Raw genomic sequence first — 143,037 nt, forward strand, 5'->3', positions numbered from 1 at the left:
ATCTTTAATCTTCTGATCTTTAGTGGCTCCTTCCGTTTCACCCACAAAAACATATAAATCCATTTAATTTTTTAAAAATCCTGAGGTTTTTCCATCCCCTTCAAGTTCGTATCCGCTCTCCACTGCCAAACCTCAAAAAAATTCTCTTTTTTCATCACTTAAAATCATTCTCCTCTCACCACCTTTGGTACTGCTTTTGCTGAAGTCACAGAGCCAAGGCCAGTGGCTTCTTTCAAGCTTCCTACCCCTTCACCTACCTTTGCACAGTGCCCGGTGGCCGCTGGCTCTCACCTCACGCCACGTGTTCGTCTCTGACAAGAGGATGCTCCTCGGCTGCAAAAGGGAAAAGCAACTTGGGGGCAATTTTTGGTTGTTGGAATAAGAGGTGATGTTTTCCGGGTTTAGTATTTAGGGTTACTACTTAGAACTAGGGCTTCCCCGATAGCTCAGATGGTAAAGAAACCGTCTACAATGCAGGAGACCTGGGTTCTATTCCTGGGTCAGGGAGACCCCCTGGAGAAGAGAATAGCAACCCACTCCAGTATTCTTGCCTGGAGAATCCCATGGACAAAGGAGCCTGGTGGGCTACAGTCCATGGGGCCGTAAAGAGTCGGACAGGACTGAGTGACTAACACGATCATTTAGGACTAACCCTAAATATAGGTTACCATGTCATAGTGGGGACACATTTAGACTAAAAAATTGCTCACTGTTTATCTGAAACTCAAATTTGTTTGTCATGTGGCAGTTCCATAAATATTGAATTTAGGTGAATGGCCTCTCCTGACTTTGCACCTTCAGCAATGTCTACTAGTCACAGTGGTGATTTGGGGACTGAGGATAGCAAGGTGGTGCCCAAAATGGGCAAGGATTTGAGAAAGGGAGAACACACACAAGATACTGTAAGTTCAGAGAGAACAGCTGACTAGGAGAGACATAAGCCCACCCAGCAAATTCCCAGAGATCTGGGAAAAAGATGCACCAAGGTATCTACCTTATGAAAAAGAAGTTCAAGCCAGTTGATTGCAATATGAAAGAAAGAGATCATTCATATCATCTGTAACATAATTTAGAATACTTCAGCCAAGACAGAGTGATATATATGTACCCAACACGACTTAGGCGACTGAATAACAACAAAGCATTCTGGGAATACCCAACCAGGAATACAGTTAGCCTTTGGAAGATCCTGTGAAAGATCTGGCAGGTATCCACACGCTATAGAACTGTCTCTAAACAGTGCTACATCCACATTAGTAGAAAGAGCTACTGCAGAAGCTTCAACGCTACCATCAGGTTTGTAAACTAGCAAATATGGAGAGAGTAACATGGAAACTGATATTACCATATGTAAAATAGATAGCCAATGGGAATTTGCTGTATGGCTCAGGGAACTCAAACAGGGGCTCTGTGACCATCTAGAGGGGTGGCATGGGGAGGGAGATAGGAGGGAGGTTCAAGAGGGAGGGGACATATGTATGCCTATGGCTGATTCATGATGATGTTTGACAGAAAACTCAAAATTCTTAAAGCAATTATCCTTCAATTAAAAGATAAACTTTTTAAAAAATAAAATGTATGGGAAAAAATATTTCATTAACAGATGTGAGTGGTGCTAAAGATAAGGGAATTGGCTTGAAATGCTGTACAGGCACCCTGTATTGAGCGGGATGTCAGATCCGGGATCCAGCACATGCTTGGAAGGGCCTGTTTCAATCACCCCCTACTGACCCCACTGGTTATAGAGATTGCCAAACAGGTGACACTTGGCACTGGACAGGTAAGATGGACAGCAGTTTATTAATCATGTATACTCACAGCCTGGGAGGAGGACCCTGAATGCCACATGAAGTCATGTAGGCACTGTACTCAGGAACTGAGTGAATAACCGGGGACTGTGGGAGGCAGGCTTTGCAGTATCAAGGTGGTGGGGGGTGGGGGGCGGTCCCTGGCTCCCTCTGGAGATGCAGCTGGCCTGTTTGAATAATTCTGTGGGCTTGCAGGGAACTGGAGCCTTCTGTTCAGGGATGAGCAGGGACTGTGCTGGTTCCCGTGATGAGGTTTGTTTGGCCAGTGGATCTTACCTCCAGGAGCCATGTGTGAAGGGGAACCTACAGTTAGGCCATTCAAAGCCCTCCTGATTTTACAACAGCTGTCAAAGCAGCACAAAATATGGGGCCTGAGCTCCCCTTGGTCCCACATGTTCCTTCTTCAAGGAGGATTCATCCCTTTAGCCTAAAGCTGGTCCCACCACCACTGTCATGTCTCCCCGAGACGAACATGACATGCAGAGTATTGCTGGACACCTAGGACGCCACCAAACTTGAAAGACGAGGTTGAATGCGTGACTTTTGCTGGCTAATAAATGCGTGTGGTATCTTCTGAGAATTGCTGTTTCCATTGTACCGTACCTCCTGAGGAAGACAGTTTGTGGGAGAGACTAGAATACTTCTCATGTACCTCTCGTCTTCAGACTTCTCTTCAAATTGTGAAAGGTCAGTTGTGGCCCTAGTGGTCTAGAAGGCTTGGAAATGCCCAGGGGGCTGACCCTAGGGAAGCACAAGCAGCCCCCTCACGTCTATTCTCAGCGCCCTTCTCCCCTCACTCACACTCACTCTCCCATGTATCTGTCCCTAGGGCTCCAAGTATAAGCTCTCGTGGATTTTCTCAGGAGCACTAGGGCCTGGTCTACTCTGGAGCATCAGATTTACTTTCCTACCTGTGTGGTGAACATGTCCACATGACATCATTAATTAATTAATCCAACCATTTATCAGACATTTAATGGGTAATAAGTGTTCTAGATACAAACATACCCGAGGCATCTTGCTGTCTCCATGGAGTCTACGTTTGGGTGGGGGGTGTCGTCCAGGCACATAAGCTCAACAGTTCCAGTATATTATTACCATCTATCCCCAAACTGATTCTTCCTTTTCCAACCAAAGACATCACCATCCCACTGCCTGCTAAACCTTACTGCTCCAAAGTCATATCTGTTTCCTCTCTTCACCATCCTCACAAGTCCCACTGAGCCAGCAGCATAGCAATATAATCTCAATAAATAAACGACTTTGTTACAGCCCCTTAACCTCCATCTCCAAGCTTACTACTCTAATATTTTAAGTTATCGCTCTTAAGGTCCCTTTTAAGCATAGATTATTGTCTGCAAAGAGTTGTACTTTCTGCTTTATGCATATTGGCTATCTATCTTTAAAAGATCTTTTAATCAAGGTTCTCCTGATGTATAAGGTGAAATGTCTAAAACTTCAAAGAGTCTGAAAACTCTTTTGTCTAAAAGACCAAAACAAGCCAACAAATACGGTCTGGTTTTTTAAGGCCAGATCTGAAGTGGGGAAAGAAACATCTCCGCTGCTGAGAAAGATGCTGATAGTGCTATTCAGAAAGGGACCCAGAGGACTCCAGTTTTAAACAAACTGTAATAACAAGACACTGTCAGCCAAAAGAGAAAGCTGATCCCCCGACGTGAAGGGTGCCAGCAATATACCACCTTCCTCTGCTCAGCGAGGCTGCTGACGCCCGATGACGCACCTCCCACCCGCTTTGTGGCAGAGCCGATCAGTTCCCTTTGAATGAAATCTTTATTCAGTTCAACCACTTCAACACTCCTGGGGGAAGGGAGAGAGGACAAGAGAAGGATTCCAGAAACAATGGAGCCCCAAACGCCAAGTTTCTGTTCTTGTTACTGTTCAGGTTTTGGCCCCGGGAAGACGGTCTCAATTCCATGTTTTTCGTTAAGCTGGTTTGTTTGGCAAAATCCACTGATAAATACAAAACTCTGAGGTCAGTCTCACCTTACTCGGAAAAGAGGGGAGCTGGGAAGAAGGTCAGCTTTCTGTGGTCGGGGAGACTCTGGAAGCCACTGAGCTGCTGTTGACAACGGGAGGCAAAGATATGGGCCAGATAATTTTTTCTTTACAAATGTGTGAATCTAGGACTTTTTTTTACCCCCCTTTACAAACCCAACATACAAACGATCCTTTGTTGAAGGCTTCATACCAGGGCCCGGGTGGGGGAGGGGAGGGCAGGGCGGATGTGTGGGTAGAGTGAACAGGGTGGAATCCATAGATATAGGTCAAGATGTGTTTTTTTAGTGAATAAACACCCAGACTGATCCCTGCCTCTTCTCCCTGATATTCTTATCCTCAGCTACTCATAGGCAGTCATGTCTTGCCCCATAAAAAGGCAAGATGGTGAGGGAAGTGGGAGAGGGCAAGGGCCTGGGTACCCACAGGGCAGGTGGTCAGTCTGGGAGAGTCAGTAGCGGCTTCTTGGGATCCAGACTTGTTTCCCTGGTGTTGTGCCCACCTCCGCCCCTCCCCTGGGCCCCTGCAGCCACTTCACTCCAGCCATTTTTCTCTTCCTGGTATTGTCAGCTGCTTTCGCATGAAAACAAGAGTCTAAATGTGAAGAGGAATCTGTTTCAATGCTGGAAATTGAAAGGCCAAGGTAAATAATTTTGTGTCAACACTTGTGAAATCATAATGAGTGCCATGCTTTAAGTGCTTCCTAAGTGCTAAGCACGACTCATTGGAAAAGACCATGATGCTGGGAAAGATTGAAGGCAGGAGAAGGGGACGACAGAGGATGAGATGATTGGATGGCATCACTGACGCAATGGACGTGAGTTTGAGTAAGCTCTGGGAGTTGGTGATGGACAGGGAAGCCTGGCATGCTGTAGTCCATGGGGTCGGCAAGATTCAGACGCGACTGAGCAACTGAACTGAAGTGCCAAGTGCCGTTCTGCATGTTTACCTACTTATCACACAATCTTATGAGATGGGTAATATTATCATCATCCCATATTATATAGGTGGGGAGACAGGCTCAGAGAGGCTTAGCAACTGGTCTGAGGTCACACAGCTGGAATCTGAACCCAGGCAGTCTGACTTCAGAGCCTATGCTCTTTAACTGCCCCCCACAGACCTGTCCTGTCTCCAGTATGTGACTAGTGGCAAGTGACCTAGGCAACACTCCCCCCCGCCCCCCACCACACACACACACTCACTTATTTCCATGGATAAAGGGCAGCAAAGTAGGGTTGTCCAGAAGGACAAAGATAATCACAGTAGGAGAGGGTAGCAGCTGCACTGATTCCTTGGACCGGCCAAGATTACAGGTCTCACTGTGCTGGGCCAGGTGCACACTCCTCCATGCCAGGATGCCAACCAAGCACTGAGAGAGGGCTGCACAGGGCCTCACCACTGTGTTGCTGGAGATGGGTGCTCACCCTGGTGGGAGGGAAGGCAAAGCCAGTAAACTGCCCTCCACTGTGAAGGAGACTGATGTGCTAATACTGGCACTTATGTATCTAGGAAGTAGACATGTTGCGTGTCATCCAGTGACCCACCAAAGATATGTAGCTTGGATTCAGTCTGTGGACTAGAAAATAAACATCTTGATGGTCATAGTACAGCCAAAGGTCTCCTGGTTGGTGTCTTCATCAGTTCAGGCTGCTCTAATAGAATACCCCGGTACAGACAGAGAGGCCTAGGCAACAAGCATTTAGCTCTCACATACAGGATGTCCAAGATCAAGGTACCAGCAGGACAGCGTCTGGTGAGAAATCGCTTCCTGGTTTGTAGACAGCTGTTTTCTCATATCCTCACAGGGCAGAGAGCCGAAAAAAAAGGAAGCTCTCTTGTATGTTTTCTATAAAGGCACTAATTGCATCATGGTGGCTCCACCCTCATGACCTAATTACCTTCCAAAGGCTCCGTCCAAATACCATCACATTGCGGATTAGTGTTTCAACATATGGATTTGGGGGGGGCGGGGACATGGACATATGTTCCCTAACAGATGCCATTCTATAAGTCTACATCAGCATCGTTAAAAATTACACGCGCACACACAATGCAGTCCTGAATTGATTCAGAGAGAGCTCTGGCTCACTGATGAGCACCTCTACCCAAGCCTCATGCAGCCAGAAAGTTTAATTAATTGTCTCATTGTATTCAATGTGTCACTCTACTGTCTCCCCACTATTCCACTGCCCGGAATATAGAAGTACTCAATTTGTTGTTGTAGTTCAATCACCCGGTCGTGTCCAACTCTTTGTGACCCCATGGTCTGCAGCACCAGGCCTCTCTGTCCTTCACCTTCTCCCGGAGTTTGCCCAAATTCAGGTCCGTTGCATTAGTGATACCATCTAGCCATCTCATCCTCTGATGCCCTCTTCTCCCCTCAGTCTTTCCCAGCATCATGGTCTTTTCCAGTGAGTCAGCTCTTGGCATCAGATGACCAAAATGCTGGAGCTTTAGCTTCTGCATCAGTCTTTGCAATGAGTATTCAGGGTTGATTTCCTTTAAGATTGACTGGTTCGATCTCCTCACTGTCCAAGGGACTCTCAGGAGTCTTCTCCAGCACCACAGTTTGGAAGCATCAATTCTTTGGTGCTCTGCCTTCTGTATGGTCCAGATCTCACAACTGTTCATGACCACCAGGAAGATCACAGCCTTGACTATACGGACCTTTGTCAGCAGAGTAATGTCTCTGCTTCTCAGCACACTGTCTAGGTTCGTCATGGCTTTCCTGCCAAGAAGCAATTGTCTTCTGATTTCATGGCTGCAGTCACCAACTGCAGTGATTTTAGAGCCCAAGAAGAGGAAATCTGTCACTACTTCCACCTTTTCCCCTTCTGTTTGCCATGAAGTAATGGGGCCGGATATCAAGATCTTAGTTTTTTCATATTTAGTTTTAAACCAGTTTTTTTCACTCAGCTAGAACTGTTAAATTCAGTTACTCAGACTGTCCTGTTTCTCCATGTAATTAAGGTCCATCTATACCTTCTTCCCAAAACTTCCAGTGTGTTCATACCTCACGCAGTGGTCTCTAGATTCTGACCACACTAAACCACCTCTATTGACTCACAGCAGAGATGGCTACAACTTGCAGTTATTGCCAGTATTTTCATAATTGAAAGGAAGCAAAAGTTCCAGAGTAAAGATCATAGTGGGTCAAGAAGAATGTAAAGATTTTCCAGACTATCAGAGAGAAATCTAAAAATACTAATATCTCTATATTTTGTTTAACTCAGTCAGAACTCCTCCATTTAAAAAACAAATGTGTCCAGTGAAAGAATCTCTTAAAATATTTAAACAGCTGCCTTCATCCATCTCTCTACTCTCAAGCCCCTATCTTAAATCTCTGGACCAAAGTCCATAGATCCTTTCCTCCTAGGAATGATGAAGCTATGGAATTAAGGTTATAAATTCAGTCAAGCTCCAGGACCAAGTTCCAAGTTGAAGTGTTAAGGTCTAATGTTGATATTTTGCTTTTTAAGTCAACCAAGTCATAATTTGAAACAGTTGTTCATCGGCAAATCAATTTTCTTACTTTTTTCCTGATCTTCAGATAACAGTCTCAACAATTAAAAGTTTAAAACGGGGGTCAGTGAGCTAAGCTATGTTTTTAGGTCTCAATACTCAAGTTCGTTAACTCACAAAATCTTATACCAAAATTTCAATGTGAACTGGAAAGAAAAGCGACTGGGAGTCAAAAAAGAATAATGAACCATTGCCCAAAAATGTCTGTTCCTTCTTTTGGCTCACCCATTTGTGCTGTAAATATTTGAGTAAGGTAAAGACATAAGGTACTCTCTCTAACCCCGGAGACCAGTTCCAGCCAGTGAGTCAGTATGTTCTTTGTCTTCTCAATCAATTTCCAGTAGGAAGCTCTCCCTCTGAGAAAAGGCATCTGATCATGTTGCTTTTATGCCAAGTTCTGCTCACCAAGTTAAGTCACTGAGTCTTGCAGTTTTCCAGTTAAGGGTGTTAAGGTTTGACCCTTGCTTTGGAGGGCGATTTAGGACTTATTCTTTCTGTTGTCGGCAAACTTCCAAGGAGGTACTACAAAAGCAACTTTTTCCTAGTTGGGTATTGAACATCATTCAAATGGTGGCAAAAAAAAAAAAAAAAAAAAAGCCAATGGCTTATATTCTGAGAGCTCTGCCAGCAAGTGAGATCCAAAAACTTTATAGATGCTAACAGTGACACAAGACATATTGAAGGGTGAGAGAGTTCCAAGATTTAAGTTAGAATAGTGCTTTCTGGTGAGATGCATGCTATTAAGAACTAAAAGAGAGGTGAAGAAATGAAGTTAAGGATTGGAGAATCATAAATATCTTACTTATGAAGAATGAAGAGAGAGAAGGCATTACTGTCAGGGGAGGTTTGGCATTTTGCTTTTTTGTATGGGAAATACATACATGTTTGAAATTGGTGATCCTTAAGCAGAAGTGCACAGATGATTCTGAGGATTTTTTTTTGACATATTAAATCAGACTCTCTGCAGCAGTGATGGGGTGGGGGTTAGATACGGATTGTGGAAAAAGCACTTCAGGTAGTTCTGACATACACTTCTAGTTAAGAAAACTTGTGCTGCATACATATTTTTCTTCCTTTATTCCTAAACTACAGCTTAATTTTTCCAGTGCCATTATATTAAAAAAAAAAGCTCAGATTATAAAAGCAATTCATTGAAAATTTGGAAAACATGGAAAAGTGCATATAGAAAGTCTAAAATCTCCACTAAACCTTTTAGCCAAAGATATCCTTTTTAGTCCAGGGAATCTATGTAGAACCTGTGGATAAATTTCAGAGGGTCCATGGCCTGCTGCTGCTGCTAAGTCACTTCAGTCGTGTCCGACTCTGTGTGACCCCATAGACAGCAGCCCACCAGGCTCTGCCGTCCCTGGGATTCTCCAGGCAAGAACACTGGAGTGGGTTGCCATTTCTTTCTCCAATGCATGAAAGTGAAAAGTGAAAGTGAAGTTGCTCAGTTGTGTCTCTTAGCGACCCCATAGACGGCAGCTCACTAGGCTCCTCCATCCATGGGATTTTCCAGGCAAGAGTACTGGAGTGGGTTGCCATTGCCTTTTCCGGGTCCATGGCCTACACCTCTGCAAATGTATGGAAAATCACTGTGCTTTTTCCCCCCACCCCAAACATATATATGGCTTTTAAAATATTGGTAGTATATTTTGTTTTGAAATTGCTTTTTTTTTCAGTCAGTAAGACATATTCCTTTTTGGGCTTCACTGCAGTGCTCGGGCTTCTCACTGCAGTAGCCTTTCTTGTTGCAGAGCACAGGCTCTAGGCATGTGGGCTCAGTAGTTGTGGCTCACAGACTTAGTTGCTCCATGGGGTGTGAAATCTTCTGGGACCAGGGTTCAAATCTGTGTCCCTTGCATTGGCAGGTGGATTTTTATCCACTGCACCACCAGGGAAGTCTTGGCATATTCTCAATATCCCATGTACTTAAGTTACCTTTGAGAATATCACTGAATCAGTAAAATTCCAACAGCCATTCCCTACATTGTTGGACAGCGATGCTATCCCTATTTGCTACTATAAACAAGCCTGGAATTAACATCCATGTATATAAATCTCTACATTTTTGTCTATTTCCTTCCCCCCACTCCCCATTCTGAGATGTACCTGAGATGACCCAGAATCACTGCAGCAAATGGTATGTCCTTCGAAAGGAATCTTGGAATCTTTGTCTTGGAATCTATTGACTTTGGGAAAGATCTTATCCAATCTGCACACCCACCAGGAGTATATTGAAGTGAGAGTGACTCTGGTTTTTGGTTTGTACACTTTTAAAACAGATTGTGTGACTTCGATTTCAGGTTTTTTGTAATAATAAAGTTCTTTTGGAAAATGGCAGCCTGATAAAGGCCCCCAGTGTACTTAAATGAGCTGCCTGAAGAAGAAATACCGAAGAACTTACTGAGTTAGTATTACACCCCCCTCAGGCCTCCAGCCCAGGCTCTTCTTCCTCCAGGATGATGCCCCTGGTGACTGGTTCATTCCTGCAGTGTACATGTGGTGGCGTGTCCACATCAGGGCCCCCAGCATCCGAGCATGCTCTTGGCGAGTCTCAGGAGGTAATCCTCAAGTGTGAGTCCTGGTGGAAGGCAAAGCCCTGCCTCTTGTCACCAGAGCTTTAGGAGCAACACACCCTCTTCTAGCAGTTGGCATGGGGTGTCTGACCCAGGTTCCACCAACTGGATGTTCCACCTCAAGATTTTGTCTTTTGGGGACAACACAGGCACAGAGCCAGAAATTAACCAGGCCAGCAGCGGGGTCCAGCAGCTGCAGTGGCCAGTGCAGGGCTTCAGCTTCATCCTAGGGCAGGACGGGGGGCTGTGTATCCTTGAGTTCATCCATCCTTTTCTGGAGGCTTCTCTCTTGCCTTCTGTGGTAGGCTGAATAACAGCCTGCCTCCCTAGAAATATCCTGTAAATCCTTGACACCTGTGAATATGTTACTTTCCATGACTAAAGGGACTTTGCCGATGTGACTCAGTTAAGAATCTTGAGATGGGGAGATTGTTCTGGACTATCTGGGTGGGCCCAGTATAATCAATAAAGATTCTTTATAAGAAAAGGTGAGGGAGAGGGCATTCATGATGGGAGAAGGCCATGAGCTGATGGCAGCAGGGATTGGAGGGATGTAGCCACAAGCCAGGCAATGCTGGCAGCCTTGACAAGCTCCAAGAATAAATGAACAGATTCTTCCACAGAATCTGCAGAAGGAATCAGCCTTGCTGACCCCTTGATTTTAGCTCGCTCAGACTTATGGGCTTCTGACCTCCAGAATGGTAAAACAATAGATTTGGCTTGTTTTAAGCTAAGTTTGCCCTGATTTGTTACAGCAGCAGTAGGAAACTCATACAACTTCCATTCATTTCACGATATCCTCCAGATGAGATGTCTTCTTAATTCAGCCACAATCCATTCCAGTTGCTTATCACCCACCTCCAGCCCTCAGCGTGGGGTTGGATCCACGCTCCGTGCTCCCACGTCATCCCCTGCTTTCCTTGAGGAAGCCCTGCTCACTCCGAGTGGTGACACTCTACCAGCTGGGCTACCTCCCTCTCCCGACTGCAGACTCAACAAGCAGGGAAGTTGAGTGTGCTCCGTCTTTGGACCCCAGCATCTGGGACAACCTATGAATAAATGTTAGTAAAATGAACAGATCAGAACTTATTTGAATGTACACATGTGCCAAAAAGGTGAAAGCAGCTTGTTGTTGTTTAGTCACTCAGTCGTGTCCAACTCTTTTGTGACCCCATGGACTGTAGCCTGCCAGGTTCCTCTATCCATGGGATTATCCCAGGCAAGAATACTGCAGTGGGCTGCCATTTCCTTCTCCAGAGAATTGTCCCCACCTGGCGATGGAAACTGTGTCTCCTGCATTGGCAGGTGGATTCTTTACCACTGAGCCATCAGGGAAGCCCTGAGAAGTTAACAAAAAAGTTATTTGAATAGATGGAGAAACATTTTATATTAAGTTCCTTTTCTATATATATGCACTTGGTCGTGTCCAGCTGTTTGTGATCCCATGGTCTGTAGTCTCCCAGGCTCCTCTGTCCATGGGATTCTTCAGGCAGGAATACTGGAGCAGGTTGTCATTTCCTCCTCCAGAGGATCTTCCCGACCCAGGGATCGAACCCATGTATCTTATGTCTCCTGCACTGGTAGGCAGATTCTTTCCCACTGTGCCACCTGGGAAGCCCTCCTTTTCTATAGACAATGGAAATTATTTAAAAACGGTATACTTATCTCAAAGTGAAATTCTGCTCTGATTTATGACAAGAGTTTTAAAAAGCTGATTTTCAAGTGAACATGAAATACTAAACATACAATATGTTAGCGAAATTTCTTGGATAGAACTGAAAGCAGAGCAAATGTAATCAATTTATGATATTATTAAAACCTAAGGGGAAATGAAATGTCCGTTTCAGGAACACCGGGCGTGTCCATGTTTCTCACACTTCAGTATTATTGCAGGACACTCCAGCGGCTGTTCGCAAGATCTTGATGGTCTGCTAAACCTGGCTTTATCCAGGCTGGTGTGGAACACACATTTAAGACACTTGGGCTTAAGAGAGCTCTCTCCCTCGCATGACAGGGAGTTTTAAAGGATTTTCTCCCCTCCCCACCCCCACTGTGTTCCCTAAATTTTTTAAGCCCTTGGACTCTATCCTACAAAAATGTAAAAGCACAGTGCACACAGATATTCGCTGCAGCTCTATTTGTAATCGCATTCCCTTGGAAGCAACCCAAATGTCAATCACCTGGAAAGTGGTTGAATAAATTACGGGACATCCATAATCTGGAGGGCTATGCATTCCTTAAAAAGAATGAGGTAGTTTTATACACAGAGTACCTGCTTTAAAATCATAGTTCACTGCTCTGCTCAAAACCCTCTGGGCCTTCCAGTTGTATTTACGTAAAATCCAAACTTCTTCCCCGGGAAGGCGCTAGTGGTAACAAACCTGCCTCCCAATGCAGGAGACGTGAGATGTAGGTTTGATGCCTGGGTCAGGGAGATCTCCTGGAGAAGGGTATGTGATCTGTTCCAGAATTCTTGCCTTGAGAATCCCACAGACAGAGGAGCCTGGAGGGCGACAGTCCATGGGGTCGCACAGAGTCAGACATGACTGAAGCGACTTAGCACGCACCCAGGGATAAAACAGCCAATGTGGGTGCTGTGTCTGCCTCTCTGACCTCGGGGTTTCCTCTCCCTTCTCCACCAGAATTCAGTGTGATGGGCTGCTCCAGCAGCGTCCCCTTACTGACTCCCTGCCGCCACAGGTCCTTAGCACTTGATGTTTTCTCAGCTAGGACCGTTTTGCACTTGACCTATGTCTCTCAGCTTAGTTACACAGTAAAACCATCTGCATTCCAGGCCACATCCCAAACCGATCAATTCAGATTCTCAGGAGTGGTACCCAGGCAACAAAGTGGTTTCGGTTTGGGTTGCTTATTTGTTTTTAAGCTTCCCAGGTGGTCTCCTGCACAGAGAACCAGGGGGCTTCCCCTGGTGGCTCCTCTCCAACATTCAGGGCACAGTTTAAATGTCACTTCCTTGGAGAAAAGATGATTGCACTACTTTTAAAGCTAGAAAACTGGTAGAGTTTAAAAAGAAAAATAAAAGCAAAAGCAAAAGACAAGTACAAAATGACATCAAATTTGTAATCACAAAGATGGTAAGTATGAGATACCATACACCAAAAAGACAGCTGCTGCTGCTGCTGCTAAGTCACTTCAGTCGTGTCTGACTCTGTGTGACCCCATAGACGGCAGCCCACCGGGATCCCCCATCCCTGGGATTCTCCAGGCAAGAACACTGGAGTGGGTTGCCATTCAGACAGCAGAGCAATATAAAAGCAGATGGAATTTAAATTTCATTTTGCCCACTGGCTAACTGTGATCCTATAGCCGTTACTGGCTCTCTATGAGCCTGTATGAAAAGCAGATAATCATACCCACCTAGAAGAGTTTTTTTAAGGAATAACAAGACCACAGCTGGCACATAATGAACACTAGGTAAATAGTATTAGCCATGATTAAGTAACAAATGGTTTGTTGAAGCAGTAATGTCTCAGAACTTAAAAAATATAGAAAATGTCAAATATCTGGGGATCAGAGAGGGCTTCTCCAAGTAAGTGGAATTTTACTTTTGTCTTAAAGTAAAGCTAGAATTTGGCAAGCAGAGAGAATGGTGAGGGTTTCAAGCGGCAGGCACCCCCAGAAGCGACAAAGGTTAGAAGCAGAATTTTGCAGAGTGCGTTTGGTGAAGAGGGAGTTAAACAAGAAGAAAGAGCTTGCCCAGAAAGACAGTGCAGCCCCATGTCAGGGTGGGCGAACCTTCTGTTTTCTGTCATACAGCATCTTTTTAGCACTGGCGTTTCCCTGAATTAAATTGTGTGGAAGAGTAAGTCTCTGATTGGAAGCAGATCCATCAGGCATAGAGGCAGAGAGGAGAGGGTGGTAGGAGACATTGCCTTCGACAGGAGCTTATGTGATCTCTTGGAGGCTGACTCTGGGCCATGAATTGGCCAATGTCAAGGAAGCAGGCTTGTAAGTTTTCCCAGGGACAGACCACAGACTAGGTCTGCTGCCCGTGGTGCTCCCAAGGGAAACCTCAACTACCCTCAGGGCTGGGAGACCAGCTCCGTGTGAGTCAAGGTTCTCAGCTGCAGGTCAGGCTCCTGCAACCAAGGGATATTCAACGAAAGATCTACTGAAAAAGGACAGGCAAGGTTAAGGGACCAGCAAGAGATGGATGTGGGGAGGAAGAGAGCTGCAGGAGTCCTCAGAGGGATGGCCAACCCACAGCCCAGCAGGAGTGAGCTGGGGGAACAGACACCCCAGTCCCTCTGCTTGTCTGTCCTCTTCTGCAGGTAACTTCCCATTGGCCGAGCCCAAGTGAGAAGCCGGAGGACAAGGCGTCCGTAGATGCAGTCCATACACATCAGTCTCCGGGGCACAGAGTGGGATGGAGATGTGTAGAGAGCAGATCTGGAATATCCAGCACGGGGAACAATCTTACAGAAAACAAGCCCACAGAAGGGGCTGATTACCAGCTCACATCCGATGCTGGGAAAGATTGAAGGCAAAGGAAGGGAGCGGCAGAGGATGAAATGGCATCACTGACTCAATGGGTATGAATTTGAGCAAACTCCGAGAGATGCTGAAGGACAGGGAAGCCTGGTGTACTGCAGTCCATGGGGGTTGCAGAGAGTGGACACGACTTAGTGACTAAACAAGAACAATCCTCAAGGGATCCCCCTTAGTGGGTCTCCTCTTCCTGTCTCTCTACCTCCCACCTTCACCCCTGCACATGAGCTTGATCATCCAGCCTTACCAACTGGACTCCCTGCTGCTGCTGCTGCTGTTGCTTCAGTCGTGTCCGACTCTGTGCGACCCCACGGATGGCAGCCCACCAGGCTCCCCTGTCCCTGGGATTCTCCAGGCAAGAACACTGGAGTGGGTTGCCATTTCTTTCTCCAACGCGTGAAAGTGAAAAGTGAAAGCGAAGTCACTAAGTCATGTCAGACTCTTCTCGACCCCATGGACCACAGCCTACCAGGCTCCTCCGTCCATGGGATTTTCCAGGCAAGAGTACTGGAGTGGGTTGCCACTGACCTGCTAGTATCTCTCAAAAATGTACTCAGTTCACACCATATACCTAATTCCATAGGGATTAAAGATTTATGGTTTTACTTCTTACAGCTAATAGTACTAGATGAAAAACCTCACTGGATATTTATATAACCATGGAGTAAAGAGAGGACTTCTCAAACATGGCCTTAAAGACAAAACCACAGAGGAGAAGACTGATAGACTGAACTACATAAAAATTAGAAACTTCCATTCGACAAAACCCACTGTAAACGAAGTTGAAAAGGCATCCAAAATATAACCAGAACAACATTCAAACAACAGAACAAGAAAGTATCTTTTTAGCAAATTTGAATAAAAGGAGTACTGTCTAAATATATAAAGGTCTCATACAAATAGATAAGAACTGACCCAAATTGGGGGGTGGGGAGCAGGGGAGCTAAGAAGAAAACTAAACAAATAAAGAAAATGCTGTGAAAATAAAAATAGATGCATAGCCAAAGGACACAGACATGATAAAGGAGGAAAAACAACTTGATAACAGCATATGGCAGCATGTTTACTCAATCCAAGAAACACACATTTAAACAAGAAACCCTTTCTCCAACCAAACTCACCAAGATTGTTCTTAATGAAATACTTGGTCCAGGCAGGTGTGCACTGAGAACTCTCATGCTTGCTTGCTTGTTGTTGTTGTTTAGTCGATAAGTTGTGTCCGACTTTTGTGACCCCATGGGCTGTAGCCTCTGTCCTTGGGATTTCCCAGGCAAGAATACCGGGGTGGGTTGCCATTTCCTTCTTCAGGGGATCTTCCCAACCCAGGGATTGAACTCACAACTCCTGCATTGCCAGGCTCATTCTTTGTCACTGAGCCACCAGAGAAAAGTACAAATTATTATGGTCTTAAAAAGCAAATCGGCAGTTCAGTATCGAGAAACGTTTAACATTCATCCCCCTTAACCTCACTTGAAAATTCTGGGGATTTTTACTTGCTAGAATCTTCTCAAACGCTCTCCTGCTCATAAAGTGCAAGCACCTCAATACAGCGTGCACCTTCCAGGCTCCATCAGCCTCACCTCCCAGACACTTGCCACTCCACCAGTGTGAAGTCTCTTTCCTTGGCACACGCCCTGCTTTGCACTTTCCTGTTTACCTTCCTCCACTTAGCTTGGCTGGCTCTGCTTACCATTTTGGAATCCGCTAAGTTGTCAGTGGGTGTTCTGTGATCACCTGCCAAATTGACTTATTTTCCCTTTTCCATGTATCCGTAACACCCAGTGTATACAGTTTTACAAATAATTTACACACTTGTTTACATATATTACATATTTATACATCTATTTACATGTCAATCTCCACCATCTTGGTTTCTCCCTTTGTATCCCCTGTACTGGTTATTTTCAAGTAGAGGCAATTCTGTCACCCAGAGGAACATTTAGCAAATGCCTGGAGACATTTTGGGTGGCCAGAACTGGAGGAAATGGACGATGCTACTGAACACCCTACACTGTACAGGAAAGTCCCACAATAAACAATTATACAGCCCAAAATGTCAACAGCGCCAATGTTCAAAAAGTTTATCCTACACCTAGCTTCTTCCTAGCATGAGACACAGAAAGCACACACCAAATATATATATATATATATATATTGCTGTTTACTTGCCCAGTCGTGTCCGACTCTTTGTGATCCCATGGACTGCAGCACGCCAGGCCTCTCTGTCCCTCACCATCTTCCAAAGTTTGCCCAAGTTCATGTCCACTGCATCAGTGATGCCTTGCAGCCATCTCATCCTCTAACACCCTTTTCTCCTTCTGCCCTCAATCTTTACCAGCTTCAGGGACTTTTCAAATGAGCCAGCTGTTTGCATCATGTGACCAAAATACTGGAGCTTCAACTTCTCTGTCAGTCCTACCAATGAATATTAAGGGTTGATTTCCCTTAGGACTGACTGGTTTGATCTCCTTGCTGTCCAAGGGACTCTCAGGAGTCTTCTCCAGCACCAGTTTGGAAGCATCAATTCCCTCACGCTCTGCCTTCTTTATGGTCCAGCTCTCACAACTACACGAGACCACCAGGAAGACCATAGCCTTACTATACGGACCTTAGTTGGCAGAGTAACGTCTGCTTTTCAGCACACTGTTCAGGTTTGTCATAGCTTTCCTGCCGAGAAGTAATCGTCTTCTGATTTCATGGCTGCAGTTACCATCTGCAGTGACTTTAGAGCCCAAGAGGAAATCTGTCACTACTTCCACTGTTTCCCTCTCTATTTGCCATGAAGTAATGGGGCCGGATGCCATGATCTTAGTTTTTTTAATATTTAGTTTTAAGCAGGCTCTTTCACTCTCTTCCTTCACCATCATCAAGAGGCTCTTTAGTTCCTCTTCACTTTCTGCCATTAGAGTGGTATCATCTGCTAGTCTGAGGTTATTGATGTTCTTCCTGCCTATCTTGATTCCAGCTCATCCAGCCCGGCATTTCTCATGTGCTCAGTGTACAGGTTAAACAAACAGGGCGACAGCAGACAGCCCAGTGGTACTCCTTTCAATTCCAATCAGTTGTTTCGTACAGGGTTCTAATTGTTATTTCTTTATTATATATATATATATTTTATGTATATATGTATGTGTATGTATATAATGAACAAGCCCAATTTCTTCTTCCATACAATGGTTGTAATCATGTCAGAAGGTTGCAGGGAGGATTAAGAGACAACATAAGAACAGTGTCTGCTACAAGATTGATACTCCATCAATTGATATTAGTTCATCCTAATAATAAGTGCATAAATTAAAAATACAGACACAGGATGTTTTGTTCCTAAAATAATGACTCATTTCATAAACTGCTTCATTTTATAGCTGAAATGTCCATCTTTAAAGGATAATGATCGCCTAAATAGTTGGCATCTAGTTTCTAGTTTACTGGCACACCATGTTTTAAATGTATGCATAAGGAATTAGAAGCTGAGTCTTGTAAAACAAATAATTATCTTTCTTGACTTATAGATACAATTTCATAGGCATGTATAAAAATTTTATTCAAAATAGTTAGAATACTAATAGAACAATGATTCAATTGAATGTTAGCAGAAATTTCACAGGGATTTATTTTGAAATTACATTTTTGGCATTTATGCCAAAATAGGCAAATATATTAAAATACAAAGTCAAGCAAATAATAATTTTTTTTCAACTGTAGGTGAGATATAGTCAGAATCCAGAATAACACTTTAAATACTTTGTCATAATACATAACCCACTCAAATACTAACAAGCTTTCTGTAATCTATGCTAAAAATTAACAAACTTTTAACAATTCAGTTCTTCGTCCTTGCTCAGTTGTTAATAAATACAAAGAAATTTCTTAGCAAAATAGTTGAGAGGCACCATTTGACCTGAGATCTCAGCTTATAACATGTTGTGGCTTTTAATATGAACACCAGTATAACCAGAATTTAAACAAATTATGGCAAATAAATTAAAATATATGTATTTTAACATCTTTAGACTTTATTAGGTGTTCCTTATACAGTCATCTGGTATGTTTAAAGAGTGAGCAATCATATAAAAGGAAATATGGTCAAAACTGATTGAAGTAATAAAATCCTGAAACTAAATAACATCCCATAATTCATTACTCTCGTATATTAAATTTCATTACATCAGTATATAGCTTAGTAGTAAATTCTCCTGATGGCCATAAACCTCATAAGGTGTTGTCATCCTGAAAAATGAAGGGGAGGGAGTGGGGCATACAGAACTGACAAATCTTCGGCAGCGGTGGTGCTGTGCCCCTTTTAATAGTCAAGCTGCAGTGCATCACCACCTAGTGGCTGAATCTAGTACCTCACGCTAATGAAGGAATCTTGCCCATTTAAAGTGAAACATGTTTGTCATAATTTTCTCTCACTCTGTGATAAAAATATATGTCAAATGTACACACCCACTTCTGATTGTTTCAGAAATTTTAACTACAGGCATACCTCCTTCATTAGGCTTCACATATATTGATTTTCTTTACAAATGGGAGGTTTGTGGCAACCCTGTGTCCAGCAAATTTATTGGCGCCAATTCCCAACAGCATTTGGAACACGTCTTTGTGACATTCTGACAATTCTTGAAACATTTCAAACTTATTATATTTGTTATGGTGATCAGTGATTTCGATCTTATAACTTGCTGAAGGCTTAGATGATGGTTAGGATTTTTTAGCAAGAATCTTTTAGCTAAGGTACATACATTGGTTTTTTAAAGCACAGTGCTACTACACACTTAATTGTACAGTTGTAATTTTTACAACTGAGCACCGAAGAATTGATGCTTTTGAACTGTGGTGTTGGAGAAGACTCTTGAGAGTCCAACCAGTCCATTCTGAAGGAGATCAGCCCTGGGATTTCTTAGGAAGGAATGATGCTAAAGCTGAAACTCCAGTACTTTGGCCACCTCATGGGAAGAGCTGACTCATTGGAAAAGACCCTCATGCTGGGAGGGATTGGGGGCAGGAGGAGAAGGGGACGACAGAGGATAGGATGGCTGGATGGCATCACTGACTCGATGGACATGGGTCTGAGTGAACTCCTGGAGTTGGTGATGGACAGGGAGGCCTGGCGTGCTGCGATTCATGGGGTCACAGTTGGACACGACTGAGCGACTGAATTTTTACATGCACTGGGAAACCAAAAACTGTGTGACTCGTTTTGTTATAGTATTTGCTTTATTGTGGTGGTCTGGACTTGAACTCACTGTATCTCTGAGGCATGCCTCTAAATACAAAAATTGTCTTTCACACTTTTTCAAGGGACAATCCCAATTAGAGATGGTGTACCACACACTAGCTTATGGAACACTGTAGACTGCAGGTTCCACAATTCCTTCCCCTACTTGCTGTGGTTCTGTGTTCTTTCACCAAAATAAGCATTTTAGAATTTAGGCGTGGGAATGATGACATTATAGGATGGTTCTAACATGTAACTGGACTATAGCTTTACTTTTAAATATCATTACTATCTAACGCTTACAACAGATTTTTTTTTTTTTTGGCTGCACCGCTACGCATGTAGAATCTTAGGTTCCCTGACCAAGGATTGAACCTGTGCCCCCTGCAATGGAAGTGTGGCATCTTAACCACCGGACTGCCAGGGGAGTCCCAAAATAGACTTTAATGATCATTTCCTAAGTGGAAAAGTCACTGGGAGCTGGACAAAATGTCTTGCCTATTGTCTACTTTTTATTTTCTGAAATACATATTAGCACAGGAGCACATATATATAACTTATACAGACCCATATTGGGATTAAATACATAATTTTTTTAAAAAGATAGCATGCAAAATTTATTTGGACAACAGTGGTTGATAATGGCTCTTTCCCAATCCTGGCAAACTAGGGGCTGAATCTTCTCTCCTTTCATTCAGTAACTTTCAAAGTGTGAGAGCCAGTCTGCTGCGCTGTTTATATATGTTATGCTAAGTCGATTCAGTCGTTTCTGACTGTGATCTTATGGACGGTAGCCTGCCAGGATCCTCTGTCCATGGGGATTCTCCAGGCAAGAAGACTGGATGGAGTGGGTTGCCATTTCCTTCTCCAGGGGACCTTCCCAACCCAGGGACTGAACCTGCACCTCTTATGTCTCCTGCACTGGACAGAGAATTCTTTACGACTAGTGCCACGTGGGAAGCCCCGTGCTACCTACTTCAGATAAAACAAAGTCCCTGGTGTTTGTTTCTTGCCCCATTCCATCCTTGCAAGGAAGGCCCTGCTGGGGCTTCGAGATATCTTGCTTATCTACAGTAGCAACATAAATTCAGTAGTTATTCAGAATAAGGTTTAGAACTCCAAAACTCTAACAATAGTTATAATATTTATTTAAAGTAATACATTTACAGCCCAAATAGTTCTACATTGTACACTTCAGGTTTAACCAACTTCATAAAAATACTTGAGAACAGCTGTATCCACAGATTTAGATTACTGAATTATTTCTTTGCCCATTCTTCTCTCTCTTTTCTTTCCCGAATAACCTCTTTCAGATACGGTTCAAGGTAGGATTTATCCTAAAAAATGAACAAAAGAAAAATAGCAAATGCCATCATCACATATTGATATATCCCAAATATTCAACAGGTTAATATTAAACAAAAAAAGAAATCTACAAAACTTATTTCCAACTTAAGAAAATATATTCTCAAGCAGACTGAAAACTGTCTGCTTTTCACTTATATAAAATGCCACAAAAATATTGTTAATAAGCTGTTCTGATAGGTTATCAGAGAGTCTGTCAAAGAGAAAGAAATGAGACTCTACAAGGTTTGGCCTAGTTTCAATGCAGTCCCAGGGGTGAGGGATTGCTTCAGCCTTTCTAGGAGCCAGAAAGCCACTAAAGGGGCCGATCACATAAACACCACCCTTTCTTCATTCGAGCAGAGTGCAGAGGGAGAACATGGCCTGGGAGGGAGACCTGGATTCTACTCCTGGATCTCTATCTCAGGGATGTGTTTAGTAATCTGGAAAGTCACTTCATCACTAGATCTCAATGTGTTTATCTCTAAAACAGAGCTAACATTTGCTCTAACCTCACAAGACTATCATAAGGATATTGATCTGACACAACTTTAAGAACTCTAAAGCACTATACAAATCAATGTCTTCTTTGTTTCTAATATTCAACTCTTAATGGCCAACATTATTAAATACACAAAAACTGTCCTACCTCCTCATATTTTGTCCACTGCTCTTTAGGCAGGATCTGCTGCCTCATGCTGAGGTCCAGTGCTCTCTTAATGCGAAACACTCTGTCATTATAAAGGTTCTCAGGAAGCCTTCTTATGGCTTCTTTTACATCATCATTCTCATGTATTGTGTCATCTCGCATTAAGCCTATGGTAAAAAAACAAAGTTAGAATGAATATGCACCTTGAAAATAACTTCTTAAAAAATAAGTAAAATTTTGACTTATAACTTAAGTCATTAACTTGGGTGATATATCCAGAAATAGTTATGATGGAAACTCAATGCCATTTCACATACAATAATGGGTTATTTAATGGATTATTTCTTAAATGGTACTGTGGAAACAATGAGTCTTTTAAAATATATTTCCACAAAGTTCACATTTTATCTACAGTAATTTTAAAAACATTTAAAATGTCTACCGTGTTTTTAAACACATATCAATAAACCACATCTCTACCTTAGTATAGTTTGTAATTCTGAGCTTGAGGAATTAAAGAACCTTAAAATGACAGTGTACTAAGGAACCATTAACATTTAACGATGCTTCCATCAGGCTTCAGTTACAAAAGATGAAGTTCACCACAAAGTATAAAGTTCCAAAAAAAAGTTCAGAAATCAACTAACTGTAAAGACAGCAGACAATTTTCACATTTGAAAAATCTCTACTTTCAAAGTTCACATAACTTAAATTTTAAAATGCTAAGGAGAGGAGCTGAGAGAGGGAACATATAATAGGGAAAATGTTCTACTCTCATATTTCAAGAACATAAATCATGTCCACCTCATACATTTGGGACAATTCCATCCCTCTCTTCTCAATAATAAAAAGGAAACGGATTTAACAATAAAATGTGACAATTTTAAAATTTAAGGTACACAGGTACAAACAGTTCATGTATTCTGAGGATCCATAATAACTCCTACAAAAGCACTATACTCAGAAAAAGAAGAAAACAAAATAAAAAAGCACAAATACTCACCCAGTTTATTGAACCCGGCAGCGTTGTAATACCATTTTCGAACACCTTCCAGCCACCTGCTTGATGCTGAAACTGATATTGTCACACTATTAATTGCTAATAATCCCACTTAAAAGAATGCAAACACAGGAAGGAATTTCTTCTAAAAGCATATACTCTATATATTGTAGGTAAAAACTGCTTACTTGGTCTATCAGCAAGTGATTGCAGGTAAAAACTGGACAGTAAGGAAAAAGGATAAACTCAAACACCTGAAAGACCTATAGGTATGACTACAGTCCCTCACTAGGGATTGCAAGGGATTGATTTCAGGACCCCCCTCAAATATCAAACTCCAAGAGGCTCAAGTCCTCTATATAAAATGGTACAGTGTTTGCATATAATCCAAGCACGTCTTCCTACTTTAAATCTTCTCTGGGCTGTGCTTAGTCACTCAGTCATGTATGACTCTTTGCAACCCTATATGGATTGTAGCCCACCAGGATCCTCTGTCCCTCAGATTCGCCAGGAAAGAATACTGGAGTGAGTTGCCATTTCCTCCTCCAGGCAAAATTCCCAACCTAGGGATCAAACCTGCCTCTCTTGAGTCTCCTGAGGGATTCTTTACTACCACTGCCACCTTAATACAATGTAAGAGCGATGTAAATACAAAATAAATGCTATGTAAATAGATGGCTGAGAGCAGCAAGTTCAAGTTTTGTTTTTTTGAACTTTGTGAAATTTTTTTTTCAAACTATTTTCCATCAGGAGGTTGGCTGAATCCTCCAGTGTGGAACCAGAGGATACGGAGGGGCAACTGTACTGCCACTCCAGCTTTTCAAAGTCAAGCATCCCATTCCTTTATGTCCCCTTGCTGCTGTTAGAATTAAAGGAGTGGGAGACGGAAAAGAAACTGGGAACTTCTCCATCATTTGCAATTTCAGAAACAGGTTACAGGAAATAACTCTAAACTTTTCAAGGGAGTTGGAGTTGTATGAAAATATGAGCTTTCACGATACACTAGCAGATCTAAATGACCCCCATCTTCCAAAACTTTTATTTGACATTACTTTTATTTCACTTGGCTACTCTCTTTAAAAATATATGTATTTCTGGCAGGGTTCTGATCCCATATGGACTAGGCCTCTTCCCCAGTAGCTAACTTTCCATGGAGGGAATGAATTATTTCAAAGTGTATGAGGAGAAACAGGTAACGTTAAAACTCTTTCCGAAACAGAACTGAGCTTGATGGGCTACCCAGTAGGAGCTAAAGGCAACATGACAGTGTCTGATGTTTACAGGAGAGACGTGGTACAGAAGGGGAGGTACGGAAAGTTTAAATTTTCTTTTAAAGTTTTGTCTTAGGGATAGTCCCTAACCAAGGAAGGAAAACAAACTCTCTTTTGATTCAACCTCTTAGACATCACAGCTCTGGTAACTCTCTTTGGAAATTAATGCTTCTAAACTAACAATTAACAAAGCGTCAACAATCTACACACACTTGTAGGAGAGAATTACTTGAAAACATAGTTACCAGTGATCGTAATAATGTTTAATATTCACTGAACACTTACCCTGTGCCAGGCACTCTTCTATTTGTTTTACTCCCTTGCCTGAGTTACTTACAACCCGCCCATCCTTGCAAAAGAGCAGTAAGTATTACATAAATTATCCCATCCAAGCTCAGAGGCAGCCAGTGATGGAGCTGAGGCCAGGTCTATGTAGTTTCCAAACACAGCACTGAAGCACAATGTCTTCAGTAGTTGTCTAGTTAAGGAAATAATGAATTTTTAAATGTCTCTGCCACTCCCCCAAAGCTCAAGGTCATGGGTAACGAATTTTTCTGGCAATCTGGTGTTTCCTAATAGCTTAACAACTGCTGGAGGTACAGAAATAGGGACCAACTTTTTAAAAAAAAGCTAGGAGGTGTGTGTGTGTTCAGTCGCCTGCGACTCTCTGCGACCCCATGGTCGCAAAGTGGACCCATGGAGCCCACCAGCCTCCACAGTCTATGGAATTTTTCAGGCAATACTGGAGCGGGTTGCCATTTCCTACTCCACAGGATCTTCCCCACCCGGGGTTCCAACCCGCGTCTCCTGCACTGGCAGGCGGGTTAGGGACCGACAAAAAGCGGGGCGCGGGGAGTGGGGGGCGGGGAAGGGACTGTATTTTTTCACGTTGTTTAACTATTCCAGTAATATCTGCGTCCTATTCCATAATACACACATCTGTTCCAATACCTAGAATAGATGCAAATGTCTCCAAATCCAAAGACCAAGTGGATGTTCCAGATAAGCCAAGGTTATTAAAGCTTCGCCGTAACCCTCACTCACTCAGCTGCCTCTAAATTCCGTTTGAGAAGCGCGAGAGAGGTGCGGCGAGGCTTCCAATCCTGATTCCTCCGGCCACTCGCCTCAGTTATTTTACCATCCTACAAGGAAAACGGACACTGTCCTTGCGCTGACAGAACGGACCTAGCTAATGCACACGCCAGCGCCTGGCTCACAGTAAACGCTCGGTTCATTTGGGTTGAGAGCCTCTAATTATCTCCTGGTGCCCTTGAACTTCTTCTAAGGTCGAGAGGAGAAGGGCTCAGAGCTCGAGCATCCGGAGCGCCAGGGCTATGGGGGCCACCGCGGGCACCTTCACCAACAGCCGGCCCCGGAGACTGAAAGGGAGTGGGCCCAAGGCGTCTCTGAGGTGGGCTGGAGCCGCCTCCTTCCCTCCCGCCATAAACCTGGCCTTTTAGACCGAGCACAGGGAGAGCAGCAAGTTGCTGCGAGTATAAAAGGTTCAGGGCGGCGATGCCCGCCAGGAACGCCGCCCCTCACTTACCAGCTGGCCGGCCCGCCATATTGACCTTACACAGAGCGTTGCCTCCTGGGTAAGTCCTAGAGGTCGAGCGCGCGTTGCGTCACGTCGGAGGCGCGTAGGGGGCGGGGAGACGCTCGCGCAGGCGCAGTTCTGGCGACCAGCCTTTGGGCTTTTCAGAGGTCCTGCACCTGTCGGTCACGATTATGCTAATCTCGTAGGCGTGGAACCGCGATAGGTTCCCTGCGACAAGGTGGGGAAAACACTAGGCGAGGAATTAGAACTGGAGAAGGAAATGCCAACCCGCTCCAGTATTCCCGCCTGGAGAATCCCACGGACAGAGGACCCGACGGTCCATAGGGTCGCAAAGAGTCGGACAAGACTGAAGCAACTTAGCACTCACGCAGGCAAGGAATTAGAACACCAGATCTTTAGCTTGGCTTCTGTTACTGACGAGCTCTGAGAGGTTGGGCAATAATAACTGCGCCCTTTGTGTCAAGCAACACGCTAAAAGTTTTATGGACTTAGTTTCATTTCATTGGAAACCTGTAAGATAAATACTGTGATTGTACCCATTTTAGAGAAGAGGAAACTGAAACTCTGAAATGTTGCATAAATTGTCCAAGGGCACTTAAACTAGGAGGAATCCAGATTCACCTTACAGAATCTGACTCTAGATAAAATGTTGTTGTTCATTTGCTAAATCCTGACTGACTCTTTTGCAACCCCATGGGCTAAAGCCCAGTCAGGCTCCTCTGTGCCTGGAAGTTCCCAGGCAAGAATACTGGAATGGGTTGCCATTTCCTTTGCCACAGGATTTTCTTGACCCAGGGATCGAACCTGTGTCTCCTGCATTGGCAGCCAGATTCTCTACCACTGAGCCACCAGGGAAGCCCCAAAGATACAACTTTGGCACTCCTTGCTTCTAGGGCCATATGCTACACCACTGATCCAGGGGAAACTAACCCTCTCCCACCTTCAGTTTCTCCAGCTGAAGTTGTACATCAAGCCATTTCAGTGATAGTTTTGTTGAGAAGAACAATTTAATACTAAATTTGAACTGCAGCAGAATTTTAATGCAATTTTAAGGTAAAAGTACATTTTAAAGGTTTTAGTCCAACTTAAGTCTAAAGTGTAAAAAACTAGGGACAGCAGGATCACAAATTGTTGAGGTAAGAATTTTACTAAAGGTTGCAGAACAGAATAATTGGTTAATTTGTGGGTGAGGCAGGCCGAGGGGACAAGTCAGACCATCTCTTTACACCTTTTATCAAAATAAACTCCAGGTGTATTAAAGAGATTTAAAAGTATTTAAAAAACAACAAAATACCCTAGAGACAAAACAGTCGGGTTTGGTTACAATGTTTGATGCTTACGGAGTTGCTGATGAACTTCTGCACCACTACTGTCTTGGGCCGCTCAGTCTATGGTAACAAAATACCATAGACTGGGTAGCTTAAAAAAACAAATTTACTTTCTCACAGTTCTCTCCAGTTAGAAGCAGAAGAGCAAGGCGCCAGCATGGTCAGTTTCAGTTGACAGCTCTTTTCCAGGGACTTGTATAGGGTGCCCTTCTTACTGTGCCCTCACATGGCAGAGAGAGCAAGCTCTTTTGTATCCCTTACAAGGACACTGATACCATCATGAAGGTCCCATGTTTATAGCTTCGTCTAAACATACATTATCTCCCAAAGTTTTGCAGTTTGGGCAGGGGGAGTGGTGGTGGGAGGACACAATTCGGTTCATAGCAACTACCCACCAGAAACCGCTTGTTTTCTTATGTCCTAAGCTGAGATTTGGGGCAGTATAGAATGCCATCTAATTGTAAATTTGAAAGGTTTAATGGTCTTAGTCACAATCCAGATCTAAAATCTTGTTGGCTTCTACCTTTTTTTTTTCCTCTGTGACACCACAATTTCTTGTATTACTCAGCACTATATGCCGTACTAAAAAGGTAATGAATGCCTGCTCCCAGACTAGATTAGCCAAAGTGAAGTTGGAAGATAGGAAGAAATGCAGTACATTTGTAAGCTGGCAAATTGCCTTACAAGAACTCATTAAATTGTTCTCCCTTCTTCCCTACACTTCAAGTTTGTTTGCTGGTTCCAGGGTGAAGGTGACAAGAGAAGGAAAAACTTTTCAAGGGGTTATACCCAGGACTGTCACAAAATCCAGCCCCTAAAGGTATTAGGATGAATCACAAGCTGGAATCAAGATTTCCTGGAGAAATGTCAACAACCTCAGATACGCAGATGATACTATAATGACAGAAAGTGAAGAGGAACTAAAGAATCTCTTGATGGGGGTCAAAGAGGAGCGTGAAAAAGTTGGCTTAAAACTCAACATTCAGAAAACTAAGATCATGGCATCTGGTCCCATTACTTCATGGCAAATAGAAGAGGAAAAAGTGGAAGCAGTGGCAGATTTTATTGTCTTGGGCTTCAAAATCACTGTGGATGGTGACTGCAGCCATGAAATTAAAAGATGTCTGCTCCTTGTCAGCAAAGTTATGACAAATCTAGACAGCATATTTAAAAGCATCCCTTTGCTGATAAAGGTCCATATAGTCAAAGTTTTGGGTTTTCCAGTAGTTGTGCAGATAACAAGAGCTGGACCATAAAGAACGCTGAGCGCTGAAAACCTGATGCTTTCAAACTGTGGTGCTGGAGAAGACTTAAGAGTCCCTTGGACAGCAAGGAGATCAAATCCTAAAGGAAATCAATCTTGAATATTCATTGGAAGTATTGTTGCTGAAGCTGAAGCCCCAATACTTTGACCACCTGATGGGAAGAGCGGACTCAGTGGAAAAGGCTCTGATGCTGGGAAAGATTGAAGGCAAAAGGAAAAGGGGGCAACAGAGGACTCTGCTTAGATAGCATCCAACTCTGGTTAGATAGCATCAGCAACTCAATGGACATGAATTTGAGCGAACTCTGGGAGACACTGGAGGACAGAGGAGCCTGGTGCACTGCAGTCCATGGGGTTGCCAAGTCGGACATGACTTAGTGACTGAACAATAGGTATTAAGCCTAGAGAGCCTGGACATTTGCTGATAGCCATTAGAATTGATTAAAAAATCATTTTTTATTTTCCTTCTGGCATATGGCAGGATTGCACTTCTCCATGCCTAAAGATAGGCATGCCTATGTGATGCTTTGACAAAGAAAAATGTGAGAAATTTTTAACAGCAATTTTTCACATTCCTTTCCCCTTCCATAGATGGGTTACATTCCAGACATGGTTGAAACTCCACCAACCTCCGTCACTCAGATAATGTGGAACAGAAACTATCTGGCCCCAAGTTGGACATGTGTGAGATTAAAAACGTCTCTGATTAAAAACGTCCACATTCTAAATCATATGTGGTTTTAGGGTTGTTCATTACAGCAGCATAGCTAGCCTGTTCTGAGTCGGTAGTTAACTAAGGCAAAATGAAGTTCTGAGCCTTAGAAAGACCAAGCAGTTTGGTTCCATGCTATGCCTCCTGGCTGAACCTTCTTCCACGTTCCCTATTTTTTTCTTTTTTTTTTAGTAATTTATTGTTGGTTGCACTGGGTCTTCATTTCTACAAGTGGGCAGCAATGCTCTAGTTATGGAGAGCATGGGCTTCGCATTGTGTGGGCTTCTTTTGTTACAGAGCACAGGTTCTACAGCTCCTGGGCTAGACAGTGGGCTTAGTAGTTGTGGCGCATGGGCTTAATTGCTCCACCGCATATCTCTTCCCAGACCAGGGATTGAACCTGTGTCCGCTGCATTAGCTTTAGCAGGCAGACTCATCCACTGTACCACCACGGAAGTCCCTGTGTTCCGTTTATTGAGCTCATCTGTTAGAGAACTCCATGAAGACATGTATCTATGCCACACTCACCACTGTATTCTACTCTGTTGAGGGAATGAGTAAAATACATTAATAAGAAGACCCCAACCAATTACGAGTTAGTTTAGTTTCTCAGTTTCAGGACATCCAGCACATAGAACCCCAATGCACAACTAACTATCCCTAAAGTTAGTTGTTTTAAAACACCGGTGCTCCTAGTTCTGCTCCATGTGGACCTTGCTGAGATTGCAATACCCAAGATGGCCTCTTCACTCCCTTCTGTGGTGCTCAGGGGTTAGAGCTGGGACAACTGAGGTGTGGTCAGGGATCTTATTCCACCTCATTTCTCCACTAGAATCATCAGACTTTTTCCATCCTGGCTCAGGGTTCCACGTGGACAAGCACAGATGTACACATGTTCCATGAACCAGAGAGACCAGAACGCGCTGCCTGAGTCAGTGTGGGAGCGGACTACAATGGGAGCGCAAATACCAGTGTGGCTTCCTGGGGGCACCAGCGTCAACAGTCTCGTGATCCTAAGGCAGATACCTGAAGCCATGATGCCTCATCTCACAAATAATCAGATCCTGTGCCCAGGATCACATGTCTAGATGGGAAACAGGAAAAAAAAGCATCATTTCATGCTAAATCTTTATACCCTGGCCACAAGACAAAGGTTTGTTATGTGGCCTTGTACTACATCTCATTGCTGTCCTTGAGATGACTTTCCTATCCCTTTTTCTTTCCAGATTCTCAGTAGCCAACTGTGGGCAACTTTCAATATCTTTCTTTGCTCAGGAATGTAACGGTGCAGATAAACCAAAATCGAATCTATTCTGTAGCAAAATCTAAGAGAGTAGTAGATACTAGATGGATAATATGGCATGCTCTGAACTCCTAACAGGTCAAAGAAAATAGAGCTGTCTTGTGATGAAACGATTTTAAAAGACCTTGAAAACAAGAAAGAAAATCCTCCACTGTTCCCGCCTTCACCAGGACAGCACACCAGCCTGGTAAACAGCCTCCCTTTCTCTAAGCTTGCATTTTAGTTCTCTTTCCCAAGAAGGAAGGAAATGGTTGAGTCAAATGTGAGTTAAGTCACCAGAAACTTGGAAGAAGCATCTATCAGAAGTGTCCCCAAATTTATAAGAGGTCTGAAGCATTTATTTAAAAATATATTTATTCATATATACATTCACTTTACATTATTACATTTTAACATTCATCAAAAACTAAAGAGTTTTTAAGAATTTCTCGAAGTCTTGTATTGATGCCTTGGCCATCCCTTCACAAAATATTCCATCAGGCACAGATACCAATTTGTCTAAAGAGATGTAGTTAGGTTCTGTCGGGTCATACTGTGCTCTTCCTAAATAGTCAAGAAACAAATGTCTTTCTTTGACTTTAAACAACCTTGTATTAAATACCTAGAAAAGAAAAAAAGAGTTAAAAAAAAACACTGCATACTAAAATGTGAACTATTAAAATGTTTATCTGGCTAAACAGTTTAATAGATTAACAAATATAAAGAATTAACCACATGTTCAATAAATACGGTAAATGCTAGAGGGTTTAAACACTTTGGCTTCTACTAAGAAATTATGATTAAAAATTAGGAACTCAAAACTAATATTCAGAACAATTCTAAAATAATAAAGCGCTGCACTGTAGGCAAAGACCAGACTTATTTGGAGAGACCAGAGGAGCTGTTTAAAAAGCAAACCCGAAGGTCCCACCCCAAATCTACTAAATCAGAAACTTTGAGAGTGGGGCCCACAAGTCCTCCAAGTGATTCTGATGCTTGCCAAGCTGAAGAACCAAAGTAAGAGATGGTGCTTTATGGCATGAAAAATTGGGTAAGATTTCACAATCTGGGAAGCTTCCCTATTTTCCTTTCTTTCCTTTTAAATTCCTGTTGCTCCCTCTGGTATTAAAATGAAATGAACCTGGACTTCAGGGGAGTAACTTAACTGCTTTGGAGTTAAAACTCCTGAGGAATGGGGTAAATACAGTAATTTTAAAAAGAGTTAGAAGCAGGCTAAATCTGTAAAGCCAGCTGCAAGGAAGATGGGAGAATTGCAAGATCTGGCCAGACCTGAATGGAGCCCTGAGCTAAAGAGACATCTGTGAGGCTCCCTGGCAAGGCCCAGTGAACTACATTTCCTACTGGGTCTCAGGTCCTTCCCGTGACTGTATTTCAGATGCACTGGGGACACTCCACATGGCACATAAACTCCAAGAGTCTGTTTATATTCAAGTGGAAACAAAATAATAGTAGATCACTTGGCAAGGATATCGTGAAAAATGAGTGTTGAAAACTAAAGAACTTTGAGAACAGTGGCCAAAAAAAGTACAGTGTGCTAACTCAACATGAGATTGGCTTGCTTTTGGAACATCTTTTTCTCTCTCTGCAGAAACAAATTATGCGCTACTCTGCCTTCACTGTGGCAACTGCATTCTGATTATCGTGTTATTATTGCTCAAAAGACATAAGAAGCGTTTAGATGTTTCTTAAATATGACTCTTCCAGTCACTCTCAGCTTACACAACATACAGACAAGACCACACATGACTCTGAAGCTCCCAAACTATTATTCATTTCCTAAATACAGTAACGCTTTGAGGCAATTATACAGCTTATGACTAGATAACTATATTAGTTTCCCGGTGGTTCAAAGTGAATTCATTATGATCGATTTAGATTTGTAGGCTCTTTCAAGTTCAAAAGTCACTGCTGAAGTTTTTTTCTCTCTCTCGATCCCCTTCTGCCCCAACATGGACTTCAGCTCTGCCTTCACAGAAACCCATAAGGAAAGAGGAGAAATAAGGGATAAGCCTAGTTCCTAAAAGTTATTTCTTCCTTGTTATTACTCTCACTGCTTTTGTTACCTTTTACCTTCCATGGTCACTGCTCTGAAATGACTAAATTAACCATAGTTTTAAAGTTAGAAGTGCTTCTCCATTTTCAATTAATCATAAAATTATGTACCAACCAGCACTGTTATTTGCATGAGAAAACTGTTTCCTACCACTAAGTTTTTAAAGCACCAGCCAAAAATTTTAAGTCTACATCAGTTCCCTCACAGTACTGGCTGTCAGTTAGTCTATGTTTCCATTAATGAAGCTTTTTTTTTAAAGGGAAAAAAAAAAAAATCCTACGTAGGAGTCTGAGAATCCTCCCAATGTGAAAGCCACACATCTATAACCGGGCTTCTCAGAAGCTAGGATCTGGGGTACCTAAAAAAAAATCTTTGTTTTTAAACAACAGATTTTGATGTATCTAGTCAAGCTAATATTTTTCTCTACTTGCAAGGTTTCTGTCCATTGTTAAACCCAACTCATTCTACTGACAACTCAAATGTCACTCCTTAGAGCAGCAGATCTCAGGTGAGAGCACGGGTTTTCAAACTGACTGCCAGGGTTCTAATCCAAGCTCTGGCCCCTGTTACCTGGGTAACCCTGGACAAGCTACTGAATCTCTGTATGCTTAATTTCTTCATTCGGGAAGTAGGGACAATACTACTACTTACCTCATATGGGCTGCTGTGAAGATTAAATGAATACATACAAGTAAAGCAGTAGAGACAGAGCTGGCACATAGTAAATAAGCAATCAATAGCTGTTATTATTTCTAAGATCTTCCTGCCTCTCCTGAATTAAATCAATAGCTGTATATGGTATCTAGCTAAGACTCTAACATAATGTAAAGCAATTTACATTCTAAAAACCTGTTTTCCACACTAGATTACAAGTTCCATGAGAATACAGACCATGACTGATTTTTACATCCTCAAATCACATTCTCTTATCATGCTCTGCTGTCACAGAATTATCTATCAACCAAGTGGAAAACTGTTATTGCTTTTTAGTTGAAGATTACTTACATTATGATGGTTCCATAAAGCCAAATTTGCACCCCTGCAGGCTTCTAACACTTTTTATAATGAATACTCATGCATTTGATGAAACAAAAATTCTCTATTAAGGGCCCATTCACAGTGAAATATGATAGGTAAATAAATGTTGTTTGTGAGGAAACTGTACCTAATGCAGGCTAGTTCTGAGAGTTGTATTAAAGTCATGTTTCATTTCCCACCTTTTCATTGAGAACACATGTAGCAAATGGAGGAATCACTTTAATGCAATTCAATCTTTCATTTATCCAATGAATACTCACTGAGTGTCTATTCACATGCCAAATAGGAAAGAAGGATGACTTTCATTAGATTCATTCATTTGTTCAACAGATATCTATCCAGTACCTACTAATTGGTCCCTTCTAATTCCAGGTGCAGGGAATTTAGCAGTGTATAAATCAGACAAGACCTGCTTTCAAAGAAACATTCTTCTGAACAAGCAGATAATGTCACTCACCAGCTAAAGAACAGGAAAGTCTGATCAGCTTAGAAAACATAATTATGGTGTTGGCATGATGACTAACTGGAGCTAAGAACTACATGCTTTGATAGGAGATCATTACAACATGGCTTGTTAACTAATGGATTTAGGCAGACTGTGAATACATTTAGAAAGGAAAAAAATCTTTAAGGGAAGTGATCTATTTCCATGTGAATAGAGAAGCGTACAGGAGAGAACACATTAGATTCCAACAGGCCGAATGAAGACTAGGTGCAAACCACAGAGAAACAGATTCATCGCTTATTTTTCCTCCAGAGATGTATATGGGTGCCCTTCTCTCTCACAAGTAATCCCGTTATTACATTTACTAGATTGTGGTCTTGATACAAAGATGGGCAAAAAGAAATATGGCCTTAAACGACCCAGCAATCCCACTGCTGGGCATACACATCGAGGAAATCACAATTCAGACACGTGTACCCCAATGTTCATCACAGCACTGTTTACAATAGCTTGGACATAGAAGCAACCTAGATGCTCATCGGCAGACGAATGGATAAGAAAGCTGTGGTATATATACACAATTGAATATTATTCAGCTATTAAAAAGAATGCATTTGAATAAGTTCTAATGAGGTGGATGAAACTGGAGCCTATTATACAGAAAGAAGTCAGTCAGAAAGAAAAACACCAATACAGTATATTAATGCATACATATGGCATTTAGAAAGATGGTAATGGTGACCCTATATGCAAGACAGCAAAAGAGACACAGATGTAAAGAACAGACTTTTGGACTCTGTGGGAGAAGGCAAGGGTGGGATGATTTGAGAGAATAGCACTGAAACATGTGTATTACCATATGTGCAATAGGTCGCCAGTCCAGGTTCGATGCATGAGACAGGGTGCTCAGGGCTGGTGCACTGGGATGTGCCTGAGGGATGGGATGGGGAGGGAGGTGGGAGGGAGGTTCAGGATGGGGAACACATGTACACCCGTGGCTGATTCATGTCAATGTATGGCAAAAACCACTACAATATTGTAAAGTAATTAGCCTCCAATTAAAATAAATTAAAAAAAAAAATATGGCCTTAATACAGCTCTCAGAACTCGACTGTGTTTGGTCTGATTCCTTCACAAACAGCATGGGCGGCTTTTCACAAGCCGAGAGCATGGTGCGCTTGTGCGAGTTCTGGACGAGGGGTGGCGGCAGCTCTTCAGGGCAGAGCTGTGAGCGCCTCACCTGCGGGAACCTGACGATGACGTGGTGGGGCACGCGCATCACGTTGTGCACGTAGTCGAAAGTCTCGGTAAGTTTCCTTTTATTTGCAGTCAGCATCTTCGGGATCTTGGTGATCATGTGTTGAATTTCATTCTGCTGAAAACCTAGTTCAAGCCGAAAAACCTAAAAGAAAGTAGAGTTGTGATGAAGCACAAAAGTCATTGTTTGTTTTTGTTCCGTCCCTAAGTTGAGTTCAACTCTTTACAGACCCCGTGGACTGTAGCCCTCCAGGCTTCTCTGTCCATACGATTTCCCAGGCAAGAATACTGGAGATCTTCCCGACCCAGAGATCAAACTTGTGTCTCCTGCATTGGCAGGTGGATTCTTTACCATTGAGCTACCAGGGAAGCCCATGAATCACCAACACAAATAGTTATTTTGGTAACATGCCAGAAGACACATTAATTCTTTCAAAATTAAAGGACATTAAAATCTGGAGATGGCTATGCCAACGCCCGTAACGGTTCATGACTACTTGCTTCTGGGGTAACCTGAATTTTAAACCTCTCTCTTGAGGAGGAGCTACTCACAGCCCTGATGACCATCATGAAGCTCACCAAAGCAGCTATCATAATTACAAGACAGAGGAACAGTGCCCACCGGAGGCCTGGTCAGGTTATCTGTATGGACCCTACACCACATAGACTGGCAGGAAGATTATCAAAGTGCTTTCTGAGCCTCTGCTCCCAAGCACACTCCTAATCACGTCATCTGGAAATGTTACATGTCAAAATTCCAGAGATGATTCAAAAAAATAAAAAAATACTCCAATGTGGGATAGGTCCTTTGTGTGCGTTCAGAGTATCCTACGCTTCCCCACCATCCATCGCTCTCATCACTTTGCAGGCGACCCCCCTCCACTGGACTGTGAACTCCACAACGGCAGGGACTGTCTCCCCGAAAAAGAACATGGGCAGAAGCTCAATACAAATTTCTTCAACAGCTGAGTACTGAACACTTTAGGCACCTCAGCAAATAGGCCTTATATAATAAATTTCAAATCCCATGACCGCTGTGGGACACTAACAAGTCAGCTGCCCCTGGTTCTACACAGCAGTAGAGTGTCTGGTGTGTTCTCTGATGGAACTAGAGCTGGGTCCTGGCACAGCCATGTGCGGGCACTACCCTCTGCAAAGAAGCTCCAGACACCGCCACTCGCCTCCCACCCAGGGGACAACAACACAGACCCTCATCCTGGGCAAAGGAAGTGGCTTCCAGGTCCCACCCAGATGCCTAACCTGCTCTTCTAGGACTACGGTACCAGTGTCTGCAATGCAACTTACTCATGTAACACCTGCTCAATATGTGAAAAAATTATAAACTAAAATAAACCGCCTGCAGTATATTTATCATACTATTTCCTAGGTCCACCTTCTTAGAAATACCTTCTTTTACAGTCTGGTTTTCTTTGATGAGAGCAAAACCCATTCCCTTCAGAGGACTCACACACTTCAGAAGCAGGTTTCTCCAAACCTTGTTATTGTCCTACCTTCATGTTTTCCTTCACGGGCTCCAGACTTCCAGTTAGTAGCCTTGGGAGACGAATTACCAGATCTCTAGTCTACAGTTAGAAAATAACCTATTATTAATATACATGCACATTCAACTAGTTTGGAAAAAATAAGGCATAACTAAGATGTAAAAGTAAAATTTAAGATATGACCCAGGAAAGAAATGCTAAGGAGCCCAGAAATACAAACACTTATTACTGTTTGAGGAAAAAACATAAACGCTCAAAATAATAGTTAAGGAAGAAACTTGATGGAATTATCATAAGATGATATAGCAATATCATTAACCTAGTAAGGTAATCCATTCTTGTACAGAAAATACCAGGCATTGATAGAATTCATAGGGGCCAGGCATCAGTTAGAAACATGAGCTTTAACAGTTACTAAATGTAGCTGACATGGAAACATACAATTCTTCAGTTCTCTTTTACCTTCTTCACACTAAGTTTAAGTTCTTTCTGAAAAAATCCCAGTCTGTTATCCAATCTCTCCACTGAAAAACTCAGAAGGAATGGTGCATTTCTGACCATCTGTGCAATATCCGCCTTACTGAAATTTTTTGATTGTAGATAAGCCACCCTAGAGAAACAAAATACATGCACATATCGTAAATATTTACTAGTGTCTTGCTACCTTCGAAAGTAACAACTGTTTTTAAAGCATTCACAAACCAAAAAAAAAGTTTAAGCAAAAACATTCTATAATAATGACTCAAATATGGTTAAACTAAATGGCTTTCCAGGTGGCACACTGGTAAAAAAAATCTTCCTGCCAATGCAGGAGGTGTTAGAAATGCGAGTTCAATCCCCGGGTCAGAAAGACCCTCCAGAGAAGGAAATGGCAACCCAGTTCAGTATTCTTGCCTGGAGAATTCCATGGACAGAGGAGTCTGGCGGACTATGGTCCATGGGGTTGCAAAGAGTCGGACATAACTGAGCAAGCACGCACACATTAAAACAAAACAAGTACCCATCCAGCTTTTCCATTTATAATTTGAAACAGAAAATATTTCTGAAATCCACTAACAAACAGATTCGCTTTTCAGTTAATCTGACTTGTTTTACTGGTTGGTTAAAAAAAAAAAGAGAGACAGCTTCTGTTTTAGAATTTTTTTTGCTAAGAATAGAAAACAGAAATTAAGAAGAGATTTAGAACTCTTTTTACAAAGAAAAATCATCAAGCATGTGGCTAAGACTGGAAAGAGGAATTTTTTTTTTTGGCTGTCTCATTGTCTCATGGCGTTAGGGTCGTTAGGGTCTTAGTTCCCTGAAGGGAGCTAAGCAGTGGAAGCACGGAGTCCTAAACTGCCAGAGAATTCTTAGAATGTATTTCCATAAATAATTTTCACTATAGTCTTTAGTATGTAATTTGTTAACAACTGAGAAATTTCCTGCTGTTTCTGGGAACCAAAATAAGGCAGTAAAGTCCAGAAAGTATGACTATAAAGTAACATTATTGATTTTTAAAATCTATAAACATAGTGAAAACCAGTTTAAATGCCTCAAATATTCTAGGACATTATTTTGTTAGATTCTCATCAGAAAAACAAACAAACCCCTGTAAGCCAGATAAATTTCCCACATTGCATTTGAAGAAACACAGAATAAGAGAAGTTAAATAACTTGTTTTAGGCCGCTAGCTAATTAATGACAGAGCTGAAATTTGAACCCAGGCATGCCTAACCCTAATGACTATGATGTTTTTATACCATGTATCAGAACTTATATTTTACACTAAATGACTATTATTCCTTTAAACCAGTCCCTTAGAGGAGATGAGAGGAAAAAAATTGATAAAACTACACAAAAATTTAAATGCAAAGCAAAAAAAAAAAAAATTCACCAACCAAGTCAGACAAGTGACAGTTTGGGAAAAATATTTACAACATGTCATAAAGAACTAATTTTGTTAATGCATTAAAAAATGCTTACCAAAAAAAAAGAAAAAGGCCCAATTAAAAATGGTAAAGGACACATATAATTTATAGAAAAGGAAATGTAAACAGACATTCAACATATGAAAAGATCCTTCAAACATCTGATGGTCTAAACATCATTCCCAAAACTACAAGGTAATGTTTTTATCAATACAATGAACTGAAATTATAAAGCTCAATGACACTATATTATGAGGATAATAAGGAAGCTGGCACACATGTACACTGTTGGTGGGAGTGTAAACGGGAAAGCCTACGTGAAGGGCAATCTGTCTATTAAAATTATAAATGCATATACCCTTTGACCTAGCAGTTCTACAGATATATACCGATATGTGTGAAATGATTTCTATAAAAGGGGAGTCGCTGCAGCTTCTCTGTGACAGTAAAGACTAGAAAATAACCACTGTGTTTACCAAAACGGGACTAGACAGATCTGTAGCATGAACCGAAAAAGGGTTAAAAAGAATAGGAAGAGCCAATAAAAAACTATCTCTGAAATAGAGTTAAGAATCTGAGGTGCAGCATAGCTGTATAAATGCTACCATCTGTGTGTGTGTGCGCTCTTGTATATGAGTGCATACAGACACACATACATGCTGGTGTATGATAAAATATTCTTAGCTAATTGAACAAAAAACCTGATAATAGTACCTGCCTATCTAGACAGGTCTTGCAAGGCTGATGAGGAATAGAAATAAGTAGGCTGGAAAGGACAATTACAATTTTTTTCTTTTTTTGGTCACAGGAGAGACCAACATCTGATTAAAAAACATTATTGAAACTGTTATCTACTGGGATAACTTTTCCAATAAAAAATTAAGATACAAGGCCCAGCCAAAAAAAAAAAAAAATTCTACTAACTTAAATGCACACCATTCATTTGAAAATTCTTAAAAACAATCAACCAACTCTTTAGTATGTTTCAAATTCTCTTCATTGAAAAGCAAACAAATGTATGTAGTCAGTGCAATCACAGAAATTCTAGAAAATAAATCTGTACATACCAGAGCCAGAAGCTAAGTTCAAAAAAAGATTATACCTTTGCCTCTTCTAGGAGAAGCTTACTTTTCATTGTATCGCCTTTAAGTGGTAATTTATGTGGTAAATAACCTATTAAAAAATTCCAAGTAATTCTTTAAAAAATGTTCCAGTTTGACAGCCAGGTTTAGGAACTGTATAATTAGACTATACTCTGTATATGAAAATAATCTTTGTTATTCTCATGTGTGTATGTATGATCTTGAGCAAGTTAAGTCAACCTCCTTTTAAATGTATGCTTCTTTCATAGAATTAAAAGTAGGGAGGCAGTACAGTACAGTAGCGAGGACTCTGTAGTTAGACTAAGTGGATCTGAATCTCAGCTTTGCCACTTGGACTGGCTGGAGCATCTAGGGCAGATTATTTAACCTCTCTCTGCCTCTCCCAAGGATATAAATAATAAAGGTGCATTGGGCAGCCTCTGAAATGGTTCCCAGTGATCTCCACCTCTTGGGATGTACTCTTCCTTGGACTACATCCTGAGCGAAAGGGCAAGCTGGTTTTTACACGGGGAGAGGAGGAGTGTTCCAGACAGTCAGGAGCAGAGCTGGCCCCGTCAGACTGAGTCCCTGAGAAACATTTCCATTCCTTCTGACTTCTGAACTGTAACAGCCTGTCTGCGTTACACAGACTCTAAGTCACATGAAGGGAGAGAGGACATCTCTAAATGCCTTGCTTATATAGTAAGGGCTCAAATTATTAAAGAATAATTATGTAAGAAATATGTTTCTTTGTTGTTGTTCTGTTTTTTCCTAACTCAGAGACCTTCAAGGAACTATGGAGCTCTCCGAAACCGGTGTGAGAACGGTCTGGGTGAGAAGATGAGAGGCAGATTAGTTAGGAGAAGGTTGTGGCATTCTTCATGTGAGATAATGGGGACACGAGGTCAAGTATTCAAAGGGAAGATTAAGATTTGAGAGCGATACAAACAGAACCAACAGACCTTGGTTATTTCTTAGATGTGGATGATAAAAGACGAGAAGTCCAAGTTAATACCAGTATTTCCAATTTGGGCAGCTTAGTGAACAGTGCTCTCACACAGTGAGTCTGGGAAAACCTGATGAGGTCGGAGTGATGAAAAATCCAAGATGTGAACTTAAAAGACCCAGACTCTGTCTTACTCTCTGTGACGTTGCCAATGCCCAGCAGGATTCTCACCTCACCGGTCAATAGTACCTGACTGTATCAATTCTCACAAATTCAATAAATTCCTTGAATATTGAGTGAAGTACACAGATATTTATAAGAGCGCTATTAAAAAAAAAAAAAAGGAAAAACCAAAATAGCCAACTGACGGAAGCAACTAAGCAAATTATACAGTATTTGCCAAAAGAAGGTTAAATATCTACCATCCAACATTGGCCAGAAAGAACAATAGAAGAGATGAGGCTTTCACATCTTAAGTGTGCTCTCAGATAATTCAGCCATTTGTTAATGGATTAAAAAAAAACTTATCCCAGTTTCCAGAGAGAAACAGCAAAGTAGTGGCTTAGCAAAAAATTGAAAGCATAAAAATAATAATGGGTAGCTGAACAAAAGAAGTAATTTGGATACTTAATTTTTTTTTAAGTATTTATTTATTTGGCTGCGCCAGGTCTTAATTGAGGCACATGGGATCTCTGACCTTCACTGCAGCATGCGGGATCTTTAGTTGCATCACTTGGGGTCCAGCTCCCTGACCAGGGATTGAATCCGGGTCCCTTGCATTGGGAGCACACAGAAGTCCCTAGATACTTAATTCTGATCAAAGAAGGTCCGTAACAGAAAGTCACATTCACATTCATTATGTCAGCAGATCCTTATGCTGCTGAGACTTAAAAAAATAACTTACGCATGTTATTTCTTCACAGCCCCTTCTTGAGTTATGTGAAAATCAGTCTAACAGCCCTACCTGGTCTTCAGATTTTCAAGGTCTTCAGAGAAAATAGCGTAGTTTTTTGTCAGGAATGGTCCCAGTTGGGTATCCTCTATGCCCAAATCTTTAAGAAACAGGAGCATTTGCTTAATGTCTTTTTCAAAATCCAGTCGCAGGAGGAGGTTGGCTGCATCGGGATGTTTTTCTATCTTGGATAAATCCACTCCTGGAATAAATGACAAACCCTGTGTGAAGATACCTGTGTGGCTGAGTCATTAAACGTCATGTATAGAAACACAGAAATTACTGATGAAGGTAAACGACCTGCCCAAAGGAGACCTGAGTCAGGCCAACAGAAACTTCTAATTTGGTTGCAGAAATAAAAATACATTAAAAGCTAGTATTTCTTTCAAAGTCATGTATAAAGGAAAACAGTGCATTTGGGGCTAAATTTCTATCCATCATCATCGACATCTAAGGGTTCTTGGATACTATTTGCAGGGTGCTTATGAGCCCTTACTGATCTCCATGGTAACTGCTTCACTGATCATTCTGCAGGCTAACAAGCCCCATGAACTGCTACTTTCTTTGAAGTTTATCATTTTAGTTATAAGCATTATTTTAAAAATTGGTTTATTAATCCCTCCACAGGAGGAACAAAAGCAAACCCTATGTCTTACTCACTTTACTCATATTTTTTTATTCATATTGTCTTTAGCATAAAGACAAGAGCCTCGAAGGAGCTCATGAAACAGCTCATGAAATATACAGTTCTCAAGTAACAGCGAAGCAGAAAGTACACCACCTTCCACCTTCACAAGGTCTCAGAATCTGAGGTAGTCTAAGCAAATGAGACAAGGGACAGGAGAGAAGTCAGAAGAGGGAGAAAGCAAGTTATTGGACTTTGGTTATGGATATAATTAGATGTCCACCTCAATTAAGCAGGGAATCAAAGTAACTTTTGATTCAAAATTCTCATTAAAACTGAGTATTTTATTCTCTGATTTTCCTTTTTATCTGATTAAAAAAAAATCAAACATGAATAGGAAAGGCCTATTCCTTATCGTTGGAGAAGGAAATGGCAACCCACTCCAGTGTTCTTGCCTGGAGAATCCCAAGGACAGGGGAGCCTGGTGGGCTGCTGTCTATGGGGTCGCACAGAGTTGGACACGACTGAAGAAACTTAGCAGCATTCCTTATCGTAAACATGAGATAATAAGGTATAATTTTATTTAGATATTCTTTTTCTTTTTTAAACTTTATATTCTTAAAAATATTTCTTCAGGTTAAAAAGTAGCTCTCAAACTGTTTTCTAGATGTAACTTTACAGTCTTAAATATAAATGCAATGAAATAAAAGCACTTTTAAAAATGGTGTCTATAATTCCATGTATTAGATCCAAATGTCATTCTAAACCCAAACTTCTTGACATTAAACAGGCGTTGATATGATGATAATTAACAGAAAAATAGATTACACAAACACACATACACGCAGAATGAAGACTAAAAACAGATCCAAGATGAACTAAAAATCGAGTGTTCAAATAATAACATTTAAAATCAGTGGGGGAAAAGATGGACTGTTCATTAAAACACAATATGACATCTAGCTATATATTTGAAAAATAATTATTAATTCCTTCTATAGCTGATACAAAAATTAATTTCAGATAGATTAAGACTCTAAATATATACTAACTCTAAAATTATTAGAAGAAAACACAGACTTAAAAAAAAATAATAGTAAGTTTGACTACATGAGGACATGAGACCTACTGCATGGCTTTCTGTAATATATGCATTTGCTTAGAAAAAGATGAAGAAGCTACTCAACAAACTGGTGATGGTGGTTACCTTCATAAAGTGAGACTGGAGATGGAGAGGAGGTTAGGTTCTTTCTCCTTAATAGCTGCAGTTTTAATAACTAGATGTAATTTTTCTATAGTATAATTTTAAAAATTGTACTAACAGAAAAAGATTTTAAATTACTGGGTGGGTGGATAAATAAGATAGAAACTATCTTATTTATTTACCACTAAACTATCTTATTTAAACACAGTTCCAAAAATTTGTGATAAATGTGGGAAGGTACGCTTTAAAAATCACATCAAGGGTCTGGACTTCAGTTTAACTCAGTATTGCAGCTGACGTGTGCTCCAGTGCCTCGCTCAGCATGAGCTGTCAGGCCCTGACTGTGCTGAAACCAAATTCCTCAAAAGCTGCTTCTTAACAGCAAAAGGAGGGCAGAGTCTCACCAGGAGGGCACACCGCTGTCAGCACAAATCACGTGGGCTGACTCAACGATTTCATTAACTTGAAAAAAAATAGTCACTGATGCCTCTTATGGACCAGGCAACTTCTGCGGATATAAAGAATGAATAATACATGATGCTAACTTCTAGGTGACCACAGCCCTAAGTTGGCTTTGACCCATCAGTTCAGTTTGGTTACACACACTCTGTGTATCAGCCAGCATCTGGCAGGCAACAGAGGTTGCCCGAGCAAGTTCAAATGAAAAAACTTTAATGAAGGGACTCTGTACAGTGATGTGAGCAGAGTTACGGGAATAAACAAGGGCATCCTTAGTGCTAGAGAGACAGGGAGGCGGGAGTCTCCTGTGAACCCAGAGGGAGCCCCAAGCTATTAGGCAAGGGCTGCTCTCAGTAGGAGCTGTTGCCATGGAGCAAGGCAGTTACATGACCCGACAGGGAAGGGACAGAGAAAAAATGCTCCCACCTGCCGTCCCCCTCCTCCTGCATGTGCCTCCCACGACTAAAGCTGCTCAGAAGCCAGCTGACGAAGGAGCCTGAGCACAGAGGTGAGCCTCCTGGGATACAGAACAAGCAGAGAAAGGCAGGAAACAGATCTGAGATGCAGAGGAAGAACCAGGACACTTGGGTCCTCAAAAACACGACTGGGGCTTCCTGGGTGGCTCAGTGGTAAAGAATCCGTCTGCCAAGGCAGGAGACATGGGTTGGATCCCTGAGTCGGGAAGATGCCCTGGAAAAGGAAATGGCAACCCACTTCAATTAAAAAAAAAAAAATACTATGTAACAATGGGATCGTGGATCCTTCTAGGGCACTGTCATTTAAGTTACTGCCAGGACGTGCTGTTGAAGGATCAGCATACAGATGAAGGAATGGCTGAAACATATTTCAAAACTCTAAGTATACTGAAGATTACTCAAAGGTAGGGGCCACATGCCCTTCCCGTGGGACCTCTCCCAAGGCCGAGGACGTCCTGGGCTTCCCTGCTTGCAGATGTCATCTTTCTCTCTCCTTTGAACCCACAGAAGACTTTATTTGTATCTTTTATGTGGAATTTATCACTGTACCTTTCGTTTTTGGATTTCCATTATTATTTAGATGCTTCTGAAGACCTGAAGCTTCTTGAGAACAAAAGCCATTCCCTATACATCTGAGTAACTTCTACAGGGACAGATGTGTAAACAATTATAAAGGTGTTCTTAGTGTCCAGACTGAGGTAAGCTGGGGGGACACCTAGAGGAGAGTCACTCTGTCTGAAGGGTCAGAGAAGACATTTGGGAAGTCACTTGAACTTGAGTTAAGTTCTCCAGTTGTCAGACCTGGCCAAACAAAAAGGAGGGGAGTGGTGGGCAAGTGGAGCTGAAGGGGTGAGCAAGGGCCAGACCAGGAAGAGCTCAGAAGGATTTCAAGTAGGTCACTGACACAGCCAGATCCGCATTTTAGAAAGAGCACTAATATTAGAGAGAGTACCAGGGAAAACTGCTCAAAGGAGGACTATCAAGTTAGGTAGCTCCTTTTTCCGGAAAACTAAGGCAGTAACCAAGACATGAGAGAAACAGATGGGACTGTGATAATCCCGCCTATCCTGTTCCTCTCAATCCCTCAGTTCATTATCTGGGAATGTAGAATAAGAGAAACACCAGATGCAGAGATAACAGGAAAAGCAGAAAGTTGCAATAAGGTGCTAGATTGAAAAATAAAAGAGGACTCATCAAAGTTTGCAGGGAGAGCTCTTGGCTGCCTTTACTCCTTACTAGTAGTCCAAGAGCACGCCTAGAGATGCCATCCAAAGCAGAACAGTGGGCTCCAGAGAAAGGTCAGGGCAGTAGGAAAATGGAAGGAAAATCATCTGAGAGGGTTAGGAAAAACTGTCCTGAGCGGCCACTGGAAGGTGTGCGAAAGTTCAAAGAAAACTAAAGAATTCAAAGAAGGGAATCAAACAAAGTAATTACTAACTCCAAGAAAATGAAAGGTTGTACAGGAAGAAAAACAATCATAGCACACTTCCTAGAGAGCAGTGAGCAATATTTAGAATTATAATGGGATCAGTGACTAATGATTTATTTCCAAAATTGTTAATATAGCCTATTGGGAGAATTGAAGAGAATGAAGGGGAAAAGTACATGTGTGCAAGAGATTAACTGATACCTAAAACTGATGAAACAAGCAACAGCACTACAAGCGATTACATGGGCAGTTAGAGATTAAATACCAATAGAAAGAGCTGTAAAAGCAGATAGTCCAGGATGCAGGTCAGGAGGCATGAAGCTGGGAGTATGGTTTTTCACTGGACGCCTTTTCACACTATTTGACTTTTAGGCATGTACATGTACTTTGATAAAGATAGAAATGCTAATTTTAAAAGTAAGGCAAAACAAAAAAAATGTGTGGGTTACTTAGACTTACCTAGAAGCACTAACTTCCTCAGAGTCTCGGAATGATCCACATAGTCTCGAAGTGTGACTGAAGACGGGGGCAATGGAGGGCCTGCGATAATCTGAACAGCCTCCTCGTCAGAAATCGGCTGCAACGGGGACAATGGAGGCACATCATCCAGTCCTTTGCGGCCAGGATGTAGGAAAGAAGCAAGTTAGCTTTCTAATCTGTATACTTACATGTTCTTTCTACAAAGGCAGTCTCTTGCCTAGTTTGCTTCTTTTTAAATCTTGGCATCGTTTCTGAGTTAAACATCTAAAAATTCCATATATTTTCTACCTTCTAAGAGATAATCTTAAGACTATTTAGATAACCACTACTATTCCTCCAAAGTAAGAAATTCGTTGGTGAAGTCCTGTACAAAATTCCTTTCCTTTCCTTCACTTGTCAACAGGTATGAATGCTTAATGACCTATAGTACATTCTGAGAAAGACTGAGTCTACTACCATAGCTTGTTAACTCGGGCAAAAGTACAACATACTCTACCAGCCTGCACTGTATGGATTAAAGTCATCATATCCTGAAATGTCATTTTGATCTGATCTTTTCTCCTCCAAATTATTCTCAAATATATCTTTAAGAGGATTTCTATGATTCTGTTTTCATCACCCCCAATCATTTGCCACAAAGTGACCCTCTCTAGTACAGCCTTGAGTCTGAGGTTTTGTTATGGCCCTAGAGGTAAAGAACCTGCCTGCCAATGCAGAAGACACAAGAGACACAGGTTTGATCCCTGGGTTGGGAAGATCCCCTGGAGGAGGGCATGGCAGCCCACTCCAGTATTCTTGCCTGGAGAATCCTATGGACAGAGGAGCCTGGTGGGCTACAGCCCATAGGGTCGCCAAGAGCTGGTCATGCTGAAGTGACTTAGCACGCAGGCATCCAAGTCCAACACACTGTAAAAGACCCTGGGAACTGTAACCCGCCTGAGGCTGAGGAATCAGAGCCTTGACTTTATGTTCTACTTTTCTGTCTCTAATCTCTACCCTTTCTCGTTTCTCACAGCCAGTCTCCCCTCACGGCCCTCACCGCCCAGCTCACTTGTGTTTATCATCTACTTAACCTAACATTATCTCATCTGTAGTGAAGTATTCCTTGCATAGGAATATTCCTAGAATGGGAAGCACAGGTAGGAGAAGAGTGACTTAAAAAATTTACACGAGGGAGCTTTTTGGGGTGTTCTAGTTGTTCTTTTTGTTCTATTTGTTGACTGTGGTGGCTGCTACAGAACTGAAAACATGATGTCAAGATTCATAAAACTGTATACTCAAAAAGGATGACTTTTACTTGAGTAAAATTATACCCTAATTAGGTATATAGAATAGGGTAAATTAGATCCTAATAAACCTTTTAAAAATATCTAAATAAAGAACATAGAAAGCAAGTGCTATTGGCATAGCTATAAAACTATCTTAAACATATTAATCTAAAAACTTTTTTCTTAGTAAGTCAGAGGCCTAATAAAAGCAAGCAGATTATTAAATGAATAGAAGTGGATTGTTCCTTTTCTTTCCTGACACCAAGTATGACTTGAAATTGGCTAACGAAATATAAACAGGTAGCTTGTTCAAACTACCAGGGTGAGGCAAAGGGGAGTTTTCTGAAAGTTGAAAAAGTACCTTCTAGGGACAGCTCAGAATCAAGGCCGGGCATCTTTTGTGTCTTCTGTGGCGGCTCACTCACCGAAGGAAGCAAAGTGCTTTGGGCACAATTAATCTCTCGCCTACTTGAGTTGGCAGACTGGGAACTATTCCACATGGAGGAAGTCCTGTAAGTCCTAAAACCCCACTGGAGAAAGCAATCCTCAGAGGACGCATGGGGCTGAGCAAAAACGCCACACAACAATGTTTTTCCTGGTCTCTGAAAACCTTTTCTGAGTTGGAGAGCAGTCATGAAGCTGCTCAACTTAACTGAGTTGAGCCATCTGGGTATCTGTTGGGCTGACAGGGCCATTTTTCTTAAAGTTGCCTATAAAAGAAATACATAACCATCAAAAAAGAGAAACTTATTTCACTTAAACATTTAAAACAGTATTCAAACCACAAAAAGATAAAACTGGAAATTACTTTTGCTGCTTAAAAGGTGTTTATTACTTTAGATGACTAAAGCGGTCAGATGTTTTTAAGCATGGGAAAAGCAAAAAACAAGGCAGTTTCAGTTACAAACCAAAAGACAGGAACTTCTGAACTGGAAAGATAAAGATACGCTTTACAATTTAAAAACAGAAAGCAAAATCAGTGGCATGAGAAAAACATTTAAAACAAACATCTGTAAATATTAAAATTACAGCTGAATCTGTTAATAATTAAAGAAAACAAGGTGATGCAGTTAAGTGCTCTTGAAATTTGATTTGAAGGACATTTGAGAAGCAGATTGCTGATCAAAATAACACTGAATTATTCAGATGCATTTTATGTATGTACGTTAGTCACAAAAACAAGAAGAATTCTACTTAGTCTTAAATGAATCATCAAAATATTATCATTGTAGAAGGTCATTTCTTGCTTTATTCTCAGGGTTGAACACTATTGATTATTTCACAGGTAAAGCTGCTCCTCAAAAGAGAACTGAACAAAACCAAATTCTGTTTGACTGCAGGAACAAAGAAAAAGACTTTCAAAATGGACGGGTGGGGTGGGGTTCAAAACTAATAAGCAAAATGTATTACAGACAGAAATGTATTACAAGCAACCAGAAATGGATATATGTATATTTTGACTGAAAAAGTGGTTGTTTATAAAGAGATTTTTTAATCAGGAAATAACTTTTATATTTAGCCAGCTTAATTAAAGGGTAAACGATGCATTTTTTATATAAGACAATCCATTAAAATATAGCAGAGAGGCCAGCATGTGGAAAATGCCCAACACGTTAGCCATATAATAATCATCATATTCACTGATTACACAACCAAACATAAATGAGTTCGGACTTAATTGTTGCATACAACTTTTTGATTTGTTTCTCTCCATACTGAATTTCAGGAGAAGGCACTGGCAACTCACTCCAGTACTCTTGCCTGGAAAATCCCATGGACGGAGGAGCCTGGTAGGCTGCAGTCCATGGGGTCGCTGAGGGTCGGACACGACTGAGCAACTTCCCTTTCACTTTTCACTTTCATGCATTGGAGAAGGAAATGGCAACCCACTCCAGTGTTCTTGCCTGGAGAATCCCAGGGACGGCAGAGCCTGGTGGGCTGCCGTCTATGGGGTCGCACAGAGTTGGACACGACTGAAGCGGCTTAGCAGCAGCAGCATACTGAATTTCAGCTTGTTTTATGTTTGGCATTAGACCAAATAAATGCTTCAGGGTCTAAGCTCTTCTTGGAGATCTGCGGTTTAGGGAAGTCTCCTGAAAGTAATATATAAAAGTGAAACGTCTCCCTGTCATTCTGAAATGATTTTAGAAAGGAAAAATGTAATTACGCAGCCTTATGAGTGATTTTTGTTAAACTCTGGTGGGAAATGAGCCTCCAAATCTGCCGTGTTTTTCCTCAGAGCTACAACATTCATTCCCTGCACAGCAGTCTCATAAGGGCATTCAGTTGGAAGCCAGAAGACCACAATTCTGCTACTTGAGGATAAAAGTTTCTCAGGGTGGTTCAGCACGACTGGCCCCTGATGGGGGATTCAATAACCATTCTTTAAAAGCCAAGTTTTTAAAAGCTTATGGGTACAATAAGACGATTCTTCAGCTCTAAAATGTTCTGACTTCTCAAGCATTCTGTCCTCCATCAAACTTCTGAAATCCGCGATTCACTTCAAAGTCTCTAGAGCCAGGCTCAAGTCAAAGCTCTACCCAAAAGAAGGGAGGAGAGGGTGAGATGTATGGAAAGAGCAACATGGCAACTTACATTACCATTTGTAAAATAGATAGCCAACAGGGAATTTGCTGTATGGCTCAGGAAACTCAAACAGGGGCTCTGTATCAACCTGGAGGGGTGGGATGGGGCGGGAGACAGGAGGGAGGTTCAGGAGGGAGGAAATGTATGTATACCTACAGCTGATTCATGTTGAGGTTTGAAAGAAAAAAACAAAATTCTGTAAAGCAATTATCCTTCCAAAAAACCCCAAAAAACAAAACTCTCCCCACATCAGAAAGATCAACTTTTGCATTCTATCCATATTCATTAAACGGTCTTTACACAAATAATGTTTATCCTTCTGTTTTTCTTGACAAGCGCACTGTCTTTGCTACATCATCATTTCATCGCCGTGTATACGTCTAACAATCGATTATTGTTAGTTCACGACAGCAGGGCTCTGTCTGTCTTTATCCCTGTATGCACCGTCTCAAACTCTGTATCCCCCAGGCCCAGAGTCTCGCACTGCTCCCACGTTTTCTGGGCAGAAATGAATCGGTTGCAACTACGGTGAACTCATTTGCTTACAAAATACTTAAAATCTGGTAAAGGCGTCTGCGTCAAAAGCCAAAAGCCTTAAGTAAAATTTGAAGTCCACTAACACATATAGACTAGTTCTCCACTGTACGCCTTAGTAGTTTCATTGGCGCTTAAATACATTCGCCGAGGGTGCAAGATTTCGACCTCTGGGAGGCTTAGATCGGGAGACTGAAAGATGGGGAGGAGGACGGTTTGGGAATCATGGGCCTCGGGAACACGGCCTGACCTCCCAACCCCTCCCCGCCCCGGCCATTCTACCAGGTCCGTTTTAGGTTCCCCCAAACCCAACTTCCGGAGGAAGTCCCCCTCACCATCTAGACCTCCTTCCGCGTTTCCTCCACGCCCCCACCGCCCGGGCAAAGCGCGCTAAACACACCAGCGTCGCGGCGCGCCCTTCTCACCCGCCAAGGGGAAAAAACAACATCGCTGACCCTCAGCGGGGCCGCGAGGGCCTACGGAGCCACGCCGTTCAGGGGCGCGGCCTAGAGCCGAGGAGGAGGAGGGTGGTGGGGGGCCGAACCGGGAGCCCCCCGGGCAGGGAGCGCTCCCCCTTTACCTGTGGCCAGGCCTTCGCCGTCCGCCCGCCCAGCCGGACCCCGCTGGCTGCCCCTCGGCGCCGCTCTGCCCGCCGGCGCTCGCTCTCCCGCCGGCCCACGTGGGCTGCGGCCGGAGCGGGCTAGACCATCCGCGCGGCTGCGCGGGTGGGGAGCGGGCGGCGCGCGGCGAAGTAGAGCCGGCCGCAGTGGGCACACGGTCTCCTTCCACCGTGGGCGCCGCAGACCCTTCCGATGGGCTTGGGAACGTGCCGCGCGTCCCTGCGGACGCCCCTCCCGGGGGCCCGGGCCCGGCGAGCTGCGTCCACCCTCCGCCCGAGGCCGCGTGGACCGCGCCGGCCCCGCCCCCCGCGCCGGCCCCGCCCGCGGCTCGCCCCGCCCGAGCTGCTCACCAACCCGGCCCCGGCGTCGGCCCGGCCGCCAGCCCTCCCGCTGCGGCTCGTCCGCCCCCCGCTCCCCCACCCCAGGCTCCCAGCCTCCGCGGGCCGGGGCGCGCCGCGGGACCGGGAGGCGGGCCATGGCGTCCTGCGTGGGGAGCCGGACCCTGAGTAAAGATGATGTGAACTACAAGATGCATTTCCGGATGATCAACGAGCAGCAAGTGGAGGACATCACCATCGACTTCTTCTACCGGCCGCACACCATCACTCTGCTCAGCTTCACCATCGTCAGCCTCATGTACTTCGCCTTCACCAGGTGCGGGGCGGCCCTGGCGCGCCCGAGGGCGAAGGGGAAGGGGCTGGCTGGGGACGCGGCGGGGCGGGGGGTGGGGAGAGCCATGGCCGGGAGAGGAAGCGGGCTCGTTCTCTCCCAGCGCGGGCTCGCCCGCCGACGCCTCTGTCCCCGAGCACACCCAGCTTCGCTCCCCTACCGCTCCTCGGGGACCGGCTCTTGTCCCTTCCCTGCGACCCACGTCCATCCTCCACCCACCCTCACGCCTGTCCCCATACCGCCTCTCCCCATGCAGCGCCTCGGGCCACCCCGGGAACACGCGTGGCTCCGCTGGCGCGATCGCCCTCCCTCCCCCCTCCCCGGCTCCCAGCATCGTTCCCCTCTCCACGCATCACGACACCGGCCCCCTCCTCTCCGGCCTCCGTCCCCGCCTAGCACACCGCATGAATCATCTGGTATGCACCACTTGCAGCACACATGTCCCCGCTGCAAACACCCCACTCTAAGGGCGTCTTTCACGTGCCATGCCCAGGCCCAGGACGTAATCCAGACCCCTTCCCCGCCGAGCTCCTCCAGGGTTCAGCACTACCTGCCCACAAAAATGTACTCCACTGTGCGTTGTACGGCAGTCGTCTCGCATAACCCTTCCCGCAGCCCCAGACACGACCGCCTGTACCACAACACAAACTGCCAGCCATGCGCACACACATCACAGCCAACATTCCAGTACTGCCACACAGACCCCCCAGCCCATCACACAACACACGGTGCCCGCTCTGTTCTCTTATCCCGGCATACATGCTGAAATGAGACATTGTCAGGCCACTGTAGCAATGCCTGGTGCGTTGTAGATGCTATGGAAAGGGTTAAATAAAACACGCACACCACACACACTATAGCACAACTCTCTTACTACCTGAAAACATACATGCACACTCACTCACAGCACTTCTTATGTACACTTGTGCCTAGGAGCTACCCCGTCCAACTCTTGTTGGCCCACAGCTTATAGCTACCTCACTGAGTATGAGGTCCCTCAGCCCCAAGCCAAGGAACTGATTCATGCCTAAAGGACAGGTATACCCTGGGTCCTACTTATAAGGGTTTATATTTTCTGAATGAATCTCTTTAACGAAAAAAATGTGTGTTTATACCAACCATGCTTAAGCACTAACCTAGAGATGTGGAGTTTTGGAGCCAGACTACTGGTTGCAAGACTATTTGTGTGACCTTGGTTAAGTGGTTTAGCGTTTCTCTGAGCCTCAGGATTCTCCTCTGTATAACGGGGATAAAATAGGTCCTTACCTAATATGGAGTTATAAGGATTAAATGAACATGTGTGAATGTATTTAACAGAGTACCTGGCACATGATGCATAATTAATGTCAGTGCAGTTCAGTTCAGTCGTGTCTGACTCTGTGACCCTATGGACTGCAGCACTCCAGGCCTCCCTGTCTGTTACCAACTCCCGGAATTTACTCAAACTCCTGCCTATTGAGTCAGTGATGCCATCCAACCTTCTCATCCTCTGTCATCCCCTTCTCTTCCTGCCTTCAATCATTCCCAGCATCAGGGTCTTTTCCAATGAGTCAGTTCTTTGCATCAGGTGGCCAAAATATTGGAGTTTCAGCTTCAGCATCAGTCCTTCCAATGAATATTCAGGACTGATCTCCTTTAGGATGGACTGGTTGGATCTCTTTGCAGTCCAAGGGACTCTCAAGAGTCTTCTCCAACACCACAGTTCAAAAGCATCAGTTCTTCGGTGCTCAGCTTCCTTTATAGTTCAACTCTCACATCCATACATGACTACTGGAAACACCAAAGCTTTGACTAGACGGACCTTTCTTCTCTCCTAATATATTTATCCAACAATCAGTGGTTCTCATCCCTCACAGAAACTGTACAGGAGTATATTTGGTGACCTCAGCATTGGGGGAACTTCTGATATGTAGCAGGTGGGGGTTAAGGATCCTAAATGTGTAAACGCCAGGGATAGCGTTTAAGATAAAGAATTGTCCCTGACTCACAGGCACACGTGTGCACCTACACACTTGTATACATGCAAGTGCCAATGGTATCTCCCTTGAGAATCAATGCAACTTTTTCAGATTTTCATAAAACTGATAATGTCCTCCTACAATACACTTGTTCCTTTCCTCCACAATCCATTTAACTCTTGGTTCTTATTTTGTAAGTGTTTATCTATTTGTGTGAATCTATCTAAAGGCATAAAGCATATGGAACAATTAATGATTGAGGCAAACAGCTACTTTTATGGTAAAATATTCTGCTAATTCTCTGTGGAGTAAGGACAGATATTTTCAGAGTATCCAACCAAGAATAAGCTTTGGAGAGAAGTCTTGTCCCTAATTATGGTTATCTTCAAATACTTATCATGTCATTTGACTTTACCACCTAGTATCTGTGTCTGTGTGGCCACTTAATATTGCTTAGCCCCTGATTGCTTATCAGTACATAAAGTGAAATATTTAGTACTACCTGATAGGATTTCATTTTAAGTGTTCAGTTCATCTTTTTAGATAACCTGTATTTAGCTTGTGCATGGTAAGTTGCTTCTGTCCTGTCTGGCTTTGGTGACTCTATGGACTGTAGCCCGCCAGTCTTCTCTGTCCATGGGATTCTCCAGGCAAGAATACTGGAGTGGATTGCTACTGCCTGCTCCAGGGGATCTTCTCGACTCAGGGACTGAACCCATGACTCAGGTCTCCTGCTTTGTAGGCGGGTTCTTGACTCAATGCATAATGAATAGTAATTGCTCAGTAAACGTTAACTATTATTATTACATCATTTCATTGTGTGCTGCTGCCTCCTAAATTAGATTTTTCATTGAGTGAGGGTGTGGTGTGCTCTATAATTAAGAAAAAGAATAAAAACTTTGGAAAAATGGACAGTGCTTTGCCTGGAGAACATATATTCCTGTTTTATATTAACTTCAGTTTTACTTTGTCTCATGTGGGTTGGCAAGGATAGAGTTAGTACAGGAGTTTCTTTGGAAATTAGAAAAGTAATGATGCTATTTTACTTTAAATAAGAAGAAGCAAGAATGAGCAGTGTGTTTCAACCTTTTACCTTATTATTCTAGGCCCTTTCAGAACAGATTTCTCTTCCTCTTTTCTAATATGGAAAGTCACATTCTTCTGGAAGTTCCCTTTTACAGCATGTCCTGCCAAAGCATTCAATAAATTACAGCAGTGAAAGTATAAGAAATGAGTGTGAATTTTAACAGCTTGTCAAAAGTAATAGAAAAGGCATAATCTGAACTGTAGGCTATGGTCTTTTCCAAAATTGATTATGATTTTACTTCTCCCCCTCATTTCACAGAGACAGAAATCATACATTAAAGAACTACTTCAGAACAAGTTTCATGTTATGTAAAATCATAAGCACCATTAGTACAATTAGTACTTACTGTCTTACTCATTTTTTGTAGTGATTTGTGACCCTTTAAACTGAGACATTACTGTGATCGCTCTGTCTTCTTCCATAAAGATTGAAGGTAATAACTTCTTAAATGAAGATTAATCATTTTGTACTCTTTTGCAGTAAGAACCTTATTTTATAACAGGGTTTGAGTTGGTGACTGTTCAGTGCAGTTCTTTCAGTAAAACTTTAAAAATATGTCTTAAAGTTTGTTTTTCAAAAACCAGTAGTTGAAGAGAGCCAGGGGTAGAATACTTTCCCGGTGTCAGATTACCAGTATGCATGAAACACTACCTGGGTCATGACACGTGGTGCAGAGACACAGCAAGAATTTAGGATTGCAAGGATTAGGTGCCTTACACAGGAGTCCAAGACAAGTTTGTATTCGTCCAGTGGTGCTTTTGTTAAATGGCAGCTAGGCCAACTCACTGTTGAATCATAGCGTTTCAGTCTCCAGCCCCTATCACTGTCATCACAGTAAAGCCAGATGCTATCGAATCCTGCTGCCTAAGATTGGAAAAAGCGCACTTTGCCACATTTTAGGGTAACCAGTTTTAGAAGTCAAATGCCTCTGCATATGTCTTATAAAAGTGTATTCAGCCAACGTGGGGAGAGGAGAACCTTTGTCTTAAGCTCTGAGCTCGCCTTTCATAGGTTGGTAAACTTGGACATGTTGAATAGCCTTGGTTTCAGACACTCGGGCTTTAGATTTGAAAATGCCAAAATTTACTAGATCCCATTGGTAACAGGTTGCTCTCTCCTCAAGAGGCGCCTGGCAGTAAAATAGTGAAACAGTCTCTCCAGTGACACTTGTCCAGCAAAAGTCATCACTTGCCCAGAAGAGATTGCCTTCCTGCAGCTTCCTGTTCAGAAGGGGTCATCCACTCACCTGGGCTAATTTTTCTCCTTAATGTGGGACTGAGGAGGCGGATGTGGGCAGGCACATGGTCAGACTTTTGACTGATTGATTTCTACTTGTTCGCAATAGTGGTTTTCGCTCATTTCCCTTAGCGGCTCCGAAGCTCCAGCTTTTCTTGATCTTACTGTGCAGGCATAGTTCCACCTTCTGTGTCTCTTCCCTCCTGGAGACCTGCCAGCCTTCCCTGTTTTTTCCCTTTAGACCATATCAATTCCCATTAGAAACTGTCTCCTGATACTGCTGATTCAGTTGTCTCGAGCCTATTTCCTTTAGGTACAACGTGTTCTTTCTTCCCCACTAACAGAAGGCCTTGGGTGTCCTTGTTCCCAGATACCAGCAACATTAAATGACTGTCCACGGCAGCTGTGTGCTGGGTGACAGCAGCCCTGGAGGTAGAGGGGTGCCTGTGTTAGGCCCTCTCGAAAGAAGTCCAGTTAACCCTCTTAACATTTCTCTTCCTCACTTCCTATGTAAATCATGGCTTTTTTAATTGGATTAAAATAAGCACCTCTTTATATCCTTTCTTGTCCTTATTTCTGGTGTTTTATGTCCTTAATTGGAGAAGGAAATGGCAACCCACTCCAGTATTCTTGCCTAGAGAATCCCGTAGACAGAGGAGCCTGGTGGGCTGCGGTCCATAGGGTCACACAGAGTCGGACACAGCTGAAGCGACTTAGCATGCATGCATGCGTGCATATCCTTAATAAGATTATTCATTTCTCGAAAGGGAAAATGTGTCATATTTCTTTGGGGTCTTTGTGTATACCCCAAAGATATACATATATATATATATTTCATGTCATATTTCTTTGGGGTAATGTATATAACGGGGTAAAGTATATAATGTATATTTCTTTGGGGTAAATAAGCACTGGGTGACACACAGAACTATTTGGTTTAGCTGATGCTGACCTTGGAGAGTTGCTTGCCTAGTACTGCGGCCTAGTGTCTAGCACGTTATATATCGTTCTATTACCAATGACAATGCAGTTTGTCTTGTGATAGAATCCCTCTCGCCCCAGATTTCTGTAGGGATGTTCACAAGCTTTTTAGGGTCAACAAATTTGAAAGCCCAGGACTCGTTCAGGCAGCAAGGACTGCTTCCTGAGCCCTCGGTTGTACTCAGTGTACTTCAGCAGTCCGTGTTCCACCCAGCCCAGGTCTCCAGATCCTGGAGTTCATCTAGTTTATCTTCACCAGGTCCAGCTGGGCCTCAGTAGCATTCAGAGTTGTCCTCCTCTGCCCGTGCCCAGGCTTTAGCTCACAAACCCCAGCTCTTTGGCATAAGACACGCCCAGGCCTTGACCGCCCTTCCCTTCAGACCATCCTCCACCCTGCTTTCCTCACAACCTTTTGAAGTCAGGATCTTCATCCAGTCCGTCTGTGTACAGTCATTCCCTAGATCTCTGTCACCTGTCGGGAGTGCCTGCTGGCCCCTGAGGGCCTTCGTTATAGAACCTTATACCTGCCTGCACTGTACAAGGCACACGCTGCCGGCCCGGGCAGCCCCACACCTGGTGCCAGGCTGGTACCTCCCTCTGACTTGAGAGCGCCTTCTGCCTACCCACGAGCCCATGGCATCCCTGGCAACCGTCCCGATGGTCCCCTCCCAGACCCCTTTCTTGGTGGTTCCTGGAAGCTCAGAGGAAGAAGTGTTTATGTACAGTTAAGTCTCCTACATATGAACAGGTTCCTCCAAGGGTGCATTCATAAGTCCAGTTTGTTCGGAAGTCCAGAATTCGCCAAGATACACAATTGGAGGGCAGGCTGCAGTTTCACTCAGGCCTGATGTTGATGGAATGCACATTTCACACCTCTGGACGTTCAAAACTTGAAGGTTCGTAGGTATGGGACTTACTATGTACTTCGAAATGTCTTTTATTAGTATTTCTCTCTCCTATTGTAATATTTGTTTTTATATCAATTTATTGAGGGCAGATATCTTAGTCATCGCAGAATACACACCCAGTAAAATGCTAAATGAGTCAAATATGAAAAATCGTTTATACAATATGAACTTTCAAAAAATATCACTCTTCTCTGTCAGTTGCTATTTCAGCTCTAATTCTCGAAAAGAATCTAACATTTTATGAAATGAAATGAATGTGGTCTTCAAAGCTAATATCAAAGTTAGTTAACATTAGTCCACTTTGTAACTTGAGACTGAGTTTTCCATTGGGAGAGAGGCTCCTTAACGGTGTGTAGCCTCATGAACATGACCCTATCTTTGTGTCTCAGTTTCAGAGATTCCTATTAAAGAGATGGAAAGGCGAAGATGACAGGGGGAGAGGGGACAACCAACTCTGCGTTTAAGAGTCAAGGTTAAGGATTCCTTACCTTCTTGGCCCCAGGGAGACAGCCGTGGTTAAAGATAGTCTAGAGTGGAAGGTTTGCTTGTTGTCCCTGGTCTTTTTGCTCACTGCCTGCAACCTGTTCAAGTTTAAAAATCCTAGGCCAAAGCTTTTTGTGTTCAAACCTTTGTTAAAAAAATATTAGGGCTTTCCTTTCACTTGTCCTGCTTTTCGGGTTCTGTCTTGGGTAGTTGTTGTTTAATCACTAAGTCGTGCCCGACTCTTTAGCGACCCCATGGACCGTAGCCCGCCAGGCTCCTCTGTCCATGGGATTGCCCAGGCAAGAATGCTGGAGTGGGTTTCCATTTCCTCCTCCAGGGGATCTTCCCGACCCAGGGATCGAATTCATGTGTCCTGCATTGCAGACAGATTTTTACCGCTGAGTTGCTGGGGGTGTTTCAGCCCCTGGCTGGTCAGCGCCAAGGCAGGAGAATCACCTGCAGGGGGCCTCTGGGCCTGGGCCGTGGTTCCTCGTCACGCTTCTTGGGTCACGCAACTGCTCCGCCCTGGCCTCTTCCCGTCTCTGGCACCCACCATGTTGAGAAGGCCTGCTCTGTGCCAGGCCTTGTGCTGGGTGCTGGAGCTGCTGCAGGTGAATGAGAAGGGATCTTAAATGACAATTTTCCTGTAATCTGTCCATTTGGTGTTTTAGCTGTGTATGGTCAGGGCTACCCCAGCGTGCTGCTGGAACACCTCCTAAATTTAGCAGAGCAAGGGGAAAAGAACTTTGGCCTCCCTGAGCTCATCTGTATCATATGGGTCAGTGTAGCAATCTTGACCTCCAGCCAGCATTCCAGAAGCCCTGGCACCTACTTCATTTTGCCTCTGTTTGTTATAACTGTGGGCAAGATAAAGCAAGAGCTTTATTTTCCTCATCCTCCAAGTAATGATAATACTACCCCGGAGAACTGTGGAGCAATTCAACCAAATGGCAGCTGGGAAAGGCCTTTGGAAAGTTCAGCAGCTCCAAGACCGAGGTGCCCGTTGTTAGGAGCCTCAGAGGACCTAGCAAAGAGGTCAGGGCGCTGCTACAGCCTCACAGTTCTAAGTCTGAAGTCCTCTTATTTTTTGTTGCCGTAAAGCAAAATGTCTTAGTTGAGCAAGAATCCTGAGACCAGGGAAAGTCAAGATGGGGCTCTGGCAGCCCTGACTGCAGATTACAAGCCTCCCTGGGAAGTGGGAACCATATTGCCCCTGGCAAAGCCTGAGGAGATGGTACCGACTCCACAAACGGGTCAATCTTGTGTGAACGATCGGGGGGTTTTTTTTGGGTTTAGGGGGTTTTGTTGGGTTAATCAGAGGCTGTTCCAGCAAACTAAAAACTTTTCTCTCAGGCCAAAGTTATACTAAGATAATTATTTAATTTTTGTGTCTTACTGTGCTTTTCATCATGATTCTCTCAAAGAGTCAGGACTATGTCTGTTCATCTTTGTCCACAACGATAGGTGTTGGCTAGCTGAGCGAATGAGTGGGTAGAAATTACAAATTACTAACTGACAGGCCGTCTGTGCCAGGCAGTGCTCTAAGTCCCTCACATGTGTTATTTTATCCTCACAGCAACCCAGTGAGGTGGAACTGTTACTCTCCTGTGATAAACCAGGGCACAGAGAGGCTGCATAATTTGCCCGAGGTCACACAGGCTGATAGTGTGAATTCAGAATTCAGGCCCAGGCTGTCTGGCCACAAACCTGTCCTCCTTGTCACTGCACCAAACAGCCTCCTAAAGGGGAAAACACTTAGCCTTTGGGGTCAGTAAAATGTAGATTGTGATCATTTCCCCCTTCAAGGGTGTTAGGAAGATTAAGAGAACTAATGCAGAGCAGCTGTAGCCAGCCTTCTGAGAGGCACAGACCTAGTGGATGTCAGGAGATAAATGCTTCTCGTCCTCTGATGGAAGGTTTCTGGAATCCATAGTGTGGTCTTTGTAGCCTTTGCCGCCAAGTTGCTTTTCATGATTAACTATGGAAAATGTCCATATTCTTTGGCGTGTGGTTAAGTCTCTGGATGATGGGGAGCTGAGGGTCTCACAGAGTGGCCCCGGTCAGCTAGTGGGGAGGCCGGTGGGCGGGGGGCAGCCTCCTCAGTCACCCATTCCGTTCTTTCTACGCGCCCACCTTTTGTAGGCACTGTGCGGGTGCCCTCTCTGCTCTCAGGAAACTCAGAAGGCCTAGTGGGAACCCCTGGTCTGATCTGACTCAGATTTCTTCTTTTGCTCACTGGCCTACCCTTCGGTCTTTGATCACAGGAGTGTGATCTTCCTGTACTGCATGTTTTCACTTTTACCAAAGAGCTTGCTGTCCGTCTTTGATACTTTTTTTTTTTCTAATTAGGCAAATATAAAATGGCCAACTTTTCAGACTTGCTGCTATTTTATTCAGATTTAATCGGCCTTTTTTTTTTTTCTTTCCTTTTTTTAACTCCCAAAACTAGGCCATTCTTTGATCCCATCTTTCTAGTAAGATTGCTCAGAATTTACAAAATTGCAGCTTCATTGTTTATCGCCGATCTCAAGTTCTTAACAAATTTAATGTTGATGTATAATCCACTTTTTGGAAAGTAATATATCTACATTGCTTAAAATCCAAGATATTCCACTGGGTGTATGGTGAGAAGTCTCCCCCAACTCTTCATTTACTCTCTTTGGATAAAACAGAGTGATCATTTCTTGGGTGGATTTCCAGACACCCTGTGGAGCTCAGAGCACAAGTTACAAGTTACGTATACCTATGCATGCTCTTCTTCTTGCACAAAAAGTTGCTTACTATACTCCCGTTCTGCAAATTGCTTTGTTTACTTCATGATCTCTTAAATTACTCTGTACTAGTTAATTAAAAGCATCTTCATTGTTTTGATGGCTGCCTACTTTGCTGACAAAGGTCCATTTAGTCAGAGCTATGGTTTTTCCAGTAGTCATGTATGGATGTGAGAGTTGGACTATAAAGAAAGCTGAGCACCAAAGAATTGATGCTTTTGAACTGTGGTATTGGAGAAGACTCTTGAGAGTTCCTTGGACTGCAAGGAGATCCAACCAGTCCATCCTAAAGCAGATCAGTCCTGAATATTCATTGGAAGGACTAATACTGAAGCTCCAATACTTTGGCTACCGGATACGAAGAGCAGACTCATTGGAAAAGACCCTGATTCTGGGAAAGATTGAAGGCAGGAGAATGGGATGACAGAGGGTGAGATGGTTGGATGGCATCACCAACTCTATGGACATGAGTTTGAGCAAGCTCCGGGAGTTGGTGATGGACAGGGAAGCGTGATGTGCTGCAGTCCACAGGGTCGCAAAGAGTCAGACACGACTGAGTGACTGAACAGCAACAAGTACTTGCTTGTGAGCCAGAGCGGTAATTTTTTAACGTCTCTTTTAGTTGTTTCCTTGTTTTGCTAAAACATACAATGCTATGGTGAGCGGCCTTATACATATGTCATTTTTGCATAGATGAGGGTATTATCTGTGAGATATATTCTTGTACATGGAGTTGCTGAGTCACAGAATATATGCATTTATAAATTAATGTGTTGTCAAATGCCCCCCCATAAAGGTAGTGTGTGAGAATACCTGTTTATCAATTTCTTTCCTTTTTCCATAAGGTAAGGAAGAGTCATGTTAGTTGCTCAGTTGTGTTCGACTCTTTGCGTCCCCGTGGACTGAAAGCCCACCAGGCTCCTCTGTCCATGGGATTCTCCAGGCAAGAATACTGGAATGGGTTGCCCTTCCCTTCTCCAGGGGATCTCCCTGACTCAGGGATTGACCCTGGGTCTCCTGCACTGCAGGCAGGTTCTTTACCATCTGAGCCATCAGGGATAAAGTAGATAAAAGTGGTCTCTCTGTATTGTTCCAGTGTGTCCATATAGTACCATGAACACAATTGAGCATCTTTTTTTTTACTTGCCTGAGAGCTGCTGGATTTTTCTGCCCAGTGAAGTGTCTCTTCACATCCTTTGTCCACTTTTCTATTTGTTTTTCTCTGTCCATTTGTTGTTCTTTCTGTTAATTGATTTGATGGGGAGAGCTTTGTAATTAGGCGAGTCAACCCTTTGCCTTCGTATGAGTTGCAAATATTTTTTCCAAGTTTACCCATCACTTTTCCTTGGACTTTGTTACTGATTTCTTTGTCATGCAAATTTGTCAGCTTTCTCCGTTGTGACCTCGAGGGTTTGTATCATGCTTTAGAAAGGCCTTCCCCACTCTGAGGTTGTGGTGTCTTTTTGGGGGGGTGTATAGGTGTTTTTTTTTTAGTTCTCCCATCATTTTTTTTTTCTAGAATTTTGTTTCGTTTTTAGTTTTAGTTGTTTGAATCATCTAGAATGTATTTTGGTATAAGGCATGAGTTATGGGGCTCTATCTTCTTTTCCTCGGCCACAGGTACTCATTTTAGCCTTGCTTTTATTTTGTGACTTACCGATTGCATGCCCAGTCCACCTCTCGTATGCCATCCCTGTGCATCTCCGATGAGTCAGGTGGGATTCAGGGTCACAGGTAAGTTTTCTTAAGGCAGTTTGGCAAAGGGGAAAGATCACTATCTTCAGAGTCTAGCAGGCCTGGTTTGAAGCTGGCTCTGCAACTTGTCAGCTCCACAGTCTTGAGAAAGTTACTAAACCTGTGTGACCTCTGTTACCTCATCTGTAAGATGTGGTTGATAACGGCCCACTTTGCAGATGGGTTGTGACAATTAGAGATAATGTTTAGAAACTGCCTGACACGCAGTAGATCCTTGACAGACAGGACCTGTTACCCTGACTGTCATCATTAGCAGTATCAGTAGTGTGCCTTGGTCTGAATGAGGACCTTGTGTCCCTACCCTTGCTGAGTGTAGCCATTCTTCAGTAAAAGCTAATGTTCCTGGGAGTTGGGTACGGGGCTTCCCTACATAAGCCAAAGGGCATGGCAAGTGCCCTAGGATGATCAGCCTGGCATTTAAAAGTTGTGTTTATAACCTCTGGGCAAATGTGTAATTGTTAGGATGACCATTAAAATAAGATTGCACTTTGCCAGGAGAAGAAGTCTATCCGACTGTAAAGAATGGTTTTGTAATCAGGTTTCTGAATTTAACCACCAAGTGTTGTTTGTCCAGGATTAGTTCAGTGCTGATTGGCTGTGTGATGGTCTAGGAAACGTTTAAGACCTGTATGACGTCTTATTTCAGAACCTTACGTTCAGTCTTGTCGTAAGTCTGGAAATAGTTTCATGGGGTACAGAAACTTAGCGGCCTAAACAGGAGTTGGTATCTAAGTTAACTCTTTTAAACCACCACCCAGGACTCAGTCCTTAATGAGGTAATAATTGCTTCATTCCATACCTTTTTATGTGTGTATTTAATACTCAAGATCTTTTTTATGCAAACTTGGTTTTCTTCTAGATTCTTTTTGACCTGTCTCTTGTCCTTTAGTAACATTCAATCTTAATTTAACTTTGTCTTTTGAAAACTTTCACTGTAGACAGTCCTCCTCCAGATAAACCCAGTTTCTTTGATCAGTTTTAAATGTATTGCTACCAGTTTCATCATCTCTAAACTATGTCCTTCCATTGTGTTTCTTCTCATATTTTCTCTTACTTATCCTACTTCTTTCTAAACTGGAACACTGAACTTCCCTCTCCCAAGCTTCTTGAAAATTGTCAATACTTCAGAAAATCTTCCAGTTGTTTCTCTGTTTTCCTACTTTTGTTTGCTTCTCTGAGCCCCAGATATGTTACTAGAATCTTCTTTATTAATGTAAACTGTTAAAACCTAAAATTTTCACCATCAATGGTAAGAAAATTTGCATTCCAGGGATTTTTGTTGTTTAGTTGCTAAATCACGTCAGACTCTTTTGCAACCCCGTACTGTACCCACCAGGCTCTTCTGTCCATGGGATTTCCCAGGCAGGAATACTGGAGTGGGTTGTCATTTCCTTCTCCAGGGATCTTTCCAACCCAGGAATCGGACCTGTATCTCCTATGTTGGCAGGTGGATTCTTTACAACTGAGCCACCAGGGAAGCCCTTGGGGAATTTTGCTTCATTGTAAAACAGTAAATTTTCTTCCATAATAGTCAGTCCAGAAATATATTGAGGGCCTACTGTGTCCCCAGGCTCTGTGGATACAGGTGTAAATAATTCCCTGCCTTTAGGAGTTTACTTTCTGCAGAGAAGACAGATAACATATAAACCAACAGATGTAATCATTTCAGTTTACTGGGGTTATGGAGGAGTTCAACACAGTAACACATGAGGAATGACCAGGCTGGAGCAGGGTGGAGAAGCTTGTCTCCTTCTTTACAATTCTTATATTTAGAATTTAAATACAAGTTTAAATCTGGCCTTTTGTTTTCTCTTCACTTTTCCTTTAACATTTTTTACTAGTGCTTTCTGGTGGCGTTACACTGCCCCGTTTTGTTCATCCCTTGGGGAGCCAACTGCCCATATTTGACAAGTGACTGCATAATCTCATTGCCTCATGTCCTTCCTCCTTATTTTTTGAAGTAATTTTTATTTTTGGCTGTGCTGGGTCTCCGTTGTGGGCTTTCTCTGGTTGTGACAAATGAGGGCCACTCTCTAGCTGTGGTGCTTGGGTTTCCCCATTGCAGTGGCTTCTCTTGTGGAGCATGGGCTCTGGGGCGTGCAGGTTTCATAACCTTATGCTTCCTTTCTGATTCCTGCACAGTTTTCCGCCACAGTCTCTGTAGTGAAGGTCATCTTTGTGTGTGTGTGTGCGCTCAGTCATGTCCGACTCTCTGAGACCCCATGCACTGTAACCCACCAGGCTTCTCTGTCCGTGGGATTTCCCAGGCAAGAATACTGGTGCAAGTTGCCATTTCCTTCTCCAGGGGATCTTCCTGATCCAGGGATTGAACACGTGTCTCCTGCGTCTCCTGCATTGGCAGGTGGATTCTTTATCACTGAACCACTTGGGAAGCCCCTTTGTAAAAGAATGATGATTCTCAAATGCTTGTCCGAGTAGAACATGTGTTGGGGTGTAAGGTTGACGATGCCTTTATCATAAGAACTGGACTTTACTATAAGGGCTGTATTATTTTAGGAGATACCATAGTGAATAGTAACTAGTGAATGTAATGACTTAGCTCAGCAAAATAAAGTTAGCGATTTAGATTAAAAAACCCAGTTTTTTAGAACATGGAGCTCGTACTCCTTCTAGACTGACTGTAGATTCAAAAATAACACTCAGTGTTCCTTTTCTGTTTTCAGGGATGACTCTGTCCCAGAAGACAACATCTGGAGGGGCATCCTGTCTGTAATTTTCTTCTTTCTTATCATCAGTGTATTAGCTTTCCCCAATGGTAAGTGATGTAATGCTTTATCACATTTCTCCTGTGCATTGTGTCCTTGTTGGTATTTTTGAGATGCATGTCAAATAGAAAATGAAACTGGAGGGTGGAATAAAAAAAAGACTCTGAATGTTGCGTGGTGACTAGGGGAACAGGCTCTGGAGGCAGACTGCCCATTCTGCCATTCCTAGCTCTGTCTCCTCTGTCCCTCTTTAAGACATTTCTGTCTGAAGCGGAGAGAAGTACAGCAGTAAGAGTAAACTGAATTAATACCGTAAAATACTCTGAACAGTGGCTGACAAACATAAGCACTCAGTGAATGTCAACTGTTGTTCTTGTTACTATTTTTGGTATTATCAGCCAAGTTGTAAAATACAGTTACTGCTCATTTACTCCTTTTTGCTAAGGCTGGGGTCAGTGCTTTAATGAATATTGCTTAAATAACTTGCTGTCTTTAACTGGAAACTTTGCTGGGATATGAATTTTCATTATCAGGTTAAATGATTACTGTGAAATTTTCCCCTTTCAGTGTTAGGGCGTGAGGCAAAAGCCTTGGTTGAAAAACTAATTTGGTATTTTGCCACACTTAAGATTCACCCCTTTCCTCTGAATGGTCCCTAACAAGTTATATTATTTTTTCTTATTCTGCTTTAGTGGAGAAGGCAATGGCAGCCCCCTCCAGTACTCTTGCCTGGAAAATCCCATGGATGGCGGAGCCTGGTAGGCTGCAGTCCATGGGGTCGCTAAGAGTCGGACACGACTGAGCAACTTCACTTTCACTTTTCACTTTCATGCCTTGGAGAAGGAAATGGCAACCCACTCCAGTGTTCTTGCCTGGAGAATCCCAGGGACGGGGGAGCCTGGTGAGCTGCCGTCTATGGGGTCGCACAGAGTTGGACACGACTGAAGCGACTTAGCAGCAGCAGCATTCTGCTCTAGTACTTCCTCCCTGGAATATTCTTTACTTATTCTCTGCAGGTGATTTTTAAAATATTCACTTTTTGTATCTTGTTTCTTAAACATTTAGGGTATTTTGTAACTGTTGCAGTCTTTTTTTGCAAGTTGTGCTCCATGGGCCCTGCTCAGGTTTTAAATATGATGATTAAAGATGTGCTTCTTCTCCATCCTCCCATCTATTCAGTAGAGTATAATCTGTAATATACAGAGCTCATTATGAACGTTACTGATGCTACCTGGAGCTGCACCCTGGTGATAGGATTCCAGTACCAGTTCCATCGCGTGTGTGGGCGTGGAGGGGTGGTGGCGGACTGAGCGTTGCTGAACACCAGCTGGGTGTCCTGCAGCTCTGCTCAGTGCGACACTGTCTGCCTGGGGATAGATTGGATTCCACAGGTTAAGTCCCACCAGGCTGCTCCTGCCCCCACTGAGATGCCAGGCACAAGTCCAGGGTATCCCCTGTGCTTCTGACCAAATGGCTGTAGATCAGAGGTTCCCGTGACCTCTTTGGGTTTGATTAATTTGCTAGAACAGCTCAGGAGACCAGTTTACTCACTAGATGACTGAGAATATTAACCGACAGCTAGATGCAGAGGTGCTCCTTGGGAAGGGAGGAGCCCCTTCCATGCTTTCTCGGGGCACCATTTGCACCAGATCTCCACCAGATCTCCACGTGCTCACCAACCCAGAAGCTTTCTGAGCTCTATGCTTTTAGGTTTCTATGGAAGTTCCATCACGTTGGTAATGACTGATGAAATCTTTGGCCATTGGCGATTGATTTGCCCGTCAGCCCCTCCCCCATCCCCAGAGGTCAGGGCGGGTGGGACTGAGGGTTCCTATCTCTAATCACCTTGTTGGCTCCACTGGCCTCCTTCCTGAGCCACTTCATTAACGTAACAAAAGACTCTTATCACTTAGGAAATTCCAGAAGTTTAGAACTCCAGAAAGGGGACAAAGATCAAATACTTGCTTCTTATGGATCACAGTACTCAGGAAAGTCCCCTGCATACTAACGAGTTCTGTTCCAGAGTGCATCCGCAGTCCAGTTTGTTCGTAAATTCAACAACGTTAGGTACCAACTAATACATTCGGCTACATAGTACATTGCTATAAATAGATTTATAATCCTTCTCACAAATAATATATTAAAAAAAGCAAACCCAAAAGATAAAGCATTGTTAGTCTCAGAGTACAGTACTTTGAAAAGTACAGTGTTAGTCACTCAGTCGTGTCCACCCTTTGCGATCCCATGGACTATAGCTCTCCAGGCTCCTCTGTCCATGGAATTCTCTGGGCAGGAATTCTGGAGTGCGCTGCCACACCCTTCTCCAGGGCATCTTTCTGACCCAGGGATTGAACCTGGTTTTCCCGCATTATAGGTAAATTCTTTACCATCTGAGCCACCAAGGAAGCCTGAGAAGCACAGTCGCACCAGCTATCCCAAGGCTGCTTGCACACTTGCTTCTGGACACCTTGGGCTTGAAATAAAGACACTGTACCACTGTAGTCTATACAGTGAAAGTGAAAGAAAAGAGAAAGTGAAAATTGCTCAGTTGTGTCTGACTCTTTGCGAGAAGATGCTCAAGATACAGAGAGGTCATGGAATGAAAGGGAATTGGCCCAGCTATGACATTTACATTCTAGGAAACATCCCCAGTGTTGAACAGCTTTTCAAGTAATTTGTCTTACTTTCTTTTTCCTCCCGCTTTCAACACACAAGGGCTTCGCTGGTGGCATTAGTGGTAAAGAACCTGCCTGCCAATGCAGGAGACTGTAAGAGACTCAAATTTGATCCCTGGGTCAGGAAGATCCCCTGGAGGAGGTCATGGCAACCCACATCAATATTCTTGCCCAGAGAATCCCCATGGACAGAGGAGCCTGGTGGGCTGCAGTCCAAAGGGTCACAAAGAGTCAGACACGACTGAAGCGACTTAGCACGCATGCAAGCCCCAGCACACAACATCTCAAGATTTTAGGTTTAGGGACAGCTTGGACTTCACGGAGCCCATCCTCTCTTTCAAGGGCGCTGTGCTGTCATGCAGCTTAAGTGGCCACTTGGGGCATCGAGCATTTTCTACACAGTGGTGGTCCCCCTGAGCTCTGGAACCTGGTCTTAACACAGGTGGCCTAAGAATATAGCCCAGAGTAGATGGTAAACTGCATCTTGGGTTTGCTGCCAACACAAGGCCTGTGGGTGCCTGAGCCCCAAGGGAAGATGAATAGGTGACAGTTCAGCTGGTGGCTCCTGACACTCCCTCAGCCCCTGCCTGCCGTGTCGTGTGTGGGTCAGTGGCTTACTTCCCAGCCATCGCTTGATGCCAGGACCATTGTTGGTCTGTACCCTCTCTTCCTGTTTCTTGTCTCATTTGTCCCCGACCATCTTTTTTTTTTTTTCTTCTAAATTTTATTTTAAATCAGTCAATGAGAACCCAGTATGTGCTTAGGAAACTAATCAATCCAGAGATGTGTCTGTTCTTCCAGCCTCCTGTTTTCCTTGGCTGGGTGTTAATTCTTGCCTGTTTTTTCGCAGCTTCGCAGGTTTCTGTTCTGCTTTTTTTTTTTTAAATTTAGGCTTGCTAATTCTAAGAGCCGTACTGGAAGTTTAGGGATTCCCAGACTTAGCCCTCCATAGCTGCGATTTTACAGCCTTTCCTGCTGGGGCACTCCAGCAGGCACTGGGGCCGTGGTGCTTTTTTTAAGGTCTCCAAAGCCCTGAACGGTGGGGATTGCATCTGTCGGATGTGACATTTCGCATGATTTCTGCTGATTTCTCCTCTTTTCCCTCGTGAAGACTTGTCATCTTCAATGTCCACATAACTGGCTCAGTCTCTCCTGGTGGGACTGGGCTTTGTTTTCCCTTTTGAAAGACAAAGGCTGTTTGTTTTCATGCTTTCCCTGGCTCCCCTGACTTTGTGATAACATGCAAAGCAGGGAGGACCCACAGAGTCCTGCTTGGTTTACGCCTGATCCCAAGGCCTGCCAGTCACTCCTGGACCACCCTCAGCCGCTGCCGCCTGCCTGGGGTTAGGGCCCAGCCCTGCACGGTCCTGTGCTCAGCAGAGCCCTGGTCTTGTCTCATGCGAGGCCCATCGTGAGGTGCCTCGTCTCTGTCTCCTGTGTGTGTCTCTCTCTCTGTTTCTCCTTCTCTCTGCCAGTCTCTGGCTCTTCTTTCTCCCAGGAGTGCAGTCTCAGGACCTCAGTTGGCCTGTGTCTGGGATGCCTGGACTCCACATCCGCAGCGGGGAGGCTGTGCCTTTCCTCCTCTGGTGATCAGACCCTTCACCCACAAAAAGGACAGAGACCTTCAGCATTCTGTGCAGGAAGGGTTAGGATGTCGGAAAGCCGTGCTTGGAGGGACTGTCTCGCAGCCGCGTGTACTGAGCGAGCCCACTGTTGTCTGCCTTGTTCTCTAAAGAGCCAGTTACTCTACATCAGATCAGTAGTAAAACCATAAGTTTCCACATTAAAGAATGCTGTCCATGAATATTTTTTTTTGAATCAGGGGGTGGCATGGAGTTGATGGGGCTGGGGCCTGGCCGGCCCCCTGGAAAGGGTCCCCTGGGTATGTGACTATCCCTCTCCCCCAGCTGGCATTCAGACGCCAGCCTTTGCAGGAGCCATTCTGCTGGGCGGATGGTTCTCTGAGTGGGATGGACACGCCTCTTCCCATTCCAGTCTTGCCACCTTGTCTTCCACTTTCCCCACACTTGATGCAAATTCTCGAATTAAGTATTGGAACGAATGGGAGGAACAGAGCCCAGCGTCTGCCTTCTCCTTGAAAGGCAGTTTTGGGGAAGTGCCCACAGTGGATGGCATTCCCAGAATGGCTCTGTTTTGGCAGATTCGCGTGCATTTCTCCTTGACCTAGTAAAGGTTGCCCTAAATGTTTACACATCAGCCTGCCTTTGCTTGTCTCCTTATGTCTTGTGTGTGTGATCACGTTCACGTATGCTCTCTGTGTACTAGGACTGGTCTGCTCCTACAGGAGGGGGCCCTGTGGTTCTTCTGGAACAGAGTCCAGATGACAAAGACCCTTGACTTTCTCCATAAGGTCTATAACAGCTGGTATGCTTTTGGCCACAAATAATAGGAGATCTCTTTCAAAGTGGCTTAAAGAATAAATAAAACGTTTGCTTTCTCACATCCACGAGAGGTTCCGAGAGAGAGTGGTTCAGGGTTGTCTAATTGAGCAGCTCGGTGGCATGTGAAGACCCGGGCTCTCTACCTGTCTCGTGGCCTTGGGACAGCTGCAGCCCTGCTGGCGTGCAGCCGTGGGCGGTGTCCAGCCGCAGAGGGGGCCCTGTCTTCCCCTGCATCTTAGAGTGAAGAGGCCTTTTCTAGAAAGCCTGCAGTGCACGTGCCCGCCCTCCACTTCAGTTAGGCTTAGGCCCCATGCCACCTCTGCTCCAGGCCGACCTGAGGACAGGCATTTACCGTGGTTGGAGGACCTCCCAGGCACATTCATAGATCTCCTGTAGATCTCCACTGACTGGAAAAGTGGAAGAGAACCAGGATTGCCTCCATCAGCTTAGAATTTACCGCTGGGTTACATGGAGCAGGCGTGGAGGAGACTCAAGCAGACTTTTTCATTTGACAGTCAACAGAGTGAGTGACGGGGTAGCTTCCAGAGTTCCTTCCTTGCATCTGATAAACGCACAAGGAGAGAGAGCCCGGGGCGGGGGTGGGGAGTGGGGGGAGACCCGGAAAGAAGAGGGTCTTTACCTATACCAGCTTCTTTCCTGAAACCTTCTCTCCCATTCTCTCTCTTCCGGTTCCCTTGAAGAAAATATTTTAAATGCCACCTCCACCTCCTTAGCACAACTGGCCCTCCCGTGTAAGTGTAATTTTAACTATGCCACTGTGTCATTGGAGTGTAATTATAACTGCGTCACGGTCACCGGAGTGAAATTTAGAAACCCGCTGCATCTCCAGCTGGCTGCGAGATTTCTTTCAGCAGGTGACTCCCGTGTGCCTTTCCAGCTTCGGAGGGCCTCCTTCACGCTTCCTTCCCTTCTACCCCACCCAACCCCAGCCACCCCAGCCTTACCCTGGGCCCCCGTTGCCCAGCCCACGGGGGTCTTCTCAACAGATACCTGGTGAATGAAGTAGTGAATCTGTCCAGAAAGAAGTTCACAGAATCAGCCCTGTCTTGTCCTCTGCTCATCTGCAAGAGGAGCACTGTTCAGCTCTTCTTCAGGGTATTTTGAAGAGGGTGAGATCTGTAGGGTGTCTTGATTTTTCCAAGTTTACCCTTCTATTTGTCCTCATCTGATTTCTCTGAGCATAGATAGTGCGAATCACATCTCCTTGAGGCATAAAGGCAATCCAGAAGATTCATTGTCTCCTAAATTAAAAGAAGGAAAAAATGGTATAATCTCCCCCCATTCTCTGTCTCCTGCCCATGCCTTTTTTTTTTTTTTTTTTTTGATACAAAAATTCTTTCTTAGGTTTGAAATTTGCTGAGAGATCTTTTTTTTTCACCTTTTCTGGGTTTTTCCTGGAGGAATTTAAACTTTCAACTAGTACTAATCAAATATCTTGCAATTTCCTTTGTCAATTACACCCGATAAAGCTGAAAACGAGATAATAAAGAGAAGAGGCAGACTGTGAGGTTCCCAGGCACAGTCCTCCCGCTGCTGGAGAGGCAGCTTCTGACTTGGGTTAAAAGGATTCTCTCTCCCTCGGGTTGGTTCGTGGAGCTCAGATGTTCGCGGATGTGACCATAGGTTGCTGGCAATTCAGGCTGTGATCTTATGTTTTGATTTCCGAGGAAGTGTTTTAAATGAGTGCTCTCCGGTGGCAAAGACATTTGGTTTCTGTTTTCTTTTGAAATCAAACTGGCTCTTAATATCTGATTAAAAAGGAGGTATTCCAGTCATAGGGACTGATAAGAAAGTAAAACATGTAGTTTTTCATAATGTGTCTTGTGCGAAAACCACCTTCGTAAATCAAACTAGCACTGGTTTCTCCATCACCACCCTGAGATGCCTGCCCCGTCTCTCCTGCATAATTGAACTGAGGACCCAGACTTTTCCAGGCAGCTTTTACGAAATCAGAAATAAAGTATAGACAAGAAGTCCTGCCTCGACCACACCCCCCCCCGCCCCGCCCCCCGCCATGAGATGGACCACCCCTCCTGCATGTCCTGGCTGTAATACTGGGCAGAGGAAGCCCACCAAGAAAATAGTTTGCAGGGGAGTGAGATCTGTGGGCAGGCATTGGGATGAGGTAAATGGTCCAGGATGGCTCTGCCCACCTGGGCAGGTGGATGCCGTAGGAGGCGTGGTTTTAGAGGTGACTTGATTGGCAGAGCCAAATGTGTGTGAACACCAATGAGTGTAAGTATCAAGGCTCATCCTATAGGAAACCGCCAGTCTCATCCTCCATCTTTTAAAAGGCAAAATAGTATTTTTAGCAATATTATTGTCTCTGATAGTGAAGAGACTACTGTGTGAGTAAATCTGCTCGCATCTACTTCTGAAAATACTACACAAAAGCATTCAGAGTTTCTTCTTAGAAAGAAGAGGGGGTAAGGGGATATTGGACAGCTGAAATAAGGCCTGGATTGGGTTTAAAGTTAGCTCCTGAAAGGTTACCTAACATTCCAGGCTGGCCTTATATCTCACCTTTTGTAGGTAAAAGGCCCTGGTGGTCTGTTCCCACCCAGTTCAGGACAGAGCTCCTTGGGGCTCCACTGTCTCTTCTGAAACCCCCCACATTAGATTTCTGAAGTCTTCCTTAGATCAAATGCAAGGCAGAAAGGGCAGTTTTAGAAATCGTATTTTATGAGAAACATTTATGATGTAATACTATGGTATATAGGTGGGATATTGGAGAAAAGAGGGAAAAATTCCATAGCTGTAAATCAAGATAAGGCTTTAAAGAACCAAACTGCAGTGCAGTAAGATGGATATTCTCTTTCCAGGCCCTGGGACATGTCTGTATCAGGAATGACAGCCAGACAGAGAGACATAAGTCTTGAGCTGAAGCAGTTGCACGTTGGGTTGGAGAGAACTTAAGGCCCCATCAACCCCACATTGCTCAACCACCCTATCCTCTTATTTACTCTGAAATTGTCCTGCTTAGGGTTAGCTAGAAGAAAGGGCTGAGTTCTGCTTTCAGAAGGCCACTCTTAGAGTAACCACAGGCTGACGATGACTTTGGAGGCCTTTCTGCTGGTCAGTGTGCGGGGTCTTGTATCAGTTCCCTGCCCTCTCATCCTTCCCATCTTAACAGATCTTATCAGTTCCACATCGTAGTAGCGCTAAGCTCCATTCACTAGCTTGTTTCTCTCTGCCCCTTTCCTGGCCCCGAGACAGTCCTGGCTCAGACCCTTCGCTCTGTGCCCCCTTCCCGGCCCCGGTCTCCCGAGCTTTCCCAGTTCTGCCAGTTGATGGAACAGTGCCGTGGGTTCTCCAGACCTGAAGGTGGAGTCCTGGAGAGGTGTGGCCGTGAGTGAGTTCCTTATGCCCCGATGCATTTATCTGTAGAAAGGGAACGATGGTGGTCCTCGCATCATCTGCCAGGAGGACTAAGGGGTGGTGTGTCTCACCCTCCGGCCTGCTACCCAGTAAGGGTTAAGGAAAGCACCGCTGACTGTTAGAGTCAGGAGTGCTCTTGAGAATAACACTCTGTGGTTTCAAAGTGTCGATTGGGCATGGAATTCTGTTGCAAGCCAAATAATAGATTCAGAGTTTCACCTTGTAAAAGGAAGTCATAGAGAAAGCTGGAGTCCCCTGTTCTGTCTGAAAGGTTAATTCAGTAGTTTGGATGGAGTAACACTTGCAAGCCAGACTGCTACTGAAGGACAAGTCATTCCTGGTGACAAGTGAAGCTATTACCCAGCATCCGTGAAGAAGAGCATTTGAAGGAGAAAATTAACTTAAAAGATGACAAATGGAACTATCAATTTTCCAATAATTGGCAAAGAAAGTTAACCAGGTTGTGTTACCTGGAAGGGGATTCTGGTTTCTGTGTTTCACTTTGCCTTTTTTGAGAAAAAAAGCCGCTGATTAAAAAGAATACAGGTATCCCTTGCAATCCGAATCTTTGCTGTCAGAACTCAGAAATCAAACAGTTATTAACCTATTATTAAATTGCTCAGTATCTGAGCTCTCACTGCTTGCCATCCAAAACTCAGACACCATATTCACTGGGATGAAGCAGAGTCCCTCACAAACTTAATTTCGGAACTCTCAACATGTAAACCCAGAATCTGAGTCAGTATTCCTCATATGAATTTGGTTCATCCAAAGAAAGCAGGTAGAATGTGTTTCAGTGTAGCCTTTTTAAGAAGAAATAGGCCATTTGGAATGAGTTACAGAATAAAAATTACAATGTAGTGTTTGCTTCAGGGAGGATTCCAGGTCACAAGCAACAGAAGCTGACTCTGCTGATGCAAGCGCGTGTTCTCGGATGTTAACTAGCTGGAGGAATCCTGGGAGGGCCAGGAAGCCAGGCCCCCACTCCTAGCTAACTTCTGAGCTGGCGCATCACCCAGACCTGGTCCATGAGTGAGCCTTGACCATAGTCTGTGTTACTGTCACGTCTGCAGTGCGTACTAAATGGAACTGCCTCTGCTGTGGTGTCCCCAGCGCCAGCTTCACCAGCGTGAGGGATGCCGCCTCCCACCACTGTCCCTGGCGCCTCCCACCACTGTCCCTGGCGGCCAGGACCACAGGGATGGAGCGGGGAGAGGAGCGCTCTGCATACCTCCCTCCACTGTCCCCAGCCTCTGACGTTCCCTGGCACAGGTGCAGCTATAGGATCGAGACCCAGTTATAGAGGAGGCTGGGCCGCAAGTTCTGGCCTCTCTCCTGGAGATAAGGGATCACACCGCTGGAAATCCTCCAAGTGCAGGGAGGCCTGGGCAGCCCCAAACTAGGTCAGGGGCCCTCTAGAACAGTGGTCAGTATTTGCCAGCTGTAACCCTTCAGTTAGTGGTAAATCAGTTTAGTGGATCAAGGCCCAGATTACTTGCATTCATCTTCTATTACTTTTTTTTTTTCTTTTTAATGAGATAAAATAGAAGGCAACGTATTGTTATATCACGTGTAGTAAGTTTCATCCTGTGAAATTTTGGCTTCTGTTTTGTGAAATGTGTATCTGTGTATCTGAACTGGTGAGAGGTGTTTTGTTACCAGAAGTCATGATCAAAGGCCCGCGTGTTCCCGGCTCCAAGCGTTTGCTCTGTGTCACTCCGCATCTCACTTGTTTTCCAAGCACGGTGTTTCTCTCTTTTATTGTTGGTCCGTCACAGTCTTGTCTGTGTGTGTGTGTGTGTGTCTCTCTCTCTCTCTCACACACACACACACACACACACACACACACACCCTCCAAACACAGTGTTTCTCTCTTTTATTGTTGGTCCGTCACAGTCTTGTCTGTGTGTGTGTGTGTGTGTCTCTCCCTCTCTCACACACACACACACCCTCCAAGCACGGTGTTTCTCTCTTTTACTGTTGGTCCATCACAGTCTTGTCTGTCTGTCTGTCTCTCTCTCTCACACACACACACACTCCAAGCACAGTGTTTCTCTCTTTTATTGTTCATCCATCACAGTCTTGTCTGTCTGTCTCACACACACACACACACACACACACACACACACGATTCCGTCTGTCTCTCTCTCTCACACACACACACAGGATGTCCAGAACAAAGCTGTGAGATCTCTTGTTCAGATCTAGTAAGTATTGCATGCAGTGAAAGGCTGGTCTGGTGACCTACTCACTGTCATTGTGTCTATGGGAAATTATCATCTGATTCTGAAGACAAAGCTTTAAGGAAAAAAAAAAAAAAAAGCCTCTGTTGTAATTCATGCCTGTTACAATTGTGGGGACAGTTGTTACAATGTAGATAAAACCTTTCAACCTAGACTTTGACCTCCCAGAGTTTTCCTAGAAAAAAGTTTTGACAGTAGAGAGGATTTTTTAACCCCTTATCTCTGTGGAAATCAGCAGCACTATCTTTATTTTGGTCTTGGTTTGAAAGTAGTCTGTTCTGACCTTGTAATGTTATCTCCGCAGGTCCCTTTACCCGGCCTCATCCGGCCTTGTGGCGAATGGTCTTTGGTGAGTTGCACATTAGTCAGTTTCAAAATCCATTCTACTCTCAACAGATCTTTTTTCCTTGTATGTTAGAGCAGTTTTTCTTACCGCTCTACTGTAAAACTTAATAGTTTTTTACTTTTTGGTGTTCCTGGTATCAGTTTGTTATTAAAATGCTTTGCTACAAAATAAAGTGCTGGTGACAGCGGAAATTCTTATACACGTGAACTGTTTCAATCCCTCCCCGCCTGGCCTCCCCCGCCCCAGCCTCCCAACACTGCTGTCCATTAATGCACGGGATCTGATGTGAGGGCGTGTGGCTTGTTCTTCCTGACGGGGCTCATCGCTAGTGAAGCTCAGGTGCATCGTATGAGCGTGTTTGCCTTGTCAGCATCCAGGAGGGACCGAAACCCCAGCAATCTCCCTGGTGTCGCAAGTGGGAAAGAACTCAGAAAAGGAGAGGTCTTAGCAAAGAGCCCTGATTTGAACTACAGTTTAGTGATGAGCGTCGCATATGCATGTTGGGTCTCTTATGACATTTACTTGATTTCTAGTCCAAAGAGTAAAACCACCCAAGTGGATTTAAATCTAATCTTCAAAACTTTGGGGCTTGGCTTCATTTTACCTAAGTAATCATCCAAAAAAGTTATTCAAGGTTCAGATAGGGCAATCTTATGCGAAGGGACCCTTAAAATGGAGATTATGCTCAAGTCTGTTTATTTTTCACCCTTCAGAGATCATAAGTAAGTCTCTGAATTCAGTGGTGAGTCTCCGTCGTGTGCTCAGCAGGTGTTCACCGAGTCCCGAGTGGGTGGCTCCTGTGGCCCTGAGCCTGCAGGCGGAGAGGCCGGGTGCAGGGAGGGCGGCTGTAGCAAGCACACTGGGAAATAAATCAGTAATCTGAGCAAAGCAGATGTCTCCAAGTGGCAGGAAGTTTATTAAAACCACAAGAAGCGACACTGACTAGTAGCTGCTTTCACTTGGAGGTGATGGGAGGCGCGAAGGAAGTGTGCCTAAGCAGAAACCTGCCTGCAGAGAAGGATCCAGGAAGATACTAGAGGCAGGCCAGACCAGGAGAGGCAGAGCTGGGTGTAGGTGGGACTACAGGGCTTGGGAAGGGCCGGGGGATGCCACGGGAGGGTTTTTTTTTTTTTTTGCAGGTAAGTATGTGACTCATTTCCATTTCTTAAAATATAGTTCTGGTTGTATTATACTTATAGCTCATGGACTTAATATGGCCACTTAAAAGTTGTGAGTCATTTTCAGCTAGATGGCTACATCTAGTTTTTCTAATTTCATATGGTCCATTCTAGGTAATGAACAATTTTATTGCTTCCCTGGAGTCCTGGAACCCTTTGATAACCTGATGAGAACTATAGACCCTTTCCCAGTGTACACACACACACACACACACACAGGCACACACACAGTTTTACATATGATATTCAGGCCTTCGGGGATGTTGAAGCCCAACTGTGAACTCTCGTTCACACAGGGCCTCCTGGTCCACACTTTCTTTGTATCCCAAAATAATTATTTCAAAAGGGTCATAATGAGAAGGTGTCGTGGGAGGTATTTGCAGTCAAAAGTACCAGTAAAAGTAGCTAGTACATAATAATACATAAGAAGGCTATCCTATAGACTTGTCTAAAAACACATGCGCCCTGGGCCCTGGGATACACGACCAAGTCAGCTGTGTCCTCTGAGCCAACCCCCCCGCCCCGAGGACCAGGAGAGGCCCTGTCTACCAGCCTGCGCTGTAGCCGCCTCAGAGGATTCCATTCCAGCCACGGACACTCTCTCCTCTGGAGCGGCTCCCTGGGGACCAGTGCCAGCCCACTTTGGATGGGGTGCTGTGGTCCAAGGTCGTTTGTATCACAGCGTCTAGATGTCCTCCACAAGCATTTTCATCCCAGCAGATTCGAAAAGAAGAGGGAAAGTAACAAAGCCATTGGTGGCTGGTTCTCAAGTCTTTCTAAAATATCTTTGCAGGCTTTTGCCTTCTTACGGTAGACTATTGACTTTCTTTTTTAAATGACATGGGCGATTATTAGGCTACCACTTACGATGTGGTGTGACCGTATCATGATGCCCACAGGGGTTAATGTGGGGTGTAAGTGGGGGGATGAGTGACCCTGGGCCACCTTTCACCCCTCAAACCCCAAACCGAGCCATCTGCCAGGCCTTCCTTGCCTGCCTCCAGTCCAGTCTCCATGCAAGTGGCCAGAGGCCATCTCCTGAAATGTTCTCCAGGTCACCTCATTTTCCTATTTGGATCCCGTCAGGGGCTCCTCCTTTGACTTCAGGTCAAGTCTGTGGTCTTCACAGTAGCCCTGAGCCCTGGCCGTCCCTTCCTAGCGGCCTCACTCCCTTCCCGTCTCCGCCAGCTCCTAGCCACATGCGGGCTATGGACCCTCTTTCCAGGAACCCACCTGATCGCCTCTGCCTGCCGTCCTGGCCCGAGTCCCGGGTCTTCTTATCCACCCCCTCGCCGGTCATCTGCCACCCCTCCAGCTCCCAGTGTCAGCATCTCTTTCTAGATGAGGACCGAGTGTCAAATTGTCATCAAAGGAAAGGCCAGCTTGTCACGTGAGGGGTCCCCACAGCCCACATTTCAACACCAGTGTCTGCTTGGGGCCACTAAGCATCATGCCGCCTGACACCGGCTCCCTTCCTGGACCTGAGGGTGTTTCTTGTTTCCTGCAGGGCTCAGCGTGCTCTACTTCCTGTTCCTGGTATTCCTCCTCTTCCTGAACTTCGAGCAGGTTAAATCCTTGATGTACTGGCTAGACCCAAACCTTCGCTATGCCACAAGGGAAGCAGACATCATGGTACGTACTTGTCCGCTGTGAGTTAGAGAAGCTGGTTGACCCCTTGGGTGTAGGAGGTAATGTTGGCTTCATATCTTAAATTGGTCCTACATAGAAATTTTCCCTATATTTCCTACGTAGATAACCTCGGCACCAGTCTCTGGGTGGGCTGGTGTGGTGCCTGTTTCCACGATGAGTGATCCAGTCCAGGAATGTGAATCCTTTCTTGGCCCAAAGCGGGTGGTAGGAAGAGATGAGCGTTACCATCAGCCGTAGGTGGGAACTCTGCCCCTGACACTTGTAAGCTGTGGGACCTTGGGCTGTGGACCTGCAGCCTGTTCCCTCTTTTGTAAAGTGACATAATGCTTACCTTGGACGTTTGCTGTGGCCTAGACGAAGGCCCAGCATGGTGCTTCACGCACCAGTCCTCCAGTGGTGGCAGCCCAGCCCGTCAGTGTCTCCCGCAGCCCCTCCGCCCCCCGACTCCAGCCCTGATGCCCCGATCCTTCCCCCCTGCTTGCCACGAAGGGGCCAAGTTGTAATGAGGGAAGCCATTTCATTCATTACTTTTATGAAGCCACAATAAATAACTTTGTTCTTGTCTAAAATGACTAATGGCTTCGGCTTTTAGTGAAGAGATTATTTTATACTGTAATACTGTTCCTTTTTCAATTTTTAAAAAGGCCTGATGTTTAGTACAGGTTGAAGAACTACCTAGCAACAGTCAGAAAAGAAGAACAGACATTTAGGCCATAGTTGGGTCCTTGTTTAACAAGCAGGAACGAGGTACAGAGGGAGTTAGCTAAAAGTCGAAAAAGTGATCATTCTAGCATAGTCGAGATTGGTCAGACCCTTCTTGGAATGGTATTTCCAGATTTTATCTTTAACTTTTATAAAAGGATGTGTTAAAGACAAAAATAAGAAGGCCAAAAATTATTTGAAAGTCTCAAGGAGCAAAGTCTGTCTTGAGATTCTTCCTCTAAGGGAAGAGAAAGGTACAGGGTGACTTCCAGTTTATAATGATGCTGATCGTAACAGTTAAGAGTGAGGTTGACAACAGTTGTTGATTGTGGATTGTCTGCTCGGCCAGGCCGAGCTGGGTGCTTTATATATAGTGCCTTACATATGGTGTATATGTTCATATCCTCATTTTACCAAGGAGGAAATAGAAGCTTAAACTAAGATCCATCTGGGTCCAAAACCTACACTTGCCCTTAAGACAGTGCCTTAAACATACAGTTACGATAACGAGTGTTTGATGCCCCCAGGTGTCTTATGAAACAGAGACTAGGGGAAGGATATGCCAGGTTATAGTTATTACCTGCCACGAGTTTCCTGAGTCAGAATGGTCATATGATAAACTAACTTCCAGGTAGATTTGCTGGTGTGTCACGCTTGTTCTCTGGAGAAGGCAATGGCACCCCACTCCAGCACTCTTGGCCTGGAGAATCCCATGGACGGAGGAGCCTGGTAGGCTACAGTCCATGGGGTCATTAAGAGTTGGACATGACTAAGCGACTTCACTTTCACTTTTCACTTTCGTGCATTGGAGTAGGAAATGGCAACCCACTCCAGTGTTCTTGCCTGGAGAATCCCAGGTACAGAGGAGCCTGGTGGGCTGCCGTCTATGGGGTCGCACAGAGTCGGACACGACTGATGCGACGCAGCAGCAGCAGCAGCAGCAGCAGGCTTGTTCTCACAGTGGATGGGGGAGAGGAAATCTCATAACACTTTGACATCCACCTTCCTTAGGAACTTAACATCACTGCTGCTACTGCTGCTAAGTCGCTTCAGTCATGTCTGACTCTGTTCAACCCCATAGATGGCAGCCCACCAGGCTCCCCCATCCCTGGGATTCTCCAGGCAAGAATACTGGAGTGGGTTGCCATTTCCTTCTCCAATGCATGAAAGTGAAAAGTGAAAGTGAAGTTGCTCAGTCATGTCCGACTCTTCGAGACCCCATGGACTGCAGCCCACCAGGCTCCTCCGCCCGTGGGATTTTCCAGGCAAGAGTACTAGAGTGGGGTGCCATTGCCTTCTCCGACTTAACATCACAGGGATATCCTATTGTTATGTCAATAATTACAATCCCCCAAAGAGCTGACACTGGCATTTAAAATCTGGTTTCCAAGGACCGGCTAATTCTTTCTCAGCAAACAAAGCAAAGCCAGAGGCAGTTTTCAGCTTCTGGAATTCCAGCTGGTGCTGGCCTGGTCTTAGTCTTCTCCATCTCTAATTCCTCGTCACTTTTTACTTCCTTAAAGTAAGCTTGTACAGTTCTGAGGACTTGTTCCTTGATGGCTCTAGAGACACGCATTCCTTTTTTAGGACTTGTGGTGAGAAGTGTCTTTATGTAAGACAGAAGCCTCTAGTCCCTGGTTCCCTGGGCCTTCTGCCCTCCCCATTCCTTCAGCCACCACTGGTTCCTACTCCTGATGCCTGGCTCTCATCCATGGCAGGTGCCACATGTTGAAATGCAGACACCCCTTCCCCCTGAAAATTAATATTATAACTTGGGGTTGGGAGGGCAGTCACTGAAATCCTATGAGAGACAGTCTTTTATGTAATTTTCTGAAAAGTTTGCTATGTTTCTAAATATTTATTCTGTTCAAAAATATATGATATAAGGTTCAGACAAGCTTTCAAGTGCATCTGCTTTATAGACTGGGTCGTCTGGAGCAGCAGGGGAAAGACCCCCCTGCTCCCAATTCCATGTCCTCTCAGGGCCTAGAATCTACAGAAAGGCAAATTAAACAAATTAATTGCTGGCTCTTTTTCTTAGAGAATTGTTTAAGATAACTTTGATAAGTTTTAAAAATTTTATCAGCACATGCCTAATCTTGTTTCATCCCACCCTCTCGCTTCCCCTAACACACACATCTTATTATCAGACATCAGTATTTAAATATATGGATTTTTAAAAACGTAACCACAATGCTATTTTTAGTTGCTTAAAGTTAACAGTATGCAGTGTTCGCATCTCTTCCCCAGTTGTCTCATAAAGGTTTCTCTCTTCTTTTGTTTTGAATGGTTGACTTGTTTGGATTAGGATCTAGACAAGGTCCCGGTGTCGCCTTTGTTGCAGCTCTCGTATCTCTTAGTCTGCAGTCCCTCCATGCTTTGGTTTAACATCAGTGTTTATTTGTCAAAGAAACTATATTGTTTATTCCATGGAGCTTCTCACTTCTGGATTTTGCAGCTTGCATTCCCAGGGTATCATTAATGCATCCCTCTGTCTCCCTGTATTTCCTCTAAACTGGAAGTTAGATGTAGAGGCTGGATGGGATCCAGACTCCAGGCAGGTTTCCATGGCAGGGCTGCTCGTAGGCAGTGCCGTGTACCACACTGGGCCTCACAGTGTCTAGGGGTCTCTCTTTTATGATGTTCAGCTTGATCATAGGGTCAGCATCAATTGTATGATGCCCTATCAATCACTTGTATGACTTGGAAGGAGAAAAGTGAAATAGGCACCAAACATTGTAATACATTGAAAGTGACATCCAACTCAGTCACATCCAACTCTTTGCAACCCCATGGACTATATAGTCCATGTAATTCTCCAGGCCAAAATACTGGAGTGGGTAGCTGTTCCCTTCTAGGGGATCTTCCCAACCTAAGAATCGAACCCAGGTCTCCTGCATTGCAGGCAGATTCTTTACCAGCTCAGCCACCAGGGAAGCCCAAGAATACTGGAGTGGGTAGCCTATCCCTTCTCCGGGGATCTTCCTGACCCAGGAATCGAACCAGTGTCTCCTGCATTGCAGGTGGATTCTTTACCAGCTGAGCTACCAGGGAAGCTCAGTACATTGAAATATTCACCCAATTCTCAGAATGCTAAATGTGAAAAAGATGTGTCATAGAATCAAGAAAGTGTAATGATTTCAGTACACAGTGCAGTGGGATAAAGAAAAAGATATGGGTGCTATTAGAACTTGTCTACTCTGAGAGGTCAAGGAACGCCTCTGTAAGAGCTGATGTTTATTCTTGTTGTTCAGTCATTAAGTTGTGTCCTACTCTTGCGACCCTCTGGAATGCAGCACACCAGGCTCCTCTGTCCTGCACTATCTCCCGGAATTTGCTCAAATTCTTGTCCATTGAGTTGGTGACGCTGTCTAAGCTGACAACTAGAAAGTGAGTGGGAATTAGCCAAGCAAAGTGGGAGAATAGGGGTCCGAGGCCATTATTCAGGAAGAAGGATCAGTCTTCATGGAGTCTCCAACTGGGGACCTGGGATAAGTCAAGAGTAAAGGAGAGAAGGAATGAGAGGCAGAGGAGGGCCGTTCCTGAGGCTGGGAGGTGTGGACAGGAGGTAGGAGTACTTTGTGAATGTAGTTAAGAGACCCTGAAGGTTTATAAGCAGAGGAACTACCTGATCTCAGCTGATACTTTAGTGGGTCAGTGAACATCATGCCCCATCTCCAGTCTGGTTTTGAAAATGCGGGAAAGAAGAGTGTACAGCATCAGCTGACTTCTTCCTGGTTCAAGCTCAGTGGAGCAGATGGCTTTAGACCCGGGCCACGTGGCGGTGCTAATCCCTTGTCCCGAATTAGGTTTCTGCTCCGCTGTCCCATCAGACATCCACGGGCTTCCTCCCACAGGGCAGAACCCAACTCACAAAAATTCCTCCAAGGGTGAGGGGGCTGACAGGAGCCTGTGCTGTCTGTATGTGAATAATTTCCCAAGAGGGGACCCTAAAGAGGGTGGGTACACGTGTTCTTTCTGCTTCCGTGGTCACCAGCTTCCCTAGGGAGGAGTGAGCAACAGAGCAGGGTAGGAGGCCCAAGATCCTTCCACACTGGGAAGGCTGCCCTTCCAAACACACACACACACACACACACACACACACGCACACACCCAATCACGCACACACCCCCAAACACACACCCTCAAACACCCCCAAGCACACACTCCCATACACTCACACACCCCCAAACATGCTCAACCCCCAAACATGCACACACCCCCAAACACACACACACACCCAAAGCCACACACCCGAACACACACACATTCCCAAACATGCACACGCTCCCAGACACACACATGCCCCCAAGCACACACACACCCAAAACTGTCTGATTTATGATCTGCAAAATCATTTCATTTATAGAGAACTGATTTCAGAGAGACCCGTTAAAACCTTTGCAGTCTTAAGCTGGAGGTGGGTGGTCAGAGTGTCAGCTATACATTTTATAGTTTTAGAAAGCTATCGCAGGTGTCTAAGCAAGAAATAACGGTGGCACTGAGTTGGAAGAAGAAACACATTGGGACGTAAAGTGAACAGGACTTGGTGTTTGGTCTAGTGTTGGGCAAACAGCGGAGAGGTGGAGCCGTCCAGGCCAGCGGTGGGTCGGCTGGGAGGGCGGGCTCCGTGCTCCCCCCTGCTCCCTCCTCCCTGTACGGCCCTCGGAGTCCTCACTGCACGCTTCTTCCTCCCGCTTCCAGGGCTGTGCCTGTGGGTGCTCCCTAGCTGCCTTAAACAGTGGCGTCTTGTGTCCCTCTCACGACCGGGACCTCGACCTCAGGATCTTCCAGATGTGACCGCTGGCAAATTTGTTCCTAACTACTATTTGATAATATAATAGTTATACACCACAGACACACTTAGCTCTTTGTGGTGCCTTCAGAGTACCTTCCCTTTTGTTGAAGCACAGAAATATTCTCCTGGAGAGTAGAAAGGCCTCTGAAGTGGTCTGCAACCCATGATTGCCCTCAGAGCAGCCTTCTGAAGATGGGACTCAGCCCTCACTTATCTAACCCGCCGCAGCGCGCTGCAGCGTAAAGAGGAGGATAGGGCGTCTGCGGAAACGGGAGTTGACCGGGCCTTGAACCCTCCTTAACCTAACGAGTAACTGTGTTAGGCCCAGGGTGTCTCTGTCCTTCTGTGATTCCTGTGACAGGCACGTGCTCCAGAGCCTGGAAGGAGAATTGTCATCTCATGGCAGTGCTGTGGCTTTTTTTAAGCCTTATCTTGACTTACCCCTATTGATTTTTTTCCCTCTTTTTTTCTAGATTTTCCACTTACCATCATCATCCCATATCAGAAAAAAAATACAGTTTTTAAAAATGTCCTTTCAGCTTTGCAAGTTAGAGTGCATTTGTTCTGAGAAAGCTTCAGAAATCTGAGGCAGTGGATTTCAGAAGAGAGAGAGGGGAACCCCAGTGCTGTTTTTGCTCCTTCAGAGAGTATTGTTTCTAGAATTTGAAAATGTTATACTTTACAGGAACTCTGCCAGCTGACTGAAATCTTACTCCTTCCTATCTGATTAATTTGGGAAAAGCAAATGGGAAATGTAGAACTCTCTGAGAAGTGTTGTCATATGATAACTGCTTTCGTAATAAATACAGAAATAAAAGGAAATTGATTTGAAAGTTTTTCAAAACATATTAAAAAGAAAAAGGTATTAGAGATGGAACCTAAATTCTTGAAAGCTTTATAGTGTTTAAATATTTAGATTATGCAGTATTATACATTGTTGGGTAGAGGAGTAATTCTGCTTTCTTCTAATTTCTGAAGTTGGATATTTCAGCTCTTCTTCTTTTCTAATAAAAACATTTAAGAGTGTGTATTTTCCTCTAACTTCTGCTTACTTGTATCTCATCATTTTGATGTGTAATATTTTCATTATCATTTAATACTGAGTATATTTTAAATTTCTATTATGAGTTCTTTTTAACTCCATGATATTTAGAGGTGTGTTTTTAAATTTCCAAACCAGTTGGGTTTCTATTTACTCTTTATTTATTAGGATTCTGTGTTTTTGTTACTGATTTTAACACAGTTGCCCTGTGGGCAAGTGACATGGGCTCTTTGATGCCATTTCTTTAGGATGGGTTAAGCTTTTGTAAAATGATTTTGTTTCCCACTTTATTTAAGCTTTTGCAGTTCGGAACAAAGCAATTCTAGTGTATAAACTCTAATACTTGTCCGTTTTTCCTCAAACAACTTCAATTACTAAAACTTTTTATTGGGCAGGACACACATTAGTTGTCAAGATCACATCAGTTGTTTTCATTTTATTGTCCAGACCCTGAAGCAAGTAGATTTCTAGAGCATTACTAATTATTTCCGTTTTATCTTAAACAGGAGTATGCTGTGAACTGTCATGTCATCACCTGGGAGAGGATTATCAGCCACTTTGATATATTTGCCTTTGGACATTTTTGGGGCTGGGCCATGAAGGCCCTGCTGATCCGAAGTTATGGTCTCTGCTGGACAATCAGTATCACCTGGGAGCTGACCGAGGTAAGAAGGGGGCGTGGGCCGCTGTCTAGATGCTATAGCGTGGGCAGTTTGTACGTAGGAGGAAGACAGTCCGTCAGTCAGCAGTCACGTAATCCATTCTCCAGCTCCTGTGGCATGAAACTATTTAAATCCCAAGGGATATTTTAAGCCTTTGTCAAACACACAGAGAAGCTCCTTGTCAGCTTCAGGCCTGCTCTATCTCACAAGTCTTAAAGAGAAACAACTGGAATCAAGATAAAGAATGGAGTTAAAATCCCAAACAACACAATTCAGTGGTAATGAGGACTTCCGCTGAGAAGTTAACAGGCGCTCCACCCACTAACTAGTTTCCAGTTTGAGATAAATAGAATTGTGGTGTTCGGGACTGTATGAGTGTATCCAGGCCGCTTTGTAGCCGAAACTGAATTCCCATTAGAGCTCAGCTATCTCAGTAATCAAAAGTTTGTCTCATTTACTGAATTTAAGAGATATATTCTTGAAAAACTATTAGTGAAGTGACATTCGGGGAACTGGTTCATTTATTGCTCAGTTATTGTATTATTCTTAATCATTCCCAGGGAACAGAATTTGGCTGTGTGTACAGTTATTTCTTGATTATGATTATTCTTCAGTGATGGTGCACAGGCCCATCTTTGCCCTGATCGTAACTTAGCGAGTGTACTGGTTAGACAGTCACTTCTATTAACATGCCTTTCATGGCCCCGGAGGCTGGAAGCCTCAGTTCAGGGTGTCTGCCTGGTTCACCGCTTCCCGGGCTTCTCCTCGCTGCTTGTGGTTTGCTGGCTGCCTCTGGTGTTCCTTGGCTTGTAGATCACCTCAATCTGCACCTTTGTCCCCACATGGCCTTCTCCCTGTGTGCCTTCATGCAGCGTTCCTTCTATGAGGACACTAGTCGTACTTGGTCAGGGGCCCGCCCTCCTCCAGGATGACCCCACCTTGCTAATTACAGCTGCAGTGACTGCATTTACAAATAAGCTCACCCTTATGAGGCCCTGGAGGTCAGGACCTCCACCATATGGGCTTTAAGGGGGCCACGATTCAGTGAGTAACAGTGCCTGCCACTGTTTGTAGTCATCGAGAATCTTCCCTGTGACCTGGAAGGGTGGCGTGTATCCCAGTGTAACAGTGGAAACTGGAGCTCCGAGCCAAGAGTGGATCCAGGGGTGCTTGCCTGTGAGCACGCCCGTGTCCCCGCCCCTGTACCTCACACTCACTCTCCGACTTGCAGGCGTCCTCAGGACCTCACCCCCGTGTGACCTGTGCGAGGTGCTCGGCCTTCCTCACCTCCCTGGCCTCTTGCCCTTCCCTTTCTTTGTTCCCCGGCATCCTTTCATCCCCAACTCCTGACGCCTCTTTTCTAGACACCTCTCCAGGTCATCCCTCTGCTCCCACTTGTATCTAATCTACTCTCTTCTTAGCTGAATTTCCTGTCTGCTCCTGCAACACTGTCTATTTCAAAGTGATCCTTACAGACCTCAACCCCATCACATGCTTCTACTACAAACTCTTCCCTGTTTGTCCATTGCTCTTAAAGCAAAATCAGGATGGGGGCGGGACTCAACAGCCTACGAAGGCCGGTGTTAGGGTGTTAGCTGGCTCAGCCTCCCCGAGACCTCTCACCTGCCCTCTGCTACCTGCCCTGCACAGTTGCTGTGTCCTTACCTCCCAGGAAGCCATCCTCTGAGTTCTTCCCTCCCTGCCCTGCGTCTTCCCACTGGCTGGGTTCACATTGGTGCCCCTGCAAGTAGAGCATCCGGCCCTTCTCCCCTGAAACACTTGGTCCACGTTAGATACGTGACAGGTGTCTCTTTTCTGCTAAACCTCTTGCCTCCAGAGGGCAGGGCCCATGTCTGCCCAGACCCAGACCCCAGGGCTCTGTCTCACACGGGCAGACGCCCCCAGATCTATAGTGAGTGAGTGAAGGTGACTCTTTCCAGCTCCCCCGACTCCTCTCTTTCTAGGCTGTCTCACCCCCGAACCCGGTACTCTCTAGAAAGGCTCTGCAGGTGGATGTCAGTGCTCCACATCCACTCCCTGGCAGAGTCCTGTTTCAGCAGGTCTGTGTCATCGGCTTCTGCAGAATTTTCTCTCTGCCTCATGTGAGTTAATGCTCCATGTCATGGCTCGGACCTCGGAGTCAGTCCCAGGCGGTGCACCGCCTGCCACGGGTCAGCCCCTGGCCCCTCACCCTCACACACAGTAGCTGTTGTGTATCTTCTCTGCAGCAGGCACATCAGGAAGACAGAATCCTTGTATTTGTGTGGTTTTGCAGTCTGTGAAAGGGCTTTCTACATGGCTCTAGTGGTAAAGGTCCCGCCTGCCAATGCAGGAGATGTAAGAGATGTGGGTTCGATCCCTGGGTCGGGAAGATCCCCTGGAGGAGAACAGGACAACCCACTCCAGCGTTCTTGCCTAGAGTCCCACGGACAGAAGAGCCTGGTGGGCTGCAGTCCTTAGGGTCGCCCAGAGTGGGATAAGACTGAAGTGACTTAGCACACCTGTGTGCACAGTCTATGAAATGCTTTCGTGAATAGTTCTAATTTGTAGCATTTATTTGATTACTTCAGAGGTTTACAGTTATGGGTTGCCTCTTTCCAGATAGCTGTCAGGCATTGTCTTTATAATTTCAGACTCTCTTAAAAGTGAGCCTTCATGCAGTGCACTGTGCTGCTCTGGACACAGCGAACAGGTCCTTTGTTTTGGACAGAAATATTTCTGTAAAAGACTTCTGTTCCACCCTTGATCTCACTGTGCCTCTTTTCTGGAATATCTTCACTTTCATCTCCATCTCTTGAAACCAGTCACTCCTGTCCTTAACCACCCTGCTCCAGCCTGTCTCCCTTCCAGAAATCTGCCACCATTGCCATCTCTCAGAATGAATCTCTTCCGTGTCTCTGCGGTTCCCATTTATGTCACCGTTGTAGCACTTGCCACAGCTTACCTGATTCTGGGGTTCTGAATAAGTGTCTGGTTCTGAATAAGTCCGGCTTGAGATCAAGGACCTCGGTCCATTTTGTCTCACCACCTTGTATTGCTACACCGTAGGCACTTAATAAAAGATCATCACTGCAAGTCGGTTAGTGTGAGATTTCCTGTTAAGCTAATTTACAGCTTACTATTTTATTCAAATATCTGTAGACCGTTTCTAAAATACACAGCTTAATTTCTCAAGCTGCTGGTTTCGAGGATTCTGCCAGTGCCCTGTAGGCAGTTGAGAAAACTTTGCTGCCTTTCTTCTCTGGGGTCCATGTCACATTGTCATGAGCCAAGGTGATTTATTGGTAGTATTTTTCAAGATGGGTCATCATTTCTTTAAAACCTTGTATTAATAAATTTTAAAAAGGCGCTGTTTGGATTAGCAGTATTTGCAAACTGTCATGAAATAAAAAATAAGAACCTGGTTACAGAACTTGGTTTTATTTTTTTTTTTTAATACGTCAGTGAAACCTAAAATGTCAACAAGTTTGAACAAAAGAGCATACTGTTAAAAGGAACGTTATCTTTCAGGATGGCACCCCAGGTTTGTTTTATTTTTCACAACCGTCCTCTCTCGTGTTTCCCAGCTTTTCTTCATGCATCTTCTACCCAATTTTGCCGAGTGCTGGTGGGACCAAGTCATCCTGGACATCCTGCTGTGCAACGGGGGCGGCATCTGGCTGGGCATGGTCGTCTGCCGGTTTTTAGAGATGCGGACTTACCACTGGGCAAGTTTCAAGTGAGTCGTCCTCCTCCGGGCCCTGCGTCACCGTTTCTCATGATGTGAACTTAACTGCTCAGTATCCCACAGCATGAGTGCGTTCTCTGATGATGAGGAGTAAATTATACATTGGTCACTGGAGCTCAAAAATGGTTCTAAACCCAGTTTCGGGCAGTGATCCGGAAAATGCTGAATCATTTACGAGCTTCTCAAATCCATCCCCTCTTTTTTAATCCTTATTCCCCAGCCTGCATTCCCACTCCCACGGCTGGATTGATGACTGCCTTGTCCCCAGGTTAACCCCTCTAAGCCTTCCGCCACCACTGCCCGAGAGGTGGTCTCAGGACCGTCAGAGCCATCATGTCATTCCCCTGTGATGGTCTCTCATGGGCCTGAGGACAACGCCCATGGGCTTGGCGATTATAAGTAACCTGTTTATTCCGTGTCAAATTACTCTTGGCATGTGGTATAAGGGGGAGATTCCACAGTGTGCTGCATCTGATTAACCAGTTTATTCCATCCCTTTCGTGAGTAATCCTTTCGTTGGCCACTGACTTGAAAGGACTTTTCAATATATTTTGAGCAGTATATAATGTAACAAAATCTGTAGCAGCGCTGGGTTTTGCTCTCAGCAACCTTCATACACAGTATCTCATTTGAGCCTTACATCAACCCTAGGGGTAGACACACCACCGTTCTCTTCATTTTAGGGATGACGGTACTGTGGTTTCGGTTTGGTAATTTGCCTGAGGACATTCAGCTAGCAAGCTGAGTCTGAATTTGCATCAGGCTGCCTGGCTCCTTAAACACTCCATTATGCTTCCCTAATTTCGTACATTTATGCTCAAATTCAGATTGAGAATCATTCTGTCAAGTTCCCAAGACATAAACACAACAAATGAACAAAAAAGTCCCCCTGGTTTCAAGTTACATTAAACATGAAGGAATATAGATCAGGTTGGATTAACCTTTTCACTCCATTAAATGTCCAGATCCCCATCACATCGTATCTTTATCCCAGTCTTTCTCTACCTCTTTGCATGAAGTTCCACCATTTTTTAGTACAGGCCCTTCCTCATTCTTGTTGATTTTTGGAATAGACTCTCTTTCTTTGTTGGCCTTGTGCCGCAAGCCTTCTTGCAGGAGGTTTTCTCACTGCAGGCTTGTTGATGGGCGGGTGAGTGGGTGAAGAAACAAATCTGGGTTCCCTTACTACCCCTCCTGTCCCCCTCCCCACACCAAGAATGAAAGGCTGGCCTGTTTGTCCTTGTGCCTTCAGCATCTGAAACAGTGTCTAAGACCTGAAGGTCCTCCACATAATGTTCTTGTTGAACTGAAAAATCTTTACCATTAATTAAATACTGCGACCTTGGATTTCAGCTCCCCTGGTCTCCCACGCGGGGACCAGAATCTGTCCCCAGCTCTGAGGCTTAGGAGGTGTGCTGGCATCAGCCAGTCTGTGTCTTCGAGCCTCAGTGGTCTCGTTTATGACCTGTGGGACTGTTTGTTTCTATCACAGGAATATAAAATTTTTAATTGAGTGATTTCTAGGATGAAACCCAAGAAAGGTCAAAAAAAGTCGCAATTCATCACCTGAAACTTAACCGAAGCAGCTATAGGGCCAGGAACCACATGGGTCACCTCCCATACCTTGCGCCCCCAGGTTGGGGTGGGGGGTGGTGAGCCACGGGTGGGAGTTGTGTCGCTGCCGCGTCCTCACCCTTCCTGGCCTAGCTCCAAGTCGCTGTCTTCAGTGTCCCTTGGCGTCTCTCGTCACCAGCTCACAGACGGTGCCCTGTGATGGCCCTGCAGTGGCCTGGCCTTTGCGTCGTACCTGTCCCTGCCAAGGCTCCCCGCCAGGTGTGACGCTCTCGGCGCCGCACCTGTGAACAGAGGCCGCTGTTGGAGAGATGCTCAAACAGGAAGGGATCTTTTGTTCTGGGTACTGGTTGTAAAATAGTCAGTGCAGTTTTTTTTCTTTTTTGTCCTTTCTTACCTCTCTGAATTTTCAGCGAACTGTTTCTCTCTTTTCAGGGACATCCACACCACCACCGGGAAGATCAAAAGAGCCGTGCTCCAGTTTACTCCTGCCAGCTGGACCTACGTGCGGTGGTTTGACCCCAAGTCTTCATTTCAGAGAGTGGCTGGAATATACCTTTTCATGATCATCTGGCAGGTAATTTTTTTTCAGATGCTCAGAAGTAGGAAAAAAACAAAACCAACATAAAAACCATCCATTGATTTAGGGTTCATGCTAGTTGACACTGCTTATCAGCTCCATGCGTCAAAAGATGTACTGTTCTACAGCTGACATGCAGAACAATTTAACAGTAATGCTGTTACACTTAAGGTCTTGCTTCATTGTGAAGATGTTTTAAAATATGGATCATTGAATTGCAAATTGGAAACAGATTAAAATTCCCTGTAAAAACCTTGTGCTCAGCATCTATCACCCAGTGAATTAGGCATTGGATTGCTTTCTATCCATAGAATGGTCTTTTCAGGACCAAAGTAACAAATGTAAGGCTTTTTTTTTTTTTTATAGTCCAGACTCAGTGTTTGAGTGTTAAGATGGTACCTCAGCTGTTACCACTTTAGGTAATTGGTGAAGCGCTAAATAAAGAAGCTCCCTGAGGGGACTGGAGCCCCCTGGGGACCTGGGTCCTCCGGAGTGGTATCAGCAGTGGGGAGAGGCCCTCCTTCCAAGCAGACAGCCTAGGGTCTCGGAAAGAGATTACCAAACAACTCTTTCCTGGAGGCAGGCTTTTTTATGGACCCTCCTGTTCACAGGTTAATTGTTCCACAGCTTTGGGAGACTAGCTAAGGAAAACTAGTTTTCACCTGAGTTGTCTTCCAGAATCTTCAGACGTTATATTTTGAACACATGAACAACATACTCCCAACACAAGGAGAAAATTGGCGTGTGTCACTTGAAAGACAGTCTTTGTCCACAGAAGGAGAATGATAATATGGATCTCAGTAAATGAGGTCTATGGCTGTGGAAGTCTATGTGGATGAACAAGTATATAGTTGCCATGGTTTGGGGAAGTCAGTGGATAAAATGGGCACATAGGGACTTCCCTGGCAGTCCACTGGTCGGGACTTCACCTTCCAACCAAGGGGGCTGCAGGTTCAATCCCCGGCCAGGGAGTGAAGATCCCTTATACCTCGAGGCCAAAAAACTAAAACACAAAAAAACAGTAGCAATATTGTAACGAATTTAATAAAGACTTTAGAAATGGTTCCCATCAAAAAAACTTTTTAAAAAGGAGGGGGGTTACATAAGTAGATGATGGTCAAGTTTTCCTTTCTGGGGCAGTGCCAGGGCAGGGAGAGGTTCCCTTTGATTGTGAGGACCTTGGAAGGATTTGGATTTTCCTAGGATGGCAGAATTCCACGGCCCATTGTCCCCTGGATGGTGAGCGCTATGCAGGGATCAGTTTCCTATACGTGGTGATGATGAATGAACCGTTCTTATTTTATATCCTTAAAATCAGCACTATGATCCTCCAATTAAAAATAAATTAAAACCCGCCCTGTGGGGAAAGACGCACATTTTAGGTCACTGAAATGAACCTGCTGGTCCATGTGATGCGTGTTTTTTTTTTTTTTTAATTGTGTTTATTTTTGGCCGTCCTGGGTCTCTGTTGCTGCACAGGCTCTCTAGTTGCGGTGAGGGGTCTGCTCTCCACTGTGGTGCTTGGGCTTTTCGTTGCGGGGCCTTTCTAGTTGGTGAGCACAGGCTCTAGGTGCACAGCCTTCAGTCATTGCAGCACGCGGGCTGAGTGGTTGTGGTGCTCAGGCTCCGTTGCCCCATGGCATGCCGGATCTTCCTGGACTAGGGATCGAACCCGTGTCTCCAGCATTGGCAGGCGGATTCCTATCCACTGTACCACCAGGGAAGTCCTCATGTGCTCCTAAAGGGGTGACCTTTCCTAATCTGTGCTGCTCACTTCATCTGGAGGGGACAGGAGGGGCCTCTGGGCACGGAGCACACATTTCCTGACAGGCACGTTTTGTGCCGCCAGGACGGGTCGCGTGATGGTGGCACTGGCTGCTGCCCCCTGAGGGAGCAGTCTCACTGCCGGGTGAAGCCTGGACCAGCCCCCACACACACTTTTAGGAGCTTTCAGCCTTTCGGCTGAGATCTGCTTGGTCCCCGGCACGAGCTGAATGAGCCTGTAGTCATCTCTCGGTCACGCACAGCATCTCAAGCTTCTTTTGGCTATTAAAGAGCCTGCTTCCCTGCTGTCAGATGTCTTTTCGACCTGGCCTGATTTCTGTCCAGCTGTGAAGGTGTTGCTCAGCAGAGATTTGTTTTCCTGATTTTGCTCTCGAAGCATCTCCCTCCCGACTGTCCCAGCAGCTCACGCCTGTGAGCCAGGTCACAATCACGTGAACCTGGAAACAGGCTGAATGGCCGATGCCCTCTGTGCCCCTCTCAGCACCCAGCACCTCCTCTGGACCCCTGCTCGGTTGGTGCCCATGTTGTCCTGGCTGTACCTGGGCTTAAACACCATACTCTTAAGAGACCCAATATATTTTCTGGAAATGCTTTGAACATACCAATTAGTTTTAGCTATAGAGTGTCCATTGAAGGACTAGAGGCTCATGACTTAGCTCAAAGCACCAGGTTGACTCACGCCTCCTTCTTTTGCAGCTGACCGAGTTGAATACCTTCTTCCTGAAACATATCTTTGTGTTCCAAGCCAGTCATCCATTAAGCTGGTGTCGAATTCTCTTTATTGGTGGCATCACGGCTCCCACAGTAAGGTAATTCTGTGTTAGCCTGACGGTCATTTGAACACGTTAACCTGCTTTGCAGGTCATTTTGCCCATCATTTCTCCTGTGTAGCATAAAGGAGGTCATATAAACTAGCAGATTTTCCGTGAGAATGTCATTCTAGACAATTATACTTCCAAGGGAACAGAAAGACTTATATATCCAGAACATGAAGAAAACATTTTGCTTCTCCAACCTCAGTAACATGAAGACCGACACCACCCCATTACATTCAAACCCCTTTATGCTTTATGATCTTCACTGCTGTTCTTTCCCCTGTGCTCAGTCACTAAGCTGTGTCTTTATGACTCCATGGACTATCGCCTGCCAGGCTCCTCCGTCCATGGGGATTCTCTGGGCAAGAGTACGGGAGTGGGTTGCCATTTCCTTCTCCAGGGGATCTTCCTGACCCAGGGATCCAACCTGTATCTCCTGCATTGGCAGGCAGATTCTTTACCGCTGAGCCACCTGGGAAGCCCTTTTTTCCCCTGTAGCATCCTATTTAAAACAAAATGAGGGAGAGACATACTGAGGTTTTCTTCATGAGATTATCAAAAAATACAAACATTTTTACGGTGGATTGAAGTCATAAATGTTGTTATTTTTAGAATGAAACTTTATTAGTTCCTTTAGAGCCAGTTAATTTCCTTTTTCAGATGTCCTTCCTGTGGTCCTCCAGGACAGCAGGGACAAGCTTGGGTGTTCATCCTCCAGGGAAGCTGTCCTTGCCCTGGAGTCATGATTCATGTAGGACCCTAGAGATGAGGTGCTGTTCAGAGACTGGAGTCTCCCACACTGACCAGTGAACTTCAGAGTGAAACGCTTTCATTTGTTCTGTTGTTCCTGTTTGGAAAGAGCAATTAGGGTTTTATAACTAGTGTGGAGTCTCGGCATTGAAGAGTAGAACAGTTGTTCTTCATTGTTTCAGTGGAAACACCCAAAGTCTCTACACTGCTGATTCAAAGTAAACTTCTTTGGAAACTGTGGGATAATTTAATTATTTTTAATGTGTGAGCAATCTACGCAAATAGAGGGTCCTGTTTGCCAAGGAGAGTGGGTGTTTTCCTTGGTCAGACATAGCCCTCACCCCCAGCTAGCACTTCTTACTGTTCTCATTCATTATTGCAAATATATATTAATATATACAGGAAGGTAACAGTTGGTACACCGAGCCCTTTGGCACTTTATGGACTGGTGATCTGCTGAAATAGTTATCTCATGAATGCAATTTTCCTTTTTGTGGGTTGGCACCTCCTTATCATATTTAAAATTTGATGTAATTTGAGGCTTACTGTTATTTCAGGAAAGATTAGCAGCAGTTCCTTCATAAAATTAGGAGCAATCAACAAATAAGTGGGAAAAGAAATCTCTTAGAAAACAGAAGAGCAAATCACATGTGATTTATCATGAAATTTCCTTATTGTTAAATATTTCACAGCAAAAACTAGAGACTCAACCAGAAACTAAAAATCCAGTGTTTGGACTTTTTTGAGACCTCCTTAAAATTTTTGCCAAACTCTATGGGTTTTCAAACGATTCTTTTTTTGTTTAAAAATTAGCCACTTCCTTTGTTCCTACATCACTTGAGGCTAAGGAGATGGTTGACAAGCCTCTTGGAAAGATGGAAATGCTAATGGATTTTAGGTTCCGATGAGTCAATGGCAGGCCCAGAAAGAAGTGAAAACTCAGGCTTCAGTATAAATCATATATACTTACCAGGTCTCTCTTTTCCTCTTTTTTGGTTTGACTTTCATATGACTCTGCTTTGAGAAGACATTTGAGTGAATATTCTTTTAGTCTAATATAATGTGCAGTATAAGGGCATGGATGCAATTAGTAAAGTAGCTGAACTGGTAAAAGGAAATTAGGTAATGAAAATGTGAAGTTAGAGGAAAACCTGAATTCTTTACAGCTAGAATTCTTCACTTTGGGGTACGGAGCCAATAGTTCATGGATGAGCTTTAGGCATTCGTGAACCCTCTGAAGTTTAATGCAGAATTTTGTGTGCATGTTTTATGTGCCTTTTTCATAGCTTTCCTCAAACCCTCAAAGGGGAGTCTTTAACCCCAGCCCTTAACCCGCTGGTTCAGATGTCACCTCCCCAGGGATGGGTCGAGTTTCAGGGGCAGCTCTAAGACTCCCACCCTGTGTTGTCCTATAGGCCGCCTCTCCCACATGTGGCTATGAGTACTGGGCGTGTAGCCAGTCACCTTGAAATATTTCTGAGAGCCAAAATGTATAGCTTTCCTGCCTGGTTACAGTCAGCAGCCTTTGTCCTGGAGAGAGCCAGAGGAGACAGAGACAGTGTAGGTGAGCTTCTGGAACTGCCTCCAAGGAGAGAGACTGAAGCACCCACCTGGGGTGACTTTGGCTCAGGAGTGTGGGAGTCTGCCTCTGAATCAAGACTGCCTCTGCCAATAATCTGGCTCTTTAAACCACCTCCCTCCATCCCAGTCCAAATTCTTAGCCTCTTACAGGAAGGTTTCAGCAGGCACTGGCTTCCTATTCCTTTGAATAGAACTAGACCAGGCAGCTTGAGTATGTGGAACAAGGCAGACAATTTTTATATTCACACTGTCAGAGTGATTTAGTTCTGTATTGGCTTGGTGGTTTTCCAGAAGCTCTCAGTGAATTCTACCTTTGTTCTTTCAGACAGTACTACGCTTACCTCACCGACACGCAGTGCAAACGCGTGGGAACACAGTGCTGGGTGTTTGGGTGAGTAATCTGTTATCATTTGAAACCACTTATGTCTGTAGATTTCTTGAGTTCTTTCTTGACCCTGCATTAACTGCCTTTCAGTGCAATTATTGTGTGTCTTTCACTTTTAATGTTCCTTTTCTGATTTAAATTTAGACTAGTTAACTGGCAAGTTACAGAAAGAGGAGGTAGAAATAATTTTTTTAAAAGACAGTAGGAAATCAAAAGATATTTTCCACATAGAATTGGAGGCCTTGTTTCCGGAAATAGGAAATGAATTGTTTGACTTCCCTCTGAAATCGATGGTAAGTTTGGGACAACGACTTGTGATGGGCTTGACCATGCTTCATGTTACTTACACACCAGAAAGGGTCTGGTTTTATTGTCCCAAAGAAAACTAACACGTAGCCACATGGTCACAATTTATCATCTTATAGATACAAATGCTGTATCTGAATTTATAATTACTTAAATGATTTGAAAGCATAGATTATCCAGTTTCACCCCCAGTATTAAACGTGAAATGCTGTTCAGTATCTCAGGTAATCGCTTCCTCAGTATAACACCATCTACATCTCACCAAGCCATCTAGCAACAGAAGTTCCAGAGATGTCCAGCACATCTGTGTGTGAAGTTCAGTCACTCAAGGAGCTTAAACTCAGGACCTAATCTAGATTTTAAACTGAGCATAAAGAAAATCCGATGAAAACCACAACAGATTTTTAAACATAATTTTTTTTTCCATGTAATGCATATTGATGATGTAGAAAAGAATAAACTAAAGATCATCCAAAGACATCAACTGTGTAGAGATACTTGCTGCTTACATTACATTGTCATTCCTTCCAAACGTGTGTGTGTGTGTGTGTGTGTGTGTGTGTGTGTGTATCCAGCTCTCACCCAGATTCTGGAAGGGTTGCTCAAGTTTACCACCGCCTTCTTCCCAACAGACAAAAGGCCTTTGTCACTGTTTCTGGCAGGCTCTATGATGTAAGCTGATTTTCCTACCCAAAGTAGCTTAAAGGGTAATAGGATGGATTCAGTTTCCATTGTTGACTGCTCTCGTGGGAGAGAGAATATACATTTACCAGACTCCTTACATACTTTTGTCGCGGGAAGGCAGGTTGCCTTCTTACTGTCTTGTCCAAGGACTGGGGATCTTTTTTTCCTTTGAGCTTTTCCTCTGTCCCATGCATCTTCTTTCCGTGTGCATTTTTCTTTTCACATTTATAAGTCCTTGCCACAGTCTTATTCTGCTGCGACTGGAGAACTCTGTCTAGTCACCTGTTGAGGAAAAAGGAGATGGTGGATCAGAGAGACAGGTAGTTCTCCCTAATCTGGTATCTTGAAAGTTTAATCCCTGTGGTGGGAGAAATAGCCTAGAGGAACTAGGCGAAAGGGTGGAAGCAAACGCAGAAAAGCTGCCCCTTACTGGAAAATGGTGAAAGAAGGTCAAATGCAAATGAGCTGAAATAAATGCGAGGTCATTTGGCTGATTTAGGATGCTCTGTTGAGAATCAAGGACTCCCAGAATGATGATGTCAAGGTCAGTGGACCTTGAGATTAGTGGGCTGTGCTGAAAAACAGCAAGTCCCTGTTCATAAATCACGCAGGGTGGACCCACCTGGTGTGTGAACAGGCAGGAGCAGCCTCTGTCTGGTCAGCATGGTGGGCCTGTGATGGTGCTGCAGGAGGCCTGGCCTCCAGTCTCTTCTCTGGTGTTTGCCTCTTGGGGGCCACCACCTCCCATCTTCTTTTCCTTCCTTCCTCCGGCTTCCCTGTCACCTTCGTTTTTTTTTTTTTGGTTTCTTTCATCTTCTATCAAAACAGCACACACTGAAATGTCTGACTTCCTTTAACAACTTTGTTTTTATCACTAAGTCATGTCTGACTCTTGAGTGACCCCACGGACTGTATAGCCCACCAAGCTCCTCTGTCCTTGGGATTCTCCAGGAAAGAATACTGGAATAGGCCACCATTTCCTTCTCCAGGGGATTTTCCTGACCCAGGAACTGAACCTGTGTCTCCTGCATTGGCAGGTGGATTCTTTACCACTGAGCCACCAGAGAAACCCCTTCTTTAACAGCTAGTTCATGCTTTATAGTTTTCTTTTCACTAACTTTGGGATGACTTTGGCTCTATCACAGTATGGACATGCAAGGGAACAGAGGTGAAGCCCATGTAGTGGGTACTTTTCTCCTTTGTAAATGTTACACCCTCAAAAAGCTGGCATTAATTGCTGCTATATGTAATGAAATACAGACTTTAAATGTGGGCTCCGCAGTTGTGCCATGGAGCTGAACTTACAGCCTTTTGTCCCTAAACATCCTGGGCCCAACTGAGACAGGACTCCATCCATCTGGAGAATGGGAACCCATGGGGAGAAGTCGGAGTGGGGGAACCTCTTCCAGTTACTGCGTCTTCGTGGGTGTCAGGGCCAGATCAAGGTGGACAGATTGCCCAGATGTGCACATGAAACCGTCTTCATCGTCACCTTTCTCCCCCTCCCCTCCCCATTATAATTGAGTTTCTGTGCCTCCAAAGGAGAGCATTGGGCTGGTTGATGAAGAAAAGATGTTGGATCCCTTGGCCCGGAAGGGATCCAAGCTGTGGCTGTAACAGAAGTGAGCAGCCACTTTTCCTCCTCTGGCAAGTTCTTGGGTTGGGTCTCCAGGGGTTGGGTCAGAGCTGATGGTCCCCAGGGTCGAGGCCTGGAGCCCGGTTGCTGTCCGAACTGCCTCTCACCACACTGGCTTCCTCTCCCGAGTTGTCCCAGCCCTGCTGGTGACCCAAGACAGTAAGCTTCTGCCTCTGCTCCTCTGCACATCACGCTGTCCAAGGGCAGCTCCACATCGGCACGTCCTTCTCCACCCTCGTCTCTCCCGTCTTCTCCACAGCATCTGCCATCTCCAGACTGTTTTCTTCCTCCTGCAGCAGCTGCCCTGCAGGTTTTCTTCCTCCGTTTCTGCTGCGTCTGATTCCCTTGCTGGCTTCCCCGCCACCCCTCTCCCCTCCGCAACTTCTTGTAATTATGCTGCTGTTCTTCCAGGCTCCTTAAGGGTAGACACAGCATGCAGCTCAGTGTCCTTACAGGAGGAGGGAGTGTTTGGAGAGAACGGACAACTGGAGGAGACCTTCCCCGCCTCCTCCACCTTCCCCAGCACTCCCAGGCCACCATCATCTGCCCGCTGACCTTTGCTCACAGCCTCTCATACTGCCTTCCCTCTGGTCCACATGCATCTCTGTTTCCCACCCTCAGCGCTTACATTGCAAGGGCAGCATCCTTGCCACGTTCGCATTTCCTGTTTCTAGTGTCTTCTCCTCCATCCCATCCTCCTCCAGACTGACCACCCTTTTTCCTGCTGCTCCCTGCTCCTTTTCTCAGGAACACTTACTGACAGGCCCCAGTCCTCTGCAATAGTCGCAAATTTTTTTTTCAGCAACTGCATCCCTTTTCTCCAATGATATCTTGCTCCAAACCCTGATATACAGCAAAACAACTGGGCAGGATCGTTCTGGGCGTGCCACCCAGGACCCTCTGCCCCTTCTCCCCCTCTCCATCCTGCCCTGGGGCTTCTTAGGAAGTCCAGATGTTCCATGGAGCACAACTGAAAGAGTTCTCTACCTCCTTAAGGCCCAGCTCAGTGTTCACTTCCTCCCCAAAGGTGTGTTTGCTCATCCTAACCGGAACCGGAACTCATCCTGACAGGAACCGGAACCGCCTCCTGAAGTTCCGCGGTGACTCCTGGCTCCCTGACTCCTGGCTCCCTGTCGGATTGTATCATAGTTGCGTCGCTTGTATACACGGCTTGTTTCCACTGGTGGAGAGTCAGCTCCTGGCCGCCGGAGAGTGACTGACCCTTGCCCCAAGCCCTCGTGGCAGAGCGTTTTGTGCAGCTGCAGGGCTGCATCTATAGGACGCACACAGGCTGTGGCATCTTGAGAATCCAGGTGCAACCAGGTGCTACAGACAGAATGGTCTCTGCTCGAGGTTGACTTGTCTACCCAGCTCACACACACCAGGCCGAGAGCTTTTGTGCCGCAGTTTCAATAAGACTGTGATACATTCTTGTTCCATCCGCGGAGGATTTCCTGATGCCGGGTTCTGCATTAAGGTCGTTTTTATTTATGAGAGGCCAGCCTCACTCCAGGCAGAAGCACCTCAGGCAGCCCAAAGTTGATTTGCCTATGAGATCTGCCCATGAGAACCCACTAGTCATAGCAAACACCCTCTTCCAACAGCTCAAGAGAAGACACTACACGTGGACATCACCAGATGGTCAGTACTAAAATCAGACTGATTATATTCTTTGTAGCCAAAGATGGAGAAGCTCTGTACAGTCAGCAAAAACAAGACCAGGAGCTGATTGTGGCTCAGATCAGGAAGTCCTTATTGCCAAATACAGACTTAAATTGAAGAAAGTAGGGAAAAACCAGTAGACCATTCAGGTATGACCTAAATCAAATCCCTTATGATTATACAGTGGAAGTGACAAATGGATTCAAGGGATTGGATCTGATATACAGAGTGCCTGAAGAACTATGGACGGAGGTTTGTGATGCTGTAGGAGACAGTGATCAAGACCATCCCAGAGAAAAAGAAAGGCAAAATGGTTGTCTGAGGAGGCCTTACAAATAGCTGAGAAGAGAAGAGAGGCTAAAGGCAAAGGAGAAAAGGAAAGCTACACCCATCTGAATGCAGAGTTCCAAAGACTACCAAGGAGAGATAAGGAAGCCTTCCTCGGTGATCAATGCAAAGAAATAGAGGAAAACAAAAGAATGGGAAAGACTAGGGATCTCTTCAAGAAAATTAGACATACCAAGGGAACATTTCATGCAAGGATGGGCACAATAAAGGAGAGAAACAGTATGGACCTAACAAGCAGAAGATATTAAGAAGAGGTGGCAAATAGATGGGGAAACAATGGAAACTGCGAGACTTTATTTTGGGGGGCTCCAAAATCACTAGTGACTGCATGAAATAAAAGACATTTGCTCCTTGGAAGAAAAGCTGACCAACCTAGACAGCATATTAAAAAGCAGAGACATTACTTTGCCAACAAAGGTCTGTCTAGTCAAAGCTATGGTTTTTCCAGTAATCATGTATGCATGTGAGAGTTGGACTATAAAGAAAGCTGAGCACCAAAGAATTGATGCTTTTGAACTGTGGTGTTGGAGAAGACTCTTGAGAGTCCCTTGGACTGCAAGGAGATCCAACCAATCCATCCTAAAGGCAATCAGACCTGAATATTCACAGGAAGGACTGATGCTGAAGCTGAAACCCCAATATTTTGGCCTCCTGATGTGAAGGAGTGACTCATTGGGAAAGACCCTGATGCTGAGAAAGACTGAAGGCAGGAAAAGGGGACAACAGAGAATGAGATGGTTGGATGACCTGACTGACTCTATGAACTTGAGTTTGAGTGAGCTCCGGTCGTTGGTGATGGACAGGGAAGCCTGGCGTGCTGCAGTCATGGAGTCACAAAGAGTCAGACACGACTGAGTGACTGAACTGAACTGAACATGCTCCTTCACGATAAGGACAGCAACAAGCATGAAGGGGAGGGAGTCCTGGGTTCCATCCAGCCACAGATTGGCCACCTTGCTCAGCCTGGTCAAGATCTGAGATTGAAATTGGCTCTAAGTTGAGGGCAATACCATGGAGGGGCTGCCCAGGGTGAGGTGGTTGGTGTTGCCTCAGCTGCCAGGCTTCATAGAGGCTCCCATAGTACCCAGGCCTTTGGCCTCAAGCCCCAGGCCAACAGCAATTGGAGTCCCATAAGGAAGTGATGTTGACCTCCCAGGAGGATGTTACGTTTCAGGACTCCCTCTAAGGGCCAGCGTTGCTGGGTAAGGGGTCCGTGGATAGCTGACGTGATGCATCCCCATTCCCGCTGCTCCCCACATCCCATATCTCCTCCAGGTCTTCACCCTGCTCCCCGGTCTCCTCACAGCAGTTCTCTTCCAGCCGCCAAAATGAGTCTCCACAAAATCAATCCAGTTCAGCCCTCTGCTGCAACACTCCCAGGATTCTCAGGTCCCTCAGACTGAAAGCCGAGCTCTGGGGTGGCCTTCAAGACCCGTGTCACCTCGTGACCTCACGCTGCCCCTTCCCTCCATCCTGACCCCTCCCCCACCCAGTCTCTACTCAAGGGCACCTCCATGGACAACAGGTCAGCTAAGATTCCTCAGCATGTGGGAACAAGTCATCCTGAAGTTCCTGATTGAAAAGCACTGGTCTTTAGAGCAAATTTCAGGTTGTTATGAAGTCAACTGAGTGAGTCATGACCAGCATTTTTCTGACAGTGAAATAGGGTAGGAAAATGTCAGAGCAAGGGGACAGTTGTTTTGTGTGTTTTGGGGCAGGTTGTGTGTGTGGGAGAGGGGACAAGATGAAAATTGTGTTTCCTGCCATGCGACTCAGGTCACAGAAGTCTGAGAAACACAGCTCTAATCAGCTGGTCACCGAGCTCTCCAAGGGTGCCTCGGTCAGTTGACTGTTTAGAAGCCTGTCACAGTAAAGCCCGCTGTTCTGTCCGCTCAGGGCAGGTGGGCAGACTTCCTTCCGGTTGCAGTCCCTCAGGCCGGCCCAGCCCGGGCTGCGTTGCTTTCTGTGTCCGCCCACAGGAGCCCTTCCCGAAGCTGCTTTGCTGCCCTCTAGTGTCGGCTGGTGGTCTCGACTTCAGGGCGACAGCGGACCTCAGCCCTGCTCCCTCTGGCCTCCCACGATGCTGGGCTGAAATGCGGCCTTCTCACAAGGGCTGTGCTTTATTGGGCCGGGGTGTGTGTGTGAGGGTGGTCTTTAAAGATTCAGGCAACCACTCCTAAACCTTGTTTGGTTTGCCCCGGGGTACAAGACCACCCCAGACTCTCTAGAGATCCATACTGGAGACTTTCTGCTTTGGTGGTTCTGGCTCCAGGTCTTCAGCTGTTTAGAGCTGTCCATCCATTTGACCATGGCGGTGACCTCTGTGTCTGCAGTGGGGAGGGGGCCTGGGGTCTTCCGGGCCCCTTCCTGCCTTTTCAGAGATTATGCCTGCAACAGGACCAGTCCCTGATTGTCTCGCTTCCCTGCTGAGCAAGGAATACCTAGCGTGGCCTTGTCAGAAGTCGCTATTTCTGGGCAGTCATTGGGATGAAGGGGTGAGCTATGTTACCCCACCTCCTCAGTTCTTACCTTCAATTTCTGAACCGTAATAAAGATCTGATTTTAATATTCATAAATGAAGTTCTATAATACAAGATTGGCTTTTTTCTTTGATGTTTTAATTCAAGAGTAAAACATGAAAGTTTTTTTTTTAAACGTTTTTTTATGTAGCAAAATTCCTACTGATGTAGAGGATGAAGGGTTTTTATTGTCAGCAGAACTGGACATATTAAATCTGAAAATTCCTAGATGGCTGGGAGGAAATGTGATCGCTGCCTTCAAGTTACTGAAAGCCTCACCTGGAAGCTCACGCTCCCCTGTATGACTGTGGAGGGCAGAGTTAGGACTGGGGCAGGAGGAGGCAGGCACCCACTGGAGATAAGGAACAACTTCCCCAAAGCTAAAGAGACTGAAAGAGCAGAAGCAGCTGCCCACAGAGGTGGTGGGTTTCCTGTCCCTGCCAGGGTCTCAACCAAGGGGGTGTCTGTCCACCTGTCGTTACGGCTCTGACCAAGATGACATCAAGTGGTCTGTAGCTATGAAAATATACACACTGAGATTGTGGTCTGTGAGGAAGGAAGATATGAAAAATAACTTATTCCTGTGGAGGAATAAAGGGATGAATAGGCAGAGCACAGAGGGCTTTTAGGGCAGTGAAACTATTCCGTCTGACCCTGTAATGGTAGATGCATGTACACTAAGTCACTTCCGTTGTGCCCAGCTCTTTGCAACTGTAGTCCATGGGATTCTCCAGGCAAAAATACTGGAGTGGGTTGCCATGCCCTTCTCCAGGGGGTCTTCCCAACCCAGGGACTGAACTTGCATCTCTCACATCTCCTGCCTTGGCAAGCAGGCTCTTTACCACTAGCACCACCTGGGAACCCCAGTGGTGGGTATGTTACACTTTGAACATCTATCCAAACCCCCAGAATGTACACCACCATCAGAGTGAGCCCTGAGGTAACCTGTGGACTCTGGCTGACTGTGTTCATCATTTGTGAAAGATGCGCTGCTCCGGTGGGGGATATTCCTAGTGGGGAAGGCTGTGCATGTGTGAGGGCAGAGAATGGTCGGAAATCTGTACCTTTCCCTCAAGTTTACTATGAGCCTGAAAAACTGCTCTAAAAAGATAATCTGAAGAAAAAGAAGAGAGGAATAACAGTAAAATAGCCTTTTTAATTAAATCTATCTATCTATCTATATATATATATAATGCATGTAATATGTATTGTCTCTAAAGAAAGCACAGTAGACTAGAGCACTGTCATTTTGTAGGGGACTTCCTTCGTGTTTGGAGCAGAAATCTTTTGACCTGCTGAACTTTCTGATGGAATTATGCATGTTTCTGTTAATGCATTATATTCTAATGAGTTTGTTATTTAACCTCTTGTTCTGTGTCACAGGGTCATTGGTTTCCTGGAGGCTATTGTCTGCATAAAATTTGGACAAGATCTCTTCTCTAAGACCCAAATACTCTATGTTGTGCTTTGGCTTCTTTGCGTGGTAAGTCATTACTTTTCTACCTTGAAGTGTTAAACTCCCCATGGTCTCTTCTAGAAAAAAAACAAGACCGTCTTGTGCACCAAGGTTTCTTAGACATTTATAGAAGGCAAGACATAATACTTGTAATAGCCCAAGATTGGCCATGGGATGAAGTTCAAGAACAAATACACAGGACCACGTGGCACCCCAAATTGGTCCCCTTTGTAGGTCTGATCACATGCCCCCAGCAGGTGCATAATTATATTCCCATTTGTTTCACTCGTGAGCATTCGCCTACATTTGCTGAGAATGTCAGGTCTGCCTTGAAGGGACAGTTCCCGAGCCCTGTAATGTGTATATTACCAAGTGTTCATGTACAAAACGACAGACTCTGGTTTACAGGCCATGTAAGGGGACGGGGTTTGGAGGCAATCAGGCCATGCTGTTTCTTCTCCCCTGGCCAATGTTATATATAGGCCACGCTTGTGTTGGGTGTGTTTTCCTCTCTGAAGGGAAGAGTCCTGGGGGCCTCCAGCTTCATTGTCCTGGGACATTTCCCTCATCTCTCAAATGAAACAGGATCTTACCTAAAAAATTTTTTAAATTTAAAATTCTGTGATTGTCCTTTTAATTTGTTTTGTTACTTTGGAGAAAAGTCTTATTTTACATTTAAGATTCTTCGCTTTTACTTAGTCCAGAAAATTAACTCGGGCTTTTAAAAAATTTTTATTATTACCACATAAACTTCAAACGTGGAAGTACATAAGGTTGCTCCCCCTTCACGTAACGCATCACCCAGATTCAGCAGTTACCCACCAGTGGCCGGTCTCATGTCCTTCTGTTCCACACACACCGTCCCTACCCCAGCTTACTCGGAAGCAGGCCCACTTTTCCTATTTCAGGATGTCTTTCTAAAAAAAGACAGGAAGGCTTTTCTGTTTAGTGCAACCACCATGATATTATCACACTGGAAACAGAATTCAGCCCTTCATACTGTTCAGTGTTTCCTTCAAGTTTGTATTTTCTAACAGTTTATTTGAATCAGCATCTACTCATTGCAGTTGGTTTGCATGCCTCTTTTAATCTACATGTTTCCCTCCATCTCTAGCACTTTCTCCTTTGCAGTTTATTTGTTGAAGAAACAGACTCTTTTGTCCTGTAGGTTTTCCCCTTGTCTGGTTTTACTGATGCCATCCTTACTGTCATTTACCAGATTTCTTTGTCTTCTGTATTTTCTATAAATTGGTAGCTGGATCTAGAGGCTTAATCAGATTCAAGTCTTTTTTTGTTTGTTTGTGTTTTCCTTTGGCAGGACTGAACTTTGTATTTTTAAAGTGTTTTTATTGTCTTTCACGGTGTCTATTTTTAGGATTACTTGTTAGAAATCCTAACTATGCCAGGGCACCTTGAGCCTGTGCTGTTTTATCTTGAATAGTGAAAGGGGAGAAGGATCTCGTTTGTCCTCAAACTCCAGAATTCAAGCTCAGATGTATTTTTTCCATCACAGTGAGACAAGATGTAAGGATTGGTTGCGGGGGAAGCGTGTCAGACGGGCCAGGAACTGTTACTCTTTGCTCTTCACGTTTCTCTCTGGCATGGGCACTCCGGCTCTGTGAATTGTAGCGGGTACACATGGTAGGCAGGTGCAGCCCTCACCTGGTGCCAAGGGGACCACAGGCAGGTTAAGGCCGGCGGGACTCCTGAGATGTGGGCAGAAGGTGCTTTTCATCACAGCCTATTGCAGGCCTCCTCCGGGGGCATCAGTAGCCAGAAGAGTCTCCTCACGGCTGGCCGTGTCCAGGGAGCTGTCTCTGGTCACCCAGTTGGCCGGGCCCCTCCAGTCTCTGTTTTAGAGACTTTCACTCTGTTTTACTGATTAGACACTTAGCATCCGCCTCCTTAGGTTGGTGAATTTTGATGCACCTTGGTGTCTATGCGATGGTAACTTTATCGAGGACACGACCAGTTTCTCAATCTCTCCATCCCTTAGCGTGGTCCCTTGTAAGTCTGTCATGTGGCCGAGTGCTCATCAGAGCTGCCCTGATGTGGAGCCACACAGGTAGGTGACTGGCAAAGATGAGATTTATTCATACTTACCGTGCGCCAGGCGCTGCTCGAAGCACTTTTCACACATTGCATATTTGAGCTTTACACTTTGAGGGGATACTTTGTTATCCCCTCTTTCCCAGATAAAGACACAGAGAGGTCCCCCTAACTTACCTAAGGTCACACAGGTCGTCCATGGCAGAGCCAGGGCTCAAACCCAGAGAGTCTGGCTAGAGATTTCCGCTCCCCTCTCCATGGGGGTTCCCCTCGGAGGCCCTCCAAGGGCACGTGGGCATTACCTCTGCCGACTACTGATGCTCAGACATCATCTTGGTGTGTGTGCACAGAGCCCAAGGAGCTACGGAGAGAGCAGCCGACAAGCTGGGTGCAGCTCAGGCGATCACGTGTGCTCGGGGTCACCCGGGATCACAGTGCACGGTCCTCCCATCCTGTGGGCACCCAGCCTAAGCCCCGAGGCGAGGCGGCCGCCGCCTCCCGACGTCACCCCTCAAGTCAGCCATCAGGCTCCCCGCCATGTGACCCAGCTTCACCTCGTCCTCTCCCATCTTCTCCATCCTGCCCTTCAGATCCGTTCTCCACTCTGGTGCCAAAGCGGTCTTCCAGAATTCAGGTCGGAATCCCTTCCTCCCCGCTTAGAATCAGTCTCGATTGCTGGGGCTTGAGAGGGCCCAAGAGAACAGTATCTCCCCTCCACCACCAGGTTCAGAGCAGTTAGGAGACAGGCAGGAAGAAGGAAGGCTGTGGAGGTCAGAAGCAGCCGCTGTATGACCGGGAGCCCACATTCTCAGTGTCCGTGTCTGATGCCAATGAGAGCCTTCCAATCGCGAGCCCAGGAGCAGACACACTTTCCTCTCCAGCCTCAGAAAAGCCGGCCTCCCCTCTCTGAGAAAGGAAGTGGCCCGCTTGCTCATCCCTGTTCCCCAGTCAGTTAAGACACACTGCCCCCTGGGGAAGGGGTGAGGGAAAGCCGCAGGGTTACCCTGGGAAGCTCCCTCTGGGGGGCAGAAACAGCGGGAAGGAAGATGGGTCCCCAGCGCACACCCAGCAGCAGGAATACGAAGTGCCCGCGTGTTCGGGGCCGTCACTGCCTGGGTGGTTCTCACACCCAGCCCTGCAGTCCCCAGTCCTCAGGCTCCACCAGACTGTTCCCGGTTACTGAACACCTCAGCGCGTCATCCTTCCAGACCTGTCCTGCCTGTACCTGAGAGGTTTCCTTTGCCCACGCTGAGTGCTTTGCCTTGCTTTTTCCTCCACCTGGTGAACCTTAATGCCAAGACCAACCTTCCATCTGCGCCCCGCGTGCAGTACACTCCGGCCTGCAAGGCAGATGACTCCCTCCTGCGCGGCCCAGTCCCATTCTGTTCATACCTCCTCAAGCTCTGGCCCCAGCGTGACATTTTCTGTGGTGTTTATGTCGGTCTCCTCAACCTGGCACTTCCTGCTGCTCACAGAGAATAAGTCTCCATCGTCCTTTTGTGCCAGGGACGCTAGCACAGCGTCTGGTGCACGGGAAACACTCATCAAGTGCAGGGAGACGAGGGGGGTGAGGTCCAGAGACGGAGACCAGGAGACCCAGACACGTATGACGAGACAGGCAGGCGTGAAGACTCGAAGCGCCCCCGCGCCGGAGTCACAGGAAGATGGCGGCCTGTTTGGGGAGTGAGGGCGAGAGCAAGGCGGAGGAGGGGGGGGTCGGACGTGTCTGCCTGGGACCAGCTCTGTGTGTCGGTGGAAATTCAGGGTTTTTTTTTCCAGTGGAAAGACTGCCTCACGGAGCAGCTGGAGGCTGGGAGAGTGTGGAAGGGACGGGATGGAGGAGGGCTGAGCCTGAGGGTGTCGCTGGGAGCTCAGGGAGGGCCTGTCCCAGGCAGTGGCATTGAAGGTGCAGAGAAAGGGCGGCAGGAACCTGGCCCAGCAGGCGTCTCCTCATCAGAGCTGGGGAGGGCGGCTCCAGCTTTCCTGTTTGGGCCACTGGTGGCTTCCGGTACTAGTGACTGGTTGAGGGGTATCCGAGAAGCTCGTTGAAAGGAGGTGTGTTAAGGTGTGAGGGACCATTAGATTTACAGGTGAGGGTGTCTTGTGTCATTGGAAGTTCTGGTCTGTCCAGGAGCTCTGGAAAGACTTGGTCAGCGGTGGAGACACAGGAGTCAGGAGGTGTCCATGCTTGGGGTAAATGGTAGGAGCCATCAGCTTGGTAAGAGTCGGGGGCCATAGTGAGGGGAGAGGCTGGCTGAGGATGGGGACCAGGGAGCAGCCACATTTTAGAGGCTGGGCCGGGGACGAGAAACAGCCACGGGGAAGAGGACTTTGCAGATAAGCAGAATCCCCCAGTTAGTGTTGTCATGAGTGCCATGGAAGGGGAGCTGGCCTGAAGAGAAGCCTTTGGCTGGGATGATCAGGGGCCCCCACGGCCTTGCACATGTTTCAGTTAGAGAAAAAGAGTGGAAATAAAGTGTGGGTTTAATAAATATTAAAAGATGTGTGTGCCCGGCACATTTTATAATCACGGTTTTTAATTAAAGATCAAGATTGGTCTCAGTCTTAGGAGGGAGGCAAACATTTTTCAGTAAGAGAACAAGTTTACGCCATGTCTCCACGCTAAGAGAAACAAAGCCCCCAGTTATTCGCCTTGATTGGGAAGAGAGTATATGCAGAATTTGTGATTAATATAGAAATAAAGGCCCCGTATGCTGGTTGATAAGCTGCCACAGCACCAGTTGTCTAATGAGTCTGGGTGGATTTGAGTGCTGGTAACCATAATATGGAAGCCACACCTGGGCCTGTGTGCTGCCTTGGTTCTCAGCCCTCACGTTTTTTCTTTCCTTTTTTTTTTTTCTTCTCTTTCTTTAAACAAAATCTGCACAATTGCTATTTAAATGCCAGGCCTTGACATTTTAAGTAGGTACTTGCCTAGATTTCCAGAGGTGTGATTGCAAACCCATAAATTACAAGCTTTTGTCTCCTGGGACAAGTGTGAAAAGGGCCTCTTTTACCCAGGTGAAGTGGTAAATTTGGCCACCACAGCAGGTCCTTTGCATGGCGGTTGTGATGATAAGCATCTGCCACGCAGCACCTGCCAGTGTTTGCCTGCCCGCCCCCCCCCCCGCCCCCCTGCAAAGCAAGGTCTGCCCAGCTGTCTGCTCCTGGAGCAGCCCTAAGCTGCCAGTCTGCCCTCCCAGGGCAGGAGAGAAAGCTGGGGGAAGAAAGCCCCGCACGTCTGCCCTCTGGTGGGCGAGGTGCGCAATGACGACCCCCGCAGCACAGTCACGGACTGGTCCCTGGAGGTGGAACCCCGCCTCCCTCCCCTCCTTTGCAACCTAGGCTGTCCTGCTCTCTCCCTGAGGAGCTGACACACGTAGTTTTACGTGCTACAGATCCCCTAGTCTTCCCACTCTTGCCATGCCGTGAAAACAGTACATTTAATATATGATGCCGTATATTAGAAATCTGAATAAGTACTGGACTGTGTTAAAGATTAGAAGTCGTGTTTCATTTTATAATTTTAGTATATTCATTCATGGCTTAGTATTTTGATGGGGAGATACGAGCTTTCTTAAATTAAAAAAACACCCGAATATACACCAGTTTCAATAAGGATTTAATTTTTTTTTTTAATGAACTAGTGGGTCTTCTTATATTTCATGTTCTCTCCCCGCCATTCCGCTATTCCCACTTCACTGGCATGGAAGGACCAGGGGAGCACTCAGATTCCTTTCTTTTTTGACCCGTAAGGTGACTCCGTGCACCCAGCAGACACTCCACGAATGTCGCTGACCCGGAGGAACTGGACCCGGACTATGCTATAGGCCGCCCGTGACGAGAAGGCGCAGCCCCTCGTCCCCTTCAGTCCGGGCTCCGCCCTCCGGACTGCGGGCTGGGCACACTGGCTCCTCCCATGATGCCTTTCTTCCCCCGGGAATGGATGAATGGACAGATAAATAATGGATAGCGCTCTAAAGACATGTAGACCTGAAATTAGCATTTATTTTGATAGACACCCCTAAAATTTGATCCAGGTATGTAAAGAAACCTGTGTTCTGGTTTCAGTCTTGCCACCCTCTAACTGTGCATCTTTAAGAAGGTCATTTGCCTCTCTGAGCTTTATTCCTCTGCTGTGAGATGAGGATTGAGATTAACACCTCTAGATTTAAAGTTATGACTCTTAGAAAGAACTGAAATTATTCAAGAAGAGAAGATTACAGCATAATTTCACAACTATTCCCATGGCTGAGTCAAGGGGACAGGTCCCCAGTAGGAAACGCAGTGGAAGAGATGGAGGTTAGACCTTGAGGACCATGTTCTGTCATTGGGTTCCCAAAGTAAGGACTTCTGAAGAAACAGAACAGTAGAAGCGCTTAGGAATTGATGCTTTCAAACTGCGGTGCTAGACAAGACTCTTGAGAGTCCCCTGGACAGCAAGAGATCCAACCAGTCCATCCTAAAGGAAATCAGTCCTGAATGTTCATTGGAAGGACTGCTGCTGAAGCTGAAGCTCCAATACTTTGGCCACCTGATGCGAAGAGCTGACTCGTTGGAAAAGCCCCTGATGCTGGAAATGCTTGAAGGCAGGAGGAGAAGGGGATGACAGAGGATGAGATGGTTGGATGGCATCACCGACTCAATGGACATGAGCTTGAGTAAGCTCCAGAAGATGGTGAAGGACAGGGAAGCCTGGCGTGCTGCAGCCTGTGGGGTCGCAAAGAGTCAGACACGACTGAGCGACTGAACGACACCACGTAACAGCAGAACGGGCAGTTTGCTTGGTTTTGGCGACTCCCTCACGGTCACAAGGGGACGCTGAGGCCCGGCTGGGGGCCTTTCCTGTCCTGTCACATGGTGTAGTCCAGGCAGCCAGGAACTTCCCCCAGCTTTCAGTTTTTTGACACATTTTTAAACTCTGGATTTCTAGGTGCTATTTTTTCCCTTAAATTAGAGCATAATTTAGGGTGTAGGGGGGCTGGTGAGGTACACCAGGGGGGAGTGGAGGTGATCCCAGCCTCTGGGTAACCATGGACCATGCCTGTGTGTTTTCACACAGTCTCACAAGACAACTTGACCTTGTCTTTATTTTCCGATCTACCTAACAGAAAAACAGAAGCAGCCAGAACTGGGATCGCAGTGGGGCTGCTGAGACTAAACAGTGCCGCGCCCAGGGCAGCGGTGTCCTGCTGGGCCCCGCCACCTCCACATGGACATGTGTCCTGCTGGGCCCCCAGGCACCACTGTGACCCTACACGGAAGGAAAGCTGCTTTTTCATTCAGAAACCCTCTTCCTGGGCTTCCCTGGTGTTCCAGTGGTTAAGAATCCACCTGGCAATGCAGGGGACGCTGGTTCGATCCTGGTCGAGGGAAGATCCCACCTGCAGTGGGGCAGTCAGCCCCTGCTCCCCAACTCCAAGCCCACGTGCCATAGAGCTCATGCTGTACCGCAAGAGAAGCCACCATAGTGAGAAGCCTGCACACCGCAACGGAGAGCTTGGCACAACTAGAGAAAGTCTGCATGCAGTAAGCAAGGCCCGGCGGAACCAAAATATAAATATTAAAAAAAAAAATCCTGTTTCCCTCAGAAGCTGACCGGCTGAGTCCTCCTAATTGACTTTAGTGATGGGGGGCAGGGTGCAGAGGATGGACTGTGAGACTCAGACCCCAAAAAGAGGTACAAGATAGAGGCCGATACGTGCTCTTAGCCAGAAGCCACAGAGCTGCTCAGAAAATGCACCTACCTGATCCCACACCTGGAAGAGATCGTCATTCTGACGGCAGAGTCACAGTGATAACCACATGAAGTGAAGTGAATGTCTCTCAGTCGTGTCCAACTCTTTGTGACCCCATGGACTATACAGTCCATGGAATTCTCCAGGCCAGAATACTGGAGTGGGTAGCCGTTCCCTTCTCTAGGGGATCTTCCCAACCCAGGGATCGAACCTAGGTCTCCCACATTGCAGGCCGATTCTTCACTTTACTAGCTGAGCTATCAGGGAAGCCCAGCCAACCACGGAGACACTGGTAACCGAGGTCTCCCAGCTCCTCTCTCAGAAAGCCCTCGCGGTCTTCCTCGCTGCCTCCCGGGGTCATCGCTGCCGCACCCAGCTGTGCTGTAACCGGCGTCCTGGGGCAGGAGGCAGAAACTCCTGGAGACGCCATGTGTGAATTCCCATCGAAATCCTAAAGTTCGGGAAAATGGAATTTTTGGTTGCACCCTCATTCTAAAACTGTTTTGTGCTTGTTTTTCTCTTCCAGGCTTTCACCACCTTCCTGTGCCTGTACGGCATGGTTTGGTATGCGGAGCACTACGGTCACCGAGAAAAGGTATACAAGGGAATGCAGAGATGGCTTTTTGTGTCTGATCACACCCTGCTTGGCACTGTAGCTGGGAGCACAGTCACGGAGGATGGGGCGTGGCCGGCAGCGCGTGGGCAGGGTGTCAGCGCCCTCTGCCCCGCCCCCCCGCCGCCCCAAACACAGCCAGTTCAGAATTCACTTCCTATAATTGCCATTCTTGCTTGGGACTGCCCTGTTCAATAGCTCCCGTACTTTTATCCTCATTTCTTACGAGGGCTAAAACTTTTAAAATTATTTGCGAATTCTTTTTGTTTGTTTTTAATTGCGGGGCAAGCCCGGGACCAGTTTTTGCAAAGCTGGGTCTTTCACCCTGCGCAGGCCTCCTCCTGCGTCCCAGCCTGGGGCTCCCTTGCAGAAACTCTCGCCCTGCTTACTTCGTTGTGTGTGCATGTGTGCGGGCGTGCTCAGCCACTCGGTCGTGTCCTACTCTCTGAGACCCCATGGACTGTAGATCGCCAGGCTCCTCTGTGGGATTTCCCAGGCAAGACTGATGGAGGGGGTTGCCATTTTAGTCCTCCAGGGGATCTTCCTGAGCCAGGGATTGAACCGGAGTCTCCAGTGCTTCCCGCGTTAGCAGGCGGATTCTTTACCACTGAGCTACCTGGGAAGCCCTCCTTTCCTAGTAGAGGAGGATTAAGGTAGAGGATTGATGTGAGGGGGCTTAAAACGCTATAGCAGTCTCGTCAACTGGGATTTTTTTTAAGTGAAAATAGCAGCTTTCATCCTCTATTTATCCTTTTAGTCTAAGGAGCTAAAGGCACTTTCTAGAAGATCTGTTCTGCATCACTTGGGAGTAGCCTTGCTCTTAGAGCTAAGAGCCTGAGCACCAGGCGGTCCTGCCCTTGCTGGTGGGGGTCCCTAGCCCGGGAGAGGCCTGGGTGGAGCACCCTTCCTTGTTTGCTGGCACCCTCCCCTTGGGAGCACTCCATCCCACCACTAAGCCTGCCTCTCTCTCTAGACCTACTCAGAGTGTGAAGATGGCACCTACAGTCCGGACATCTCCTGGCCTCACGGGAAAGGTTCAAAAGGTATTTTTCTCTCTCTTTTTCCTGCTTATTGCTCAAGGCCCCCAAAGCCCAGTAAAGGGATTTCTAATCAGAATTTATCCTTATCCTCTGAATATTGATAAATATCTGGAGCCCTAAATGGTCTCCAACCTACTCACTTGCATGTCTCCTGTTACTTATTAAGAAACAAGCAAAAAAAAAAGAAACAAGCAAAGTGCTCATAGGTTCTGCCCAGGAAACTTGGCTTCATAAGAAGAGGCGCTGTGTGGTTCTGCCTCCTCTGAGATAAAAGGACAGAGCGAGACCCCACTGTCTCAGCCATCCTGATGGGGATGTTCCTCCTCTTGGCTTTCATTGTGAGTGAGAGGGGTTAGGAAGAGTTGTGCGCCAGAAGAGAAGCCTTTCAAAAAAGAGGCGGATCTGCTTGATCGCGTTGATTCAAGAGACAGACCATCGTCAGAGGGATTTCAGCAGTGTAGTCAGGGATCTCCCACTAGCCTCTCCCCAAGGAGCATTCTGGAAAGATTTGGGGCCACCTGGTTATTTTTAAAGAATTTGGCTTGTAGAAAAATGACCCCGAGGACGCTCCACTAGACAGTGCTTTGTCAGTTATGAACTGATCATGGGACTTGACTAAAAGGAGAGACGTGAACACCAGAGACCTTGAATGTCAACCCTAAAACTGGCTCAGCAAAGCGGGGGTGAGGGAGGGACAGCTCTGCTGAGTTGCTCTCCTGATTCTTCGGGGTGAAGCTCAGCACAGCTCTCCCTGGGAAAACGCTGCAGAGTGCTGGTCACCCTGCTGGAGGTGGTTTCTCCTGAATCCACCAACTACTGTGGACTGCGGATGGAGGTGGGCACAGGGTTTCTCCCCTGGGGGCTCCCTTATTCAGAACCACTCCCCCGCCCCTGCCGCCCCAGCTCAGAGATCAGTCCATGGCACTTCCAGGTTCTCCAGTGACAAGACTACAAAATATAAGCAATGGTAGAGATACGTTGAAATGGAAGGTAGGCCGACGGTTTAAAAAACAAACAGAACCTGAGCCCTGGAGCAGAGAATCTTGGCTCTGCTGCTAGGCCAGAGGTTGTCCACGTGCCCAACTCTGGGGCAGAGCCAGCCTCCTGCCAGGAAGTTCCGATGACCTTCCAGACCTTACACACCCCCTGCCGGCATGCCCACCCCCACCCCAGCTCCACTGCCCCGGCCCCACCGTCCAGCTGGCTGGGAACCTGCTGATTGCTCAGCTCTCAGCCCATGTAGACGCCTTTCTCTGAGTTCCCACACGACGGAGCGTGACAAAGGATGCCGGCCCTGTAGACCTTGAGCCTCTCGCGGGCCCTCGGCATCTTCCCAGATGACTCCTGGCTGCCTGTCCTGAGTAGTGGGAGGCCTCTAGGTCAGACCCCCAAAGTCGTGTAATAGCTTTCATATCTGTCAAGTCAAGAATTCGTTCCAGTTTAGAGATTTAGAAACTACGGTTTGCAGCCGACCAAGGTGGGGAAAACGTCGCTGGTGTGTCCTTCGGTTGCGAAGGTAGACTCGACACCCACGTGGTGTAAGTTTTCACGGGCTCTCCTCTGTGCTCTGATGTGATCTATGCTCTCACTTCTGGCCCCCAACGCCATGGACCACAGTCCACCCTGCGGGGAGTGTAAAACATCCTCAGGACACCCAGGCCCTAGCTGTGCTAGTTAGCCGAGGGCCTGGGCTTCTATCAGCCAAGTCAGTCAGTTCAGTGGCTCAGTCATGTCCGACTTTCTGCGACCCCATGGACTGCAGCACACCAGGCCTCCCTGTTCAAACTCATGTCCACTGGGGCGTGTACGCGTTGGTTTATTAGCAAGGCCACTAGATGGCGCCCGAGGATCAGTGGAAGGGCAGCGGGCAGCCCGGGCAGGGAGAGCAGGGGCAGAAGGCCAGAGCCTGGGCCCACAGCCCGCAACGACGCTGACGGCGTGTCCCGATTCCTCTTGACCAGGTTCTGAAGACGGCCCCCCCAGGCATCCAGGCAACAGCGAGAGCCATTCTTCCAGAAGAAGGAATCGACATTCCAAGTCAAAAGTCACCAACGGAGTGGGAAAGAAATGAAAAGACCCTGGTTCATAATAATACAAGATGTGTCCAGGGAGTGCCTAGAACTGGGAGGGGACGGAATCGGCTGGACTTGCCGGGAGGAGGGAGGTCGAAAGGCACAGCGTGATCGGGAAGGAACGGGGCTGGAGAGGGGGTCGTTATTTGAGAGCGTGGGTCTTGTTTCCCACAGCCCAGCCCCGAAGGGCAGATGATTGCAGGAGGGGCTCGGGCCTTTGGGGGTCCCTGGTAACTTCAGCACTTGGCCACCGGTAGCAGGACGGTGCTCGGAGGAGGAGATGGTAGCTCTTTACTCAGTTGCCGGAGCAGCTTTGTGCTTCCTGTGTGGTGGGTGCCGTTTAAACATCTTCACTGAGACAGGGCATCCCACCGGGACAGCTGATGGACAGGTCGCCACCGTTTTCTTTCTCTGAATCTGCCCTTCCACTTGACTGACTGGTTTTAAGCCCAGCCCACTTGACTATGTTTTATTTCCTTACTGCTTGTTTTTTAAGTTGGGATGCTTATATAAGCCTTCAGAAGCCACTGCTGACGTTGAATTGGAGGAGGGCTCCCCTCTCTCCTGGAGGAAAAAAAGTGGGGAGCTTTGGTGTTACATTTAGTAACCTCCTCCCCCCTTTAGGACCTGAAAGCACATGTGGCAGGTAGACACCAGGCTGCGGGAAGGTTAGCTCCCCACACAGGATCCTGGGCGTTAGACCAGAACGTTCCCGTTCCCTCGCCAGTGTCCCTGGTCAGACTTAGCCACAGCGCACAGGCGGGAACCTCCCCGGAGGCAGTGCTCGCGACCCCGCCCCCAGCCAGGTGCCTTTTCCATTTTACTAGTTTTCTTTCATGGTGTGTTGCTGACGTTGTCTTTTAGTCCCACGTGAGGTGCTGGTGAGTATTCCCTTTCATCCGTGCCATGCTCTAGACCACTGACCCTGATAGTTCACCACCTCTGATGGATCCCTGTTTTAAATAAAATGGTTCGCGTTAAAACCCATCAAATTTGGCCTCCGTTAAGTGCTCATTTCTTTGTATCTTATTGGTGCTTTTCACTGTTTGTAAGCAATCGCTGTGTTTTTCAAGTGGCTTTAGGATACTGTGAGTATGTTTGTGTTTTATGTAGTGAGAAGAAAAGAGAAAAAATATATATGTATTTTAGAGGGCTTGCAGACACATATGTTCCTTTTCCTAAACTTCCCAAGTGATCAATAGGAAGTGAACAAGATAGTCGTTGTCTTTTGCGTGTGTGCGCTAAGGGAATGGTTACATCAGCCAAGTTGGATTGATTTTTCTAACAAGTGACCAGTACCCAGTTGATTTTCTCATAAACTCGCTGAAACCAATCGCTTTGTTCCCTCCTTTCAGAGCGCAAAGGTTTCGATGCCTTTTCCCCCTTTAAAGAAATCTTTAACCACAGCCGTCATGTTTTTGTTTTTCTGCAAAGAATTCCGGGGTGGAGGGGTTAAATGAATCATGGAACGCTCAGGTCACTTCCTGTGCCCTGGGCCTCTGGCAGCCACTCGGTTGAGAGCCCACTCAGACATGCTCCAGAGAAGTGTTGCCAGCCCAGTGGCTGGGGGCTGTGGGGGTTGCTGTGCCAGCCGCAGCTCTGAGCGTGCACATGCTCTCTGAACAACAGTCGCATCCTTCCGATTAAAGTCCCAAAGAGAAGCCAAGAGACACCCGCTCTGTAGACCCGATTGCACTTCCATCACTGTCTTAAACAGGCACCGTGTAACACTTGTCTTACTTCGGAAGTTAGGTGAGTGTGTTTTGTTTGGCTTCTCTGAGAGCTTGAAGGTACAGAATGTGTATCCCGGACATAGTGTTCAATTCCACTTCCTCGTGCTGGGCCACGTCCCTGAGCATCTCCAGGTTCATTTTCTGACCAGTAGCTGGTCCAGCTAAGGAAGGGGTTGCTTCTCCAAGGCTGCTCTCAAGGAGGCCCTGCCCAGCGTGGGTGACCTGGAAGCGCGGAGCACACATGAGACATTGTTCCTCCATGGCCTTGTACAGAATGGCCGGGAAAGTCCCCAGATGCTTTCCATGCCCTTTCTTTGCCATGAAACTGCCCTTTCCCCTTTCAGTAAGAGCTCTTACTACAGTGGTTCCAAAACCAGTGCTTCCCTTGACCGGCCAGAACCACAACTGCCGCTCCTCCTAGAAGCCGTGACTCTGGCCTTGGTCTACTTTTTCCAGCATTTCTAGGAAATTAGGCTTCACTTTGATGGAAGGAGAGCCGAGTTGTCATATAATATCAGAAACGATTCAGTTGCAAGTGATCTCACCTATGTCGTTTACAAAATGCCCTGTTATAAGACGCCATTGTTCTGAAGGTGATCCTCATAGAATGCTGTATGTATATTTCTCTGTAAGTAGCATTGCATCAAATGTTTCATTGTTCTTGTTCAGTCTCTTAAGTCATGTCCGACTCTTTGAGATTCCATGAAGTGTAGCCTGCCAGGCTCCTCTGTCCATGGAATTCTCCAGGCAAGAATACTGGAATGTGTGGCTATTTCCTCCTCTGGGGGATCTTGCCGACCCGGGGGATTGAATGCGTGTTCCTTGCATCTCAGGCAGATTCTTTACCACTGAGCCACCAGGGAAGTGCCAAGTGTTTAGTACTTTTTCCTCTTTGTCATTCTTAAAGGTCTTTCTATGACCTGTCCCTGCTTTTCCTGTGTCTATTTTCACCATTTGTAAAAGCCTTGGGCAAATCGCTCCCACAGCAGTGCTAAGACACTTCATTGACCCGTTTTACGCATTTTGATGATAAAAGACGAAACGCCAGTCTTATTTTCACCATGATCACTTCTGTAGTGAGTTCATGAGAAAAGTACTCACCTAGGGGAAATAAAGTTCTTTACCAAAGACGACAGACTCAGCCCTCCTGGTCCCACTCTGAAGCCACTCTGCATCATCTTTAAGTGCTATCTCCCTTTGTCAGGGATCTCTCTTTGGAATCGGACCCTTGGGTTTTCTTATTTGTTGGTAATAGTGCACTTGGTCAGGCCTTTACAGGAGAAAGCTAAATGCAGGCTGGAAAATAAATATTTAACCACTAGAAACCAGAGGAATTGTGCACTCTAAACAAGGGCATTAACTCTGGTGCTCTGTGCTGTTTGAATTATGGTCAGTGACCACAGCAGCCCACCACGTGTCCACCAGGTGGGCTTCACGTACAGAGTTCTTACTGCTGTGAGAACCAGGGATGCCCCAGCTAGGTGATTGCAGTCCTTAATGTAGTGCCCACTTTTATGATTGAAATCAACATATGAGGAGAGCTGAGACTTCTGTTCTTTAGTGTTTTATTCCAAGGGCATCTCTTGCCTTCATTGTGTGTGTAGGTTCTGAGGGTTGTATTACTGGGTTCTTTGCAAGTTTCAACATTAGTAATGGCTGAGACTGAAGGGCTGCAGACTCTCATGGCTTGGCCACAGTAAGTTTTTACAGCATTTCACTTTATCAGTTCATTCTAAACCTGATACCAGGACTATCACAGGTGACGGTTACCAGATTTTTTATTGAACTCTGATATTATCTTTGATGCAGGAAATACAGCTTTTTTATTTTGCTATCCTATTTGAAGGACTCATTTGCTATCCTATTTGAAGGACTCATTAATGTCTACCAAAGAAGAGGGTAATCATTGGGTGTGTGTGTGTTTGTTTATTCAGTGTGTGGGAATGCTGAAATGTAAAACTCTTCCTTGTCTCCTCTATTTACTGAAGACTGCCTTTAATCCCTTTCAGAAATTCATCTGCGGTTCTGTCCACCTTGACTTTCCCTTTCTTCCATCCCCTTCTCATAAACCTGGAGAGGACAGGAACATCATTCAGAAAATAGAATTTGCCTCAGAGTTTTGCTTTTCCAGCTGATGCAACCCACCAGCCAACCTCCTTAGCCATTCTGGGCTCAGGCTTGAACCTCATGGGCCCCAGGTATTAATTTTGTTTGTTTTGTTATCCGAATGCTCTGAAAACATTGCCTGCAAGTTGTGGGCATTGATAATGCCCCAAATGGCAAAAGGTTTTCTTCCATGTGCCTGGCCTCCTGCCCTCCCTGCCCCCGCCCCCCACCCTACACACAATCTCCCCAGGCCCTCAGATACCAGTGTCCCTGTGTGGGACATACTTTTGTGGATGCTGAGGCAAGGGGCCTCATGTGTAGCTTTGCAACCACAGGAAATAAGGTTTATTTGCCTTTCAAAGAGGAAAGGTAGATGAACCTGAGACCAGGACCTAAAATATTGCATCCTCATGTCTGAAGTCTACCTACAGTAGCCTTAACTACAGTTGTTGAACTGCAAGTGGGGTTTGTGTAATAGTCCATCCTGGAAAATCTGGACCATAAACCTCGCTGTTCCCACCTGCCTGACTCCTCAGTCTCATCAATCCAACTACATCCATCACAAGGCGATTAGAGATATTATGGATGCAACCCGGGAAAATCTTAAAGATTCCCAGGTTTCAGAAGAATCCTCTTAGAATTCTTAGAATCCTCTCCCTTCTCTTAGTCTGGAGGAAATCCAGGCCAGGAGCTGGGGTGGGGGTGGTGAGTTCACTAGGGCCGCTGCTCACAAATCTTCCACACACAGGCATGCAGGGGACTGGGATCCTTCCAAAGACCTCCCGACGGGGGCTCTGGGAACCTCTCCTTCTTCCCATGTGTCTCCCGAGTGGCCACTGCAGCACTCAGCTGGCTTTCTAGAGAGCTGAGTACCAGCGCAGCCCTTGCAGTTACAAGAGAAAGGGGCACCTGAGACACCTGCCCCTCCCACTCCCCTGCTCGTGCCCCTGTGATGTGTGTTCCTCCATCCTCTGAGTTTGCTGTTATTCCTGTTTTCCGGAGTCATGGGGCTTAAGGACTTGACCAAGAGCACACTCGTGGGTGTCAGATCAGCCCAGAGCCTAATGCTGTCTCTCCCACTCCAGGCTCCTTAGTCTTGTGTGCATGTCTTAAGCCCTATTACTGGCCCTGAGCCTGCACCCATGCCCCTCACCACCTCCCTCCCAGCCGGCCTCAACAAAAGGATGATGAGAAACCCCAGGCAGCGCCCACGGCTTTGCCTCTCCTGCTCCGGGACTCGCTGTGTAGCAGTGGTCAAACCTCCCAGCCACTGCAGACGCTGACCCTCCGAGTGGTTTCAGCTGGTTGCGTGCTTGGTGGAAGGGATGACCGGAGTCACGTGCTCCTTGAAGCAGGATCCTCGCTCCATGTGGGTTCTTTCGCTGATGTTTTGATGCATTCTGCAAACCGCCGGAAAGCAATTCTTTCTGCGTGTAGCGGCTTCCTCTGCCCTCAGGAAACTGATTTATGACTTGGCCAGGCCATAAACCTCGGCTCTTCTGAAAAACGGCAAAGTATGGGAAAGAATGTAAATTATAAATACTGAATTCCTATGGTCAGCAATAATGTAATGGCCTGGCTTGTTGTGTTTTGTGTTTTTTTCTTTAAATATGGCATCTATATGGCTTTCATTTCTAAGGGGCTAGATTTGCCACCACCACCACCCACCCCCCCATCACCACCATCACCATATTTTCTAGGGAGCAAAGAAAACCGTGAAATGTCCCACTGGGATAGGGTGTTTTTTCCACAATGAGAAGAAGCACTTTCCCATGTGATGACTCACTGGTCCAAGGTGGACATGCCGCTCTTCACCAAGAGGGACGGGACTCTAGGTCACAGTGACATCACCACAGTCTGGTTGCTCTGCTCCAAACCAGCCGTGGTGTTGTCACTTAGCAAACCCCACCCCCAGTTTTGACTTTCTAGGAGGAGGTTTTCCTGTAAGATTGTTGGAGTCCTCTCCCTGTCCCTCTTACCAGTCTAGGTCGGCTCCCTTGCTAGAAACAGACTTCTCACTTCCACTTGCACCACTGCTGGTACCGTCCTCAAAGACAGCTTCAAACTCATCCCGAAGACCAGCTGGTGGCTGGGTTTGAATTTTCATTCCAGCAGTGGGTCAGCTCCTGGCTTAAATTTCACATGAAGGGCAGAAGCAGCTCCTTGCTCTGCTGAGGCAGGATGGAGCCGCTGGTCACTGCATAAATTCCTGCTGCCCTCCTCTGCAGAATCCAGTGCCTCAGAGGGCTCTGCTGGTCCTCAGCATTTCTGCCCTTAAACCCAACCATGTCCCCAGTACAAAATGATGGGTGAAAACTGCGAAAACACCCAGGGTCCCAAGTTACTGCTAGAACAGCCCTAGTCTTCATAGCATCTATTAAAGTCAGTGGGATTGTGTTTTCTTTGGTCAGGAAGTGTGCTAATAGCAGAGGAGGGTGCATGAGAAAATGATGCTCGAGCTCACAGGGGTGTCTACCCACAGAAATATATAGGCTCACAGGCACCTTTTCACTCCCACGCTCGCCTTCGTGCCCTCTCTTCATTTTCTTTGGATCATATTTGATCCACAAAATGCCAAGCCCAAATCTAGCATGGGACCTGCCAGACCACACATAGGGTGTGAAGGAGAGGGCCAGAGTTCTCAGAAATGTCCAAGGGGAGGTTGTATGCATTTTGACCACCGGGATAGCCTCAGTTGCAGTTCTATTCCTCAAAATTGTGTCTCTGCCAGAAGGTACTACGTATGTACCTCTAAGTAATTTCAACAGAAATCAAAGATAATCCCAGCAGTGATGACCATAGAACATGTACATGTCAGCTGACGGTTAATTTTGTGTGTCAACATGACTGGGCTAAGGGATGCCCAGACAGCTAGTAAAATGTTATTTGGGGATGTTGTTGGTGAGGGTGTCTCTGAAAGAGACCGGCATTTGAATCAGACAGAGTAAAGCAGATTGTTCTACCTGATGTGGGTGGGTGGGCCGCACCCAATCTATTGAGGGCCTGAATAGAACAGAAATACAGAGAAAGGGTGAATTTGCTCTCTGTCTGCTTGATGTGAGACACCCTTCTTCTTCCCTTGGACCTTGCTGCTCCTAGTTTTCAGCTTTCAAACTCAGACTAGAATTTATACTCCCCTGCCCCATGCACAATGAGGCCTTTGAACTTGAACTGAATCACAGCACCAGATTTCCTGGTTCTCCAGCTTGCAGACAGCAGGTTGTGGGACTTGTAGGCCTCCACAGCTGTGATAGCCAGTTCCTATAACAGCTCTCCTCATATATAGAGACATATATATATATATATATATATATATATATATCCTGTTGGTTCTGTTTCTCTGGAGAACCTAATACCACCAGCCTATATTTGGACTAAGATTTGTAAGTTAAACTTATAAAGAGAAATGAGATAGTTGGAGTTGTAAAGAATGCTCCAAAATGTGAATGCTGACATGTAAATCAACTTGTATTGTCAAGTGGTTTTCCAGATAACATTGCTGTGAGCAGCAGAATTGCCTTTTAAGTTTAGACTAGTGGTGTACACACAACTTCTTGTATGCTGCTGCAAAGATGGCCAGGGTTGTGAAACTTCCCCAAAGGGGTGTAATAGGGTTGGCCAAAGAAAAAAAAACAAAAGTTGGCATCGTACACTGGACTCATTGCCTCAACCTTTCCCACTTGTCCTAATCCAGTCCTTGACTGTTAAAACATCTTTGCCACTACGGCCATACCACCATGAACATACCTGATGTCATCTGAAAAATCATTGCAAACAGTTGTATCTCATTTGAGAAAATCCTCTACTGAGCAGCTGCTCAGGCTGGGAGAGGGAAAAAGAACCTTCAGTTTTTCCAAGTAAATTTCTTCATATTTAGCATGTTGACATCACCCAACTGCTCTGTTGTTGAGATGCTAATGTGACTGGCAGATAGTGGTTTTGTCCTACATGACAAAATAATTAATAGTAAAAACGAATGCTAACTATTTGCTGAACACCATGCTTGGTGTTTGCCATGGCTCATCCACCCCTCCAAGCTTATGGGACAAGAGACAGGAGAGGCCTTCCAGAGAGAAGCAGTGGGGCCAGTACCCAATGAGCAAGGAGTCTGGGATGGAGCCCACACTCCTTGGCATCTCAGGGATCAGGATGGGGCAACCCAGCCATGTGTCGAGCATCAGCTCTTACTCACCCCCTGCACCCGGGGTGCCCCATCCCCCCACTGACAGCACCATGGGATCCCCGCCATTCCCAACGCCCACCAAGCACACTGTGCTTTCAGGCTGTGCAGCAGCTGTGACACACCTGGAGCATCTGCCTCTGGCACTCTGCCTGATCGGTTTCATGGTCCTGCAAAGCTCAGCTCAGATGCTCTGTGCTCTGTGCAACTCCCCCAATCCCCGATGTGCGTGGCCACACTCCTTCCCGTGTGCTGTGTCCACCTTGGAGTAGGGGGCTCTCTCCGGTCTCCTGGACTCAGTCCAGGCTCCCAACGGTGTTCACTGCCAACGCCTGACCCACAGCAGGTGCTCAGTAAACGCTGTAGATGAGCCTGTGTGTGAGCAGGTTTGTGGGCCAGGGGCCACAGACCACCCCTTCCAGGATGGACCCGCAGTGTGTGACTGTTCCGTTTCTGGTTTCATGGGAATCCTGTACGGGGTCCTCTGGTCCAGGTGCATCTTAGCCTGCCTTTGGGTCTGCAGTTAAGTTCTGCTGCCTCCGCTGTTTAATTTTTCTTCAAGAGGACTTTTTGGCTCACTGAAAAATTGAGCAGAAGATAGAGTTCCCAGGTACCCCCTGCCCCTCCTTATGCATAGCCTTCCCTGTTCTCAGCATCCCCCACCAGAGTGGGACGTTTGTTACAGCTGATGACCTGCACTGACCCGTCAGGATCACCCAGAGTCCGGTTTACCTTACCGTTCACTCTCGGTGGTATACACTGTGTGGGTTTAGACAGGCGTGTAATTGACAGATTCCCACCATGTTAGTACACAGAGTATTTCCACTGCCCTTGGTGGTGTGGATCCAGGTAGAATCTGGCCAGCATTCTGAATCTGCCTTGCATCCTGCTGGGATGCTCAGTTTAGACAACATATAAAGTTTCCTGGATACAGGACAAACCCAGGCCTATGGAAAGAGCAGGAAGGTTAAAGTGTGTGGTACTTTGAGCAGTGACGTAGGCGTAACCAGGGAGCTGACGTGTTTGCTCCAACGCCAAGAATTCCAGGACAATTACTTATTCAACTGAAGCCAGTATAGTTGCTACGAAAAAGAAGCCTGGGAACATACCTTTTCCTTGTTTTTGTCTTCTTACATACACTTTCTATTCTCTAGTGCTGTGGTGAAGATTGCTGACATCAAAAACAATAGCTGATGCTGTTTGCTATTCTCTTTCTTGCAAGAGAATAAGAGGCAGGACTCTGGTCACATGTGCTAAAGGTATCAGCTTCCTGAAAGGGCTTGACAAATGCTAACATACTCTTAAGAAACCGTGGTTGGACGGGCTTAGGAAAATCCTAAGTTTTATCAGGAATTATTTTTGCCAGATTAAGCCTAGCCTGAAGACATCAATTACCTTCTTTCTTTTTCTTAAAGTTTCATTAAATAGAAGGGAAATAAAAACTTGGCTTATCTGATCTGCCAAAACCCAAGTAGTTATCGGACTAGTAGCCCAGAACCTCACAGGCAGCTGTGTGAATGGGCTAAAAATTGCTCGTCAGCTTGTTTCAGCAGTGGTAGTATTCTTCAGAAGAAAATGTGTATACATGTGGTGGATTCATTTTGATATTTGGCAAAACTAATACAATTATGTAAAGTTTAAAAATTAAATAAAATTAAAAAAAAAAAAGAGAGAGAGAAGAAAATGGCAACTCACTCTAGGATTTTTGCCTGGAGAATTCCATGGACAGGGAGCCTGGCAGGCTACAGTCTATAGGGTTGCAAGAGTTGCACACGACTGAGTGACTTAAGTACACACAAAAAAATCCTCCGTGCTCTGACCATTCATTTCTCCCTCCAGGATTTCAGGCAACAACGGACCTTTTTTTTATTGTCTCCATAGTTTTTGCTTTTTCCAGAATGTTGTATAGCTGGACTCATTCAGTATATAGCCTTCTCAGATTGACTCCTTTCATTTGTCCTGAAGATTCCTTCATGGCTTGATCGCTCATTTGTTTTTTAGGGCCAACTACCATTCTGTCATCTGGATGGGCCACAGTTTGCTTATCCACTTACCTACTTGAAGACATCTTGGTTGCTTCAGTTTGGGTAATGATGAGTAAAGCTGCTATGAACATTTGTCTGCGGTTTTTTGTACAGACATACATTTTCAGCTCATGTGGGTAAATCCCAGCAGGGCAATTGCTAGATCATATGGTAAAAATGTATTTAATGTTATGAGAAGCCACCAAACTGTCTCCCAAGGTGGCTGTACCATTTTGCATTTCCACCAAAAATGAATGAACATTCCTGTTGGCATCCTTGCCAGCATTTGGTGGTGTCTGTGTTCTGGATTTTGGCCATTCTGATGTAGGGATATGTAGTGACATCTTGTTTAAATTTTCATTTCCCTCAAGATATGATAGACCTGCCTCCACTTCTTCAGTTAGTGTTTTTATCTTTGTGCCAACACCCTGGGTTTTGGAGGGCTGCCTTGCTTCCTTTTTTGTTTTTTTTTCTCTTTAAACTTCCACCAACAGTGGAAATTGGTAGAGCCCCTTTGGAGTGTTAATCAGAAAATACCTTATTTTCAAGTTTCTTAGAACATCTTTCCTTTGAAGGTGATGAATAGGGACCACTTCTTGATTCTCAACACGCAGATGAGGGGTGCAGAGTACAGGTACCAAAGGCATCCACTCTCCTGCTTAGGACTTGTTTTGATATTGTAAACTCCAGAAAAATGGTCTGATTCTCTCCCTTGGATCCTAGTTCATCCATATAACTTAAAGCTCAGAAAGTTTTGTGGGGCACTCCATTTGGGGATTCAGAATTGTAGAGCTCCTTTAGAAAAAAACTAATATATAAAGCTCTTACTCCCGATATCTGATTTTTTAAAAAGCAAATGCCATATGGCCCCAGCTCTAGGTTACCTCCTGGGGCAGGGGGCTTGGAAGAGGCCAGCTGAAAGAGGGCTGGAAAGCGGAAGCATCACCAACTTTGGAGTAAACCTACCTCCACTGGAACCAGTACGACTTGTGCTTCACCTGCTGGGGGAAATAAACCACATCTTGGATTCTTCCAGTTAACTGCTCAAACTGCGTTATCAGCAGGAAACCTAGCCTTTCCCGCTGCGGCTTTTTCCCATCCCACTTAAGCACTCTAAGAACATTCGGGAATTTGTTCCATGCTGTGAGTCAGAGAACTGAGCGATTCCATCAGTCGTGGAGCACTCTGATTCAGGTGCCCTGCCGCACACAACAAGTGTCCACTGGGCCAGGATCCCTTGTCAGTCCCCATCCCATAGTCGCAGTGTTCCCATGTGGGCAGCCAGCTGGCACCACCATACCATCCCCAGAGCAGGAGACTGGGCCAGCGCCAGGGAGTCTGTTGAATGTTCGAGCCTCAGATCAGCCTTCCTCCAGACCCAGCTCTTGTTCCTGGAGGGCCCGGTTCACCAGCCAGGCCCCTCCTGTTCTCTCATGGATGAGCTTCTGTTGGGGTCTCAGCATCCATCACCACCAGGGGCAACCTAATCCATCCAGAGATTCCCCCAAAGCCAAGAGTGGAGCTCCCAGGCCACTCTCCTGCCCACTCTGCAGCCCTGGCCCCTCCCGCTGGCAACAACTCACCAATAGAGGGTGTTGCAAGTGGGTGCCTTGCCAGGTCACAGAAGCGGGACCCCGGTTTTCCAGTCCTGTGGTTCTCTCCCCATAAGGAGCTGCCTGGATCTGACACAGAGGCGTTCCTGCTCCCGTGTAAGCTGCTTCCTTCCTGATGGAGCCGCAGCACCTCTGGTTTTCAGATGGTGACCGCGGTGTTTGTGGGGGTTCTTTCCGGAGCCATGGAGTCTGGGCTGCCAGCAACTGCGTCTGCTGTGTGTCTAGAAAAGATGTCCCTCCTTCCATATCTTGCCGTGCCTGGTAACCGCTTTAATGAGGAAGGAGCTGCAGCGAGAAGGCACTTCTGTTGGTGACTCTCCCCCAAGTTGAAATAATTATCTTTCATCCTGCTAACTTTAGCCTCCTGGGACCAGTTTAGTTTGGGGAACTGTTTTTGCTTTTGAACGCAAATGTTCTTCACCCTCGCATCTGCTCCCCACAAGCTTTCCAAACACGCAATGGCAGACCATTGAGTTAGAATGTTTTATCCCCTGAAGAACGCGCTTAGGTGGTTTTCAAATATACGTTTCCTCAAGAAAACTGCCCCCATGTGGAGTATCTGCCTTTTGTGAGCAGGCATCTAGGTGAACCTCACTTCCCTCCAGGCTTAACTGAGCCAAAAATGAATCACTCACTTGGCTGCAGGGAGAGGGCAATCTCTGTTCTGAAAGGTTACCATCCCCATAACCAGTCAGCCAAGCCCTTCTGCTGGTTGAAGCCAGTGGACAGGTTTTATTAAAAGATGATGAGGAAATGACCCAGAAGAATGCGTTTTCACCTCTTCTCCAGTCCAAAGAGAGTTGCTCCCAGATGCTGTTTCTGCAGTCCAGCTTCTGACTTGCAAACTGTTCAAGAAGGAGGTGGTGGGCTGGATAGCCCAGAGCCCACATGATGTAAATTTCATGTTGTAACACACACATGTGCAGACAGAGGAATCAGACATATGGAGGAAGGGCTCAGGGTCAGCCAATGGTTGTACCCCTATAGTTCATATGTCAAGGCACCAAGGTCCCCCTCATACCCATCAGGGTGCCTACTATCCAAAAAACAAAGCAAAACAAAATTAGTGTTGGTGAGGAATGTGGAAACCATTTTTGTGCACTGTTGGTGGGAATATAAAATGGTGTAACTGCTGGAAAACAGTATGGTGGATCCTCCAAAAAGTGAAAATAGAATTACCATATGATCCAGTTAATTACATTTCTGGGTATATATCCAAAAACTGAAAGCAGACTCATTGAGATACTTGTACATCCATGTTTACAGAAGCACTATTCACAATGGCTAAGACACAAAGGTAACCCAAGAGTCCATTAACAGATGAATGGGTAAGCAAAATCTTGATATGTACATACAGTGAAATATTCAGTTCAGTTCAGTCACTCAGTCGTGTCCAACTCTTTGTGACCCCATGGACTGCAGCATGCCAGGACTCCCTGTCCATCACCAACTCCAGGAGTTTACTCAAACTCATGTCCATTGAGTTGGTGATGCCATCCAGCCATCTCATCCTCTGTCGTCCCCTTCTCCTCCCACCTTCAATCTTTCCCAGCTTCAGGGTCTTTTCAAATGAGTCAGTTCTTCGCATCAGGTGGCCAAAGTATTAGAGTTTCAGCTTCAGCATTAATCCTTCCAATGAATATTCAGGACTGATTTCCTTTAGGATGGACTGGTTGAATCTCCTTGCAGTCCAAGGGACTCTCAAGAGTCTTCTCCAACACCACAGTTCAATTCTTCAGCGCTCAGCTTTCTTTATAGTCCAACTTTCACATCCATACATGACTATTGGAAAAACCATAGCCTTAACTAAAAGGAAGGAATCCTGGACTTCCCTGGTGGCGCAGTAGATAAAAATCTGCCTGCCAATGCAAGGGACAAAGTTTCAATCCCTGAACCAGGAAGATTCCACTTTAGAGCCCAGGAGTCACAACTATCGAGCCCACCTGCTGCAATTACTGAAGCCTGCGTACCTGGAGTCAGTGCTTTGCAACAAGAGAAGTCACTGCAATGAGATGCTTTCGCACCACAACAAATAGTAGCCCCTGCTGGCTGCAACTAGAGAAAGCTTGCATACAGCAATGAAGACCCAGTGCAGCCAAAAATAAAATAAATAAATAAGCATTTTTTTTTTTAAAAGGAAGGGATCCTGCAATATGCTGGGACATGGGTGAATCTTGAGGACATTATGCTGAGTGCAGTAAGGCCATCACTAAGGGTGAATGTTCTGTACGAGTCCACTTACCTGAGGTACTTAGAGGAGACAAAACCATAGGGACAGACAGTAGAAAGGTGGTTGCCAGGGACTTGGGGGAAGAGAAGATGGAGAATCATTGTTTAATGGGAGCAGAATTTCAGTTTTACAAGATGAAGGGTTGTGGGGGTACATGAATGACCAGTGATGTTAACATTATGAGTGTGTTTTAAACCGCTAATCTGTACACTTAATGACTAAGATGGTAAATGTTATGTATATTTTACCACAATTTAGAAAAACAATTGGATTAAAAAAAAAAGACACCTAGGCCCAGGGTAGTGAAGCCACTTGCCAGGGTCACACAGCTGGCTGCACCAGGGCCAGGCTTCAGGCTGCCTCCAGAGCCCTGCTGCAACTTTCCTGCCAGCACACCTCATCCTCCCACAAGTCACCGAAGAAGAAGACGGACCGTGTGTGGCTTGTGCAGCTACCCAGGCTCGTGCATTTAGGGGACTTATCCTTTCTACCAAACTTCTTCCTCCCCCCGCCCCATCACTTCTGTCACCTTCAGAATTTCTCACCTTCAGAATCCGACTCCACTCTCTGAAGCCTTCTATCACTGACTAACAGGTTTAGAATGTTAAAGCACATGTACAAAAATAGAATGCACATATGTGCACTGAGGGGGGCTGATGAAAAGGTGGCCAAACTCCCATAAAATTAGAGTATTCAGAGTGGCCAAAGCCTGGGGTGATCTGAGGAGCTTGGGAAGTGCTGAGAACAACTTTTCAAATGAAGGTGGGGAGAGCTTTTGAAAGTCACATTCGTAAGACAAAGAGGGAAAGCAAAAGAACGTGTCCCCTGTTTGGAAAAAGAGTTCCATCTGATGATGTCCTTCTCTGCTGCAGGTCCTTTTGTGACATCTATTAACTCTTCATTATGTCAAATTAAGTTTATCTAAGTCAAGTTCAGGCCCTCCTGCACACATCCCCACCCCATCTCTATACTTCAGCCATTCTGACCTATTTTCGTTACTTGAATATTCATCAAGGGTCTTCCCCATCACATCCTGTTCCCCACTATTTCTCTAGCAAATTCACCCACGTCCTTATATTCTCAGACAACACTTGGGCAGGAAGACCTTTGTTGACACTCAGCCTAGATTATCTGCTCCATTGCACCATCCATCTCCTTTTGTAATTCTTAGTTCTTGTTTAACAGCTGTCTTCCATGCCAAAGGTATTAACTTCCAGATTATTTTTGGTTTGTCCACTCTCAGATACCCAACACTTACCACAACAGTACTCAGAAAATATGTTTTGGATGAAGGAATTCTTCAACGAGTAGATGATATAGAAAACAGGACAAGTCAATACAGGCATGACAAAGAAATGAAGAGAGGGAGAGATGTGGTTAGCCAGGAAAGAACTGAATGAAGTGAGGGATGCTCCAGCTAGGTTTAAAAGGAAATGTTATGAATTAGAGGAGATCCAGGAAGTCAATGAGAAACATGCAAGTCTGAGGCAGGGTAGTTAGGAATCTGCCTTGACTAAGAGGCTGAGTGATTTATGTTTCATTTATATAGTCTCCATCAACAGAATGATATTCAGCCTGGAAAAGACAGAGTATGCATTAGTAGGAGGGAACGGAAGCCCGTGATGGCACCTAACTGTGTTAAAAATGTCATCTCTAGGTAAATGTCATGTAAATATCATGGTGCTGAATTTCAGAGCTGTTGTGGGTTAAACCTGGAGAAAAAAAGAAAGTGTCCTTTAAGAGAGAGGAGGAAAGAGACTTTTGAAAACTGTCGATGCACAAGCTTGGTATGAAAGCACAGTAAAGTTCTAGAGCAGGTTATTAAAGATGGCCTGTGTCCATACTTTCTGAAGAACGCATTAATCACTGGGCATTAACAGAAGTTCAATAAACAAGCCATGCAAGGCTAACGTGTCCTTTTTTCACAGGATTACAAGATTGGGAGATCAAGGGAATATCACAAATGAGCAAAAAACACAGCATTAAACCCCACCTAAGATTAAAAAACAAAGAGAGATTTAAAAAAAATTTAAAAAACCACCTCACCTTTGAGAAACCAGGGTGCTAGTAGAGTTCCTTTTTGAGAGTCACCATGCATGTTAGCTCATTAAAGACTCTGAGAAGGTCTGCAGCAAAGAACATATTTAATATTATCCGCTGGAGCAAACAGTCAACAGAACACACTTAGAGAAGGATGTTTTGGACAAATTTCAGCAAAATAATTTGTTAAGGTTTTTTTTTTTTTTTTTTATATCAACTCTGAAGGAGGTGGAGAAATGTGGATTTAAAAACACCTGTTGGGATCAGCGGAGAAGGCAATGGCACCCCAATCCAGTACTCTTGCCTGGAGAATCCCATGGATGGAGGAGCCTGGAAGGCTGCAGTCCATGGGGTCACTGAGGGTTGGACACGACTGAGCGACTTCACTCTCACTTTTCATTTTCATGCATTGGAGAAGGAAATGGCAACCCACTCCAGTGTTCTTGCCTGGAGAATCCCTGCTGTCTATGGGGTTGCACAGAGTCGGACACAATTGAAGTGACTTAGCAGCAGCAGCAGTTGGGATCAGAGCCAGGTAGACACCTGTACCTGAAGAGCATTAATAGTCACCTGCGAGGGGTTTCAAATGAAATGTCTCAAGACTCTGCCCTGTCTCCTGGAATGTTCAGCATTTTATCAAAACATGGAAAATCTACTTCTAAATTTTTATTTATTTATTTATTTATTTATTTATTATTTTTGGCTAAGCTATACAGTCCCTGGAATTCTCCAGGCCAGAATACTGGAGTGGGTAGCCCTTCCCTTCTCCAGGGGATCTTCCCAACCTAGGGATCAAACCCAGGTCTCCCACACTGCAGGTGGATTCTCTACCAGCTGAGCCGCCAGGGAAGCCCAAGAATACTGGAATAGGTAGCCTATCCCTTATCCAGGGGATCTTCCCAACCCAGGAATCAAACTGGGCTGTGTAACCTTGGACAAATTTCTCAAGATCTCTTAGCCTCAAAGCCCTTCAATAAGAAATCATCTTCCCCATTTGGTGGGGTTATTTTGCTGGCCCTGGAGCAGGGTGGGTGGTCAACGTATGCTTCTCTTCTCTTTCTCCCATGTGAAGAAGGGCAGTTGGAGAAACTAGAAAAGTGACTTATTGCATATAGATCCAACAGAAAGAATGAACCAGTGGGAAAATCCCCCCAAAGGAGGTAGATTTGGCTGATGAAAAGTAAGAACTCCGTAATAACCAAAGCTGGAAAACAAAATATGGGCTTGGCTAGCTTTAGGTTGGCCATGGCACTACCACAGATTCTGTGTAAGAGATCTCTGCTTTGGGTGGGTGATAGGATTAGGTGACTCCCAAGATACCTTCCAGCTCTAGAGTCCATGATTCAGTCTCAGCTAGACTGTTTATTGTTCTCTTCTATATGTAGTCAGTTCATAGATATTCAGCTTCCACTCATATATATACTTATTTAAAGTATATATCTAGAGTACCATATATAGATATTTATTTAAAATCATTCTTTGGCCATTCCCTATGGATGAGCTCTTTCTTGTTTTAGGGCCTCTTTAAAGCCTAGTTTAGACATTTGTCCTTATTGAGAATTTAATAAATGGTGAACGACTATTAAGAGAGATCAGTGGTGGTCTGATGACCACACACTCACACTTCAGACTCAGACAGGCATGTTTTCAAATCTTGGCTCTATTTCTTGGCCGTGTGACCTTGAGCAAGTTTCTCTCTGGGCCCCCATTTCCTCATCTATAAAATAGAGATAGTAACAATAGCTGTAAGATCAAATGAATAGGATATTCTAATTTCTTAGGAGAACAGTAGTCTTCCATTTTCGGAGTCGCTGTCAGAGTGAACTTAAACCTTTTCGTTGCTGTTGTTCACTTGCTCCGTCATGTCTGACCTTGTGACCCCATGAACTGCAGGACGCCTGGCTTCCCTGTCCTTCACCATCGCCCAGAGCTTGCTCAAACTCATGTCCATTGAGTCGATGATGCCATCCAACCATCTCGTCCACCTACATAGCACTAATAGAGGGATTTTCCAGCTACACAGTAAGCGACTTATGGATGAATTGGTTCCTTCCTTTGCATACTTATTTAAAAATATTTTCTCCTAAACAATGTTCTTGGCTATCATGCCCCAAAGCCTACTTAAGTCTATGGCCCTAGGTTTTTGCAGTATTCATTACGGAGAAAAAGAGGAATCAACTGGGAAAAAAAGTAAAAGTGAAAACATAGAAATGGAGGCAATTTACCCTCAGCTCAAAAAATCTGCGACAACATCAGAGCTGGCCTGAGACATCTTCATGGGGACCCCTGGCAGTCAGCCCACACTGGAGACCTAGCGAGCCTCTGGCTGTGGCCACTGAGAAATGGCCCTGCCCCTTGTTGTGCTCTACAGAACATGGGCAGGCACATCCAGCAGGCACACCCAGCAGGCACATCCGGGGACCTGGGAGCGTCCTCCTCCAACCAGGCTTGAATCTGGTTAGCGCCTCGCCTAGTCTGGGCTGTGGCCTAGACTAGAAATATTCAACCTGGAAGGGAAGGAAAGAAAGAAGGAAGGAAGAGAGGGAAGGGATGGAGAATGAAGTAAAGATGTTTTGTTTTTTTTCAAGAATTGTGGTTATTCATGTTGATATATGGCAAAACCAATACAATATTGTAATTAGCCTCCAATTAAAATAAATAAATTTATATTAAAAAAAAGAATTGTGGTTAAAAAAATACCTAACGTAAAAATTACCATCTTAACCATTTTAAGTGTACACTTTTTAATGTTCAGTATATTCACGATTTTGTGCAACAGATGCTTTTCGTCCTGCAAAACTAAAACTCTCACTGAACAAGTCCCCACTTCCCCCTCCCTCCAGCTCCTGGCAACCATTGTTCTACTTTGTGTTTCTGTGAATTTCACTATTTTTAGATGCCTCACATAAATGGAATCATGTGTGACTGACTTATTTCAACAAGCATAATATGCCCAGGACTCAGCCATGTTGCAGCATAGTACAAGATTTCCTTCCTTTTTTAAGGATGAATAATATCCAAGTGTGTGTGCATGTATATGTGTATAAAATAGTTCCATTCATTAATATATTCATCCATCAATGGACATTTAGGTTGCTTCCACTCCTTCGCTACTGTGAATAAAGCTATGAACACGGGTATACAAACACAGAAATGCTTTTAATGGGATACAGAAGTTAAAAGTTTGGAAAGGCTTGTTGGGGGGATTGGGGAAATATATGAGTGGAACAAAGAAGCAAGTCATGCCTAACAATGACAGAAAAAGTCATCAGTCATGGATTGTTGAGGTGTTAGGAACAGAAGTCACTTAAACTAGCTCAAAAAGAGGAGCTTATAATGAGAACACGGGGGTGTCTCCTGGTATGTGAGATGGGCCCTCAGGGAAAACTGGATCCAGAAACTGAAGTTAACCAGTGTTCCTCTCTTTATCTCCACAGAACCCGTATTTATTCTGTCAACCTGTTGTTCTAGGTCTTAAGGATACAATTGTAAATAAAATAGGCTTTGCACTGGGGAAGATGCATGATAAACAAATAAACAAGGAATTCCAAATTCTGTATATCATATTAAGTGAAGTCGCTCAGTCGTGTCCAACTCTTAGCAACCCCATGGGCTGCAGCCTACCAGGCTCTTCTGTCCATGGGATTTTCCAGGCAAGAGTATGGGAGTGGGGTGCCATTGAAGGAAAAAGGAAATGCTTTGAAAAAGAGTATTAATGGAGGGGTTGTTAGGGGGTGCCTAGCTTTACCTTAGTTGATCATTGATTGCTTCTCTGAGAAGACAACATTGAAGCCACAACTTGAGAGATAAGGAAGTATCGGCCATGTGGAATTCCAGGATGAGGGAAGGTTGTGTTAAGCAAGTAAGAGAAGGCCATGAGCCTGGAGAAGGTGAGTGAGATGGAGGTATAACTGGAGAGAAGGAGTATGATGGTGGGCTTGACCTCACAGAACCTTGTTGATCACAGAATGAATCCTGGATTTCTTCTCTAACATAATAGGAATCCATTGAGGAGTTTTACACTAGGGAGTGACATCAGCTGATTTGTATATCTAGAAGATCATTCTGGAGGTCAGGTGGAAAGTGGATTGGAGAGGGCAAAGGGTGGAGTGGTGAGATGAGATGGGATTCTTGCAGATGATGCTTTAGACCAAAGTAGAGACAGGAGAGATGGAGAGAAAGCAAGGTCAGACATACTTGGGACACATGAAGGTTCATAACAACACTATTCACAATGACCAACAGGTGGAAATGGACCAAATGCCGAGAAACTGTTGGATGGATAAACAAATATGGTATGTCCACATGGTCCTGCACGCAGGAGCTGTAGAAGACATGGGTTAGATCCCTGGGTGAGTAAGATCCCCTGGAGGAGGGCATGGCAACCCACTCCAGTATTCTTGCCTGGATAATTCCATGGACAGAGGAGACTGGTGGGCAACAGCCCATAGAGTTGCAAAGAATTGGACACGACTGAAGGAAATGGCAACCCACTCCAGTGTTCTTGCCTGGAGAACCCCAGGGACAGGGGAGCCCTGTGGGCTGCCGTCTATGGGGTCGCACAGAGTCAGACACGACTGAAGTGACTTAGCAGCAGCAGAAGCAACTTAACACACACACACACACACGTCCATATGGTAGAATATTATTCAGCCATAAAAAGGTTGAAGTGCTGATACAATGTGGATAAACCTAGAAAACATTATGTTGAATATAAGAAGCTGGTCACAAAAGACCCCATATCATATGATTCTATTCATATGAAAGTCCAGAACAGGAAAATTTATAGAAGTAGATTGGTGGTTGCCTAGGGCTAGGGGGAGAGGGTGATAGAAGAGAGGAGAAATGGGGAGGGTCTTTTTGAGATGGTGAAAATATTCTAAAATTGATTGTGATGATGATTACACATATCTGGGAACATACAAAAAGCCATTGAGTTGCATACTTTAAATGCATGAGTTATACGGCACCTGAATCATATCTTAATAAAGATGTTTGCTATAAAAGACCCCCCACTTGGGAGGATGAGATACTGGTTTGGAAAAGGAGGAGCAGCCTCTCGTCTCTACTTGCTCTGCTTCATTTGCCTTCCTCTCTGTGCACAAGGACCTTTGCCAACAAAGGTCCATCTAGTCAAGGCTATGGTTTTTCCAGTGGTCATGTATGGATGTGAGAGTTGGACTGTGAAGAAAGCTGAGCGCAGAAGAACTGATGCTTTTGAACTGTGGTGTTAGAGAAGACTCTTGAGAGTCCCTTGGACTGCAAGGAGATCCAACCAGTCCATCCTAAAGGAAATCAGTTCTGAATATTCATTGGAAGGACTGATGTTGAAGCTGAAGCTCCAGTACTTTGGCCACCTGCTGCAAAGAGCTGACTCATTGGAAAAGACCCTGATGCTGGGAAAGATTGAAGGTAAGAGGAGAAGGGGACGACAGAGGATAAGATGGTTGGATGGCATCGCTGACTCAATGGACATGAGTTTGAGTAAACTCCAGGAGTTGGTGATGGACAGGGAGGCCTGGAGTGCTGGAGTCCATAGGGTTGCAAAGAGTGGGACGCGGCTGAGTGACTGAACTGAACTGAACTGTGCTCAAGGAAAAGGGGGCTGACCTAGGGCTTACTCTGTGTTCCACCCAGCCCAGTGACTGGACAATAGAAATCTCTGTAGCCCCAGATAAGATCCTCTGATGGAGACTCATTGTCTAGTGTGGGTCAGTGGCAGGGAAGCAGAGTTCCCCAGTACTTACATGCAGGCCCGCCCCTTAGCAGGGCCACATGGGATGAGTAGCTCCCATCCTCGGAGGTCACAGGAGACGATTCTCAGATTCTTCAGACAGAACTAGCATGCAATGCTCACCTTCCATGTGCCACATCCAGTGTTAACTGCTGTCATATCCCTAATGCCACTTAATCCCTTATCCATACTGTGAAAAAGTTTCTGCTGACTAAAAGAAAGCATTCTCCATTGGGCTCAACTTGTGGTTCATGCACAAGGTCACGTCAAGGCCACCACTGGTAAAAATCATCTCCCCAAGGGTAGGAAGGGGCCTCCTTGAAATGCAACTGCCAGCCACAAAGTCTGGTTTACAGAAGGCGGTGTCTTGCAGTCACTGAAACACAGGGCTTGGAGTCCCTTCTGGTTAGTGAGCTGCACTGGCCAACAAAGAGGTATTTCTGAAAAACACTTTAGAACCCATCTGATGGAAGAGAATCTGTTACAAATAATATTTTGTTCTTAAATAGTGTGAATTGCCTGTTTAAAAGTCCTTCTTGGCCTTTATTATATCTGATGTTACTCTTTAGAAAGAATGATTGGTAATGTCTGAGGCTGAAGGTGGGGAGCAAGACACAGGGAAAAATTTGTCTTCTTTAACTTCAGCAATGTTTATGGAATAGGCAGAATCCAAATCCAAACCATATTTTCCAAAAATATTTTTCCTCTTAATTCTTAAATCCATGTGTACTATATGAGAAATCTAATCCGTATGTTTCATACTCATTTACACTTTACTCATCAAAGCGTTTCCTCTGAAGAATTATTTGATGTCCAAGGAGACTTTAGAGACATTTTTCTTTTCAACAAGGCTTTGTTCTTAGAAATAAAGAAGTTGCTGCATTCGTGCATGCAAAGAATAAATGAACTTGAACCCTAGAAAGGTTAAACTTTGTTTCAAGTAGCTTCTATATTCAGAAGAAACAATTTGAGAAATGAGCTTTCTCTTTTAAAGTTTTTAAGGGCAAGGGTAGGGGAGAGCCTCCAAACAGATGCTTGGGATTTCATGCCAGTTTCCTCTTCAGCTGTTGGTAGGTGCCCTTAGATAAAGTCCACCTTTATCTCTGAGGTGGTCTTTGACTTTTTTGTTAGAAAAGGCTGCGTCTAATTTGATCTCTGTCTCAATCTGTGACAGAATCTGCCCAGAGGAATACAGAGGTATGCTGAAATTCCGAGTATGTGTTTGAAAGAACAAAGCTCTTGATGAAAAAGGTGCCATGGAACCACGAGGCGGGACCACCACCTAACCCTTCTGTTAGGGCGAGGAGCAACGTTGGAGGGAGACGAAAAGAAGTTTCTGGTCCCAAGAAAGCATGGGCGACCCTGAAACCTGGATGTCAAGGCAGGGCATGGTTTTGAAGGGAAGGATCTGAGTCTGTTGTTTCTGAGGTTCTGGAAGAACTGCCATCTAGGCTCCTGGTGCTCTCTGGAGAGTGGTCAGTGCTGAATCAGAGGACTAACTTCATGGTGAGGAACTGAAAGCCATGAATGGACCTCCAGACAAGGAAGCAGGGCAGCCCACTGAACGCTGTACCTTTGGGACCACCGCCTTGCGTTTCTCACAATACGATATGGCTGCGTCTCAGCGGGGACTCTGCAGCCTCTGAAGCAGAGTGTGGGAAAACAGAAGGGAGGCTTTGGGCTGTCCCAGTGGTTGGAGGAGGCCACCCACCTTCTGCAGGCATACAGGGTGTACAGGGATACGAGATGTCCTACCATGCAGTAGACAGCTCTGCTCAATGTATATGAACTTGTAGATAGATTTTTCACTTAAATGAATGTCCAATGGGATATTTAGAAGTCAAGAGGAACCCAGAGTAATTTTCCGGTCTCTGAGCTTAGAATCTAACTACAGTTTCCATATATGCATATACATTTTGCTCCATTTAAATTGATGCTCAGCTTCACAAAAATGGAATCATGTAGATAAAACATTGTACTTTGTTTTGCTGGAACTGAACAGTTGTTGCATTTCAGAAAATCACATCTCTGACGGCAATAATTTGCTAGAATTTGAGTTAGTTCTCTGCATTAATAGCAATTCCATTAAAAGTGATTCTGCATATGTATTCAAGCACCTGATTACTTTGTCTTCAAGTACTCATGTCCAGCCATAAATTCAAATACATTTTTCCCCCTAAACAGATTCTTTTCTCTTATCCTTCACATTAGAGTTAGGCCATTGTATTGATTTTTTTAAATTATGCCTATAGATACAGTTGTATTATCTATAACTTTCATTTCAGGAGAGTAAAGGAGGTGTACACTTAAAAACAGTTAAGATGATAAATGTGTATTATGTTTTATGTATTCTTTACCAAAATTTAAAATAAGAACATGAAATGAATGTTTATACTATTCATTTAACCCAGTTCAGTTCAGTTTAGTCGCTCAGTCATGTCCAACTCTTTGCAACCCCATGGACTGCAGCAAGCCAGGCCTCCCTGTCCATCACCAACTCCTGGAGTTTACTCAAACTCATGTCCTTTGAGTTGGTGATGCCATCCAACCATCTCATCCTCTGTCGTCCCCTTCTCCTCTTACCTTCAGTCATTCCCAGCATCAGGGTCTTTTCCAATGAGTCAGTTCTTTGCAGCAGGTGGCCAAAGTACTGGAGCTTCAGCTTCAACATCAGTCCTTCCAATGAATATTCAGGACTGATTTCCTTTAGGATGGACTGGTTGGATCTCCTTGCAATCCAAGGGACTCTCAAGAGTCTTCTCGAACACCACAGTTCAAAAGCATCAGTTCTTTGGCACTCAGCTTTCTTCACAGTCCAACTCTCACATCCATACATGACTACTGGGAAAACCATAGCCTTGACTAGATGGACCTTTGTTGGCAAAGTAATGTCTCTGCTTTTTAAAAAGCTGTCTAGGTAGGTCATAGCTTTTCTTCCAAGGAGCAAGCGTCTTTTAATTTCATGCCTGCAGTCACCATCTGCAGTGATTTTGGAGGCTCAGAAAATAAAGTCTGTCACTGTTTCCACTGTTTCCCCATCTATTTCCCATGAAGTGATGGGACTAGATGCCATGATCTTAGTTTTCTGAATGTTGAGTATATCCCAGTATAGTATCCCAGTTGAGTATTTAACCCAGTATATCCCCAAATGCTATCATTTCAACATATAATTGAAATATCAACTTAAGTTAATCAATAGAACTGTCAATGAGATATTTTATATATTCTTTCTTATACAAAGTTTTTGAAATCTGTGTATATTTTATTCCTACAGCAACTATCAAGCCAGACTGGCCACACTTCTGGTACTCAATGGCCGCATGTGGTTAGTGGTTACCATACCGGACAGTGAAGTCCTAGATAACAGCTAACACTTGTTGAGCAGACTGTAAGCGCCAGGCACTGCTGTGAACACTTCAGATGGAGTGACTCATTTAATCC

At 45.3% G+C, this 143,037-nt stretch overlaps 3 protein-coding genes across 9 annotated transcripts; 1 reads left to right on the forward strand and 2 right to left on the reverse strand.

Moving 5' to 3' along the window:
• Positions 1-20,780: 20,780 nt before the first annotated feature.
• UQCRB (ubiquinol-cytochrome c reductase binding protein) lies at positions 20,781-25,497 on the reverse strand. Of its 3 annotated transcripts, none has more exons than XM_086336005.1 (5): positions 25,466-25,497; positions 24,964-25,061; positions 22,652-22,723; positions 21,649-21,815; positions 20,781-20,992 (listed from the first exon to the last, which is right to left on the reverse strand). In XM_086336005.1, exons 4-5 carry the CDS (start codon positions 21,808-21,810, stop codon positions 20,915-20,917), a joined length of 240 nt encoding a protein of 79 aa, XP_086192131.1. In that variant the 5' UTR covers positions 21,811-21,815; positions 22,652-22,723; positions 24,964-25,061; positions 25,466-25,497; the 3' UTR covers positions 20,781-20,914. The 3 variants fall into 3 exon arrangements, with proteins under 3 accessions (XP_086192131.1, XP_086192130.1, XP_086192129.1); XM_086336004.1 differs by having other exon boundaries at positions 24,871-25,061; XM_086336003.1 differs by lacking the exon at positions 24,964-25,061.
• Positions 25,498-30,420: 4,923 nt separating this feature from the next.
• Positions 30,421-51,221, reverse strand: MTERF3 (mitochondrial transcription termination factor 3). 4 transcript variants are annotated; one of them, XM_086336012.1, is made up of 9 exons: positions 50,908-51,221; positions 49,808-49,881; positions 47,569-47,917; positions 45,919-46,071; positions 41,279-41,468; positions 36,842-36,989; positions 36,389-36,460; positions 34,861-35,022; positions 30,421-30,685 (listed from the first exon to the last, which is right to left on the reverse strand). In XM_086336012.1, exons 2-9 carry the CDS (start codon positions 49,808-49,810, stop codon positions 30,491-30,493), a joined length of 1,272 nt encoding a protein of 423 aa, XP_086192138.1. In that variant the 5' UTR covers positions 49,811-49,881; positions 50,908-51,221; the 3' UTR covers positions 30,421-30,490. The 4 variants fall into 4 exon arrangements, with proteins under 4 accessions (XP_086192138.1, XP_086192136.1, XP_086192137.1 ...); XM_086336010.1 differs by having other exon boundaries at positions 49,803-49,881; positions 50,908-51,106; XM_086336011.1 differs by lacking the exon at positions 49,808-49,881 and having other exon boundaries at positions 50,908-51,061.
• Positions 51,222-51,291: 70 nt separating this feature from the next.
• On the forward strand, positions 51,292-118,928 carry PTDSS1 (phosphatidylserine synthase 1). Of its 2 annotated transcripts, XM_086336008.1 has the most exons (13): positions 51,292-51,601; positions 65,480-65,571; positions 76,545-76,589; positions 79,272-79,396; positions 86,463-86,621; positions 90,185-90,336; positions 92,353-92,494; positions 94,979-95,091; positions 97,754-97,819; positions 106,352-106,451; positions 114,738-114,806; positions 115,798-115,867; positions 117,826-118,928. In XM_086336008.1, the coding sequence occupies exons 1-13, from the start codon at positions 51,423-51,425 to the stop codon at positions 117,933-117,935; spliced, it is 1,422 nt and encodes a 473-aa protein (XP_086192134.1). In that variant the 5' UTR covers positions 51,292-51,422; the 3' UTR covers positions 117,936-118,928. The 2 variants fall into 2 exon arrangements, with proteins under 2 accessions (XP_086192134.1, XP_086192135.1); XM_086336009.1 differs by lacking the exons at positions 106,352-106,451; positions 114,738-114,806; positions 115,798-115,867; positions 117,826-118,928 and adding an exon at positions 98,336-98,599.
• Positions 118,929-143,037: the final 24,109 nt, after the last annotated feature.

Source organism: Bos grunniens, chromosome 14 (assembly GCF_055505025.1).
Source record: "Bos grunniens cultivar Pamir isolate PY7600 chromosome 14, Bosgru_T2T1.0, whole genome shotgun sequence".
NCBI classification, from domain to species: domain Eukaryota; kingdom Metazoa; phylum Chordata; class Mammalia; order Artiodactyla; family Bovidae; genus Bos; species Bos grunniens.

Excerpts from the sequence above, each read along its gene's own strand:
- MTERF3 (XM_086336012.1), bottom strand. Across the intron at positions 36,461-36,841 it reads TTAAACTTAGTGTGAAGAAG|ACTAGAGATCTGGTAATTCG; the intron begins GTAAAAGAGAAC and ends TTCTAACTGTAG. Across the intron at positions 35,023-36,388 it reads CCGTGAAGGAAAACATGAAG|GTTTTTCGGCTTGAACTAGG; the intron begins GTAGGACAATAA and ends ACTTTCTTTTAG.
- PTDSS1 (XM_086336008.1), top strand. The coding sequence starts at position 51,423 with ATGGCGTCCTGCGTGGGGAGCCGGACCCTGAGTAAAGATGATGTGAAC. Across the intron at positions 97,820-106,351 it reads ACACAGTGCTGGGTGTTTGG|GGTCATTGGTTTCCTGGAGG; the intron begins GTGAGTAATCTG and ends TCTGTGTCACAG. Across the intron at positions 106,452-114,737 it reads TGCTTTGGCTTCTTTGCGTG|GCTTTCACCACCTTCCTGTG; the intron begins GTAAGTCATTAC and ends TTTCTCTTCCAG.
- UQCRB (XM_086336003.1), bottom strand. Across the intron at positions 21,816-22,651 it reads TGCCGGGTTCAATAAACTGG|GCTTAATGCGAGATGACACA; the intron begins GTGAGTATTTGT and ends TTTTTACCATAG. Across the intron at positions 20,993-21,648 it reads AGTGGACAAAATATGAGGAG|GATAAATCCTACCTTGAACC; the intron begins GTAGGACAGTTT and ends TTCATTTTTTAG.